Here is a 124,417-nt window from a genome sequence, read left to right as displayed (position 1 = left end):
CAGCAACTTGGCCATCAACCAGTGGGCTGTAACCACTCCTACTCTAATAAGGTTTGATTCCCAGCTTGGGGAGAGACCTCTTCCAAGTTCGTTTCTTCCTTGGGTACTTTTCTCAGCCCTAGGGTATTCTTTTTTTTATTTTTAATTTAATCTTTATTACATGTTTTCCCATTACCCTTGAGTCCCCTTATACCCTTTCACCCCGAGCAATCACCACCCTATTGTTCATTTCTATGAGTCCTTTTTCCTTTTTGTTCTATCCCTCCACCTCCTAGTCCCCCCACCCCCAGTAGTTGTCATCTGCTCTCCATCTATGAGTTTGTTTCTGTTTTGCTTGTTTGTTCAGTTTGTTCATTAGGGTCCACATATAAGTGAAATTATATAGTATTTGTCTTTCTCTGACTGGCTTATTTAACTCAGCATAATGCTCTCCAGGTCCATCCAGCCCTAAGGTATTTTTTTTTTAAGATTTTATTTATTTATCTTTAGAGGGGAAGGGAAGGAGAGAGGGAGAGAAACATCAATGTATGGTTGCCTTTTGTGCATCCCCTGCTGGGAAGTGGCCTGCAGGGAACCGGCCTGCAACCCAGGCATGTGCCCTGACTGGAAATCGAACCTCGATTATCTGGTTCGCAGGCCCGTGCTCAATCCACTGAGCTACACCAGCCAGGGCCTAAGGTATTCTTTTTAAAAAATATATTTTATTGATTATGCTATTACAATAGCCCCATTTCCCCCTTTATTCCCCTCTACCCTGCACACCCCCTTCCACCCACATTCTCCCCAGTTCATGTGATGTGTCATAAGTTCTTTAGCTTCTACATTTCCCATACTATTCTCGCCCTCCCCATCTATTTTCTACCTTCCATCTATGCTACTTATGCTTTGTACCTTTTCCCCCTCTCTCTTCCTCCCACTCTCCTGTTGCTAACCCTCCATGTGATCTCCATTTCTGTGGTTCTGTTCCTGTTCTAGTTGTTTGCTTAGTTTGCTTTTGTTTTAGGTGTGGCTGTTAATAACTTTGGGTTTACTGTCTTTTTACTGTTCATGTTTTTTATCTTCTTTTTCTTAGGTAAGTCCCTTTTACATGTCATATAATAAGGGCTTGGTGATGATGAACTCCTTTAACTTGATCTTATCTGAGAAGCACTTTATCTGCCCTTCCATTCTTAATGAAAGTTTTGCTGGATAGAGCAATCTTGGATGTAGATTGGACCTTGCCTTTCATGATTTGGAATACTTCTTTCCAGCCCCTTCTTGCCTGTAAGGTCTCTTCTGAGAAATAGCAGACAGTCTGAGGGAAACTCCTTTGTAGGTGACTGTCCCCTTATCTCTTGCTGCGTCTAGGATTCTCTCCTTCATTTTAATCTTGGCTAATGTAATTATGATATGCCTTGGTGTGTTTCTTCTTGGGTCCAACTTCTTTGGGACTCTCTGAGCTCCCTGGACTTCCTGGAAGTCTATTTCCTTTACCAGATTGGGGAAGTTCTCCTTTATTATTTGTTCAAATAAGTTTTCCACTTGTTGCTCTTCCTCTTCCCCTTCTGGTATCCCTATAATTTGGATATTGGAATGTTTAAAGATGTCCTGGAGGTTTCTAAGCCTCTCCTCACTTTTTTGAATTCTTGTTTCTTCATTCTTTTCTGTTTGGTTGTTTCTTTGTTCTTTCTGCTCCAAACCATTGATTGAGTCCCAGTTTCCTTCCCATCATTATTGATTCCCTGTGCATTTTCCTTCATTTCACTTAGTGTAGCCTTCATATTTTCATCTAATTTGTGACCAGAATCAACCAATTCTGTAAGCATCCTCATCACCAGTGCTTTGAACTGTGCATCTGATAGGTTGGCTATCTCTTTGTCACTTAAAAATATTGGCTCTAGGGCTTTGATCTGTTCTTCCATTTGACACCCCCCCTTCTCTTTTGGCCTTGTCATACCTGTTATGTAGTGAGGGGCAGAGCCTTAGCAGTTCACCAGGATGGGTCAACCCAGTCACTAGGTTGTGATGCTGTGTAGGGGGGAGGGGTCAGAGAGGGAACAATGGCGCTGGCTCTGCTCTCTCTCGGATTTTAGTCTCTTCTGCTGCTTCCCACAAGCAAATTGAACCCTTCTGGTGCTGGTTCCCAGGTGGGTGGGCTTGTGTACATTCTAGGACCCTGTGGGTCTCTCCAGTGAACTCTCCTGTGAGGCTGGGAGTCTCTTCTGGCACCTCAACCCCCACAAATGTTTTCAATTGGTGTTTTGAGGCTTTATTTCCTGGTGCTGGGGCCCTGGGTTGTGCAGTCTGTCTCGCTTCCTGTTTTCAGCTGGTTTATCTGTGTGTGAATGTGGGACCTTGGTCAGCCAGCCACCTTGTGTGCCTCACTGGGTCCCTCATTGCCACCACAGGTGCAGGGGCTGCTAGCCATGGCCTGTGCACCTGGGTTGCCAGCCATTGCTTTTTCCTGCTGTGACCCCTCTCTGCTGGCTGCTGACTCTGCCCCTCCTACTAGTCTGGATGAATGGCTGTCAGACTTCCACACAGTTCAATTTTCTGTCAGTTCTTGTTGGTTTTTTGTTTGTTTCTAAATATTTGTTGTCCTTAATTTTGGTTGTGTGAGGAGGTACAGTGTGTTTACCTACGCTTCCATCTTGGCCAGAAGTGTAAATAAAATCTTTTTTTTTAATTCTTCTAGGAATTATCTACCTATACATATGTATATAAATATGTTATGTATCTATGGTTGTATAGATACATGTATTTTATATTATATAAATGTTATAAATATAAATATATATAGTTAAGGTCTAAGGGCAGGGGTATTTGGAATCAATATTCATCCTGTAAGATCTGACCTCTCCTGTGCACTTTGCCCACCATAGCCTCAATATTGATTCCAAATACCTTTGCCCTTAAGACCTTAAATATCTCATATAACAAGTGAAGAGGTCATTACTAATGTGTAAGATTCTTTTTGTCTAAAATTTCCATGCTCTAGGGGCCAGCAATTTTTTTAAGTGGACATTTTCTCAGATGGTAGAGGAAGTAAGTTCCAATGCTGTCATAAGAAGGAACTGGTCAGACAAGTGGAAGTGACATGAACTCATGAGAAAAATATGATCAGGTTTCTAGGGTTCACGGTAGTTAGGGAGAGTTGGATACCCTAGACTTTGGTAAGACAGACCAAAAATGTTTAATTAATGATAGGATTCTCTGGACAGAGATCCCAAAGATGAGAAGTGTTTGGGAGAAGTACTTCAAAATAAATTCTGGATCTTGCAACCATAACTGATGTTGGATAAGAAGAAAAGGGAGTTATCTAAAGAGACACACTTGGTAGCTTAGTAAATTCTATAGTAACTTCAGCTATCAAAGGACATGCACAAAAGATGGAATAGGATCACATTTAAGTGTGGCCCTGAATTGAAAGACAATTGTTAGGAAGTTCAGTCTTTAGAAGGATGTGATTCTTGTGAAGAATTTTGTAGGCATTTAAAAAGACTCAAAATTTATTGAGATAGAATTTACATACCATTCAACTCATATATTTAAGTAAGCAGATGAACTTTGACAAATGTATACAGCTGTCAAGACACAGAACATTTCAACAACCTCAAAAGTTCCCTTGTGCCTTATTATAGTCAGTCCTCCCAAACCCATCCCAGGAGACCACTGACCTGATTTCTATTACTATTGATTAGTTTTGCAGATTCTAGAACTTCATGTACATAGAATCATTCAATTTGCATGCCTCCCTTTGTTTCCCAGCATAATGTGAAAAGAACTAAGAGCAAGGAAAGAGTAGAGTTTGCCTTTTAGAGCCAAGAATCCTGAGTTCATCATTAATGAGTAAATGTGGAATTCCTCTCTGCTGAGCCGTCATGCTCTGAGATAAAGGAGGAGGGCTTTTGAGACAGTGTGTGTAAAGTCCTTAGACCTTCATAAAACTTCATCCGCCAATAACCTCTGCCCCACAAACTTCCACCATTTCCCCACTAAACATAAAGTATTAACAACAACAACTATGTGGACATACCAAGGCCTATGGTTGAGGGTTGGTTTTAGACCTTTATCTATAGACATCATATAAGGAAGATGGCTGCCTCAAATCTACTAGATTTCAAGAATAGCTGATTTGTTCTGTTTGCACCATTTGGCCAAATCAATTGCAACTGACTGTTTTGCTATGAGAATTTCCTAAGAATTTAGAAAGAAACCTCTGATTCTGCCCCTGCCCTGAAAGCAAAGACACTTAGAGTTGAGAAATCCAAGGTATAACCTGCCCTGGTGGTTATGGTTTGAGTAGCAAAGGATCTGGGACCTCACTTAATGGATTTTAAAGATCACCAATGTGAGATTTGGCAAGAACAGCCACTAATGTCCAGTGTGGTAGAGCGGAGGCCCCCTGTGAGATCTAGCTCTGATTTTACAACCACATGGCTCACATAGAACTTGCCATTGAAAAAGCCAAAAAAATCTTCAAGGAAGAGATCCAGGAAATTTGAAGGACAAGATTCAGGAACTTTTCAATAATCTATACAAAGCATTAGAATTTCACAAGAGAGGACTTTCCTGGAAGAGAAAAATACACAGGAACCAAATAGGAATTGAAAGAAGTGTCACTCCTGTTTTTATAACCTTTTAAAAGATTAATAATTAAAATAAAAATTAATAATTAACTTGAGATGAGAGGACATGGAGTCCTTGTCTCCCCGTGTCTCCTCATGTGAAGAGTGTCGTCAGTTGAGGGTTCAGTCAGAGCATGCACTCTGAAGCACAGAGCCTAGTGCAGGTACTCTTCCTGTTCAAGTTAATTAAAGAGATGCAATTAACCTGTTCAGGTTAATTAAAGAGACAGCAGGTCAATGCACAATGGACCACTTTCTACGGATCCTCCAAATTCTAAGTAAATTCCACAACAATTATGAAATGCCTAGGTTACTAGATTTTGTTCTCCAAGAAACTGTAAAAGGAGTGAGCTCTGAGTCTTTGGTTGATGCAAAATGAAATTAGAGGCCATTCATGTGGACAAAATGAGCATAAGGATCCATCTGAGAGTTGCTTCCATTTTGAGTTGAAAAAACTAATTCCTCCACCTGTGCTTCCATTCCTGATCTCTCGATGACCTCAGTCCACCAACCATCTTCTCCCCTTAATTTTCTGTTGGATTCTTCCCATAAGTATTTACATATATTCAAATCTCTCTCATTCAAGCCCAGCAAAAAAAAAAAAAAGCTTCTTTAGATTGGACCTCCGCTGTCAAATTTTGTCCTATTTCTTTTCCTCATTCAAAGCCAAAATTCTTAAAAAGATGCCTCTATGTCTTTTCTTACCTCTGACCTTAAATCTACCAAACTCTGGCACTTGTTGCCACCATACTATGAAAACTCAGAGGACACCTTCCAGCCCTTAATTTGTATGACCACATTCTGGCATCTGGAACTATTAACTGCTCTCATTCTTGACATGTCCCCTCTTTGGCTTCCAGCAAATGTTGTTCTGCTTACTTTCTACTTACTACTTTACCACTTTTCATCTTCTTTGCAGGCTTCTCTTCTTCCTCCATTCATTAAGTGCTTGCTTTCTGTCTGTCTTTGTTTGCTTGCTCTTTTCTCATAAACATTTTAATATAAAAATCTAAGTTTACATAGTCAAGATAAAATCTTTACAAAAATTGGACTGGATCAATAACTTTTGTTTAAAAAATAAATAACTACATGTCTTTCCCTTGATTTTATTGGTATGAAAATTTTGGAATTTTTTTTCTCATGAACTTTCTAACCTTTTCATATTGGTTTACAGACCAAATAAACTAATATTGCTACACAGCATTTAAAATTATGGAAAATGTAAATTTTGCTTAACTCAATTGAATGATGATTCTAAAAAATGTTTTTGTAGCAGTATTTATGTTTTGCAGTATGTCAGCTTAGACTCAATTTGCAACACCCTCAGGTAACTTAAAATCTTGAGTTAACATTAAATTAATCGATAATTGTTTACCTAGATAATTTCTTTTTAAATAATTTTTATTTTAATTATTAATTTTTAAGAACATTTTATTTATTTATTTTTAGAGAAAGGGAGGGAGAAAGAGAGGGAGAGACATATCAGTGTGTGTTTGCCTCTCACACACTCCCTACTGGGGACCTGGCTCAAAGCCCAGGCATGTTCCCTGACTGGAAATTGAACCAGTGACCCTTCAGTTGGCAGGCCAGTGCTCAATCCACAAGCCACACCAGTTGGGGCTGACCTACTTACTTCTTACTCTTTGCTAGGGTTATCTCCATAAGTGGATGATTTACAAACCTTTATTTCTAAACCAGATTTCCTTCTTCTAAATTCTAGGACTGAATATCCCACTTTGGATCCACCTAGAAACCTTGCAATCACCTTAAAGTTAACAACGTAGCCAAAACTGAACTTCTTTCCCTTTTATCTAGAGAATGTTAACCTGTCCCCCAGCTGCCCAAGCCAGATAACAGAGTTAATTCCTACTATCTCCCTATCTCTCATGAGCTCAGGAAGAGCATGTTGCAAACTGACCTAAGTCTAACTGTGTGTCAACAACTGTTAGATTTTTGCTTGGAGATGTTAAAGGCCTTTGATAGTTAGAGGTAGGTGAGGGCTTCATGTTGCACTCAAAATTCACTAAGAGTTGACATGTTACTGTAACAGCAAGCCTCAAACTGAATTCTACTCTATCATTATTAGCCAGCAAGTACTCTGTTCCTCAAAGCTCAGCTCAGTCCCCTTGGTTCTATATTATTTGAGGAAAGGCAAAGCTGGTATAACAAAGAGACTCAATAGTAATACAGTTGTTTAAAGCAAAAGTCTAAGTGCTGCTCCACACATTCATTCAGGGACTCAGATTTCTTCTAATATGATGTTCCACCATCTCCAGGGCCCTTTTTTTCTTCGTGGCCAAGGCCCTAGGCACCCAAATGGCAACAAGGGAAAGAGAACATGGAGGAAGTGTACTCGTGGTCTTAAGATTTAGGCCAGAAATCTAAGCCCACATTTGTTTACTTGCATTGCCTCTGACAAAACACAGCCATGTGACCACACCTTTCTGTTAGAAAAGCTGTAAGTGTGATATAGCCAGTCACTTAGGAAGAAGGACAGGATGGATTTTTTTAGTAGACCAATAATTGTTTCCACCATTGGCACAATGCCAAATATCTAGCAAAAAGTATTGATCAGGCAAGTTCAGGTCATTAGTCAGATCAGGTAACAGAACCTTCAGGTCCAGCCCAGAGCCTGAGTCAAGAAGACCACTAAGAAAGTTAGTTCATTTCTTATATTTATTAACAATTAGCATGTTGATATAGATTAGTTAAACCACTTGTAGGAGGTCCTCTGAATATGATAAAGGATTTTCAACTATACCCTGGAGACTAAATTCCTGATTAGAGGACTTCAAATGCTAAATTACTATCTTTAGATTAAAACTAACAAATACATATACAGATGTGAGCAAAAGTAGGCTTACAGTTGTAACACAAATAAATAATACAATAATTAATAAATAATAGAATAATAAACTGTTTTGCATACTCACAACTCTAAGCCTACTTTTGCCCATTCCTGTATAGTACATTGTTTATGTTAACAGATATTGAAAACATTTACAGGCACACACAGAATACAGAAAACTAGGTGTCACAATAGGTATGGTAATTATCAGGTAAGGTTTATTCCACGTAGTTATCAACATCAAAAATTAGCAGAGAGATTCTATAATTCAGGATTTTATGAAGACAACAGGATTTAAGAATGACTGAATCCTTTATGCACTTTACACAGTTCTAAATTTCCTGATGTAGACTTCAGTTCCTGACCTCTAAGAAAACTCTGTGGTCAGGGGACTATTTTTAGGGTAGCCTGGATCCTCTTTTCAGTTTTGTACACTGCTCTTATCCATATCGTTTGGGGACACCAACTTCCTGTTTCTGAGTCCTTATAATAAATGAAAGTGGTTCTAACTTTTTTGCTTCAGCTCTGGCTCAAAATATAGTCTTCAACCACCGAGTCCTCAATTGCTATGCATGTGATTGCATTATTGCCTGGAAGAGGCAATGTAACTGATGGTTAAAACAAAGACTAGATTCTAATCCCTGAGAGCTGGATCTCAGCATCACCTTTATCAACTGTGTAACCTTCTACTCATTACCCAACCTCCCTCTTCCTCCATTTCCTATCTGTAAAATGAGTGAATGGGTTCAAAGTGCCTGGACTGTACCTGGCCTACAGTACCAATCTGTCAACATTAGCTATTTTATTATTTTCTCTTGACAGATCTATAGATGAGAGATTTTTAACCTTCTCCATTTTATTTTATTAAAAAACATTTTATTGATTATGCTATTACAGTTGTCCCATTCCCCCCCCCTTAATTCCCCTCCACCCTGCACACCCCTCCCACCTGCAGCCTCCCACCCCACCTTAGTTCACATCCATGGGTCATACATATAAGTTCTTTGGCTTCTACAGTTTTTACACCATTCTTAACATCCCCCTGTCTATTTTCTACTTACCGTCTATGCTACTTATTTCCCTGTACTTTTTCCCCCATTACCCCTTCCCCTTCCCTGCTGATGACCCTCCATGTAATCTCCATTTCTGTGATTCTGTTCCTGTTCTGGTTGTTTTCTTAGTTTGTTTTGTTTTTGTTTTTTAGGTTCAGCTGTTGATAGTTGTGAGTTTGTTGTAATTTTACTGTTTATAGTTTTGGTCATCTTTTTTTTAGATAAGTCCCTTTAACATTTCATATATTAAGGGCTTGGTGATGATGAACTCCTTTAACTTGACCTTATCTGGGAAGCACTTTATCTCTCCTTCCATTCTAAATGAAAGCTTTGCTGGATAGAGCAATCTTGGATGTAGGACCTTGCCTTTCATGACTTGGAATACTTCTTTTCAGCCCCTTCTTGTCTGCAAGGTCTCTTTTGAGAAATCAGCTGACAGTCTGATGGGAACTCCTTTGTAGGTAACTGTTTCCTTATCTCTTGCTGCTTCTAGAATTCTCTCCTTCATTTTAATCTTGAGTAATGTAATTATGATGTGCTTGGTGTATTCCTCCTTGGGTCCAGCTTCTTTGGGACTCTGGGATTCTTGGACTTCCTGGAATTCTATTTCCTTTGCCAGATCAGAAGTTCTCCTTCCTTGTTTGTTCAAATAAGTTTTTCACTTGTTGCTCATCCTCTTCTCCTTCTGGCACCCCTGTGACATGGATGATGGAATGTTTAAAGTTCTGGAGGTTCCTAAGCCTCTCCTCATTTTTTTGAATTCTTGTTTCTTCATTCTGTTTTGATTGAATGTTTATTTCTTCCTTGTGGTCCAAATCGTTGAGTTGAGTCCTGATTTCCTTCCTGTCACTGTTGGTTCTCTGTACATTTTCCTTTATTTCACTTTTCATAACCTTTACTTTTGCTTCTATTTTGCAATCATAATCAATTCTGATTGATTGCAATCATAATCAATTCTGTTTGATCAGTTCTGGGCATCCTGATTACCAATGTTTTGAGCTGTGTGCTTCTGATAGGTGGGCTATCTCTTTGTTGCTTAGTTGTATTTTTTCTGGAGCTTCAATCTGTTCTTTCATTTGGGCCATTTTGGGGGGAGTCTGGGAGCACCTGTTATATAGTAAGGGGTGGAGCCTTAAGTATTTGCCAGGGCAGGGCAACCCACTTTGCTGCATTGTGGTGCTGTATGTGGGGGAGGGGTCCAAGAGGAAACAGTGCTGCTTGCTCAGGTCTCTGCTGGCTTTCGGTCACTTCCACCACTACCTACAAGCAAATTGGGTCCTTCTGGTGCTGATTCCTGTGTGGGTAAGTTTGTGCATGTTCTAGGATCCTGTGGATCTCTCCAAGGAACTCTTTTGTGAGGCTGGGAGTTTCTCCCACTGCCTCAACCCCCACAGGTTTTTTTCAGTCAGAGGTTTTGAGGCCTTATTTCCCTACACTGAAACCCTGGGTTGTGTGGTTTGTCTTGCCTTCCCAGTTGTTCCTCCCAGTTTATCTGCAGGCAAATGTGGGACCACCCAATCCACCAGCCACTGCCTTGCCACGAGTACTCTCCACCCAGCTGTCCAACTCTGTCCCTCCTACCAGTCTGGATAAATATTTCTTCTTTAACACCTTGGTTGTCAAACTTCCTTACAATTTTATTTTTCTGGCAGTTCTTGTTTGTTTGTTTGTTTGTTTGTTTTTAAATTTGTTGTTTTCCTTCTTTTGGTTGTGCGAGGAGGCACAGTATATCTACCTATTCCTCCATCTTGGCTGGAAGTTTCCATTTCATTTTATTTAAGGAGTAAACAAGTAACAGATACCTGTATACTTTAATTATTATTCTTAACATGTCACATGTACCACCTTCCCATTATGTAACTGCAGGTAAGGGGATAAAAGCTGCTGGGTCGTTTTGAAATTTAAGATGCTTAACCCTGTGATTCTGGGATTTAAAGAAATTACTTTTCTCTTATTCTTTATCTGTTGCCTGCCTTTTAGACATTTGACTGATGACCAGCCTTTCTATGTGAAGGAATTAAGAGGTAAAAAAGAGAGCTGAAATAAAATTTTTAAAGAAAAATGCTTAGAGAGCAGCTGTTGAAAGAAAGTCTAAAAGAGTTTCCACATTGCTTGTACATTAAATTTCTCTACATACAATTTGTTCCTTTTAATAGCTGTATGTTTTTCCTGGTGTTAAGATATTCTGAAAGTTCCGAGGAAATTACTTTGAAGTCAAGTTTTTTTTATGACAGACTTTATGTAACTTTGGGCCGTGAGGCTGTTTATGTTAACTACTCATTCATTGAGATTATGATAAATATTTTACCATTCTCAGACTGGAATCTGTACTAATGGCTAAAAGATATATAAAATTGAGTATGTATTTTATTTAAAAATGACACACAGATTAACATACTTGATTCTATCTTGCAAGTGAATGAAAATCACATAAGATCTGAGCAATTCAGCTTTCTGTTTTCTTGCACCCTTAGGCAATCTGGCTGCTGGGCTGGAGACTGGGTTTCTAGGTGAAGGGGGTCTGGTTTGCCCAGGTTTTTCTAGCTGTAGCACAAGAAGTCCCGATACCCAGGAAACACCTCAGTCCTGGTCACACAGGATGTTTGGTCACCTAGAATGCAATATACATTCCTCAACACCCACATCCTGGTGAGCTTCAGCTGGACTCATGTCTTTCACACCAGGGTTGAGAGGTTTTCTCATTTGTGCCCTACAGGGAAAGAAAGGATAAATAATGATTCAGAGTAGAGGCTGGAATTCAAATCCCTGTTCTGCCCCTTAGTCAGTGTGGTGGCCTAGAATTTCTCTCTCTGTGAGGCTCTGGTTAGGGTGGGCCACAAAACACACTTCCATTCAAGGACCCCTGAGTCCGTAAATTTACTTAGGTAGAAAAACTTAGTTAAAGGCAGTGACTTGAACAATACAAACTAGATTTTTGTCTACCAGACCTGAATTTCTCCCTGTTATATAGATCAAGCCATATGGCAGACTGCCCACCTATTTTGGTAATTTCACTACTGCCAAAGAGCTTTGTGAGCCAAAGCATTCTGCTTATTGATGTCCCTGCTGCCCTTCATGGCAGGTGTGCCTGTGTGCCATGTCTTTGGCTGTTAAATGCCATCACTTGGCCTCTACTACTGTGGGATTCTGTAATCCTGTGGAAATCACTCTCAATGGTAACATCCCCTACTGTCTCACCTAGCCTATAAAAGAGAGCAAACACAGCTTTCCAAGAAGGTGGGTCTCTTCATGACAGGAGTTGATTTCTGATCTTTTCCTGGAATCTAGCTGGAAGGTGGGCACATAGGTTACATGTGTGAAATCCAAGCCAATGTTCCTATCTCCTAAGCCTTGGGTTTCCTCCTCCACATGATGCCAGCCAGGAAAGCTCTCCAGTAAGAGCACCCATGTTGATGATTTTGGCCTGACCTAGTGTTATATCCATTCTTCTTGTTCTAACATCTTTAGAATGAACTCCCACACATGTTCCTCAAGTTTCTGATGACACATGTTAGAAAACTGTGGCAGTTTTTTTTTGGTGTGTAAACTATGTCTTCCTGGGTCACAGTGTGTGCCTGTCCTGTTGGAATATGCTGAGATTTAACTTTGGTTATGTGTGTAGTCATATAGGGCTGGGTCATAAGGACAATGAAAGACCCCTTTCCAGACATCTGCCCCAGATATGGGGCATCTGCCCCCAGATATTTTCATGTGTATTTAAGTAAAAAAGGGATTAAGTAAACAATCACACAACAGTGTGATGATTGCTGGGGGAAGGAAGGTATAAGGGGACTAAAAGGTAATGTAAAAAAAAATACAGTAGGTAAAGGAAGGCTAGTTTTCTTGAACTTAGTTTGCAAACTGCTTCCACAGGAAAGAGAGGACCAGAAACTAAATCCAACTATTGTTTTCATTCAGTAACCCATACAGTTAAAATTTATGTTTAATTTTCAGCAATATCAGCTCTCTGGGTAAAAGGAAAAGATTCTTTTAGGGCTGTCATGAAGCTTTCCGTTTTTCCAACTCTAACTTGAGCTGAGAGTCAAAAGATTTGTAGTAGTCATTTTCTTTCTAGAAGTACTTGAAATACACTCAGAAAAAAACAATCTCATACCTCATTCCTTATATTCACCATTGATTCCATAATAGTCAATTACAACCACATGGGCAACTAAGACACTTGCTTCAGTTTGCACTATATTATATTCAAACACAGGTGATTGTGTGTAATGTCCCAGCATGCCAGTGATGACTAGCTTCCCATTTCCCATTGGGAAGTTGCTCAGCAATTGAGCTCAAATCAAGGGTGTCACCAAACCAACCACCAAATTTCATCTTTGCAGATCTACCTTCTAGGGTTGCTCCCACTACCTGTATCAGTCTGTATCAGTCCGACTGTACCAGAGAAAGCCCAAGCATAGTTGAACAGGTGAAGTTTAATATAAAGAATTATTAACTATGACTACATAATAGGGACAAAGAGAACTCTAAAGAATACCCTAGATTGCTCTCCAGACTTCCAGGCAAGACAGAGGAGTAGGTAAACACACTGTGCCTCCTCACACAACCAAAATTAAGGACAACAAATATTTAGAAACAAACAAAAAACCAACAAGAACTGACAGAAAATTGAACTGTATGGAAGTCTGACAGCCATTCATCCAGACTAGTAGGAGGGGCAGAGTCAGCAGCCAGCAGAGAGGGGTCACAGCAGGAAAAAGCAGTGGCTGGCAACCCAGGTGCACAGGCCATGGCTAGCAGCCCCTGCACCTGTGGTGGCAATGAGGGACCCAGTGAGGCACACAAGGTGGCTGGCTGACCAAGGTCCCACATTCACACACAGATAAACCAGCTGAAAACAGGAAGCGAGACAGACCGTGCAACCCAGGGCCCCAGCACCAGGAAATAAAGCCTCAAAACACCAATTGAAAACATTTGTGGGGGTTGAGGTGCCAGAAGAGACTCCCAGCCTCACAGGAGAGTTCACTGGAGAGACCCACAGGGTCCTAGAATGTACACAAACCCACCCACCTGGGAACCAGCACCAGAAGGGTTCAATTTGCTTGTGGGAAGCAGCAGAAGAGACTAAAATCCGAGAGAGAGCAGAGCCAGCGCCATTGTTCCCCCTCTGACACCTCCCCCCTACACAGCATCACAACCTAGTGACTGGGTTGACCCATCCTGGTGAACTGCTAAGGCTCTGCCCCTCACTACATAACAGGTATGACAAGGCCAAAAGAGAAGGGGGGGTCAAATGGAAGAACAGATCAAAGCCCTAGAGCCAATATTTTTAAGTGACAAAGAGATAGCCAACCTATCAGATGCACAGTTCAAAGCACTGGTGATGAGGATGCTTACAGAATTGGTTGATTCTGGTCACAAATTAGATGAAAATATGAAGGCTACACTAAGTGAAATGAAGTTGGACCCAAGAAGGAACACACCAAGGCATATCATAATTACATTACCCAAGATTAAAATGAAGAAGAGAATTCTAGAAATAGCAAGAGATAAGGAGACAGTCACCTACAAAGGAGTTCCCACCAGACTATCAGCAGATTTCTCAAAAGAGACCTTACAGGCAAGAAGGGGCTGGAAAGAAGTATTCCAAGTCATGAAATCCAAAGACCTACAACCAAAACTGATCTATCCAGCAAAGCTTTCATTTAGAATAGAAGGACAGATGAAGTGCTTCTCAGATAAGACCAAATTCAAGGAGTTCATCATCACCAAGCCCTTATTATATGAAATGTTAAAGGGACTTACTAAGAAAAAGAAGATAAAAAAAAGATGAACAGTGAAAGGACAGCAAACTCACAGTTATTAACAACCACACCTAAAACAAAAGCAAACTAAGCAAACAACTAGAACAGGAACAGAACCACAGAAATGGAGATCACATGGAGGATTAGCAAGAGGGGAGTGGGAGGAGGAGAAGGGGGGAGAAGATACAGAAAATAAGTAGCATAGACAGTAGGTAGAAAATAGACAGGGGGGAGGGCAAGAGTAGTACGAAAATGTAGAAGCTAAAGAATTTATGACACATGGACATGAACTAAGTGGGAAGGTGGGTGGGAGGGAGTGTGCAGGGTTGAGGGGAATGAAGGTGGGGAATGGGACATCTGTAATAGCAATAAAATATTGCTAATCAATAAAATATATTTTAAAAGATTTTATTTCTTTATTTTTGAGAGGGAGGAAGGGAGGGAGAAAGAGAGGGAGAGAAACATCAATGTGTAGTTGCCTCTTGCATGCCCCCTACTGGGGACTTGGCCTGTAAACCAGACATGTATTCTGACTGGGAATTTGAACTGGCGACCCTTTAGTTCACAGGTTGGTGCTCAATACACTGAGCCACACCAGCCAGGGCAAAGAATTTTTATTTTTTATAAATAACAATTTATTGAGAACTTCTAAATATATACATCTCCATTTTATTGTACATAATTTAAAGTCCTGCTTCTCAAATTAGGGTAACTACAGCCCCCAGGATATGTAGTGGAAGGCTATGGTGGGCAAAGTGCATAGCAGAGGTCAGGTCTTACAGGAATGATTTGAAGTTGTGGGATGCAATATAAAATCATTTTTTGTATTGAAGCAACTACAAACATCTTAGTGAAATAAAATAGAAAATAAATCCACACATTTTTAAAATCAAATATGTGGCTGCAAAGAAATTTTGGACTTACATATATCTTTATCTTCACCAACCTTAAAATAAAATTTAGCATTTCTACTGATGATTATTGTAGGCAATAAACCCCAGTAATTTTAACAGAACCCATAACATGTTCACAGGTAGGAATCATAGATATTTTCAAACCCAATTCAGTTTTTAGAAGTGTATGGAATTATTACTTCATTTACCACTACTTCAAAATTGCTAAGGTTTTTAACAGTCTTCTTTGTGTATAAATGCTCTAGAGCAACTATGAGCTTAAATGTCTCATATTCTACATGGTTGTTCATGGTCGTTTCTCTGCTGCTTCATATCTACAAAATTATCTCTCCACTTCTTAAAGAGAAGGCTGAGAACATCTGAAAACACTTAGGATTCTTTTAAAACTCATTTTTATCACAATGACATCCAATTTTAACATGAATTAGCAATCATTTTCTATTTTCATATAAGTTGTATTAGAGATGTTGATGTATTGATCTTTGGACAAAATACTTATTTCAAATAAAATTGTATTTTAAATTTTTGCATAATTGTAGTTCTCCTTTCAAGAAGCCTCCTGTATTTATTTTTTGGTAAAATGAAATATTCAACCTGTCATTTCATTTGCAATAAGATATTTTTGTGAAACAGTATTCTTAATCCTTGTAATAATCAAAACAAATAATCAGCCCTGGCCAGTGTGGCTCATTTGGTTGGAGCATCGTCCTGTAAACCAAAGGGCTGAGGGTTCTATTCCCAGTCAGGGGCACATGCCTGGGTTGTGGGTTTGGCCCCCAGTTGGGACGCATCCAAGAGGCAACTGATGAATGTTTCTCTCTCATATCCATGCTTCTCTCCCTCTCTATCTGCCTCCCTTCCCTTCTCTCTAGAATCAGTAATCATGTCCTCGGGTGAGGATAAAAAACAATTAGAATGGACTGCATGTCTATTATAAAATGCATATTGCCTTATTGTTTTAAAGTGTAGATTTTATTATTATTTAGGTATGGCCAAGACAATGGATGAGGAGACGATTGCCATCGACGAGATACTTGGTTACTGTATTCATCTGCTCAGGTTGCTGTAACAAAACACCACAGACTATGTTGTATAAGTGGTAGAAAATTTATTTCTCACAGTTCTGGAGGCTGAAAGTCCATGTTCGAGGTGCCAGCAGGGCTGGTGTCTGGTGAGAGCTCTCCCCTTGGGGTGTACACAGTCACCTCCTCACTGCGCACTCACACGGCCTTACTACCTTACTTCCTTAGAGGCCCGATCTCCTAATACAGGCACACTAGGGGTTAGGGATTCAACACATGAATTGGGGGGGCACAAACATTTAGTCCATAACAGTTACACTCACAGTCCAATGAGTCGTAGGTAGGGTTACAAGGGAAGCACTGGAGTCAGTCAGGAGGCAGGGAGGGTGAGGGGGACACTTGGACAAAGCCTTCTGTGGTGTCCTCAGGTACAGCAAGTTTAGGATCAGCCAGTTTGAATAAATACAGTGAGCTCTGGGGTAGGGGCTGACCCTCTTTGTCTGGGGGCTGGCCCTGTGCTTATTTGGGCTGGTGGACTGTGGCCTTGATCATCAGAGTCCAGTAGAGGAAGTGATTGGTTATGAGCAGTGGACAATTGGTTTGCTATGAAAGGTATATAATTTATTATCTCTAGGAATGGCCTAGCCTCTCCAGGGTCAGCAGGGCCCCAGATGTCAAAGCATTAAATATAGAAACCAGAAAATAAAAAAACCAATATAGAAACTAGTGGTTATTACACTTGTCAAAGTTTGTTTTACTTTTTAATATTCTTCTTCAAGCTAAGCAACAATGACCTTCACACTAATGTGCCTTAAAATGCACAAGCTAACTTTAACTTGCGTGTATTTTCAACAAGGCCAAACCTAAGAAGAAGGAATTACACAAGTGTGTGAATACCAGGATCATTGGGGATGGGGGATGGTCACATTCAACTCTGCCTATCACAACTGTTAACTCAATTTCTTTTTAAAAAATTTTTATTTATTATTTTTAGAGAGAGGGGGAGGGAGGGAGAAAGAGAGGAAGAGAAACATTAATGCATAAAAGAAACATCAATTAGTTGTCTCTCACATGCACCCCAACTGAGAAAAAGCCCACAACCCAGGCATGTGCCTAACTGGGAATGGAGCTTGCAACTTTTTATTTTGTAGGACAATGCTCAACCAACCAACTGAGCCACACCAGTCACAGCTGATAACTATATTTCAATACAATTGCTTTCCTTTGTATTCTATGTTTCTGTTTTTGTTTTTGCACTTAAACCATTATTCTAAGAAGGGGTCTGAAGGCTTCTCTAGCTAAAGAGAGCACAGATAGATTAAGAATCCCAGTTCCAGTGCTAGACAGATCTGGATTCAAACCCTGCCTCACCTAGCAGCCATGTAGACCTTGGGCAATGACTTCATGTTTAACTTGTCTCACAGATGTGTTGCAGAAATTAAAGGAGATCATGCATACAAAACATTAACACTCTACTTCTGGCCAAGATGGAGGCACAGTGGAAACACTGTGCCTCCTCACACAACCAAGTTTAAAGACAACAAAATTTTAGTTACAAAAACACAACCAAAACACAGAAAATTGAACTGTACGGAAGTCTGACAACAATGAACCATTCAGCCAAACTGGTAACAGGGATGGAGTCAGCAGCTGGTGGAGCAAGATTGTGCAGGAAAAAGTGGCCAGACCGACCCAGGTATGCAGGCGGCAGTTGGCAGATCCAAGGCATGGGGTGGCAACAGGCAGACCCAGTGAGGGTGCAAGGTGGCTGGCTGACCGCGGTCACACATTCCCGCAGATAAACCAGGCAAAAAAATGAGCAGTGAGACAGACTGTGCAAGCCAGGGCCCCAGTGCCAGGAATTAAAGCCTAAAAGTACCAATTGGATAAACTTTCAGAGGTCGAGGTGCCAAGAGAAGCTCCCAGGATCACAGAAAGTTTGTTGGAGAGACCCACAGGGTCCTGGAGAGTGGACAAGCCCACACATCTGGGAACCAGCACCAGAAGGGCACAATTTGCTTGTGGGAAGCAGCAGAGGGGACCGAAACCTGAGAGAGAGCATGGAACAAGCACCATTACCCCTGTCTGACCTTGACCTCACATACAGTGTCACAACCCAGCAACTGGGTTGCCCCACCCTGGTGAACACCTAAGGCTCCACCCCTCACTACATAACAGGTGTGATAAAACCAAAACATTATGGCTCAAGAAGAAGAACAGCTCAAAGCCCCAGAACCAATAATTTTAAGCAACCAAGAAATAGCCAACCTATCAGATGCACAGTTCAAAACACTGGTGATCAGGATGCTCACAGAACTGGTTGATTTAAATAACAAATTAGAGGAACAAATGAAGGCTAAACTAAGTGAAATGAAGGGAAATGCACAGGAAACCAATAGTGATTGAAAGGAAACTGGGACTCAAATCAATGGAGTGATTGATTGATTAAAAGCTAAAGAACTTAAGACACATGGAAATGAACTAAAGGGGGGGATTGTGGGTGGGAGGGGGTGTGCAGGATAGAGGGGAATGAAGGTGGAAATGGGACAACTGTAATAACATAATCAATAAAATATATTTTAAAAACTACTCTGAGCAATGTAGAGAAAAGTATTTATGTTCTCATATCCTTTTCCTTGGAGTAGCTGAAAGAGATTTGCACTATGGTAAGCCAATTGGCCTTGGATTTTGAAGATGAGACTAGTGAGTCTGGGAACTTGCACACTGTCTCTCACTCTTTTCCTGTCCCTCATTCTACTCACCTTCCTCGTGCTATTTGTCCTTTGTATTCTATCTGTCCCCATGTTGACTATAGAGTTGCCAGATTTAGCAAATAAAAATACAGGACACTCAGTTAAATTAGAATTTCAGAAGAAACAATAGATTTCTAGTTTAAATATGTCTCACATAAGATTTGGGACATGCTTGTACTAAAAATGTATTTGTTGTTTACCTGAAATTCAAATTTAACTATATCTTATCTGGCAGTGCTGCCAAGGAGCCCTTTTAGTCTGAGTTCCTCAGAATCCTAAGGAAACACAATACAAGAGAGATCCAGGTGGCCTGATGTCTAGTTTGGGTTGTGGTTGATGGGAGTGTGGGCAGCTGCTAGGAATGGGGGAGACAGTAGAGTGAGACCCAGTAAAGCTGAGTATCAAGATATATTCTCACAAAACCAGAGGTAGAGGGAATGGGGGTGTTGGTGAGAGATTGCTGAGAGGCTTGAGAAACATGGGCTGGGCTAGGAAGTGAAACAAGGGTAGGTGTGGTGGCTTTTATAATCCCTTGCATTCTAATAGAGCTTTACAACTTAACAAAAATCATTTTCTTTGACTCACAGGAATATTGCAGGGAGGGAACATGAGTATTAGTAGTCACTGATCTCATTTAAAAATGGGAAAACCAAAATCTCACTGTAGGGCAGGAAAGTTCCCTTAGATAACTGAAGTTAATGGTCCTTCTGGGACTAAAATAAGGCCTTTTGACCAAACTTAACTTTCCCTGTCTTCTGAAAATCTGTTCTATGGCTAAAGAAGCTAATGAGAGTAAGAGGAAGCAATGCCGGCATCAGCAGCCAGGTCCTGTTCTAAGTGCTTTGTATATTTAACTCCCTTATTTCTCACAGTATTCTGTTGAGGTAAACATTGTTATGATTCCTCTTTAGCTAGCACAGAGAAACTGAGCAACTAGTTCAAGATGAGAATGAGAATCCAGATCCAGACATTTAAGTTCAAGAGCTGAACTACTTGATAAAGACTTTCTCCTTCACCAAACTTTACTCAGGCTCCTGAGTCCTCTTCTCAACTAGTCCTTAACCTTGCTTCCTCCTCATCCTTGCTGAGTCCAGTTGTGAGAAGAATCTTGCTGAGTCGATTTAGAGAGAATCCCCTACTTTTGATGATGATCAAACTCCTCATCCCCAACCCTTGTTATCTCATCATCCTGGCCTCTCTTAAATAATAATCCTGTTAAGTCAATTTAGCAAAAATTCCCCTGCCCTTAACCTCTTTTCTTAGCACTTTTCCATTCAGTGACCTCTTCTGAGTGCTCACTGGTTGTAAATCCCCAACTGTCTTTGCTGTGTTGGGAGTTGAGTCCCATCTCTCATCCCTATTGTGATAGCACTGACACTTTTTGCAACAGTTCTGAATTAAGTCTTCTTTACCATTTTAACAAGCATCAGAAGAAATTTGTCATTAACATACCCAACCACTGGGATATGCTCTTTCTTCAGGACAGAGGGTAGAAAGTGTAAGAAATTAGAGATGTGAGGAAGGAAACCACGAGTTAGCACAAAATGAGATGAAATGAGATAAGCTGATAAGATGAAATGAGACCATGTCCTTCTTCCCAGACTCCTCTCCCCTTTCATGCCTTTGCACAAGTTGTAACTGAAATGGCCCTACTGCTATTATTTCCCACACCTCCTCACCACAAACTCCTATGCACCCTTCATCACCTATTCAGATGTCACTAGGTAGAGGTGACCTACACTTTCCTAGATAGTGTTTAGACTCCTTTCCCTGAGTGACAGGGAAAGGTGGCAGACTTCTCTCTTAATGCCTGTGTTAGAGGACAGCATTGCCATCATTTACAAGTCTGTCTTCATTAACAGATTGTGTACTCTTCCCGGCTGATGTGACTCAGTGGATTGAGTGATGGCATGTAAACCAAAGATTCTCAGGATCCATTCCCAGTCAGGGCACATGCCTGGGTTGTAGGCCAGGTCCCCAGTAGGAGGCACTCAAGAGGCAACCACACATTGCTGTTTCTCTCCCTCTCTTTTCCTCTCTCTAAAAATAAATAAATAAAATAAATTGTGTATTCTTCTGCATGAGGGTCACGCCACCTTCAGCCCTAAATTCAAGACTTTTAAATCAATGCCTAATTCTCAGTGGTTTATACAATAGAAGCTTATCGTGAACTTTGAAGGACAGTTCCTGACCTGCAGGAGGGTTTCCATGTGGTCATTTAAACATGTTAGCTCCTTTTACCTTATAGCTCCACCTTTGCCTAGGATCTTGAAGTTCTCTGCATTCAGGGGACAAAGGGGGATAAAGGGATTGCCTGTGGAAGCTTTTGATAAACCAGGTTGGAAGTAGCACTCTTCACTTCTGCTCATGTTCCACTGGCCACAACTCAGGGAAACTGGGAACTGTGGTCTCATCGTGTGGCCTAGAAAAAAGGAAATGGATCACAAACTGCCTGGTTTGAATTACAGTTCTATCACTTACTAGTTGTATGACCTTGGGCAAGTCTCTGAATTTTTTAAGGCCACAGTTTCTCATCTGTATAAATGAGAATAATAACTATCTCATGGGCTTGATATAGGAAATAAATGAGTTAATATATGTAAAATACTTATAACAGTATCTAACATCTAATAAATGCTACGTAGAGGTTAACTATCAAAACTCTCCTGCACCTTCCTCTTTGACCCAAAGTAAAAGCTTAAATCTTTACAGTGGCCTACAAAAGCCTTATACAATCTGTCCTCACTTATTTCCTGCTTCCCTCACTAGTTCAAGCCACCTGAACTCTGCTCTTTCTGGAAAGTACCCAACACGCTCAGGGCCTTTGACTTGCAGTGTCTCTACCCTGAAGGCTCTTCTCCAGGTTTCTGCAGTAATCCCTCCAAAGTTCTGCCCTGACTATGCAATCAAAAATTGCAAACAACCCACTCCAATAGGTCCTGTTCTTCTTCCTTACTTTATTTTTCCATATCTTCAATTACCATCTAATTTGCTATATTTTTAACTTAGTTTTCATCTGTCTTCCCCAAAGGGCCTTAAACTCCACAAGGACTGGAATTTTTGCCTGTTTCATTCACTTACGTATTTCCAGAGCCTACGGTAGTGTATGACACAAACTAGGTGCTCAATAACTTTAGGCAGCACATCAACATATTAACAAATGAATGAATGGTGATTCTGCAGAGGCGAGACTGTTCAATGATATGACCGCTGTCCACCCTGCAATCTGCACCTGGGCCCAAACAGAGACAGCTTACTATAGCCCCCTTACAGTCTGTCTGATCATGAATCAATTTTCATTCTAACAACAAAAAAGTCAGCACCGCTCCCTTGCCTCCTGGTAGTAGCTGGGTCTGGAAAATGTTTCATTTGTCCTGTTGTGGTCAAGCATGTTAAAGTAATTTTCCATACCTGGTAACATTTAGATACTACTACCTGTGACTCTTCCCCCTCACCACTTTACCCTGTATAATTCTTTGGTACCTGCTATATAGCATCAAAATCTGTTTCATCTTGCAGCTGCCCAAATCATGTCTCGTATATAAGTTTCCCCTAGTAAACTCCATTAGTCACCATGAGACTGGAGTGGTCAGCCTTTTTCTTTGGTCTTTCCCTGCCCTGTGCTTGTGGGTGGAGAATTTCAGTCTTAGGGCTTTTCCCCTGGGTCTGTGTGGACAAACAATTCTCCAATGACACTCCAATATCTCTGGCCTTACTAAATGTCTTTCAGAATTGGGGTGGCTATTATTTCTGGATTGTCAGACATACAATTCATCCATTAAGTATGTGCAATATGCAAACACTCTGTTGGAGACATACAGCACAAATATGAGACAAGATTGTCTCAGCTGTGGTTTGATCAGAATTATATGAAATTGGAAAAGTCTCAGAAAGTCCAGAAAGCATGAATTTGCAGAAGAGCAACAAATATAAAATCTCACTGCATCTTTATAACCAAGGGACCAGTACAGTGATCTATTCAGTGTGTTAAGTTTGGCATATTCAGAGCCTGGAAACATCCTGAGATGACAGTTAAAGTTTGCACTGTGTTAAAATGAACACCAGTTAATTTAATAACCAGGTACTCAAAAAAAAAAACAACTGAAAAAACTTGTTCCCTTTTTTTCTTTTTTAATAGCAGTGAATTCCTTCCAATGTTAGTGTTAATTTTTGCAACTGTGTCTTGTTAGCACTTTCCTGTCAACTTTTTCTATGATTGTGTCAGTCTGAGGGAGGAAAGCAATGTGGAAGTCAGTTTTTCAAGTGTTGCATCAACTTCAACAGCATTTTTTTTCTCAAAGAGATATGTCCTTCTCTTGCTTAAAGTAGCACTAACAGAATAGGTGATGCGTCACGTATTACTTCCCCACCGAGGGGCTAATTCTGATTTTTACTCCAAATTGAGTGTATTTTAATAGACACTTTACAAAGTGTGTTTTCACAGGCTGTGAAAATACTGAAACTGGTTTATCTGGTTTGGGTGGAGAACAAACTTTCTACCCACAATTTGGTTGAACCCATTTGTGCAATAACTGAATCCTCCCACAAAATAAAACAAGTATTCAAGTATCTCACTGCAGCTCACAGTGATTAAGGACAGGGTCAATATTTATTTTCAGAAGGAAAATTCTTTTCAGTAACCTTCCACCTGCCTCTCAACCCCATCCCCCACAGCCTAGGCAGGGTTCCTGTGTTTTATTCTCTGAAAACAACCTTTTACAATGCTCAGCATTTGTGATTGTATCTTTCAGCTCAAGAAGAAACTAGATCTCATTTACTACAGTATCCCAAATACCTGTCACAGTTCAGTCATCCATAAATATATGTATTGACAACCAACTAACTGACAACCTTCTACCTGTAATTAACACACGGAGAAGTCAAAAAGAGCATCAAATTTAATTGAGCACCTGAGTCCCATCTTAACTCTACCTTTCCTACTTTTGTGACTCTGGGAAAATCTGTCAGACTTTCTGAGTTTCTATTTCCTCATCTGCAAAATAAGGATGATAATAATATCCTCCTCCTTCAGAAGAGCAAATGTGATTATGGACTTGGAAGTGCTTAGTGAATATTCAAGGCACATTAGCCAGAGTCAGTTAAGTGGTGAAACATTGATGGATGCAGTAAAAGAATTTTATGGTATCAGAAACTAAAAAAGAAACTACCTTTTGACCCAGCAGTTCCACTACTTGAGTTATACCCTAACACCCCTGAAACACCAATTCAAAAAACCTATGTACCAATGTTCGCAGCAGCACAACTTACACTAGCCAAGTGCTGGAAGTAACCTAAGTGCCCATCAGTAAATGAATGGATAAAAAAAACTATGGTACATTTATACAATGGAATTCTATGCAGCAGCAAGAAAGAAAGAGCCCCTACCCTTAGTGACAGCATGGATAGAACTAGAGAGAGAGCATTATGCTAAGTGAAATAAGTCAGGCGGCAAAAGACGAACACCATATGATCTCACCTATAAGTAGAACTTAATCAACAAAACAAACAAGCAAGCAAAATACAACCAGAGACATTGAAATAGAGAACAATCTGACAGTCATCGGAAAGGAAGAGGGAGAGGGATAATAGGGAAGGGCCATCAAGGAACATGTATGAAGGACACACAGACAAAGCCAAAGGGCATAGGTTTGAGGGTGGGAGGTAGGGATGGGTGGGGAAAGGGGTTGTGGTGGGGTGAAAATGGAGACAATTGTACTTGAACAACAATATAAAAAAAGAACTTTATGGTGGAAAATAAGATGAGTAATGTGATAATGGAGGATGTGGTCACCAATATCTTTGTAATCTGTAGTCAGTTTATTTGAGGCAAAAAAAATTATCTATAGCTTGGGGGAATTCATGGAAGTGGCAGCAAATGAATACATTTATCATCAGCCTTACCTTGTCCAGACTATTTGACTGCAAGGTCCCTGAGATCAGGAATCCCGATTTATTCATCATTGAATGTCAAATCCTAGGTCAGGGTTGGGGCTGGGCATATTCAAAACATATTAACTGACCTAACTGTTATCTACATTTCCTCCAGGTGTTGAACCCACCCTTTCCTTTATGCATAAGTCCTGTGACTAATGCCTGCTTTACCTATATTCAAACTCTGACTACCTTTTAGTGTTTATGAATCCACCCCTAAGTTTTGTTTCCTACAGGCATAGGATTGGATCTAATCACTAATTCTGTGGATTAGCCAAATGATACCCTGTTCTGACTTCTTGGGGTTTTGTCAAAAACACCCACCAGGCAGAACTTCTAGAAACTAACCCAACTATAATACTTACCTGGCAGGGGATATACCATGATCACAAAACTGACCCAATAAAAAAAGTTACCATGGAATGGTGATTGCTGGGGGTGGAGAAGGGGAGAGGAGGATAGTGGGGAGAGAAATGGTGATTGAAGGAGACTTGACTTAGGGAGGTGAACACACAATACAGTGCACAGATGATGTGTTGTGGAATTGTATACCTTAAACCCATATAATTTAATTAACCAGTGTCACCTCAATAAATTCAATAGAAAGGGATAAAATAATAAATACTGAGGACTTCCAGCCAAGATGGAGGTGTAGGTAGACACACTGTGCCTCCTTGCACAACCAAAATAAGGACAACAACAATTAGAAACAACAACAACAAAAAAACCAGAACTGAGAGAAAATTGAACTGGACAGAAGTCCAACAACCAAGGAGTTAAAATAGATACATTCATCCAGACTGGTAGGAGAGGTAGAGCTTGGTGGCCAGGTGGAAAGGGGTACCAGCAAAAAAAAAGCGGTGGCTTTGGGACCCTGGGCACAAGCACACAGGGCAGCAGCTGATGGACTCCAGGCACGCAAGAAGGCAACGGCTGACCCTGGTCACACAGGCAGCAGCTGGCAGACCCTGGGCTCAGGGTGGCAGAGGGCAGACCCAGTGAGATGTGCAAGGTGGCTGACTCACTGGGTGATCACACATTCCCATGCAGATAAACCAGGCAAAACTGGGGAGCCAGATAGACCACACAACCCAGGGCTCCATCAAGGGGGAAATAAAGCTTCAAAACACCAATTGAAAATACCTGTGGAGGTTGAGTTGCCAGGAGAGACTCCAGCCTCACAGGAGAGTTTGTTGGAAAGACCCGAAGGGTCCTAGAATGCACACAAACCCACCCACACAGAAATCAGAACCAGAAGGGCCCAGTTTGCTTGGGGGAAGCAACAGAAGGGACTTAAATCTGACAGAGAGCTGAGCAAGTGCCATTGTTCCCTCTCAGACACCTGCCCCACATACGTTGTCACAACCAAGCGACTTGGGTTGACCCTCCCTGGTGAACACCTAAGGTTCCGCCCCTCATACATAATAGGGGAGAACAGACCAAAACATTATGGCTCGAGCAGAAAAACAGCTCAAAGCCCCAGAGTCAATACTTCTAAGCAACAAAGAGATAGCCAACCTATCAGATGCACAGTTCAAAACACTGGTGATCAGGATGCTCACAGAATGGGTTGATTTTAGTCACAAATTAGATAAATAAATGAAGACTACACTAAGAAAATGCACAGGGAACCAATAGTGATGGAAAGGAAAATGAGACTCAAATCAGTGGAGTGGACCAGAAGGAAGAAAGAAACATTCAACCAGAACAGAATGAAGAAACAAGAATTCAAAAAAATGAGGAGAGGCTTAGGAACCTCCAGGACATCTTTAAACATTCCAACATCCAAATTATAGGGGTACCAGAAGGGGAATAGGAAGAGCAACAAGTGGAAAACTTATTTGAACAAATAATAAAGGAGAACTTTCCCAATGTGGCAAAGGAAATAGACTTCCAGGAAATCCAGGAAGCTCAGAGAGTCCCAAAGAAGTTGGACCCAAGAAGGAACACACCAAGGCACATCATAATTACATTACTCAAGATTTAAATGAAGGACAGAATTCTAGAAATAGCAAGAGATAAGGAGACAGTCACCTACAGAGGAGTTCCCACCAGACTATCAGCTGATTTCTCAAAAGAGACCTTACAGGCAAAAAGAGGCTGGAAAGAAGTATTCCAAGTCATGAAAGGCAAGGACCTACATCCAAGATTGCTCTATCCAGCAAAGCTTTCATTTAGAATGGGAGGACAGATAAAGTGCTTCTCAGATAGGATCAAATTCAAGGAGTTCATCATCACCAAGCCCCTATTATATGAAATGTTAAAAGAACTTATCTAAGAAAAAGAAGATAAAAAATATGAACAGTGAAAGGACAGCAAACTCACAGTTATTAACAACCACACCTAAAACAAAAGCAAACTAAGGGGACAGCTAGATCAGGAGCAGAACCATAGAGATGGAGATCACAGGGATGGTTATCAACAGGGGAGTGGGAGGAGGAAAGGGGGGAAAGGTACAGAGAATAAGTAGCATAGATGGTAGGCAGAAAATAGACAGGAGGAGGGCAAGAATAATATGGGAAATGTATAAGCTAGAGAACTTATGACACATGGATATGAACTAAAGAGGGGGAATGTGGGTGGGAGAGGGTGTGCAGGGTGGAAGGGAATGAAGGGGGGAAATGGGACTACTGTAATAGCATAATCAATAAAATATATTTAAAAAAAGAAATACCAATAAAACCCACTACTGTTCACCAGGAGCTACTGGCTAGACACTCTTCCCCTATGTCTCTCCGACAGAGCGGTTGTGTCTTGGCCCCAGGCACTCACCACCTGCCATAGTGCCTGGCTCAAACCTCAATCCTGGTACTCAAATCCACACCACTTTCAGAAAGGCCAAGACGACAGAGAGAGCATGGGAACACTCTGTAAACCAGGGTCATGTAAGCAGTTCTTCCACTCTTTGTCACCCAGCTCAAGTGTGTTAATCTACCTCTCTCTGTCCCCTGGTTTCTTCCCCCTTGATTGAATAAAATATTTATGTCATGACTGAAAAAAAAAGTTACCATGTGGGTGGTGGCCAGGGTCTGGGAGGAGGAAAACACTGGGAGTTGTTGTTTAATGGGTATAAAGTTTTAGTTTTGCAAGAAGAAAAAGTTCTGGAGATTGTTTGCACAAAATGTGAATATGTTTAACACTACTCCACTGTACCTTTAAAAATGGGCAAGAAAGTCCTGGCCTGGTGACTCAGCTTCTTAGACCATCATCCCATGGGTGGCTCAGGTGGTTAGTGTCATTCCATTCACCAAAAACTTATGGGTTCAATTCCAGTCAGGGCGCATACCTAGGTTGCGGATCTAATCCCCAGTGGGGGCACCCATGGGAGGCAACCCATCAACGTCTGTCTGTCTGTCTCTCTCTCCCCTCCACTTCTCTCTCTCTCTCTCTAAAATCAATAAAAATATAATCCTTGGGTGAGGATTTAAAAAAATGGGTAAGGCAGCTTTTCTACCTGCTCCTCCCTCCCTTAAATGCCTTTTCAGCTGCACCTGCACCTGCACCAAGCTCACTCTGAGCTCCACGCTCCTGCTAAGCCAGTGCCTCTGTAATCTTTTTCCAGCTGCTGTCAGAATCATCTACCAAGATCTCGTCAGCCATAACAAGATGTTCTCCTCAAGGCTATGCCTTGAGGGGAGGGGAAGAGCATCAGTGGAACAGAGGGAAACATTGATGACTTGGTCATTGTGGGCAATGTCTCCACTGAAGGTCCTGAGGGCAAAGTTTCCAAAAGCACAGCCATCACTGGTGTTGATATTGTCACGAACCATCATTTGCAGGAAACAAGCTTCACAAGAAAAGCCTACGGGAGGTACATCAAAGACGACATGAAATCAATCAAAGGGAAACTTGAAGAAGAGAGACCCACAAGAGCAAAACCTTTTATGACAGGCACTACAGAACAAACTGAGCATATCCTTGCTAATTTCAAAACTTTTGATTGATGAAAACCTGAATCCAGATGGCATGGTTGCTCTGTGGGAGTACCGTGAGGATGGAGCAACCCGCATATGATTCTCTTTAAGGATGGTTTAAAGAGGGAAAAGAGTTAAGAATCTGGAATTTGGGTCTGTCACCTGTCATCATAGCTGGCTGCTGCTTTTCAGCCACAACCGGGACTAGGACAAATGGGACTGATGTTATCTTGAGTTCTTCATTTATTTTTACCTTGATTTATTTGGGGTGGAGGCACTGTCTACATGAAGAAAAAGATGTCATGTAGACTGTCTAAAAATAAAACGCATTTAAACTAAAAAAATGGGTAAGACAGTAAATTTTATGTTGTGTGTTCTTTACAATAATTTAAACACTGTAACCATCAGACATCTCCACCATACACTGAAGAAAGAAGATGAGAATTCCCACGGAATAAAAACATTGCATTTCATTTTATGACAGATTGTATGAAAGGCTGGAGGTATTCTTAGCAACTCCAGAATTCTTAAGCACCAATCTGTAAGAAATAGGAATAAAGTGTCATCCAAATATTTCACATTGCCTGATTGAAAAATGAACTTAGAGAATGGGTGTCTGCACTATGAAGTAGTATGTGAAAGTTATTAAATCCACAAAATACATGGACCCAAATAAATTCTGACACTTTCTACAGAGGCAAATTAAAGTAATTCAAGTGAGATTTGTTCCAGCACTTGAAGGGTTTTTTCCCCCAGCTTTATTGATGTGTAATAGACATATAACATTGCCTAGGTCTAAGGTATACAACCTATTGATGTGATACACTTAATATTGTATTGATAAAATGATTACCACCTCTATCACCATTTTGTTGTCGCTATTGTCTTTAGAATATTTAGGATCTACTACCTTAGCAACTTCCAAGGATATACTACAGTATTATCAACAGTGCTTTGGTTTGAACAAAAGTTTAGTAGAGATTTCTCTAGCAACAACTACAGACCTGTGGGGGGGATATACACCTTTGATTTTTGGCTCCTAGGTTGTGTAGCTCCAAGTTATTTTGCTGAATTCACATGCCCTTTGTCTTTTTGCTTAACAGGGCAAGGTTGCCTAGAGTTACATGCCTAACAGAAATAGAGAGGGTTTTCAATATTCATATTTATCTTCTTTAGAAACCCAGATACTATTTTTATTCAACGGCTTTGTCACTTGTCATATTTAAATCATTGCTTAAATGGCAGCAACATTCTAATCACAGCAAAGTGCAATTAATCTGTACTTTGGGGCTTTGTCATGTTCCTCACTCACTTCTGCTTCTTAAAGCATTCAGCATCACTGACCTCACCTTGTAGACACCACTGCACTTGGACCAGCCACTGACCTCACCTTCTTTAAGAAAAATCTTCTGTTGCTTTCTCTCCAGCTGTGGCTCTCTGTTTTTCTTCTTCTAGCTCTGACTCTATCCTTCCTGCTTTTCCCACTTGCTTTTCTTCTCTATTTGTTCAATGAATGTTTCTGGAGAGACAGCAATGTGCCTGTTACTGCACTCCCAGAAGGAAATAAAATGGATGTGGAGCCCACTCCCTTGAAGTGCTCTGAAAGTGGAGACATGGTATGGATCAAATCATCAGAGTAGCACATGTGGACTTGCAATGACAATCTGTGACAGGGGCACTGGGCCATGGGGAGATCGGGAGGCCACTTGGGCCTGAGATCTGAAGGATGAGTAGATGCCTGTGGGCTAGGTGAAGAGGTGAGGCCAAAACCCCAACAATCAGTCTCAGACAGCTTCATCTCTCCAGCACCCTTGATTTGCAGATTGCTTATTGGTTTACAACCACTTCCATATACCTCACATTGTGGTGATGCTCTATAGGGGGAAGAACAGGCATTACTAGCCCTTTGTGTAATTGAGGGTACAAGGTTCAGAGTCATTAAATGGCAAACCCACTGGACTGACTTCAGGCCTCCAATTTTAAGTCTTTAAAATATCATTCTCTCTTCCTTAGTGACTCATTTCCTTGCTCATGACCCTAGCAGAAAACTCTTAGACTTACCTCTTAGGACCCACCTTCAACTCACAGTCATTTTTCACATTAGCTGCTGGGTACACCCCAATAATGTCACCTTAATAAAATAGCTCTTCTGCAAACACTAGTTTTGCTTTTAAAGTTTCTTGCATTAATTCTAATAATACTGTTCTGCCAAAATCTCAGATTACTGTAGCTTTAGTTTCCAATTATCTGAGAAGGCAAGTCTCCTCTTGTTTGTATTTCTCATAGTTTTCTTAACCTAATATTGGACATTTATTTTCCCCAGTGAACTGTATGATTATTTTGTCCAATTGAAAAGGGGGTGAGAATCTTGTTTTCATTCTAATGAAAACTATATGAAATCAATTTTAGGAGAATTGACTTTTTTATGATATAAGATTTTTCATACAAAAATATGGCTGACTTTTCCAGCAATTGAAAATTTTTGTGTGTTTTAACAAGACAGTAAGAGACGTCCCCCTATATTTTCTATTATTTTTGTCCCCTATATTTTCTATTATTTTGTTAATTATTCCCAAGTAATTTATAGTTTTTTTCATGATTTGTAAAAAGATTTTATTTATTTATCTTTAGAGGGGAAGGGAGGGAGAGAGGGAGAGAAATATCAATGTATGGTTGCCTCTCATGCGTCCCCTGCTGGGAACTGGCTTGCAACCTAGGCATGTGCTCTGACTGGGAATCGAACCACAATCATTTGGTTCACAGGCTTGTTCTCAATCAATTGAGCTACACCAGCTAGGGCTATAGTTTTTGTCATGATTATGCATGGAAAAATATGACCCCACATTTATTTTTAGTTGGCTCTTAGTAGAACAGGAATAAAGCTATTTTAAAAAGATCTTTTTTGTTTATTTGTAAGAAGGGGAAGGGTCAAGTCAAGGAACATGTATAAAGGACCCATGGACAAGGACCACAGGGAGGAGGATTGAATGTAGGAGAGGGGGTGGGCAGGGCAGGGGAGAGTAATGAGGGGGTAAGGGAGGACAGCTATAACTGGACAACAATAAAAATAAATAAATAATAAAAACAAAGCTGCCTTTTGACTTAGTGATTCCACTGCTGGGAATATAGCCTAAGAATCCCAAAACACCAATTCAAAAGAACTTATGCACCCCTATGTTCACAGCAGTTCTACTTACAATAGTAGCCAAGTGCTGGAAACAGCCTAACCGCCCATCAGTAAATGAGTGGATCAAAAACTATGGAGTAAAAGACAGAAAACTGTACTTAAACAATAATTAAATAAAAATTTTTTTAAAACTATGGTACATTTACACAATGGAATACTACACAGCAGAAGAAAGAAAGGAATTTCTGCCCTTTGCAACAGAATGGGTGGAACTGAAGAATATTATGCTAAGTGAAATAAGCCAGTCAGTGAAAGGCAAATACCATATGATCTCACCTATAAGAAGAAACTAATGAAAAAAAAAAAAGAAGAAGAAACTAATGAACAAAATAAACTAGCAAACAAAATACAACCAGAGGCATGGAAACAAGTAACAGACTGACAGGAACTAGAGAGGAATTGGGAGGAGGGGAATAGGGTGAAAAGAAGGGGAAGGTTCTAGGCAAGGAACATGTATGAATGTCCCATGGACATGGACCACAGTGTGGGGAATGACTGGGAGTGGGAAGCGGGCTGGACAGAGGAGGGCAAAGGGAGAGAAATTGGGACAACTAAAAGAATAACAATAAAATATTTAATAAAAATGTGTTTAAAAAAGATTATTTATTTTGAGATAGAGGGGAAAGGAGGAGGAAGAAAAGGAGAGAAACATCAATATGCAAGAAATACATCAATCGGTTGCTTCTTGCACCCCCCCAACTGGAGACCTTGCTTGCAACCCAGATACGTACTCTGACCAAGAATCGAACAAGCAACCTTTCAGTTTGCATGCCAGCACTCAATCTATTGCGCCACATCAGCCAAGACAAATAAAAAAAATATTGATTTCTGTATATTTATTTAGAATCAGTCCACCTTATTGAACTCAAGCAAAGTAGGTTCAGCTGCCTGTGGCAGCAAAAGCCAAAATCATGAAGCAGATGCTGATGCAAAAGGAAAGAGGTTTTTATTCAAGTGCTGGGACCTGTGAGAATGGTGGACTTCAGTCCCAAAGACCATCTTGCCTTCCTACTCAAGCCGTGGTCCTTACAGGAATAAGTAGGGGAGGGCTTTCTTTCTCCACCCAATCATCCTACTAGCTTTTGGTATGCTTGGGCCCTATCCATTTATCTTTCTAGCCTTTGGCATGCTCAATGTAAGAACCTCCCCCTGTACCATCGTGTCCAATAGGGGACACTCCCTGACTATCTACAGTATCAATTCCACCTCCTGCCCTTGTAAATTCTGGACCCTTGTAATCTTACAAGGATAAAAGGATGGAGGACTCATCTTCTGTTCATTCTTCTTGCTGTCAAAGGAAGTAGTCTTACCTATCTATCCCAGGGTCCAGAGATTCCTGCTCTCTATTAAAAGAAGGGGGTCAAGAACAGAGGAAATCCTTTATGCTAGGAAGAAGGATTCTGTCTTTGAAAGACAGAATATATGGTGTCTCAAGTATGGCACTGCTGAACAAGTGAAGCTAGTAGACTCCTTCATGTTTCAACAGATGGTGTTGCAGGTGGACTTCCAAAGTCTTTGGGAGTCCTTTGGGCTCCCTTTGGGAAACTTTTGGGAGGCGTTGTTCCTTTCCGAAAGAAAGGAACAGTTTAAAGACTGACCAATGTGGCCCAGCTGATTGGGCAACATCTCACAAAGTGAAAGTTCACCACTTTGATTCCCAGTCAGGACACATGCCTGGGTGGCAGGTTCCGTCCTCAGTCTGGATGTGTACAAGAAGCAACTGATTTATGTTTCTCTCTCACATTGATGTTACTCTCCTTTTCTTTCTCCCTCCTTTCCTCTCCCTAAAAATAAATAAATTGAATCTTTTTTAAAGGGGAATTTAAATCTCTTTCAGGACTGCAGATGCAGCTTTCCTTTGAAGTATCAACAGCAGCAAGATCTGAGTCTTGCTCAGGTGGTGCTCACTATTCATGTGTGGTGGATCCAAGACTCAATTTCTGTGAGCTTCAGGGAAGAGTGTGCTGTCAGCAGGGCATCATAGGTACCAGTCCATTGTTCGGCTAACTGGTGTTCAGGACCTTGAGTCTTCCAAGTCCTTATTAAGACTGGAATGAGCATCAGGGCTGGAACAGATGGGTAGACAGACCTATAATGATCAAGTTTGTGCAAAGTTGTTAGTGTTTGCCCTAAATGTTGTATGTACTGTTTGATTTTTGATTCGTGTTCTAAGTCTATCTAAAACAGAAACATGGAAGGGTCACCCACAAACTATTTTTTTAATATTAAATTTTATTTAGTTACTTTTCATGTACATTTTTTTTTATCTATTTCTCCCATCCCACCCCACCCCCCTGCCCGGTCTCCCCCCTCCCTCCCATCCCCCCCCCCAGTCCTCATCTCTGCGTCCCTCATACTTGTTCCTCAAAATCCCTCCCCCTTTTTCCCCTTAAGTTCCCTTCCCTCTCCCCTCTGGTCGCTGCCCACTTGTTCTCTATTTCAGTGTCTTTGTTTTTGTTCTGTTTGCTTGTTTGTTTTATTCTTTAGCTTCCACAAACTATTTTAAAAGGGCTTAATGTAAGCCCACTTCAGGGGCGTTACCAGAGCGGAGGAAGAGAGAGTACCTAGTCCTACTTCAAATGTGTTCCCTGGCATATTTTTTGCCAGGGTCCTCTTTATTTTGTGGTTCACTTTCTCAGTCTTCCCCATAGGCTAAGGTCTCCAAGATGCATGTAGTTTCCATTGAATTGGTAGTGCTTGTTCTATATTCTAGGATATTTTGGAAGTGAAATTCTGGCAAGTCCAGGTGGGGAATTAAAGCCCAGAGAAGTGGCAGCCCCCAGGTGGCCCACCCCAACACCTCCTCAAAGTTCAGCCATCGTGGGAACTGCCTCTCCAATATACAGGTAAGCATACCATAGCAATCCAGTTCAGTAGATTTCCTGCACCCAGCAACCCCAAAATTCCCTTTGCATGCTCAACACCCTCACTCCCTAAGTTCAATAGCCCTTCCTCCCTGCCATACTCCATGGGTGTGGACTACTATGAAAGCACACCTGGATTCAGTGTAGATGCCATCACTCTCTCCCTGGGACAATCCTAAGTCTCCAGTGAGGGCCACCAGACCAGGCCCTTGTGCCAAGGATCCTACTGCAAGGGCCAAGGCCTCCATCACCCCATCCATGGTGACTGCTGTGTACACAGCCCTGCACTGACCACCCTCCTTGTAGCTGCCCACATGTGCATACAATTCCAAGCCAGGCTCCACCAAACACTGACCCAACAGATCTGGTCCACTGGAACAAACCCCGTCATTGATTTCCAAGTAAATGTGCCAAAGGTCCAAGCCTCAACCTGAGTCCAGGAGCAGGGTGGCCGGGTTCAAGGCAATGATGGTCTGCAAGGCAACACTTAGGCTATCCCAAAAAAGTGGCCTTACATTTTCCCATGTGCCTTGCCACCAGCCAATACTCTCTTCCCCATTTCAACAGGACCAGGAATGATACAAACACTACAGAATGAACATCTGCACCCCCAGCAAGACGTCCCAGGCAGCTGCCACTGCCCAGAGACGTGAAAGCCATTCTTCTGTCATGCAATCCAGTTTAATTTTTATGGGTTGAATGTCAACCACCCCACCTGGGGTTCTGTCAGCCCAAATGGCCTGATCAACCTGCTAACAGATCTTGGATAGGAAGAGTCTACCCCAGGTCCCTTCAGGCAAGCCAGGAGCAGCTGGAGAGCATGCTCCAGCAGAATCCCCAAACATAATTGGTGCTTCTCAGGTTATCCATACAAAGTAAATTAACAAAGTAAATCTCAGAGCAACAGTGGGGTGATCCCCACTGGGAGAAAAAAAAAACATATGTAAGTCCTTGATCCCTAAACTGGCATTTAAGAGATCTAAGGAAGGCCTGTTCCTTCAACTGTCAGGACACTCCAGTAACTGATGCTGCAGCTTATTCCCTGGTTAGTTATGTATTGCTGCCCAGTTTGGATGGTAAAACATCCCACTTTGGATAGGAATGCTCCCTGGCCAAACTGGGTGTCCTCTGGGGGTCTTTGGTGGGGAATAGCATTCTTTTATCACACAGGAGTGTGACTGTTGCCTTTGTGGGCCTTATTTCAGGGGTATCTAGAAGCAGGGATAGTGGGGGAGGGGGAGTCTTCCTGCTGCTAATCCTGGGATTCCCAGGATTAGAGAGGCAGGAATTAAAGGAATTAGAGTTCAGGGCATTAAAGAGACTCATCTCATTTTCCTTTGCTTCCTGTGTCTATCAGGGAGGGGTTTTAAAGCCAATTCCCTTCTCTGCACCATTAACTTATTCCCTTTCTTTGCCAAATCCTTATTATATAAAGACATAAGTGCCTGGACATAAGGGATTTTGTCCCATATCCCTGACCACTGGCAAAACACTTCCAATGATGGTGCAGTAACATATCGAACCATTTAGGGGTGATGTTCTCCCCATAGTCTGAAGTATATATAGGCCAAACAGTGTCACAATAGAAAAACAATTCCTTTTTAGTCATTGGATTATGGCTGTATATGGACCAATCTGCTAAAATTTGGCCCACTGGGCTCCCTTTAGGAGTCAAAACAGAACAACCCATGATGGCATGAAAGTACAAAATGATAGCCATAGCAAGACCCCAAAGTGGGAACATATAAACAAAACTTGGATCCATAATTTCATTATTTCAAACAAGTGCTCACAAACAAGTCTTAGCATCTTAACTCTTGCCAGCCAATATTGCAAGCAGTCCTGACTAGACCCTGATGGCATGATGGTCAAGTGACACAAAGCCCAAATGTCAGGGAGAGATGGCCAGCTCATCAAGATTTCACCAGCAGCTGTTCATGATCTTTTAGCTGCAGCAATTTTCATTATTTTATTTTATTTTTAATTTAATATTTATTCTATTTTTCAATTATCATTTAGACCCTTTACACCCCCTCCCCAGCAATCACCACACTGTTGTTCATGTCCATGACTCCTTTTGCCTTTTTGCTCAGTCCCTCTACTTGCTAACCTCCCCTCTTAGTTCAGTTTGTTCATTAGATGCCACATATGAGTGAAACCATATGGAATTTGTCTTCCTCTTATTGGCTTATTTCATTACCATAATGTTCTCCAGGTCTATTTATACTGTCACAAGGGGTAAAATTTTCTTCTTTTTTATAGCTGAGTAGTATTCCATGGTGTAAACGTCCCATATTTGTTTGATCCACTCATTCACTGATGAACATTTGGGCTGCAGCAGTTTTCAGAAGTAAGCAGTGTACTTCCTATTAATTTCACATTGCTGGCTAATCAAAGCTTTTCTGGCAGCTTTCAGTGCCAAGAGCCCAAGAAGCAGGGATGGAGAACCCCCAGTCTCCATACTGGTTCAAGTCATCCAGTTTTGGGGTTTATCCATTCCCCAGAAACCTGTTTCCTTTCACCAGCCTACTCCCGGGGGTGGCATCTGGGACATGAGCCCAGGTCCTCCGGGACTTACCAAGGCCCATGCCCTCCAGGCTGGCTGGCCAAAACCTAAATCCAAACAAAGTCAGTTCAGCTGCCTATGGCAGCAAAAGCCAAACTTATGAGACAGATGCTGGTACAAAAGGAAAAAGATTTTTATTCAGGCGTCAGGACCTGGGAGAATGATGGACTCCCATTACAAAGACCACGTTGCCTTCCTGCTTAAGCATTTGGTTCTTATAGAGATAGAGAGGAGTGGGTTTTCATTCTCTATCTGATCATCCTGCTAGCTTTTGGAGCTCTCAGGCCTTATCCATTTCTAACCTTTAGTGTACTCAGTGTATGAATCTCTTCCTGTGCCATCTTGGCCAATGACGGAGACTTCTTGGCCCTCTTTGACTGTTTACAGTATCATTATTACATTCCCTTAAAATTATATTTACTAAGAGCTCAGCAAGATGATAGAGGAGTAAATGGAAGCCACACTAACCTCTTTCCATGACCAATCTGGAATTACAACTAAATTGTGGAGAAGTTACCCAGAAGCAACTACTGAACAATTGTGAGAGAGAAGCCTTATAACATTAAACAGACAGAAGAATTGGCTTCAGCACAATCTGTCTGGTAAGGAGTGCAGTGGAGACTTGAGAATGCTAGCAGGGCATCCACAGGCAGTAGCACCAGAGGGATAATTCAGTGGCTGGTTGGATCACCCTGCATTTAGACCCCAATAGAATGGGGTCTAAACCCTGAACTAGGATCCCCAGCCAAGAGCACCAGAGCCCAAAAAGTACACAGATAACAACCAGCAATGAAAAGCAGCAAGGTTGCAGAGACAGACAGCAGAAGACACAAAGAGCCATTTAAAGGGCCAACACACAAATTTTCATTTGTTGTCACTTACCCAGGGTTCTAGCAAAAGCAGGAGCAGAGTGAGTTAGAAATGCCTGAGGAGAGACTGGGGATGAAAGATTTAGGGAAAGAGCTGAGAGAGTAGCCACTGGGATCACAGTATTGAGTCATCCCCCATACAGCAGCAGCCATCATGCTCAGGCAGACCACTCCCCTTCAAGGGGCAGCAGCCTGAGGGGAAACAACAGCCCCTCCACCAAGAGAGACTCTTCCCTGGCTTTGTGGTGCTTATGCCTGGCTGCTGAGTGCAGAGTGACCAGATTAACAACTGAAGGAAACTACCATAGACAGTAGATCCATGGAAGTCTCAGAGCAGGTTGCCTAAGGTCAGATGGGGTTAATATCTGACGTCACTGGAGGCAGATCCAGAAAGGAAAAATAGTAGTAAATACTAGAGGCTACTGAGATGAAATCCACTGTGGTCTTTCTCCATGATTAACAATATTTTCTTTCTTGTATAGCTTAACATTCATTTCTTATCCATCAAGTTTGTGCATATTAAGTCACTAGAACTTATACTATAGTTTATTTCTTTCCTTTCTTATAATAGTTTTAATCTCTTTACATCCTTATTAATAGTAATTCATTTGCTGTTGATGCTGAGATTGTAGGGCAGGTGGAGATATTTTTGTGAATGTGGGTTTGTTACCTGGGCTTTGTGGTTTTCTTCTGGCAGCACCTGTACAATAGCATACAAGATGTGGTAGATGGAGTGACCCTCAGTCAACCAGCTGGAGGAAAGGACCCACCAAAGAAAGACCCAACAACGATCAAACCCAAAAAACAAACACAGAGCCAACACAAATAGTATCCCAAGAGCAGTAAGTTCAGGAGATCAAGGAGACTGCACCACTGAATTTCACAGGTCTTCTACCATAGAAGTTCATACCATAAATTCAGGGAGTCAGAACAGATCAATTTAAGAAACAGAGACTAACAAGAAGAGTCTTGCAAACAATGTGAAGACAAAGAAACAAATCTCAAACAAAAGGAAAGTGGGAATCCTCAGAAAGAATGCTAAATGAAATAGAGGCAAAGCAACTATCAGATATTGCCTTCAGAACAATAGCTATGAGGAAGCTTAGTGAGCTCACAGAGAATTACCACAAACTACAGGGAATCTATGAGGAACTTGCTGCAAACTACATCAACATGAAAGGAAATAGAAACTATCAACAAGAATCAAGAGGAAATGAAGAATACAATCTTTGAATTAAATAACACAACAGAAGGAATCAAAATCAGGCTCAATGAAGAAGAGAATTGAATCAGTGAGGTGGAGGACAAGGTATACAAAACTCCCAGAAAGAGCAAGAAAAGGAAAAAATACTAAAAAAGAACAAAAAGGGGTTAAGGGAACTGCAGGACAACATGAAATGTAATAATATCCATATAACAGGGATACCAAAAGGAGGAGAGGAATGAGTAGAAAATCTGTTTGAAAAAGTAATGATGGAAAACTTTTCTAATTTGATGAGAGAAAAAGTCACACAAATATAGGAAGCACAGAGGGTCCCAATCAAGAGGAATCCAAAGATGCCCAACCCAAGACACATCATAATTAAAATGGCAAAATTCCAAGACAAAGAGATAATCTTAAAGGTAGCAAGGGAGAAACAGGAAGTAATATACAAGAGAGCCCCAATAAGACTAGCAGCTGACTTCTCAATGGAAATGCTATAAGCCAGAAAGGAATGACAAGGAATATACCAAGTAATGAAAACCAGAGGCCTGCAACCAAGACTACTCCATGCAGCAAGGTTCTCACTTATGAAGGAAGGTGAAATAATGGGTTACCCAGACAAATGATGTCTAAAAGAATACACCTCCACCAAACTAGCACAGCTAAAGGAACTGTCTTAAGAAAAGAAAGAAAAAGAGTGAAAGAGAGAGGAACACAGGTAAGAAGGAAGCAAAATGGCAATCAATAAGTACCTATCAATAATAACCTTAAATGTAAATGGATTAAATGCTCCAATCAAAAGACACAGAATAGCTGCATGGATAAGAAAGCAAGACCCACACATATGCTGCCTACAAGAGACCCACCTGAGAACAAAAGACCTCCACAGACTGAAAGTAAAGGGCTGGAAACAAATATTCCAATCAAATGGATAGGACAGAAGAGCCAGGATAGCAATACTCATATCAGACAAAATAGACTTTCAAAATAAAGGCCATAAAAAGAGACCCAGAAGGTCACTTCACAATACTCAAGGGAACAATCCATCAAGAAGACATAAACATTGTAAATATATATGTGCCCAACATCAAAGCACCCAAATATATAAAGAAAACCTTGGAGAACTTCAAGAAAGATATTGACAACAACAAAATTATAGTAGTGGATTTTAATATTCCACTATCAAAAATAGATAGATCTTCCAAACAAAATATCAACAAGGATATTGTGACATCTTCCAAACAAAATATTAATAAAGATATTGTGGTATTGAACAATGACCTAGATCAAATGGACTTAACTGATATATAGAGAGCCTTTCATTCCAAAGAAGCAAAACATACATTCTTTTCAAATGCACATGGAACATTTTCAAAGATAGACCACATGATAGGACACAAAACAAGCCTCAACAAATTCAAGAAAATTGAGATCATATCAAGAATTTTCTCCTACCACAAGGGCCTGAAACTAGAAACCAATCTCAAGGAAAACGAAAAACAAACACACTCAAATTCATGGAGATTGAATAACATGATATTAAACAATGAATGGGTTAATAATTAGATCAAGGAAGAAATCAAAAAGTTTCTGGAAACAAATTAAAATGAACTCACAACAGTCCAAAACCTATAGGCACAGTAAAAGAAGCAGTTCTGAGAGGAAAATCTTAGTGCTACAGGCCTATCTAAAAAAGATAGAAACATTTCAAATAAACAACCTAACCTTACATCTACAATAACTGGAGGAACAACAACAAGCAAAGCCCAAAGCAAGTACAAGGAAGGAAATAACCAAGATCACAGCAGAATTAAACAACATAGAGACTAAAAGAAGAATTCTGAGGATCAATAAACCCAGGAGCTTGTTCTTTGAAAAGATAAGCAAAATCGGCAAGGCTTTAAGCAGGCTCATCAAGAAAAGAGGAGAGGACCCAGATAAACACAATCAGAAGTGAAAGAAGAGAGATTACAACTGATACCACAAAAATACAAAGCATTGTAAAAAATTACTCATCATAAAAAAATTACTTTGCTCATCATAAAAAATGAGCAAATGACTGGAACAGATATTTCTCCAAAGAAGACATACAGAGGGCCCAGAGATATATGAAAAGATGCTCAACATCACTGGCCATCAGAGAGAGATGCATATTAAAACCACAATGCAAGCCCTGGCTGGTGTAGCTCAGTGGATTAAGCACAGGCCTGCGAACCAGAGTATTGCGGTTGGAGTCCCAGTCAGGGCACATGCCTGGGTTGCAGGCCAGTTCCCAGCAGGGGACACGTGAGAGGCAACCACACATTGATGTTTCTCTCCTACTCTTTCTCCTTCCCTTCCCCTCTCTCGAAAAATAAATAAAGAAAATATTTAAAAAAACACACAATGCAATACTACTTCACACAGGTCAGAATGGCCATCAAGATAAAATCAATGAACAACTGCTGGCGAGCTTGTGAAGAAAAGGGAGTCCTAGTACACTGTTGGTGGGAATGCAGACTGGTACAACCACTGTGGAAAACAGTATGGAATTTCCTCAGAAAACTAAAAATCGACCTGCCTTTTGATCCAGCAATCTCAGTACTGGGATTACACCCTAAGAATCCTAAAACACCAATCCAAAAGAACCTATGCACCCCAATGTTCATAGCAGCATAATTTACAATAGCCAAGAGTTGGAAGCAACCTAAGTGCCCTTCAGTAAATGAGTGGATCAAAAAAATATGTTACATTTACATGATGGAACACTACACAACAAAAAGAAAGAAGGAGTTCCTACCCTTTGTAATAGAATGGATGGAACTGTAGAGCATTATGCTAAGTGAAATAAGTCAGGCAGTGAAAGACAAATACCATATAATTTCACCTATAAGTGGAACCTAATCAACAAAACAAACAAGCAAGCAAAATATAACTGGAGACATTGAAATTAAGAACAATCTGACAGTAACCAAAGGGGAGGTGGGAAAAGATAATAAAGGGAAAAGGGGGAAGGGTTTTTAGAAACAGGTATAAAGGACACATGAACCAAGCCAAAGTAGGGTAAGATCAAAGGTGGGAAATGGGGATGGCTGGAATGGGGTGGCAGGAAATGGAGACAACTGTACTTGAACAACAATAAAAAAATGTGGGAAAAAAGGTTAAATGAAATTTTTGTACTACTTTATATTTTTACTAAAAGTGAATTTTTCTAAAGTAAATAAGCAGAACTAATAACAATATAGCTTTTATGACTCTAATTATTAACATAAATAAAACAGAAAAAATTTAAATAGCTGTGCAAAGAGAATAGATAACCCTCATTATTGAACATTTCATATTGATAGAAAAACCCAAAACCTTAGGTTTGAATTTTGTGTTTTCTATTCAGTGACTTCCAATTTAAGATAATTCCATTGAATATCATGTTTAAATGTGTTGAAATGTAAACGTATTATTTTATTCCATTAGACTAAAGTTCAACATAGTGGAAAAAAGCTTTGAATATGGTATATCTTAATCAATGTCTTATATCACTCACTTATATCACAAACAAACTGCTATGTTTTTTCAATCACCAAGCCATCATTGTAATAGTGTCTACTTTTGGAGGTTTTCTTGAGTATTAATTAAAACACTTTAAATATTTCATTTAGAATGGAAGGACAGATAAAGTGCTTCTCAGATAAGACCAAATTCAAGGAGTTCATCATCACCAAGCCTTTATTATATGAAATGTTAAAGGGACTTACCTAAGAAAAAGAAGATAAAAAAGATGAATAGTGAAAGGACAGCAAACTCACAATTATCAACAACCACACCTAAAACAAAAGCAAACTAAATGGACAGCTAGATCAGGAGTGAACCATAGAAATGAAGATCACATGGAGGGTTAGCAACAGGGGAGCGGGAGGAAGAGAAGGTGGGGAGAAGGTACAGAAAATAAGTAGCATGGATGGTAGGTAGAAAATAGATAGGGGGAGGGTAAGAATAGTAGGGGAAATACAGAATCTAAAGAATTTGAGACACGTGTTCATGAACTAAAGGGGAGGGGATGGTGGGGGAGGGGTGTGCAGGGTGGAGGGGGATAAAGAGGGGGAAATAGAACAAATGTAATGGCATAATCAATAAGAAATAAATAAAATATTTCATGCCAGTCCCTTCTGGCCTGAAATGTTTTTGTTGAGAAATCAAAAAAAACCCCACTTTAAATAGTACCTAATGGCCCTGGCTGGTGTAGCTCAGTGGATTGAACACGGACCTACAAACCAGATGATCGCGGTTCAATTCCCAGTCAGGGCACATGCCTGGGTTGCAGGCCATTCCCAGTGGGGGACACATGAAAGGCAACCATACATTGATTTCTCTCCCTCTCTCCTTCCCATCCCCTCTAAAAATAAATGAATAAAATCTTTAAAAAAAAATAAATAGTACCTAACATATTAGTAGCACTCAGTCTTTGTTCATTGCTATTTTTATTTCATTGTTATTATATAGTATCCAAGTATCAGAGGACAATGTATCATTAAGATATTGTATCATTAATAAATGGATCAAAAAATTGTGGTACATATACACAATGGAATTCTATGCAGCAGAGAGAAAGAAGGAGCTCCTACCCTTTGCAACAACATGGATGGAACTGGAAAGCATTATGCTGAGTGAAATAGGCCAGGCATTGAAGGACAAATACCATATGATCTCACCTTTAACAGGAAGCTAAATAACAAAATAAACAAGCAAATAGAATAAAAACAAAGACACTAAAATAGAGAACAAGTGGGCAGCCACCAGAGAGGAGAGGGAAGGGAATTTAAGGGGAAAATGAGGAGGGATTTTGAAGAACAAGTATGAAAGACACAGGGATGAGGTCTGTGGGGAGGGAGGGGATGGGAGGGAGGTGGGGAGACGGGATGGGGGGGGTTGAGATGGTAGAAATTGACAAAAGAAAACTGTACTTGAAAAATAACTCAATAAATTTAAATAAATAAATAAATAACAATACAAGAATAAAAAAAAGATATTGTATCATTAATAAATTGTTACTATACTGTATCATAAAAAATTATATTTTCTATTGGTTTTTGGTCTTTTAAGTAGTCTTTTGCCATTTAAATAGTTTGCTGTTATATCTATGCTTAGAATTATTTTAGAATAGTAGCTGCTGGATTTTAGTGTTGTTTGAACACCTACTGATATTTTCCTTATTTTATCAATGTAAAGGATTATGTTAATGAATATTGAACCATTCTTACAGTTTTGGAATAAATCTTGCTTATTGTTTTTCATTGTTTTGATAAAATGAAGGTTCTATAAGCTAATATTTTATTTATAATTTTTCTCTCTAAATCAGAAGTGAGGTTAATCTATAATTATAATTGTAATTAAAAATTACAAGTCATCTGAAAATTTTTTCTTAAATTTTTGCATTAAAATTATATTGGCTTGAAAACATAAATTTAGAAGATTTTTCTATGGCTTGAAGTAGCTAAACCTGTGTTTCTAACCAGCTCCCAGGTGAGGCTGATGCTATCAGTCTGTAGACACACTTTAGATAGCAAGGGTTTAAATAACTTAACATTGGAAATATCAGATCTTTAGAGGTAAACTAAAATTCAGCTTCGGGTCATTTGGCTTTAGAGTCTTCTGATTTTTAACATACAATCACCTTATCATTGATCTATTAATATTTTCCCTCTCTTCTTGGGTCTTTTTATTTTTTTAAAAAAGATCTTATTTATTTATTTTTAGTGAGAGGAAGGGAGGAAGAGAGGGAAAGAAACATCAGCGTGTGGTTGCCTCTTGTGTGCCCCAGCCTGAGGACCAGGTCCACAACCCAGGCACATGCCTGGACTGGAAATTGAACCTGTGACCCTTTGGTTTGCAGGGTAGCATTCAATCCACTGAGTCACACTAGTCAGGGCTTCTTGGGTCTTTTTTAATAGTTTGTATTTTGCCAGAAAATATATACATTTCCTGTAGGTTTTCATAGTCATTGCTGTAGAGTTTTTATAGTAAGTCTCATAAAACTTTTCTCACATGCATGAGATTAGGATTCTTTTCTCATTCCTAACCTTTATTTTTTATTTTTTCCCTCTTCAACATTTTAAATCATGTATTTTATATAAATATATATAGTTTATTAGTCTATTCAATAAACTTTTGAAGTTATTTTCACTAGATTTTGACTTATCTTTTTTACTATTTTCTTTTTTTATTATTTTATTGTTGTTCAAGTACAATTGTCTGCATTTACCCCCACCACTCCCCCTGACCCCAGCCAGACCCACCTTCCTCCCTTGCTTCCACCCCCACCTCTTGGTTTTGTCCATGTGTCCTTTATAAATGTTCCTCAAACCCTTCCCCGAATTATTTCCTCCCCCCTCCCCTTTGGGTACTGTCAGATTGTTCTTAATTTCAATGTCTCTGATGATATTTTGCTCGATTTTTCTTTTGTTGATTAGGCTCCACTTATAGGTGAGATCATGTGGTATTTGTCCCTCACCACCTGACTTATTTATTATTTTCATCCTTTCTGTTATTTTTCTATATCATTAGTTTAAACTTTTACCTCTATTGGTTTCAATTTCCTGATTTTTAAAAAATGTTTTAAGATTAATGTTTAGTTTCTTTAATTTTTGGTTTCTCTTAGAGCTCTAAATATTACTTTTAGTTCCACTTTCAGGGGCCTGTCTGTCTCAATAACATGTGGTTTCCTTTTCATTGGTTTCATGAGAACTATGAGTTCCCTTTTATTGCCTCTTTGATCCAAGATTTACATAGGAGTTCATTTCTTAATTTCTAACTATTTATGGGTTTTAGATCACCTTTTATCATGTATTTATAATTTTTCATTTTTATGAAAAAATATTTTCTTTATTTGTGGGTCATACAGGTCCTTATATGTACTGTATAAAGTTATTTCATTATGTTATTCAGTTCAACTGAATAATGTTTTGACTTGTATAACTTTCGTATTATTTTTTGGTCTGCAAGATTTTCCCCCTGGTTTTATTGAGATATAATTGTCCTACAATCAGTGTATCAGTTTAAAGTGCACAGCACAATTAATGGTTTTTGGCTTTTAATTCTGGCTAATTGTGAAGTGGTATTTTGAAATCTTTCATTATAATTGTATATTTATAAATTTTTCCCTGCCTATGTGTATTTGGCTGCTAAAGTAGACATTTTAAAATATATTTTATTTATTTATTTTTAAGCAGAGGGAAAGGAAGGAGAAAGAGAGGGAGAGAAACATCAATGTGTGGTTGCCTCTCACATGCCCCCTACTGAGCACCTGGCCCAAAACCCAGGCATGTGTCCTGATGGGGAATCAAACCAGCATCCCTGTGGTTCTCAGGCCGGCACTCAATCCACTGAGCCACAACAGCTAAAGTAGACATTTTTTGATGTCCACTTTATAACTGTTATGTCTTCTTAATGATTATCTGTGCCTTTTATATAAGGATGTTCCTTAAACTTGAAGTGCCTGCCTTTAGCCCACATTTCCATCTTGTCTGATAGTAATGTTACCACACCTGCTTTCACTTGTTTTTCATTTGCTCGATATTTCTTTACCAATCACTTTATTCTTGCCCTTTGGTTGTCATCTTGTTTTAAGTACTAATCGATATGTCTAATGAGCCACACCTTCACATTAATGTTTTTCTAACATTTTAAACCTTAGCTTTCTAACACTGAGTTTATCATTTTGTCTCTGAAACTTTTTCTTTTATTTTCCATCTTAATTGTGATGGGAAACTTGTTTTGCTATTTGTTCTGAAGAGGGCATCTAGATATACTTCTGCTAGGTCATCCCCTCTTCTCCACCACACCCCCAAGCCCAGCCCAGGAGCTATGGGTGGCATTTTCCCGGGTCTTCTTCAGGTAAACATGGGACTGAAGCCTGGTCAATTAGAAATCACATTCTAGCCTTATGGACTCAAACAGAACAAATACAATGCAACTGGACTCAAAAAGATGGTAGCTCTTTCAGAAGAGGCACATCAGAGCACAGACATGAAACCAGACTGCCTGAGCAAAAATGCTGGCTCTGTCTCTTATTGGTTACTTTGGGCTAGTTACTTAATATGCCTCAGTTTTCCTACCTACCTCATCCTTGTGAGAATTACAAGTGTAAAAATTTAGAGCAGTAGTAAGCAAATATGGGTGTTAATTATTCTTAGTTTTTTCTCTTGCCCCAGAATCGAGGAGGAGAACCTGGGAGCTGTTGGCAACCACTACAGGGCACATGAAGTCAGAAAAGGAACAACTCAGCATGAAGGAGAGTGGAGCCAAGAGAAGGAGAAACCTGGACCCTGATCACTGGGCTGAGTCCTGGAGCAAACTGGTCTTCAAGCTGTTTGTACCCAGGATTTTTTAGACATGAGGCAATAAAACCCATTTTTGCTTAACATTGACTTGAGTCAGAAAGAACTGTAAGTGATATGCAACTGTCAAGCAACGTCCTGGGCTGGAAATCTGGAAAACGTTTCATTCTTTCCTGTCCCTCACTGTCCACATCCTATGTGACAAGCTGCACATTCTACTTCTTCAATTTCTTTCCACTTCCGTAACTCGGGGGACAAAAATGAACATTGACATTTGCTGAGTACTTGTTATATATTTATAGATTGAACTAGGACAGTTCACTTTTCAACCTGGACAACACTCTTATGAAGAACTTGAAACACACAGGTAGCAACTAATTAGTCCGAGGTCACTCACTAATTCCAACTGAAGAGGCCACAACGACACCACTATGCCATACTGTGTTGATAAACATTTGCTTAGTGTGATAACAGAGGGTTACTAGACTCATTGTACTTAGTAAGGTACATAAATGTCTAATAACTGTGTTGTACACAGTTTGAAACTAATGTCATATTGTATGTCAACTGCAATGGAAAAATAAATAAATAAATAAAATATATTTTAAAATGTCTACTTTAGCAGCCAAATACACAAAGGCAGGGAAAAATTTATAAATATACAATTATAATGAAAGATTATAGCTATTTTCTCCCTATACTTGATGAGGGAGAAAAAACAAAAACAAAATTTTTAAAAATCATTTGCCGAATGGGTAACCTCAGGAACAATACTTAACAGAACTTGCTCCAGGAAGTGCTCCACTTGGCACAGGCTGATGGCTCCTTAGTCCTTTTTGAAAAGGGCAATGTGTCTACAGCCATACCACCCTGAAGGTGCCTGATCATGTCTGAAAAGGGCAATGACCCTAAAGTATTCTGGTCAATGTCAGGAGTCACACATACTTGTCCTGACCACTTTTCTCTGGGAATTGGTCCTCAGCCACAATCTCCCACCTTCATAAACAAGTCCTTCTGTACACACGTCTAATCAGGGAGAACATAAAACAGTTTTAGTGATATGAGTCATTCAATTTTTTTTTTTACAAAGCCCTTGGGAGCATTAAATGAACTCCCCTCCATGTGGCTTCAAGCTACCGGAGCACAGGCCCCGCCAACACCCTTCATCTTGTCCTCAGCTCTTCTGCTGAAGAATTGGGCCTACATTAGGACACACTGCTTTGGGAGTTTCCCCTTCCCCAGAACTTTGTAGTAGCCTGATCGCACCACATTAGTGGTAGGAGCAGCTCCAGTCTTGGTTTTGGCAGCATTTACCCATCTGTTCACTGACCAAGGGCCACAGTTGATCAAGGTTGAGAGTAGGGCAGAAGCAGTGGTTCCTCTTTAAGTGGTAATATCTCATACCAACTTTCTCAGAGTAACCTGGATAATATTTGTTGAAGTTGATCCTGCAATGATCCAAGCCACCAGCATTACCTAGGCCTCCCTGTGTTTGCCAATGTGGCTGTGTCCGTGGCTCATGTGGCCCTGAATTTTCCAGATCTTCCTCAGTCTGGATGGCATGTTGGTGGCTGAGATACAAAAGGGCCAGTCATTTAAATTTTGTGTTCCAACACATGAAAGAAAATACAAATTGTTAGAGTCACACTGAGAGAAAGAATGACATTTTAACATTACCTAAACTAACAAAATTTTTTGTCAGCAACCAGAAACAATTAAGGTTGTTATATACACTATCGTGTGTCTGTGTGCCTAATGATTCATTAAGTGATTCATTCCCTCCCTTCCCTCTGCCCAGTTTCTAAGACCTGCCATTTCCTATTATGATTTTCTGTTAAACTCACCCTCTTGCTTTCCACCCCTGCTCAGGCCCTCTCCATCCTTCACTCTCTATGAAATTACTCCTGGAGTGAGCTACTGATTTCAGTCTTGCCTTCTAGAATCCAGGTTCCACACTGGCACCAGGCAGGTGGCTCCAAAATGCCCTTGACCATGTCCCTGCTCTGCCACTAACCTTTCAATATCTTTTCTTGTTCATGCCACACAGCTCTTTTGAACAGAAATCCCAAAAACCTGGCAAGAGGAAGTTTGCATATCTCTGTAGCACTTTTGAGAAATAAGACTAGTTTCTTGGTTCTTACTTTAAACCTGTCTCAAGAATCTTAAATGCCTTAGGAAGTATATGAACTATAGAAGAAATCCTAACTAAATGTACAAGCCTTGAACCTTCATAAAATGTATTGTTTCCCAATCCTAAAGAAATCTTGCTGTCTTTGGGGGCAATATTTATCAGCCAAATGTCACATAAAATAAATGCAATGAGATAAAATGCAGCATCCACATTCTTAAATACAAAAACATTGCCCCCCTAGTCAGAAAAGATAGCTCTGGCAAGATTTCTTTCCTCTGGTCCCACCTCCTAAATTTCCCCACTCCTAACCCCACCCTTGGTGGTTAAAACCCTGGCTGAAGCAACAAAGCAGCTAGTTCAGTGTTCCTGAGCCTTCCAGAGGTTGACCTGGCTATTGCGCTCTGCAGTTAACCTCTGAGTGGTAAGTATTTTTGCAATACAGAATGCCTTTTCCATTTTGCAAATCTTTTGTCTTTCTCTCCTATCCTCTTTCAAAAGAACTTTATTTAAAAAATAATCAATTATAGAGCCAATAAAATTTTACCATGTAACTAACATAAGCCAAGGCAGAATTCAATAGTAGGTGTTGATCTAGGATAATCTTTTAAAAACCCATATGTCTGCAACATGTGATTGTGTTTTAAATTTAATTTGGCAGTAGTGATTATTAAATATGTGAATATCTGACTTTTTCTTTAAAATGCACCACTAGAATATACATTTTTAAGAAGAAAAAATGTTCTTAATCATTAAAGAAGAAATCATTGTGTCAGCATTATGACTGGCATGTTTTAACAAAATATTCTAAAATTTCTTCTAGGAAGTTTCTTATTTTGTAATGAGTTTCAAGATTTGCTGTTGGAATTGGTTTTGCTAGTGGGGAGAAAGCACCATTTCTGTTTCATCACGTTGAGGTTTATTAGTGTTTTATTATCAAAAGTCAATTCTAAATGTCTCAGTTTTTCTATAACAAAAACAATTTATATTCATTATGCCATTACAGTTGTCCTATTTCCCCCCTTCATTCCCCTCCACCCTGCATACCCCCTCCCCCACCATTCCCCCCCCTTTAGTTTATGACCATGTGTCTCAAGTTCTTTAGATTCTATATTTCCCATACTATTCTTGCCCTCCTCCCTATCTATTTTCTACCTACCATCTATGCTACTTATTCTCTGTACCTTCTCCCCCCTTCTCCTCCTCTCACTCCTGTTGCTAACCCTCCATTTCTGTGGTTCAGCTCCTGATCTAGCTGTCCTCTTAGTTTGCTTTTGTTTTTAGGTGTGGTTGTTAATAACTATGAGTTTGCTGTCCTTTCACTTTTCATCTTGTTTATCTTCTTTTTCTTAGGTAAGTCCCTTTAACATTTCATATAATAAGGGCTTGGTGATGATGAACTCCTTGAATTTGATCTTATCTGAAAAGCACTTTATCTGTCCTTCTATTCTAAATGAAAACTTTGCTGGATAGATCAGTCTTGGTTTTAGGTCTTTGGATTTCATGACTTGGAATACCTCTTTCCAGCCCCTTCTTGCCTATAAGGTCTCTTCTGAGAAATCAGCTGACATTCTGATGGGAACTTGTTTGTAGGTGACTGTCCCCTTAGCTCTTGCTGCTTCTAGGATTCTCTCCTTCATTTTAATCTTGGCTAATGTAATGATGATGTGCCTTGGTGTGTTCCTCTTTGGGTCCACCTTCTTTGGGACTTTCTGAGCTTCCTAGACTTCCTGGAAGTCTATTTCTTTTGCCAGATTGGGGAAGTTCTCCTTTATTATTTGTTCAAATAAGTTTTTCACTGGTTGCTGTTCCTCTTCCCCTTCTGGTACCCCTATAATTTGGATGTTGGAATGTTTAAAGATGTCCTGGCGGTTCCTAGGCCTCTCCTCACTTTTTTGAATTCTTGTTTCTTCATCCTTTTCTGTTTGGTCATTTTTTTCTTCCTTCTGGTCCACTCCCTTGATTTGAGTCCCAGTTTTCTTTCCATCACTATTGGTTTCCTGTGCATTTCCCTTCATTTCAATTAGTTTAGCCTTCATTTGTTCCTCTAATTTGTGACTAAAACCAACCAGTTCTGTGAGCATCCTGATCACCAGTGTTTTGAACTGTGCATCTGATAGGTTGGCAATTTCTTGCTCACTTAGAGTTATTGGCTCTGGGGCTTTGAATTGTTCTTGAGCCATAATGTTTTGGTCTGTTTGCGCCTATTACATATGAGGGGCAGAGCCCTAGGTGTTCACCAGGGTGGGGCCACTCAGGTTGCTGGGTTATAATGCTGTATGTGGGGTCAGGGTCAAAGAGGGGCAATAGTGGCCCCCTCTGCTGCTTCCTGCCACTGGGGCCTACACGGTCTGTCTCTCTGTTCGCTCCTTCACCTGGTTTATCTGCTCGCGAATGTGTGACCGCAGTCAGCCTGCCACCTTGCGCCCTCACTGGGTTTGCCCATTGCTACCCCACACCTGGGATCTGGCCACGGCTGCCTGTGTGCCTGGGTGGGTCCAGCAGATCTTTCCTGCCTGACCCCGCTTGGCCACTGGCTCCGTCCCCCTTACCAGTCAGGCTGAATGGTTTGTTGTTTTCAGACTTCTGTATAGTTCAGTTTTCTGTGTTTTGGTGATTAAAACTTTGTTGTCACAATTTTTTTAAATCATCATGATCTGGCTACTTGTTATATTTCCTATTTATAGTTAGGTTGCTATTGGCAGTATTACCAAGGCAGCTGTCAGTATTTTCACTGTTGAGGGAATGATTAACTTCGCAGTTTTATGGTTTAAAGAAAGCGGGATGGTTTAAAGCGGCGGGATGGGGGAGGAAGAAGCTTCTTTTCCTCCCTTTAACTTCCAGGTCGCTAAGGCAAGCACATTTGTTTAAAATAGTACCTTAAAAGGAGGTGGGGTTGAGAGGTGGCATTTCTAATGTCTGCATATCTGGATTTACAATTTCTATAATGTACATTTGTTCATTTATTGTTTTTTTAACACCTATTGAGCATCTACTCTGTTCCAGGCACTGTACTATGTGAAAAAGATGAATGGCCAGCACCTATAGAGCTCAGGCTCAGGTAGAAATAAGGGACCTGAAAACAGCTCACCTTAAAAACCCAGTCCCTGGTTGGGGCACATGCATAAAGCAACCTATGGATGTTCCTGTCATACATCAGTGTTGCTCTCCCTCTCTCTCTCCTTCCTTTCCCCTCCCTCTAAAATTTGTAAATATAAGTAAATACGTATATAACCAGTACCAACTAGACATCTTCAGAGGACTTAATTACATGTGGTTGCTGCACAGGGATGCTACTGGTCCACAACTTTCAATAAATAAATAAGTATAAAGAAGTTCAATATCACCATGATTATTTCGATCAAGAATTACATTTATTTGGGGAAGGAGATTAATATTTTTCCAAAATCTTTACTACCAGTTTTATCAGTGCCCTAAGTCAGTGCTTAGTTTACCTCCTGAGAGTTAACCAACTCTAAAAGCACTTGAGTGTGTTAACAAAATGCAGAGGAAACCTGGAGGCCTGAGCAGGCACCATGGTTGTCCATAAGTTTTACTGAAAAGTTAGCACTTAAGTCTACATTGAAACTCACTTAAGTTTTACTTTGGGGAGAGAAAATGAAGACAAATGTGTATGAATTTACTGGCTGCCCCTCTTACTTTATAGACCCTGTTCTAGAAGAGTTCCTCTGGATACTTTTGGAAAAAAGAAATATTTTATAAGCAAGTGTTTGTATAGGATGCTGCCTTTTTCCTAAATTAAATTTGTCATCACATTAAGTGTTTTATGGTGACCAGATAATCATATTTCCATTGATGTTTTGAGACCCATTTATATCAACTAGAGCACTCACAAATGGTTTTGCTATCTCTTATAAAATACTGAACAGGAGTTACTCAAGTTACAGACTCCACCCAAATTCAATATTCTGGATGTTATGATAATTGATCTTATGGTTAAGGGCTGGCACTGCCTTAACCCTCTTTACTTCCATCATCAGTACAGTTTGGGGACAGAGCTAGAGGGGACTCTTTCCCTACACACAATAAAACAAACTTTAAAATCATTTAACACACTTGACTGCTTACAAAAAAAATTAAAATAAAATAAAGCCCTTTTGAGATGTTTTGTACCAAAGTGGGTGCAGCCATTAGCTATATTAAATCACCAGGTAAGTGTTCTTCAGCCCATATGTCTCTAAGGACCGGTAATTCCTATTCAAATTTAATGTTAGGACTTTAAATTTGAATACAAGCAAAATTTAAAATACAATGCTATACTTCATTGGTTTTCTGGTTCTTTTAGCCAAGATAGTACATCTGAGACATCTACAGGCCTGCTATACTGTTATTGTGACCAGATACCAGATATGCTAAGCATGGGTAGAGTTGGTGATACCCCTGGGTGTTCCTCTCTGCTGAGCTCCTACTGGAGACAGAGAGTTCCAAGAAAGATATGGAGACACAGAATAAAGGCAAGACTTAAGTCTGAGGAATAAATATTTGCCTAAGTGAGAAATCTGATTTTCACTGAGGGTTTTCAGAATAGCTGCATATAAATTGAAACCTGTAAGATAACCCAAAAGACTCATTCACTTAACCAATAATATTTCAACCTTTAATTCTGCAGACAAATATAAATTGTAGGATGAGCAAGAAGAACTCAAATTAAACTTTCTTAGAAAGGCTCTTTCTTCCCCTTCACACCAGTTCAGAGTCGTGATAGGGGTCTCAACAAATCAGACAGTAATTGTGAGCTGAAGCACAATGATTGGATACCACTTCTCTTTAAAAGAGATATTGAATAAATACTTGCTCCCCAATTATAACACAGCAAGAGAAGCATCCTTACCTGCACTGTAGGAGAAATGGTTTTATTGCCACATTTGAGAGTATCCTCATGAAAACATGGCCTTGCACACAAAGTTTTTATTTTATTAGGCTAAATGGAAGGACATGTACCACTAGTGTTGGTGGTGGTTTGGTTTGTATGGTTGATTTACTAGAGATTTCTTCTTTTGATATTTTTATGACTTTTTTAGACTGTCTTCATTGATCATGTTATTTCAGCTAGAATTTTTAAATTATCATGTTTGGGGTGAAAATTTAAGTGGTGGGGGAAATTAGATTTATGTAAAAGACTTAAGCTCCACTACTTTAATACTCAAATCATCATTTTAGATAGACTTCCTTTAATACAATGATTCTCAATCCTCACTGCACCTTGGAATCCAGGGAAGCATTAAAAATACTAACTCCAAGTCCATGAATCCCTTCCGACCAGACCAATGAATCCCAAGCCGAATGGAGAAAGGTAAACTCATTACATGACCTAAGGCTCTGTATTGCAATTCTTTTATCTCTGTTGACCAGGAAATTACACTATTTAAAATTAGACTCCACAGTGTTTCACTGAATGCTTGTTGTCACAATGGGTGGGTTTTTTTTTTAACAGCTGATATAAAAGCTGTCCAGACTCTATGATATGGAAGTAAGGGACTTTTATCAGCCACACCTAATTCCTAAGTGCCTGCACAAAATGTACTGCTTAACAAAACACCATCAGCTTGTTTTAAATGGGTCATTTCAATATCTATGGTTGCCTGTGTTGGTTAATTTTTTTTTCTAAATTTCCCCACTGGCCACCTGCTAAGAGTTTTAGAACTGGTTTCTGAGGAAAAAAACAAAGGCTTCTTGCAGGTATGCCTTTAGCTCACCTCCACGTTGAATTAAGCGAGCCTCTCATTAGTTCCCCTCCATGCTACTAGAGTGGCCTTCTGTTTGGCTATGCTGTCCTGGTTGCAACTTTAAATTTTTTAAACAATGCATTTGCCTTATGTGTCTTTTCTTCTGCATACTTGTTCCTGTGTATAAGAAGCAGCCCTAGTTGGGAATCTGAACTCAGGTTCTTGCCCAAAACTTTTAATATAGCCTCTCTGCGGCCCAATTCTTATCAAACCTCAGCCAGTGAAAATATTATTCATAGAGGATTGTCAAAGAATATTCATCCATGTGTTTCTTTGAATAATCTGATTTTTAATCTTGAATCATCCCAGATTATCAGAGAGGGAAGTACTTAGTTGGGATCATTTTAGCTTCCCAATAGATCGCCTTGGGTGATTGCACTCCAGCCTCGGGCTTCAACTCTACAATTAGGAAACGAGTTCAGGAAAATCACGGTTCTCTTTATTGTAGAGAAATTGTTAAAGGCCTTCACCATTCCATGTCACAATTGTTTTGAGGGCCTTAATGAGAAATTTCTCTGGGTCTCAATCTGTTTTTACTTTATGGACATTGTCAATCTCCTAAATATTTGTGTTCCATCTTCACTTTGCCTGGTAGGAAGTTCAGAGTCTAATTTGCAGCTCAGGTGTCTAACACTGTGGGAACTTTAAGGCATGCACTAAATTTGCCCCAGGCTTTATTGTCCCTGTGTTTAATTTCTTCATTTTTCATTTTATATCCTGTTACTATATACATAAATTTGTAAACTGTTCAAATCCCTTAACAAGATGACAGCATGAGTCAGAGTTACTCAGTCTTTACACTATTGGGCCAAATAATTCCTTATTGACAGGAATAAGCGGGTAGGAATTAGGGGGAGGAGGCATTCCTGGTGTCTACCTACTAGAGGCCAGTGCCAGTTCCTCTCACCTGCTACTTCAAGTTGTGACAATCAAAATGTCACCAGATGTCACCAGAAATTACCAAATGTCCTCTGGGAGAAAATCACCCTGATTAAAAATCACTAGTATAAATGATTAAATAAACTGGTATTATCATCTAGAAAAGAAGAGTTTTCTTCAACCTTCTTAGGGTCCCTGGCAGGGTCTAAAACTTAGACTGAGAAAGACAGATTAACAGGAGAAAAGGCTACAAATTTTACAGAATTTTTACATATGCATGGGAGCCTTCATAAGAGAATGAAAGACCTGAAGTGACTGGGGCAGGAAGCTTTTCTACCTTTTAGACAAAGAAACAAGAAATGTGAAGAATTGACAAAACAAGGCACTTTTCCTAAGGGTACTAAATGGCAAAGAAATAACATGATTTGCTTATTCACAGCCCTGAATTTCCTGTCTCTGGTGATAAGGATGCCTTCCTCCTTTCTGGTTCAAGGATAATTCCTTTCACAGAAGAGGTTTATCTCTTGCTTTCAGGGAAGAAGGGTAAGGGTAGGGAGGTCAGAGTGACTTTCCTGCCTCTGCTTTTTTCCCACACTCCTTCAGTTTAAGGTATTCAACGTGCCAAGTTGCCACATTTTAAGGTAGCATGTCCTAAAACCCTTCAAGGGCTTAGTATTTTTTAGACTATGTGCAGGTCACTTCTTTGGGGACACAAAGATAATGAAGCCCAGTCATTCCCAGCAGAAAAAAACAACCAACAAGCTAAAAAGAAAGAAAGAAAGCATAAGTTTTAGAACACACATATCTAAATCTTACATCTGAAGTTAGTATAGTCATGTGCCACATAACATTTCAGTCAACAGTGGACTGCATATATGACAGCGATCCCAAAAGATTATAACAGAGCTGAAAATTTTCTGTCACTTAGTGTGTTGCTTAGAATTGTAGCAAAACACATTACTCACATGTTTGTGGTGATACTAATATAAACAAACTTGTGCTGCCTGTCGTATAGAACTACAGTACATACAATGGTGAACAGGACATAGTACTTGACTGATAATAAAGATAAATGACTGTGTTATTGGTTTATACAGGGTCCAGCACTAATAACACCCCGTTTTTATTACAAAAAAGTTTTAAAGCATATAGTTCTATAACATAACAATATCACACTCAAGCATACCATATGACATTTTAAGTGAAATGTTCAAATTAAAACTATAAATTATTGCACCCATATTATTATCTTAGCAACCACACTCAAGCAGGCATTACTTCTGCCAGACCCTGTGTATTATTTACTATGCTACACTTTTTATCACTATTTTAGAGTGTACCCTATTTATAACAGAAATGTTTGCTGTAACACAGTATGCTGTGTTATGCCAGCAGCCTCATTACATCTCCTATTCACCACATCTCTTAATTTCATCATTTTCTCTTGTATTTGATTTAGTGTCACATTGTTTTGTACAGTTACATGCTGTACAGGCTTATAGCCTAAGAACAATAAGCTATACACACTATAGAGCCTAGGTGTGTAGTAGACTATCCCCCCAAGGATTGTGTAAATCGCTTGATGATGTTCAATGACATCGCCTAATGATTCATTTCTCAGAACATACTCTCATTGTTAAGCAGCACATGACTGTATAGCTTCTTGTAGCTTTCTCAATAACCCTGGGAAGAAGGAAGGTATGATACCATCATTGTCATGTAGAGCAAAGGCACTGAAGTAGCCAAGTATCAATGCTATGTTTAGAGCCCAGTGCCCTAACCTCAAGCTCAGTAGTTTTCCCACCACATCATAAAAGTGATGAGCAAGACAAAGGCAAGAGGCAAATCCAATTTGGAGGATTAGAAATGGCTTCCTGGAGAAGGTAGCATTTGAGATGAGATGTTAACAGGTAAAGAGAGAAACAGGAGGCAGGAACTCATAGAAGGAACAGTGTAGAGGGAATGCCTTAAGAGTAGTGATGAATCTTATCTGACCAATGAGGGGGAAAAATGGTAATCAAAGGACTAGAAAAATAGAGTGGATCATGTAAGCAGCTTCCTAGTTCAAGCCTAGAGGGCTTGGGTGTGAGAAGGTAGTCTTCCCCTCAAACTCTATATGCCTAACACCAGTTTAACACATTATAATATAAAAGTAGAGAAGCTTAGTGACTTCCGTCATTACCAGAGAGATTAGTGATAGCAGAACAACAATGGAGAGATGGAAGGACCCAATTTATCTTGTGTTGTTTATCCCTACCTTGACCCCAAATTAAACATTTTAGTGAACCAAGATCCCTTTACTTTCTTGGTGAAAGGAGCATTATTGGACTTCCCTGGTGTCAGATTCTCAGTTTTGCACTATCAAAAACATAAATACTATCAAGAGATCTTCTCATTTAAGTATTATCAGGCATGAGTATAGTTTTTAAGATGATGTAAAATGTGTTTTGAGTGACACTTTTTAATAGAAATAATTTCACTTAAATTAGGAAATGCCATACTTTCAACTATGCATAAATCATATTTTAATTTTCTCATAAGATTAACCAGAGAAAAAACAAACAGAAGTTTCATGACACGCACATCTCATATAGGCACCCAGGGAAATGACTGACTCTTAGAGGTGGCTTAGAATACAGGCTTCAGTACCATCTTCAGGCTAAAGAGAGAAGTGGGGGCAATTCAGGGGAGATGACCAAGGACACAAGAGTAAGGTTTGTTATGCAGTTTTTAGTCTGGCACCTTCTCCATTGCTAAGAGTTTTTTGAGATTTAGAGTCATCCTTCTCTTCTTGGAGCTACAGAGAGAGACAGCCTGAGGAAGGAAGATTTCTTTCATCTGTGAATTTCTCTGTGGTCAGAGTTTCTCCTATGTCTGTCTGCTGTTTCTCAAAATAACCAGATCACAGTTCCCCTTATGCCAAAGAGATATATTTTGAGACAGCATTTTCTGGTCTACATCATAACTGGTATGCTAGGCAGGAGAAACTGAGTATGATGCAGAGACTGCAGATTTCTTTAATGACACCCACAGGTGCTGGGGAGAAGGGGCAGGGGACAGCTGCCTCCAGATGCATACTCAGACCCAGAACAGGTCCATGGTGGGATTTTGGGTGCTGGAGAAAAAACTGCAAATGTTTTTTAAAGCAGGGTCTACTCTCTGACAGAGGGACAAAGGTGTAATGCCGCTGTAATGAGAAAGTATCGTAAGAGCAGGCAACTCCATAGAATATAAAAGAACTTATCAAAGGATAATTCACTCACAGGAATTTGGGGTCAGAGCAGAAACTACACAATGCAGAAGTCTTCCCAGATTTTTACCCTCTAGAGGCTTATGTTGCATTACTTTTTAAATAGCATAACTCAGGTACTAATGATTGACAAGACAAAGGGACAGGGGGCAAACCTCCTGGTATTGTAATAGATGATTATTTATAATCAATACTATTCCCAATATGATATTTATCTCAGTTGTCATGCCATCCCAGCCATTATTACTAACAAAAAATTTACAGCTACAGTGTAAGGAACCCAGATAATGAACTAGGAAGCTCTGCTATGCCTGCTATGGACAGTGAAGTGGGTCAAAAGACACAATGTGAAACTTAAAAACTGAAATGAAATCTGGGACACAGAGATGAAGTTAATTTTGCTCACATCAACATGTTATACAGCTTACTCAGTGACTTTATTTATTTTCTTGTTCCAGAAACAGACTGCATATAACCCATGGGATTATTTGGTAGGAAGCTGAAAGCCAGGGAAGGTGGAGAAAAGAGGAGAAAAGAAGCGATACAAATAGAGGGAATTAAGAGCATTGGGAAGGCCAAGGCGAGTGATAGGGATCTTGCCTGCTTCCATCAGGACAGCTCCAACTGACTGAGAGCAGGACAGCCATAGAGGACCTGGACTAGTCCGTAAAACTCCTTCCAAAATGACAGCAGATTTGGTTAGAATGAAAGAGTGTGGACCTTGGTTTTCACTTGCTTGTCTTTGACGCTGGATAAGGGCTGCTTAACTTCCTCAAGCATGGGATTTCACCCCAGCAGAAAAGATTGAGAACAGAATTTGTTAGAATGGAAACTGGCAGTAGAAACTGCTCAAGAAATTTCAGGGTTTTTTTCCTTCTTCCAGTAATAAACAAATCTGTGTTCCCAGAGGAAATACAATAATTTAGATAGAAATCAATTATTGCTGACATTTGGGTTCTTTGGCCTCTGGAGGAGTGAGATAGAGTTTCCTGTGCAAGCTAAGGAAGAGGCATTGTTTTGGCTTCTCCCCACCACTTCCCATTCATGTAAATGTGGGAGCAGTGGGTAAATGCTCTCACATCAGTATCTCATACAAAAGTCATTCCCCCTGCCCTTCAGGTAAAATACAGAACCTCCAGTGAAATTTGAATTTTAAATAGAGAATGAATAATTTTCAAGTATAGGTATGTCTAAAATTTTGCATGAGGCAGTTATTCAAATTTAACTAAATATCCTGTATTTCTTTTTCCTAAACATGGCAATTCTATTTAATCATTTAAACATAATTTCTGTTCTTCTCAGTCTTAAATCTTGGTTTCTGTTTCCTAGGTTCTTTAGCAACCTATGGTTAGAAAAAAGACATTAGCATTACCAAGTACTGGTGAGGATGTGGAGCAACTGGAACTCTCATACATTACTGATGGCAGTGTAAATTGGTACCACCACTTCAGTACACTGTTTATCACTATCTATTAACCCTAGGACCCAGCAATTTCACCACAATTATAGACATAACAAATACATGCATAGTCCACCAGAAGACATGTACAAGAATATTCACAGCACCACTATGCTATTCATAATAGTCCAAACTGGAAGTAACACAATGGTAGAATGGATGAACAATTGTGGTATATATTATATGGCAATAAGAATGAATGAATTATTGCCACATCCAACATGGCTAAATCTCACAATCATAATTTTGAACAAAAGAAGCCAGGCACAGGAAAATAAATCATGCACATCATTGTATATATATATATATATATATATACACACACACAGGCAAAATGAATCTCTGGTGTTACAAGACAGGGTAGAGGTTGCCTTTGGGCAAAGAGCTGGGCTCCCTAGGAGACTAAGAAGGGCTCCTGGGATGCTGGCAACATCCTGGTTCTCGAATTAGGTTGTGTTTACACAAAATGTTCACTTTGTGAAAGTTCATCAATCGCACTTACAGTTTCTGCTTTATATTGTACAATATATACAGGGTGGGCAAAAGTACATCCATAGTTGTAATACAAGTAAATGATATAATAATTAATGAATAGTAATACAAGAATAAACTTCATGTTTTGTATACTCACCATGGGAAACCTACTTTTGCCACACCCAACACATTGCACTTCAATTAAAAGTTTACTTGAAAAGGAGAATAACAGTAAAACTGGATAGATTAAACTGTTGACCTGGGAACAGTGAGCTGAAGGAAAAGAGAGAGGTTAAAAGCTGGGTGGACCTAGCAGGACCTGCCACACAGAAGAGGCATTTCAGGATAGGATGTGAATGAATCCATGGGGATTCTGGAATCATGTAATGATTCCTGAGTCCCAGCACTTGATTTTGAACATTTCTGAACTCAGAAGCAATATGTTAGTTTTCATTCCTCAGAGGAACTGCTTTTCAGGCCTACTGTAGGCATGACTTAATGCATCTGCTGGGAAACTGAATTAGACAACCTTTAGGATCCCTCCTGATGCTCACATTTCACGGTGCTCACGTTTGATGTTCTCTAAATCATGCTTCCTCAACTCAGCACTGTTGACATTTGGGGATAGAAAATTCTTTGTTGTAGGGGCTGTTTTGTGCTTTGTAAGATAGTTAGCAACATCCTTAGCTAGATCCCACTAGATCACAATAGCATGTCATCCCCAGTTATGACCAAAAATGTCTCCAGACATTGCCAAATGTCTCCTGGAAATTAAAATGATCTATTTCAGAACCAATCCTCTAAACCTGTATTGTGGAATTCTAGGGTAAGTTTTTGAGTGACTGGCTTCAGGATATTAAAAATAATACATATATAAACACATAAACAAATACATAAAAAGAAAGCAAAGTCACAAACCCTGCACCTTCCAATAGTCCTAAAATTTACCTGAGAAGGGACACTCTAGGTAGGTGCTTACTTCTTATTCCTGAACAGGGATTGCTCATTTCAGCTGGCCAGGAACTGTGATTCATGCTTGGTGGAGTTCAGCGGGAAGAACAGTAAAGGCTTTGGAGTCCCTTACAACTGAATTCAAGTTCCAGCCCTGACACTCTGTCACTTTGGACATGTGACTTGTTTTTTGCTTCTTTCCCTTTCTTCTGTAGCCTTGTAAAAGAACTACCCACATCTCACAATATCTAAGAGTATAAAGGAAGTAAGTGTGGGCAGAGGGATAGTATTGTGTTTCCCTCTGGAGCCAAGTACTCTCTTTTATTTAACGAATATTCATAAAGCACTTACCTTATACCAGACACCACCCTAAGGGCTTTTCAAATATTGACTCATTTAATCCTTCTGACAACTTTTTGAGCTATGTACTGTTAATACCCCATTTCACAGATAAGGAAACTGAGGCACAGGAAAGAGAATAGGAAGAGGAGGAGGGACCATACTCAATGTTTGAGACAAGCCTCATTTTCTCATCTGTAAATTAAAGAGGTTGAACTAGCAATAGTCATTTTTCCTTGCCCTTGGCACTTAACCTCTCGTCTGCAGTAAAAAGAGTATTACCAGCTTTAATTTCCTGAAAGCTCTGGTCTGCTGTGAATATTCAATAGAGATCAGTGTTATCTGGAGATCAAACATAAAAATGCTAGGAAAAGTATATGGTCTATACAAGGGCAATCCACTGTCCTGCTGGCAACATATCACACTCAGGTTTTTTCCATCAGCTTTCACTGGCACTTAGACTTTCTCTGGTGTATATAAGGCAATTTACAGTTTTCAAAGTGTCTTACATGATCTTATTTGAACCTTCCAAAGACTAGCAATGACTAAATCCAAGTCTCCTGACTCCTACCCCATTGATCATCTTATCACCACACTGTCATTCGCCTTCTGGGTGCTGTGTTCCCATGGGGTTTTCCATACCATTAAATTAGGCATAGGTCCTGCTACTTAGCAACATTTAGTTTAAAATACACACAATGGTGCATATGTCAGATCATTGGCATGTTACAGGAAACATAATGCCTAATAGACATAGTTTATTGACATAATCTCATCACATTAACACAACTCAAGAGAAAAGGCATACTATATTTATTTTAAAGATGTCAAAACTGAATCTCAGAGAAGTTAGTTTACTTGTCCAAGGACACACAGAGGGTAGAAAATCGATTTGAAGCCAGTTTTTTAAAAAATTATTGTTAAAGTACAGTTGTCTCCATTTTTCCCCCACCAATCCCCACACCCCAGCCATCCCCATCTCCCACCCTCAATCCTACCCCACTTTCTCCATGTGTCCTTTCCTGAAAACCCTTCCCTCTTTTCCCCCCATTATCTTCTCCCACCTCCCCTCTGATCACTGTCAGTTTATTCTTAATTTCAATGCCTCTGGTTATATTTTGCTTGAGTGTTTGTTTTGTTGATTAGGTTCCTGTTAATGGTGAGATCATATGGCATTTGTCTTTCACTGCCTGGCTTATTTCACTTAGAGCAATGCTCTCTGGTATCATCCATGCTGTAAAAAAGGGTAGGAGCTCCCTCTTTCTTTCTGATGCATAGAATTCCATTGTGTAAATGTGCCATAGTTTTTTGATTCATTCATTTACTGATGGGCAGTTAGGTTGCTTCCAACACTCAGCTATTGTAAATTGTGCTGCTATGAACACTGGAGTGCATAGGTTCTTTTGGATTGGTGTTTCAAGGTTCTTAGCCAGGTTTGTTTATATCCATGGCTCCTAATTACAATCTAGGCTCCGGTTAGTCATTGTGAATCAGACACCTGCAACCTCAGCACTACCTGGGAGTTTGTTGGTTTTTTTCTTAAATATATTTTATTGATTATGCTATTACAGTTGTCCCATTTTCCCCCCTTCACTCCCCTCCACCCTGTACACCCCTCCCACTCATATCCCCCCCCCTTTAGTTCATGTCCATGTGTCATACACATAAGTCCTTTGGCTTCTACATTTCCCATACTATTCTTACCCTCCCCTGTTTATTTTCTACCCACCATTTATGCTACTTATTCTCTGTACCTTTTCCTCCCTCTCTTCCCCTCCCACTCCCCTGTTGATAACCCTCCATGTGATCTCCATTTCTGTGATTCTGTTCCTGTTCTGGCTGTTTGCTTAGTTTGTTTTTGTTTTAGGTGTGGTTGTTAAAAACTGTGAGTTTGCTGTCATTTTACTATACATGTTTTATATTTCTTTTTTCTTAGATAAATCCCCTTAACATTTCATATAATCAGGGCTAGGTGATGATGAACTCCTTGAACTTGACCTTATCTGAGAAACACTTTATCTGCCCTTCCATTCTAAATGAAAGCTTTCTGGGATAGAGTAATCTTCGTTGTAGGTCCTTGCTTTTCATGACTTTGAATACTTCTTTCCAGCCCCTTCTTGCCTGTAAGGTCTCTTCTGAGACATCTGCTGACAGTCTGATGGGAACTCCTTTGTAGGTAACTGTCCCCTTATCTCTTGCTGCTTCTAGGATTCTCTCCTTCATTTTAATCTTGGCTAATGTAATGATGATGTGCCTTGGTGTGTTCCTCCTTGGGTCCAACTTCTTTGGGACTCTCTGAGCTTCCTGGATTTCCTGGAAGTCTATTGCCTTTGCCAGATTGGGGAAGTTCTCTTTTATTATTTGTTCAAATAAGGTTTCCACTCATGGCTGTTCCTCTTCCCCTTCTGGTACCCCTATAATTTGGATGTTGGAATGTTTAAAGATGTCCTGGCTGTTCCTAAGCCTCTCCTCATTTTTTTTGAATTCTTGTTTCTTCATCCTTTTCTGTTTGGTCATTTTTTTTTCTTCCTTCTGGTCCACTCCCTTGATTTGAGTCCCAGTTTCCTTTCCATCACTATTGGTTTCCTGTACATTTCCCTTCATTTCAATTAGTTTAGCCTCCATATGTTCCTCTAATTTGTGACTAAAATCAACCAGTTCTGTGAGCATCCTGATCACCAGTGTTTTGAATTGTGCGTCTGAAAGTTTGGCTATTTTTGGTCACGTAGAGTTATTGGTTCTGGGGCTTTGAGTTCTTCCTGAGCCATAATGTTTTGCTCTGTTCGCACCTGTTACATATGAGGAGAGGAGCTTTAGGTGTTCACCAGGGCCACCCAGGGTCACTGTTTGTGATGCTGTATGTGGGGGCAGGGTCAGAGAGGGACAATAGTGGTCCCCTCTGCTACTTCCCACTGCTGGGGCCTGTGCGGTCCATCTCACTGCTCGCTCCTCACTGGTTTTTCTGCACGAGAATGTGTGACCATGGTCAGCCCTCAGTGGGTCCACCTGCTGCTACTCCACACCTGGGATTCACCCATGGCTGCCTGCACACCTGGGTTGGTTTGGTGGATCTTTCCTGCCCAAACCCACTCTGCTGCTGGCTCTGCCCCTCTTACCAGTTTGGCTGAAGTGTTCGTTGTTGTCAGACTTCTGTACAGTTCAATTTTCTGTGGTTTGGCTGCATTTTTGTTGCTAAAACTTTGTTGTTTTTAAACTTGGTTGTGAGAGAAGGTACAGTGTTTCCACCTATGCCTCCATTTTGGTGGAAGTCTCGAAAATTCTTGATAACAGTATCAGAGGCACCTTTCCAGGTCAGTTCAAAGTGCCTTGGCTCTTATTATTCAGGAACTTCCAATCCTTTTTGTGCTAACTCAGCTGTTGGTGGAAATCTATTGATAACAGCCACAAATCTCAGAGAAGACATCAATCCACAAGAGGACCAAGACAAGGAAAAATTTAAAAGATGAATTAGCCCTGGCTGGTGTAGCTCAGTGGATTGAGCACGGGCCTGTGAACCAGACAACCACAGTTCGATTCCCAGTCAGGGCATATGCCTGGGTTGCAGGCCAGTTCCCTGCAGGTCAGTTCCCAGCAGGTGAGGCACAAAAGGCAACCATACATTGATGTTTCTCTCCCTCTCTCCTTCCCTTCCCCTCTAAAGATAAATAAATAAAATCTTTAAAAAAAAAGATGAATTAGGAAGAACTGAGAAACTGAAATGACATATAAACATAGCCACAAGAGCTGGCTGTATCAGAATTGCCTCTTAAAAATTTTACACAGCCAGGGTCCACCCCAGGCTACTCAGTCAGAAGCAAGAATCTGTATTTTTTACCAAGCACTAAAGATGAACCTAGTGCATAGCCAGGATAGGGAAGAAGCGTGTTGATAGAACCTCTGACTGGGGCCATCCCTGTCAAGATGGTGGAGGAAGACTGAAGACAGCAAAGCTCAGTGATTATGTGGGGTGAGGGAATTGACTTGCATCTGAACTAGTCAAGGGAAGTGTTGAAAGTGAGCAGGGACCAAGGACCAAGACTACAGAGCACAGCCATTATAGTCAGATTGAAAATACTAAAGAAGAAAGTTTTAACATTGGCAATTGGGAAACCAAGCACATTTTCTCTCTTGAGAGTACTGACTGAGTAGGAGCTCATGAGACTTCACCTGATTACTGGATGAAATATAAAAAGTCTAGGTGCTACTTTGAGAGACACTATCTCCTGGTGGTTTCACAACCAGTGGGTTTTTCCGCAGAAACCTGAAGGCTCTTTTTTCAGATTCTGACCTGACACCTTCACAAAAGGAAATTGAATGTTGTATTTTTTAAGTAATCTACATCTTCCGTAAAACTCTAGCTATCAAGACCTCACTAACAGGGACTTCCGCCAAGATGGAGGCATAGGTGAAAACACTTTGTGTCCTCGCACAGCCAAATCTAAAAACAACAAAGTTTTATCAACAATAAACATAACCAAACCTCACAGAAAATTGAACAATACGGAGTCCGAAAATAATGAACTGCTCAGCTAAACCGGTGAGAGAGGCAAAGCTAGCAGTGGAGCAGGTGGGGCAAAAAAGATCCCCTGACCTGGGCAGTGCACAGGCAGCTGAGGGTGCGGATCCCAGGTGCGAGCTAGCTACAGGTGGACCCAGGGAAGAGGCACGGCTGGCTGTCTGTGGTCGGTGGCGCATTTGCGCACAGATAAACCACTGAAGAGGCGAGCATTGAGACAGATTGTGCAGGCCCCTGTGGCGCAGGGCAGCGGGCTGGCACATTTGCACTCAGATAAACAGGCAGGGGCGAGCGGTGAGGCAGACTGGGCGAGTGGAGAGGACCACCATTTCTCCCTCTATGACCCTCCCCCCACGTACAGCATTACCACCCAGCAACCTGGGTGGCCCCACCCTGGTGAACACCTAAGGCGCCTCTCCTCATATGTAACAGGCACAAACAGATCACAACATGGCTCAAGAACAACTCAGAGCCCCAGAGCCAATAAATCTAAGCAATGAAGAAATAGCCACACTTTCAGATGCACAGTTTAAAACACTGGTGATCAGGATGATCACAGAACTGGTTGGTTTTAGTCACAAATTAAAGGAACAAATGAAGGCTAAACTAATTGAAATGAAGGGAAATGCACAGGAAACCAATAGTGATGGAAAGGAAACTGGGACTCAAATCAAGGGAGTGGACCAGAAGGAAGAAAAATATGACCAAACAGAAAAATATGAAGAAACAAGAATTCAAAAAAATGAGGAGAGGCTTAGGAACAGCCAGGACATCTTTAAACATTCCAACATCCAAATTATAGGGGTACCAGAAGGGGAAGAGGAACAGCCATGAGTGGAAACCTTATTTGAACAAATAATAAAAGAGAACTTCCCCAATCTGGCAAAGGCAATAGACTTCCAGGAAATCCAGGAAGCTCAGAGAGTCCCAAAGAAGTTGGACCCAAGGAGGAACACACCAAGGCACATCATCATTACATTAGCCAAGATTAAAATGAAGGAGAGAATCCTAGAAGCAGCAAGAGATAAGGGGACAGTCACCTACAAAGGAGTTCCCATCAGACTGTCAGCAGATGTCTCAGAAGAGACCTTACAGGCAAGAAGGGGCTGGAAAGAAGTATTCCAAGTCATGAAATCCAAAGACCTACAACCAAGACTGATCTATCCAGCAAAGCTTAAGCTTTCATTTAGAATGGAAAGGCAGATAAAGTGCTTCTCAGATAAGATCAAATTCAAGGAGTTCATCATCACCAAGGAGTTCATCATCACTTATTATATGAAATGTTAAAGGGACTTACCTAAGAAAAAGAAGATAAAAAAAATGAACAGTGAAAGGACAGCAAACTCACAGTTATTAACAACCACACCTAAAACAAAAGCAAACTAAGAGGACAGCTAGATCAGGAGCAGAATCATAGAAATGAAGATCACATGGAGGGTTAGCAACAGGGGAGTGGGAGAAGGAGAAGGGGGAGAAGGTACAGAAAATAAGTAGCATAGACAGTAGATAGAAAATAGATAGGGGAGGGCAAGAATAGTATGGGAAATATAGAATCTAAAGAACTTGAGACACGTGGTCATAAACTAAAAGGGGAATGGTGGGGGAGAGGTGTGCAGGGTGGAGGGGAATGGAGGGGGGGAAATAGAACAAATGTAATGGCATAATCAATAAAATAAAATATATATATATATATAAAAAAGACATCACTAACAATTACACAATGAATGCTGACTTTAGTTAGAAGCATCTGTTTAACAACAATTTTATGGAAAAGTAAAGAACTCTTTCTCAGAGTTCTCTTAAGAAACAACTGAGAGAATGCCTGTGGAATAACTTTGTAAAAATTTATTATAATTGATATTAAATAGAAACACTTTTAATAACTGAAGTTCAGTAGAGCAGCCTCTGCCTTCAAGGGAAGCATCAGACACATGAAACACCAAGTTGAGTTAGAGATCTCGAGGTTGTGATCAGAAATGGTCTGTGCTCCCCAACTCGCTATTTTGACTTGCTCTGTACAGGAAGTTCGTCCTTGCCCCTTAGAAGAAAACTAGGACAATTTCTTGATTTTTTTTTGTTACATCCTAAATAATAAAGTCCTGTGGTTAATTCTAGAGTAAAAACAAACAAAAAAACCAACCAAACAAAAAGAAACACTTCAAATGCAAAATAGACATTTTTAGAATGCTTGCCTTGAAAATAGAAAAATATATATCATATTGTTGAGTGACAAGGGGAAAAAAACAGAAAGCCTAAGAAAAGAACTTTCATTCTCTTTGCTTTATGGTTTTAATTTCCAGATTTCAACAACAGCCTGAAAAGGTAATGCTAAGTTAGTTGAGTGTGAGCACCCTTAATAAGAAGAGGTGTGATGAAATGTCTTCTCAAACTGGTATCTACATTATATCCCACCAATACAGTTAAGTGTTTAATGCTTTTTTGGTTTTATTTTTACAGGCATTGCCCTTTTGAAGTTACCCTTAAAAATGAATCCAGTTGTTTCACAGCCAAGATATGGTGCAGGGGGTACGATGGCTAGTGACTGGCAAACTGGCGCATTTGACTGCTGTAATGACATAGGGATTTGTAAGTGCATGTAGTAATTCCTTTCTCCTTGACTACCAGTAATAATGCAGATTACTAACTTAATAAAAATTGTTTATCCTGTAACTGAGTTCCATGTTTTCTCTAACTCAGAAGTCACAAGCTGGAAACCCGTGGTGGACTTACTCACTGGATGATGTGTTTTGTTTGGCCTATACGTAATGAGCTCTCTTGATGTACTAATTTTAATATAGTAGAAAACATTAAAAAATCAGATTTACACAAAAATCTAGCTTTCCAATCTACATTTCCAGCTTCTCTTGAAGACATTTGAAAAATCAGGAAAGATGAGTCCTCACTCTCATGTGGCAGAGGTGAGCTGCTACTGAGTGTTAGTCAACCCCATTAAAAAGGATATTCACGATGTAGTTTGCCATGCTTATATCCACCATCCACCATTCGGGGGGTTTTCCAACCTATTTAATTCATTTATTTTCCCTGCCTGACCTTCAGTTTGTGATCCTTGTTTATACTAATCAATCACCTCTTTTTAATTTTTTCACCTCTTTAATATCATGCACGTTCTTGACATGTTTCTCCAGTTGGTTGTTTATGTTTTTCTTTTCCTACAGTGCTGACTCTGTATTTTCTGGCTTCAGTTATACTCTTGTGGTTGTTCCATTTCAGGAAGCCCTGTGGTTTTTTTTTTTATTTGACTGACTTCTGATTCTTTTACACTACCAAACACACTTTTGTGTGAGAAAAATTTCCTTATTTCAGAGTCTATTGCCATATGAGTTGCAGATACTCTCTGTGTGGCACATCTTTCCAGTATCTTTGAGAAACAGCCCCTCCTCTTTTTGTTTTTCTTACTTTTATAAATATGATGGAAGTCCCAAGATCACTGGAGATAGCCCTTTGCTTAAAACAATAAATAAAAACAATAAAACAGACTTTCTTATCTTATCAAGGGTACAGCAGTACCAATACTCCACCCCAGAGCTTTCCAGAATAGACTTTTACTAAGAGAATGTTAGTTTCCTGTTTGTTGCTATTTTATTAGGCCCTTTTTGTGTCTCAGAGATTCTTTAAAGTGAAATACCAGTTAGATTTATGTGCTTTTGATGCCAATATCCCTTTACTTCTGTTTGCCTCTACCCTCACAGTGATAATAAGGCTCTACATTTTGCCTATACGACCATATAGAATCTATTCCCTATTGTTTTTCTCATGTGGGCACTAATGATTTCTCCACTCACCCATTTCTCACCTTTAAGACCCTCCCATGATTTTCAGAGGGCTTTTCACATGTCTGATGCCACAAGCTTCCCATGCAAGCATGACCCAAATGTAAACAAGGGCAGGGAAGAATGGTAACTCTCACATGCTCAGATTGGCAGGGCAGAAATTTTTACAGTTAACTCTGACCTGATATGATGACATGAACATTTTTTCCAACTACCAGACACTGGGGTCCAGAAGCAAAGACCCCAGATGACCACATTGTTATCTCAGAGGGTTCATTAAGGCCATTTCCCAAGCTACCATCTACTTGAGGTTTAGTGGAAACTGATAACTTTCACTAATTCTCCTGTGTGGTCTCACCCTCACTCAGGCCTCTGCGGGACTTTCTTCCCTCTGTGCCTGTCATGTCAGATTGCCTCTGACATGGATGAATGCTGCCTGTGTGGGGCAAGTGTCGCCATGAGGACCATGTATCGAACCCGATACGGCATCCCGGTGAGTCACCCAAGAGTCCACTGCAAGGTGGTAGCCCAGATACCCAAGGGCTTCCCTTCAGTCTGACAGATTGCCATGATTGCTCCTTCTCACCTTCATACCTTAACCCAGTCTTTTCTCCACTACCATCCTAAATTTTGAAGTGATTTACAGGAGTATTGCGGTTATGTATACTTTGGAATATATTAGTAATAAAATCTTTTATTGACCCAATAGACGTGTCTCTGAAAAAGTTGCTGGGAGTGACCAGCACAAGACCCTTAGCCTCTCCTAGCTTTACTCAGACAGGACCCTGCACTTCTGTAGGGTGGGTGATAGTTTTTTATAAAGCCTTGAGTAAAAATGAGTGTGTGATCCTCTCAGAGCTGGCACATTTACCTCATTGGTAAGTCATTAGCTAGGGCTCATTTATTAAAAAGCCATATTAAGCACATAGAACCTCGTAAAATCATAAGCTGGTGTTCATTTATTCAACAGGGATTTATCGAGTGCGTGCCAATTACTATTGCAGATGCTAGAGACACATCAGTGAATAAAGGAAATCAAAACCCCTGTCTTCATGGACTGCACATTTTTTTTGTTGTTTTTTAGGCTTTTGTAACATAATTTCAGATTTAATGAAAAGTTGCAAAAATGGTACAAAGACTTCCTGAATACCCTTTGCCCATGTTTCCAACATATTAAAAATTGGCCACGCTTGTTTTATTTTTCTCTTTATCTGTTTTTTCTGAATTATTTGAGGGTGGGTTAGAAACTTGATGCACTGTTACCTCTATTTCACTGTATTTTTTTTTAATTTTATTTATTGATTTTTAGAAAGAACTGAAGGAAGAGAGAGAGTGAGATGGAGAAACATCGATTTGTTGTTCCCCTTATTTATTGCATTCTTTGGTTGATTCTTGTATGTTCCCTGACCAGGTTTTCAACCTGCAACCTTGGTGTATCAGGACAATACTCTAATCAACTGAGCAACCCAATCAGGGCTATTTTAGTGTATTTCTTAAAAACAAGGACATCGTGCCCTGGCTGGTGTGGCTCGGTGGATTGAGTGCGGGCCTGCGAACCAGACAATCGCGGTTCGATTCCCAGTCAGGGCACATGCTTGGGTTGCAGGCCAGTTCCCCAGCAGGGGATGCATGAGAGGCAACCACACACTAATGTTTCTCTCCTTCTCTCCTTCCGTTCCTCTCTAAAGATAAATAAATAAAATATTTAAAAAAAAAAAAAAAAAAAAAACAAGGACATTGTCACCCCGGTTGGTGTGGCTTAGTGGATTGAGCACCAGCCTGTGGACCAAAAGCTTGCTGGTTCAATTCCCAGTCAGGGCATATGCCCGGGCTTTGGGCCATGTTCCCTGGTGCAGGACATGTGAAAGGGAAACACACATTGATATTTCTCTCCTTCTCCTCCTTCCCTTCCCCTCTCTCTAAAAATAAATAAAAAATTTAAATGCAAGGATATTTTCTTACATAACCAAGAAACAATTATCAAAAAGCAGGAATTTAACATAGATATAATATTATAAGCTAATCTACAGATCTTATTTAAACTTTACCAATTATCCCAAGATCATTTTTTAGATGAAAAGAAAACCAATCTGGGATTGATTACACATTGTGTTCAGTTGTCACACCTAGGTCATCTCCTACAATGAGAACCATTTCTCAGTCTTTCTTTTCTTTTAAAGGAACACAGATCAGTTATTTTTTAGACTATCCCCCAGCTTGGTTCGTTAAATGTTTCCTCATGACTAGACTTAGGTTGTACATTGTTAGAATAAACTCCTCAGAAGCTATGCTGTGTTTGCCATACATCATATCAGGAAACACATGGCTTCAACTCATCATATTAGGGGCAATGTTAACTTTGATTACTTGGTTGAGATAGTGTCTGCCAGGATTGTCCACTATAAAGTTGCTATTTTCCCCTTTATAATGGGTAAGGACCTTGTAGGGAGATGTCAGTATCCTGTTCATCCTCTAGTTCTAATATCCATTGAAGATTCTTGCCTGAATCAGTTATTTCTATCGTGGCTGCCAATGGTAGAGCTTATGCTCCAATGGGAGAAGATAGTTACAATGTACCTGAAAAAAAGTACAATATGTAGAATGGTGATAAGTGCTAGAGAAAAAATAAAACAAGAGGAAGAGAGTGTTGAAGTTTCTAATTTTAAATAGGTTATCAGGAAAGACCTCAGTCAGAAAGTAAAGACTTAAAAGGATGACAGAATAACTCATCTGGGAAAGGTCCAAGCAGAAGAAAGACCTAGACCCAAGGCCTTGAAGTAGAATTTACCTGGAATGTTCTAGAGACAATGGGGATGAGGAAGAGTGTGTGAGGGTGTAGAATAGAAGAAGATGACGTCAGAGCATTAGTAAGGAATTTGCAGACTATAAGAACTTCAGCTTTTACTCTGAACTGGGAAGTCATCAAAATGTTTTAAACAAACACATGACATGATGGGTTCTTGTCCCTGAAAACTTACCTTATTTTGCCACAGATAATGCTCACTTTTTTGCCCACATTTTTTAGGGAAAAATAAGTATGCAGATTACACATGGGTGCGAAGATTACTCACCATGGGTGTAATAATCTGCACAAAATAATGTGCACAAAAATGTGGGCATACATTATACAGGGGAGCACCATTTACCCTAGCCTACACTCTCATTCATTTTGTTGCAACATACCAAACTTCTGCTCCTTCTTGCTGTAGGTTCTCTGCACTTTCTGGTCCATACTCATCTTCCCTAAGAACAGCACCTTCATATCTTCAGTTCTTGGTTCTGAACTATACTTTCTGAAAGGGGAATCTCATCGTTACTATATAAAGAACCACTCTCCCTCTACTCACATGACTATGTTATCATCTGATTCTCTTCACAGTATACTTATCACTACCAGAAACCATTTTATTTATCTGTTTATTGTCTATTCCCCTTCATTAAAATGTAAGCACCTCAACAGCATCAATCCTACATCTAGAATAGTGCTCAACATATAGTAAGCACTCAATAAATAAATATTTTTGAATAAACAAGAAAAAAAGAAATAATTCAGTCAGTGAAAAACAAACTCTGATTCGTACTTATATGTAGAATCTAATGAAAAAATAAGCTAATCAGCAAAATAGAACCAGAGGCATGGAAACATGGAACAAACTGACAGCTGTAAAAGGAGGGGGAAAAGATAGGGACTAGTTGAAAGAAGGTGAAGGGATTAGTCAAAGAACATATGTGCATGACCCATGGACATGGACAACAGTGTGGGGACTGACTGTGAGAATGGGGAGCAGACTGGGTGGAGAAGGTCAAAGGGGGAAAATTGGAACAACTATAATAGCATAAATAATAAAATATTTAAATTTAAAAAATTAAGAAGATAATATATTGAAAAGGCTTAGCACAGAGCCTGTCAAGTAATAAGTGCTGAATAAATAACTGCTACTATTTTTGTTCTTATCTCAGAGAATGAGTCAGCTGTTTTCTCAGAACAGGGATGTGTTCAGGACCCTGGCTTCATGTGTCCCATGTGCTTACTCAGTTCCTGGCTTTCTCAGCATTCCCTGTGGCTCTTGAGTGTGCTCCTCATAAGACAGCATAACATACAAGTTCTTCACTTTGTGACTGAACCATAAACTTCCTGAAACTACAGGCAAACTGTCATGTGTATGTAGTTAGGGTAGGGATGTAAGGTGAGGTCCCAAAGTGGTCCCTGATGACAAAATGGTATAGGAGAAGGGGTGCTTAGCTGTGTGCTGCAGATAAACGTTCTGAGAACAGCTCAGTAAATAGCTATTTTTTTTTACTTGCTAGTAAATTATTTGGCAGCATTGGTTTTCTCATGTGTCATGAGGAAGTAATAGAAGATGGTCACTTTCTAAGGTCACTTTCTAGGTCTAGAATTCTATGATATAGTACATTTTCTTGGCAAACATTAAATAAACATATTTATAGACAGTGTGTCTCTGTTATTCCTCTTTTAACATAGCTTGAAAATTGTAATTCCCAGGACTAATTTGTTTAATGCAAGCTTTCCACTTTGTTTCCCTTTTACATCTATGCAAACTTTTGAGGGTCTGCTACACTGCAGGCTCTAACTGATCTGCCCCTCCCTTCATGGGCACAGCCAAGACAGCATGGCATCTTCTAGGCAGGCAGCAGCACAGCCTCTGCAGGAAAGGAGGAGAAAGAAAAAAAAACAACTGCTGATTACCGTGTGCTAGGATAGGATTTTGACATATATTTGCTCATTTGCTCATTTACTACTTACAAACTCTTTGTGGAGCAAGAATTGTCATCTCTACTTTATGGATATGGAAACCAGAAATAAGACAGACTTATAGTCACATGGCACAGAAATATTGGAAGCTGGGCTCAATTTATTCTAACTCCAAACATCTGTTTTTTTCCACTTTATCATCCTGCTTTCCTGAGTAGATGTGCAGTCAGTCATGTGCCACATGTTTTTCATTTTCAGCTGAGTCAATGATTCTGAAAATAGTACTCATAACAAGACTTCTTTTTTAACCAGTGAAGTACTAGCCCAGTGTAACCAAATAGAGTAGTGAATGTGGAATCTTTATTTCTTGCACCCATTTTTCTGGAATGGCATTTGTATTCCAGTCATGGCACTTGTACCCCTTATTAACTTCAGCATAACACAAACTTACAGTTCATTTGCTTTCTCTTTGAAAAAAAGAATGTTTTTTTCTTCTCCCTAGTTTTATATTATTAAAGAGACTTATAATCATGGTGTGTTTTCCACTGATTTCTCTAGGTTTCTCAGCCAATAATAGCAAGATTTTTCTCCCTAAAAACTACCTGAGGTAAAAGAGAGGCATGCACATAATAGAACAGAAAAGTAATTAGACCCTATTAAAAGAGAATATTTTCTTCTTTGTGACATATAATATGTATTCAATAAGGGTGGTTTAATGGAAGTTTAAAAGATAAAAGTAATAAAAACTAAATGATGAATTAAAGATTAAAAACGCAAGTCCTATGAGGAAGGGTTAAAGGAATTTGGATTACCTATTAGGGAAAAAGAGAAAGCCACAAGATTGAATTGTCTACAGGCTAAATATCCATTCTTCCATCCAATGAGGGCCACAACATTAGAATAATTTTAACTTGCTATTTATTTGTCCTCTTTTTGTCCCACATACTTACTCTGTTAGATGAGAATCAAAAATCACTGTAGAAATAATTTTTTTCATAAAAAATAGAATACTTATGATCCTGACTTCTGCCAAGGTGGAGGCATAGGTGAAATCACTGTACCATCTTGCACAACCAAGTTTAAAAACAACAAAGTTTTAGCAACAAAAATGCAGCCAAACCACAGAAAATTGAACTATACAGAAGTCTGACAACAACAAACCCTTCAGCCAAACTGGTAAGAGGGGCAGAGCCAGCAGCAGAGGGGGGTCAGGTAGGAAAGATCCACTGAACCGACCTAGGTGCGCAGGCAGCCATGGGCAGATCCCAGGTGTTGAGTAGCAGCAGGTGGACCCACTGAGGGCTGACGGCACTCACACATTTGCATGCAGATAAACCAGCGAAGGAGTGAGCAGTGAGACAGACCACACAGGCCCCAGCGGCAGGAAGCAGCAAGGGGACCACCATTGTTCTTTTCTGACCCAGCCCCCACATACAGCATTACAACCCAGCAACCTGGGTGCCCCCCCCCCCTGGTGAACACCTAAGGCTCCTCTCCTCATATGTAATAGGTGAGAACAGAACAAAACATTATGGCTCAGGAAAAACTCAAAGCCCCAGAGCCAATAACTCTACGTGACCAAAAATAGCCAAACTTTCAGATGCACAGTTCAAAACACTGGTCATCAGGATGCTCACAGAACTGGTTGATTTTAGTCACAAATTAGAGGAACATATGGAGGCTAAACTAATTGAAATGAAGGGAAATGTACAGGAAACCAATAGTGATGGAAAGGAAACTGGGACTCAAATCAAGGGAGTGAACCAGAAGGAAGAAAAAAATGACCAAACAGAAAAGGATGAAGAAACAAGAATTCAAAAAAATGAGGAGAGGCTTAGGAACAGCCAGGACATCTTTAAACATTCCAACATCCAAATTATAGGGGTACCAGAAGGGGAAGAGGAACAGCCATGAGTGGAAACCTTATTTGAACAAATAATAAAAGAGAACTTCCCCAATCTGGCAAAGGCAATAGACTTCCAGGAAATCCAGGAAGCTCAGAGAGTCCCAAAGAAGTTGGACCCAAGAAGGAACACACCAAGACACATCATCATTACATTAGCCAAGATTAAAATGAAGGAGAGAATCCTAGAAGCAGCAAGAGATAAGGGGACAGTCACCTACAAAGGAGTTCCCATCAGACTGTCAGCAGATGTCTCAGAAGAGACCTTACAGGCAAGAAGGGACTGGAAAGAAGTATTCCAAGTCACGAAATCCAAAGACTTGCAACCAAGACTGATCTATCCAGCAAAGCTTTCATTTAGAATGGAAAGGCAGATAAAGTGCTTCTCAGATAAGATCAAATTCAAGGAGTTCATCATCACCAAGCCCTTATTATGTGAAATGTTAAAGGGACTTGCCTAAGAAAAAGAAGATAAAAAAGATGAACAGTGAAAGGACAGCAAACTCACAGTTATTAAGAACCACACCTAAAACAAAAGCAAACTAAGAGGACAGCTAGATCAGGAGCAGAACCATAGAAATGGAGATCACATGGAGGGTTAGCAACAGGGGAGTGGGAGAAGGAGAAGGGAGGAGAAGGTACAGAGAATAAGTAGCATAGATGGTAGGTAGAAAATAGATTGGGGGGAGGGCAAGAATAGTATGGGAAATATAGAATCTAAGGAACTTGAGACACGTGGTCATAAACTAAAGGGGGAAATAGTAGGGGAGGGTGTGTGCAGGGTGGAGGGGAATGAAGGGGGGAATAGAACAACTGTAATGGCATAATCAATAAAATATATCAAAAAAATAAGAAAAATAGAATACTTATAATCTCAACATTTAGGAGCTCTTAACCATTATTAATTGAATCTACTATATATATATATAGAGAGAGAGAGAGAGAGCAGATTCAGTGTGTGTGTATACTCTCTGCTCACACTATAAATTAGAAATTGTATTTATTCAACATTTAAAAAATAGTGCTATCAAAAAATGCAGCTCAAAATTATTTCAGTCCATCAAGACACACCATCGTAGAACCTGTTTGTCAGACTACAGCCCCTTGGGTCACCCAATGCCACAAAGTAGGACTCCTTCAGGGGCATCTCTTCCAGAGGGTCATTGAGAGCCAGATTAGACCTTTCTAGAGAGAGAGCCCTCAAACTTTTCAAGGTAGCCCATTCTATGGCTTTTCCAAACATTGTTCATTCTCTTTATTCTTCTTTTCCCCATAATTATATATCCCTCCTTCACTTTTGACTTTCTTCATTTCATGACATAAGAGATGCCAATGCAAATGGCCAGAAGGGTACATGATGTGGCTCAGTCTGGCACTGCTCACAAACTGTAGAAAACTTAGTGCATTACACAACTGGCTTTAAAGGAAACCATTCCAGCCCTAACCTGTATGGCTCAGTTGTTTGGGCATCATCCCACAAAGGGAAGCATCATCAGTTCGATCCCTGGTGTACAAGATGCAACCAGTCAATGTTTTTCTTGCTCTTTTTCTCTCCTTTCCCTTCTCTCTAAAAATAAACAAAATATTTGAGGAAAAAATAAAATAGGGAGAACCATTCTGGAACAGATGAGAAAGGACCAGGGTGATAGTTGTAACCTGCAAGTGATTTAAAATGGTGTAAGACAAAAAGGGCCCCCTGGCTTGAGAAAAGAAAGACTGAGCTCTGCCAATGTGCTGCGTGATCTTAGTGAGCTTTTTAACTTCTCTGAGTCATCAGAGAAGTGGAGATAATGTCACAAAATTCTCATGATAAATAAGTGATGAAATATATGTTTTAAGGAGGTTAGAAAAGCTATACAAATGCAGGGAATTGTGTAATTATATTTACAAGCTACATGTTGACTCATCTGTCTGTTTTTAACAGGGATCCATTTGCAGTGATTTCCTGTGGCTGATGTGTTTCCCTCAGTGTGCCCTGTGTCAACTCAAGCGAGATATTGAAAAAAGAAAAGCAATGAATGCTTTCTAAAAATGCTTGGTACGTTGTGGAAATTCTTTGATTTTTGAATATCAAAACAAATTTTTAAAGACATCTTTTATTTCCTTGGTACTCTCTCACAGATACATGAGCTATCCCTTAACAAATGGAGGGAAAATTTCTTAATTGCCAGCCTACCCCAATTATTTGGTAGTCAGCTTTCTGAAGCCTGAAATGAGAGGAATAAGCCTGGTTGAATAGGAAAGAATTCTGCAACTTTGTAAAGATGTCTGCCACAACAGGAGTGGCCACGTGCTATTCCACATGGACACACCACATATCAACCACACCCATCTTAGGTCCACCATAATTTAAGGTAGTAGAGACATGTGTGTAACCAGATGTTCACTGTAGGCCTAGATCTCAGGTCCACTACCAACAGTAACCAACTGGGATGTCATGCTACGTGTGCCTGTGTAATGCACCTTGTCATACGTTCTTATCAACACCACGATGTTAAAATAATAATTTTCTCCAAAGTGATGGGAAGCTATTTTAGTCTATAAATTAAGTGTGGACAATTCACCCAATTATTCAAAATTGCCAAAGCCCCCACTATAGAGATTAATTACTGACTTTTTAGTGACTGTCTTCTCAGAGTTGGGCAGCTACCTAAGCTCTCCAGATCACATTTCCTCCTGTTTCTCTCAGGCAAGAAGACAAGGGCTTAGTCCTATCTTTCAATCTTTTCTGTAAATCCCCATCAAATTTATAATTAAAGTTTAGTTTTCATGCAGAAATGGCTATTCTCTGAAAAAGTCCGATCTCCCAAGAGGTTTTTGAGAGTGTTTGATCAGGATGGGGCATTTATGTGTATGATTGGTTGACTTTGGTACAATCTGTCTCTCTGTAAGCTATTTTTGCCATGTGCAGCAGAAAATAATGTCTTCTTCATGAACTGTTCTTTAGTATGTTGCATTTTTAGCACCATTTTAGTGTCCTAGTATTTGCCTTCTTATTGCTTCAAATGGCTTTCATCAATGACTCAAATGCTTAACTCACTTTCAAGCAAAGTCAAAATGGGGAGTTTTCTTATCAGTCTCTTTTCCTCTTTATACTCTGCCTCCTAAGAATTGACTATTATCTCTTTTGCCAAGGAATGTTGCTTTTCTAAAGGCATATGTTAGCAACTTAACTCAGAATTTGATGTCAAAGTAACCCTTAGGGAATTATAATGTGGCAGTTGACTGGTTTAGTCATCCAGTCAATGAAAAAGATTGTTTTAGGTTATGTTCCTTTTAGATAACTGTTACCTTCACATGTTTGATGATTCATTGCTATTTGGTAACAGAAGTTAGCACTGACAAACTTACAGAGCATTCCATTGGTTCACTCAACCACCTAGCAATACTGCCAACACATAGAAGGCACTTAATAAGCACTGGGGATGAATAAATGAATGCAATGTGCAAGCAAGGAAGCAAATTGAGTCCCTAACCTAGGAAATTTATCTAAATCTCAGCTGGTAGTTGTGACTCTTCCTAATAGATTGTACTGAACCAGGGGCCATTGTTTGATGTAGATTTTTAAATATGTAGCAATTTGGCAGTAGGTTAGGGATGGAATAGTAGTTTTAAAATTTGGAACAAGATAGTGTAAAGAAAGATGGAAACAACAAATCCTAGTCCTTTCACTCATTTATTTTTTTTTCTGATTCTTACAGGTAAAATTTACATTGTGGTGAAAGAAAATGCTGAAATAAAATACTGCATCTATTAAGTGCTATCTCACCTCAGATATTAGAAACTAATTCAACTAACCATATGGTTTCAAATAGCTTCAAAACATTTTAACTTCCAGTTTATTTTGAAAGAAATATGTTTCTAGTGCTGTTCTCTAAGATAATTGGCATTAAACAATAATTCCCTCAACAACCCTTGTGTCTTTAAGTATTGTTTTATGGGAAATTACAATATGCTGCTGTTAAAAATGAACTAATGTTTGTCAAATGTTGAAGTTGAATGATAAGCAGATGGAGATTCTTCATTCTACTTTTCTACCTTTACAATGTATGAAAATGTTCACCATAAAAAATTTTTTTAAATGTCAAGTGAAACACTTTTATTGGTTTGGGTTTTCCCTCCACTGGGAAGCCAGATGTTACCCTGTGATGTCCCTCACTCCAGCAGGTGTGGCTTCCTCACTTTGAGAGCCTGACTGGCATTTGTCAGTTCTTTACGGCCTTACAAAGTGAATCCACTCCAGGAAGTGTTTGTTGAGCAACATGAAGTTTACTGTAGATTATATAAACAGCAGAGAGGATTTCTCTCATAATTCACACAGCAAACCGCCTAATTAAAATTCCTATTAGGCATTTCTACCCTCCCCAAAGTCATCTCCTGCAGTAAGTCAGCCACAGGGGCTCCATCCACCTTTCTCCTCCCTTCCATAGGTTAATGTGGTATTTTATTATTTTTTATTGAGATAAAATTAACATAACATTATATTAGTTTTAGGTAATTATTTGATATATATATTGGAAAATGATTACCATAATAAGCTTAGTTAATATCCATCACCACATATAGTTACAATTTTCTTCTTGTGATGAAAACTTACAAGATTTACTCTCTTTGCAACTTCTAAATATGCAATACAATATGAACTATAGTCTCCATACTGTACATTATATCCCCAGGAACTTTTTATTTTATAACTGGAAGTTTGTGTTTTCTTACCACCTTTACCTGGTTCACCCACCCCTCCTTCCTCTGGCCACCAACAATTAGTTCTCTATGAGCTTGTGTGTCTCTGTGTGTGTGGTTTTGTTTTTGCTTTAGTTTGTTTTTTAGATTCCACATATAAATGAGAGCATATGGTATTTGTCTTTCTATATCAGACTCATTTTACTTATCAGAATGCTCTCCAGGTCCATCCATGTTTGTCACAAATGGCAGGATTTCCTTCTTTTTTATGCCTGAATAATATTCCACTGTATATATAACACATTTTCTTTATTCATTCATCTGCTGACAGACACTTAGTTTTTTCCATGTCTTGACTGTTGTAAATGATGCAGCAATGAACATGAGGGTGCAGTCTACATACTTTTTTAATGCAGAGCAATTTGGTTTCGTCTCAACTTTCCAGACCTGGGAGCAGCAGCCCGAAGAGCACAGGATGGCAGTGGAATTGTTATTAAGCAACATATGTTCTCTACGTAGCTTGTTATAAAATTACAACATACTTTATACATGTTTGTACATATAAGTTATGATAAGTAATGAGGTTTTTAAAAACATCTTTGTTTAGGCTGAGAATAGTTATTATTAGTTTCATTCTCCCACTCTTGATATTATACTTTATCTTGTGTATTCCAAATGCCTAAGTCTCCCTCATACCAGTCAACTTTCCTCAATTAAACAAAAACCCGCCTTAAATGCTCCCGCACACTAGAAGCAAGTTGCTAGAACCAAGAAGCAGCAACTCCTCTGAGGAAGCTGGCTGCAGGGGAGGGGAAACATATGGAAGATTTATTAATTGACAAAGTAAAGAACAACAGAAAAGAATTCATCTTGCCTCTCAGGGCATGGAATGATTATCTGTACCTCCAACCTACCAGGGATGCTGTATCAAACCTAGCTGTTGCTGCCTAGGGGCTTAAACAACAGTAATTTCTTCTGCTCAGGAGTTTGTAGTCTGGGCAGGACAACCCGTCTCTACCCATGCAATGTAAACTGGGGTGGCTCAACTCCAGCTGAAAGATATCCTTTCAAGATGAGTCACTCACATGGCTAGTTGGCGCTGTTTGCTGGCTGGGGGTGCAGCCAGGGCTTGAGCCTAGGGACCTGGGTTCCTCTCCACATTAGCCACGCCCCAGGCTACCTGGACTGCCTTACAGTGTGATTGCTGATTGTCCAAAGCAAGCATCTCAAGAGAACCATATGGAAGTTCATGACATATTCGTGATCTAGCTTCAGAAGTCATATAGCATCGCCTCTGCTGAACTCACTCGGTTGAGGCAGTTGCAAAGGTCTTACCAGGTTCAAGGGAGAGAGGACACAGATTAACTCTTAATGGGGCATGACAAGGTGCTTGAAGAGTATAATAGACAGGAGATATTGTTGCAGCCATCTTTGGAAAATACAATCAGCCACAGATCTCTGATTGTTGAGGTGCTCTGTGTTGCGTCTCTTGAGATCAGAGCTATAATCCATCTGCTCTCAGCAAAGCATCTCTTGGAGGACTGCAGCAGAGTGATCGTCCGCTGCCTCGCTGGGTTGGCAGTTATGGTGGCATAAATTATATAATACCGGCTAAATCTTCCTGGTGACTTTGAAAAGGTTTTCAGAGCATAAGTGTGGTTAAAGCTTGTAACAATAGCCTATTCATCCAGAGATTCTGATTTATGAAGGAATCCAGTAACCTGAATTTTAACAAGGGCCATACTCTTTCCAATGCAGATTGTCCTCCTGCTATGAGACCATCACTTTGCCCTGGGGGTGGTAAGGGAAGGAGCTCTAATGCAATAACTCAGCTCATAACTCAGCGGCAAGGATTGATGTTCTGAGTTGAGGTACCCTGTGTTACCTGCCCTTTTCCTTCGCCTTCTTCTCCATTTCCTTTTTCTTTTCCATTTCTGCTTTGACTCCTGCATTGTGGCATCCTGTTTCTCTCTAGACACAGCCTCTATTCTTTCTTAGGAACAGGGCATATCACAATATAACAAGTAATTCTTTGCATTTCTCCTAATCTCTGTCTCCTGTTAATCAGTCAACAGAATGTTGAGGTTTTCATAGACACTTATTCTACAGCAGTGGTTTTCTGGTTCTTCTCCTGGGAAAAGTGTTATTGCAGGATGCTCCTCATAGAGTACAGGCCTCAAAACCTATAAACTGGAGTAACAGCTGAGGCCATCTTACTGCCTGGTGCTGTTCTTCCCAAGCCTTGCCTTTACACTGTTTCTTCTGTCTCTGGCTTTTGTGTAACAGCTACTTCAGAGGTAGTGGGTAAATTCCATCCTGCCACACATTAACATGCAGCAACAGGTTCTAAATATGCTTCTAGTAGTTTTTCCAATCTTTTTATTGTGGTAAAATACACATAGCAAAATTTGCATTTTTAAGTGTGTAGTTCAGGGTATTAAGTACATTCACATTGTTGTGCAGCCATCATTGGCATCCATCTCCAGAACTCTTTTCATCTTGTAAAATTGAAACTCTGTACCTATTAAACAATATCTCCCCATTCCTTTGTCCCACCCGAGCCCCTGGCAACCACCATTCTACTTTCTGTCTTTATGACTTTGACTACTCTAAGTACCCCATACATGTGGACTCATACAGGATTTTGTGTGTTTGTGATTGACTTATTTCCCTTAGCATAATGTCCTGAAGATTCATTTATGTTGTACATATGTCAGAATTTTCCCTCCTTTTTGAGGAGGAATAACATTCCCTTTCATGTATATAGCACATTTCTTATACATTTGATGGACTCAGGGCTGCTTCTACATTTTAGCTGTTGTGAACAATGCTGCTATGAGCGTGGTTGTCCAAACATCTACTTCAGATTCTGTTTTCAATCCTTTTGGCTATCTACCCAAAATAGGAATTGCTGGATCACAGGATAACTCTTTTTAATTCTTTGAGCAAGTGCCATATTATTTTCCACAGTACAAAACCTGCACCGTTTCATATACCCACCAATGGTGCACAAGGGTTCCAATTTCTTTGCATACTCACCAACACTTACTTTCTGTTTTTTTTAATAATAGCCATTCTAGTGGTTGTGAGGTGGTGTCTCATTGTAATATATATATACATATTATAATTATAATAATACAATATATTATTCATATATATAAACATATATTACTTGTACATACACAAATAATATATACATTATAATATATTATAGTGTAGTTTCCATTTATATTTCTCTGATAATCAGAAATGATGAGGATCTTCTCATGGTATTATTGGCCATCTGTATATCTTCTTTGGAGAACTATTTACTCAAGTCCTTTGCCCATTTTTGAATTAGAATGTTTATTTTTTATTATTGAGTTTCAGGAATTTTCTAAATATTCTAGGTATTAATCTCTTATCTGATGTATGATTTGGAAATCTTTTTTTAGCTGTGAGCTGACTTCTTTTTTGCTGGTGTAATTCTTTTTTTCAATATATTTTATTGATTATGCTATTACAGTTGTCCCATTTTTTTCTCCCCTTTATTCCCCTCTGCCCTGCACTCACCTTCCCACCAGCATTCCTACCCTCACCTTAGTTCATGTCCATGGGCCATATACATGGTGCTTTGGCTTCTCCATTTCCCATACTATTCTTAACCTCCCCCTGTCTATTTTGTACCTAACATTTATGCTTCTTATTCCCTGTATCTTTTCCCCCATTCTCCCTTTCCACCTTCCCACTGATAACCCTCCGTGTGATCTCCATTTCCGTGATACTGTTCCTGTTCTAGCTGTTTGCTTAGTTTGTTTTTCTTTTTGTTTTAGGTGTGGTTATTAATAATTGTGAGTTTGCTGTCCTTTCACTGTTCATGTTTTTTTAACTTCTTTTTCTTAGATAAAATCCCTTTAACATTTTACATAATCAGGACTTGGTGATGATGAACTCCTTGAACTTGACCTTATCTGAGACACACTTTATCTGCCCTTCCATTCTAAATGAAAGTTTTGCTGGATACAGCAATCTTGGATGTAGGTCTTTGGATTTCATAACTTGGAATACCTCTTTCCAGCCTCTTCTTGCCTATAACGTCTTTGAGAAATCAGCTGACAGTCTCATGGGAACTCCTTTGTAGGTGACTGCCTCCTTTCCTCTTGCTGATTCTAGGATTCTCTCCTTCATTTCAATCTTGGCTAATGTAATGATGGGAAAGAACACAGAAAGAGAAGGAGGCTTGAATGAAATAGGTTACACAGGGTTTGATTGGGGAGATGGTGAGTTTGAGATGCCATGACCCTCAAGTGGAGATATTTAGTTGGCATTTGAGTGGATAAGCTAAAAAAAAGAGTGGTCTAGGATGAAGATATAGATTTAGAAATTATCAGCCTGCAGCTGATAGTTAAAACAGAGGATGAAGTTGTCTAGGGAAGTGTGGAGAGTGTGGAGAGCAAGGTCAGAACCCAGGATGGCCTCAGTATCTAGGGGCTGGCAAAGGAAGAGAGCAACCCAGAAAGAAATCCAAGCCCAACAATATGCTTGCCAAATTGTGTGAGTTTAAGCAGACCACTTGGCCCTCCTGAGCCTCAGATTCCTCGCCTCTGTAATGGCAGTAAGGCTTTCCTACTACTTATTAGCTGGCAAGGTTTAAAAGAAACAATATGCTGGCATAGGAACAGGGTTTGTCAACTACAAAGTGTGATACACATAAGCATCAATAATTTTGCAGGTCCAAAAGCTCACTTGGAGTTGATCACATACTCTGTGAATGGGAAAAAGAACTATATTCCATAATGTCAGTTCATATAACACAGCATTACAAAAGCTTCAGTGAACATTGATTTTATACATTTGCCAAGAAGAGGAAGAATTATAGCCACATACATAGCCAGAAATCTGTTTTACATGTGGAATAAAAGTGATTAACAAGTTATGTCTTCAGGAAGCAGTGAAGCCTGGCAGCATGGTGAATTTTGCCTACAAAGTAATGTTAGGTTGTGTCCTTTGTTGATTTCAAGAATTTCTGGCCAGTAGAAGAAAAGGAAAATTAAATTCTGAAAGATGTCAGGCTGAGGGCTGAATGGCTGTATCTGGGTATGAATCTAGATCACTTCTCCCCTCAGGAGGCCTTAGAGGAGCTTGGCAGCAGAATCACACACCCAGGAACTGGGGGCACATGGGCAGGTAGGTGACCATGGATTTCAGTAGACACCAGGTAGTGTTCTCAATGCCAGGCAGCACATGGTATAAGCTTAAAGATGAGCAAGAACACTTGTAAGTCACTCAGTGGCATGTCCTTGGTTTCAGATAGAAGCCTCCATAAAGGCTGTTTGATGCAGAAAAATAAAAGCAGGCACTCATCAATGCTATGCTTTCTTTAGAGTCTTTTCTCCCATCTCTCCTCCCCCAGGCATAGAGATCTTTCAAATCTATTCTCCTCTCTCCCTCCTCTTCATGGCATCTGGTAAAAAACAGGTCCCTGGTGCCCTCCCTTCCCTGCCTTCCAAATCTCCCAAACCACCACCAGCAAACAAACTCTAGATTATTAAGCAGTATATTTAATATCTTAGTCTGTTGTATTTGCCTTTGGACAACTTTATCTAAGCCCAGATATTCCCAAAGACAGTAGGGTGAATGATAAAAAAAAAGGGGAACATTGTCAAAGAGACTGGTCTTATATTTGTATGCCCTATAATGTTCATCTCATTGTTCATCTTTTTATTTTTCTTAATTAAAATAAAATAGAGATGTGAACACTGAGGCTTAGATCTCTGGTTTTAAATTTGAAGAATGGAGACCAATTTACTTTCCCCTAAATAATTATCCCTTTGTGTTTTTTCATCCCTGTTCCAGCAGTTCCCAATCTGCCCACTTAACAGTGCACATCAAGTCTTTTCCGTCTGGCCTAAGCAACCCAAGAATGGCTGGTGGAGGGGGACACTTCCTGTTTTGTGTGTTCAGACTGAGATATGACTATTTAGTTACTTACATTTAAAACCAAACTAGTTATTTGTTTCTGAGCACTCTAGACCTTCATGTTGAAGATATGCTTTAAAAACATTGGATGAGCTCCTGGCCAGTGTGGCCCAGTTGGTTGGTATGTCATCTCAGAGCTGAAGGGTTGCAGGTTCAATCCTCAATCTAGGCACATACCTTCTTCTCTTCCTTCTTCTCTCTTTAAAAGCAATAAAAAAATGTCCTCAGGTGAGGATGTAAAAATAAAACTATCTGATGATTAGTTCAAACCAAGAAACTACTTTTTTTTCTAAAAGTGAAAATAAAATTATTTCTCCCACAACAAAAGAAGAATCTTCCCCACAAATCTGCAGTTTTCACTGGCAGCAAGGGATACAGATTTCTGGCAGTTAAAAGATAGCCTTTTTAAAAAAATAAAATGTTTCCAGTCTTCAGGAATATGTAGATCCAAAATCTGAGACACACTATGAAGTAAAGCTATACACTAACTAATTAGATTGGGATATATAAAGAAAATAAAGAAATTCAGGATGAATTTTCATTTTCCAGCATGAGCAGCCAGGTGGAAGGTGGCATGACTAAGTAGAATTGAGAAAACTGGAACAGGGTTCCAGTGAGAATGGGTTTTGAGAAAATCTAAAGCTCTTTATAGAGCTTGTCAAGTTTGAGGTGCAGTAAGACATCCAAGGAAACCAGTCAAGAAAGCAGATGTAAAAACTTTGTCAGTCAAAGGACTCAGGGTAGAAATACAAATTTTAGGATTTGTTGGCATTAAAATGGTGCTTGAGTCCATGACAATGAATGAGACCAGAATGGAGTTTAGAGAAAGACAAGAAGAGGGTCTAGGACAGCCCTGAGGAGTCCCAAGATTTGGATATTACTTAGAAAAGGAAACATTAGCAAAGTCTTGTATAAGAGGAGAGAAAGGAAGGAAGGTAAAAGGAAGAGAGTGCTTCAAAAGTGAGAGACCAGAATTCCAGCCAAGATGGAGGTGTTAGGTAGAAACCCTTCACTTCTTCACACAACTAAAAGGAGGATAACAACTAATCTAAAAACAATAAACAACCAGAAGTGTGAGAAAATCAAACTGCATGGAACTCTGACAACAAAGGAATTGAGGAAACGTTCAACCAGACTGGTAGAAAGGAGATGGGCAGCCCAGTGGGTGGAGGACACCTGCAGCAAGAAGGTGGACCATGTGAGTGAGGCAGGGCTGGTTGACCAGAAAACTAAGACTCAAAGCTAGTTGTAAACTATCATGGGGTGGTTGCCATAGCAGGAGAAACTCCCAGTCTCACAGGAGAGTTCCTTGGAAAGTGGGGCTAGAACCAAGCAAGTGAGCTGTATTGTTCCCTATCTGACTTCTTCCCCACATACAGCACCACAACACAGCAAGGAGGGTTGCCCTGTGGGGGATTGGGGAGGAATACCTAAGGCCCCACCCCCTTACAACTTAACGGCTGTGCCAAGACGAAAAAATATGGCCCAAATGAAAGAACAGAGCATAACCTCAGAAAGAGAACTAAACCATGAGGACATAGCCAACCTATCTGATGGAGAATTTAAAGCCCTGGTAATCAAAATGCTCACAAATCTGATCAAGCTTGGTCAAAAAAAAATGAAAGATACCAAAAATGAAATAAAGCAAAATATTCAGGGAACCAACAGTGACAGGAAGGAAACCAGGACTTAAAGCAACAATTTCAAACAAAAGGAAAAAATAAACATCCAACAGGAACAGAATGAAGAAACAAAAATTCAAAAAAGTGAAGAGAGTCCTACAAACCTCCGGGACAACATGAAATGCTCCAATATCTAAATTATAGGGGTGCCAAAAGGAGAAGAAATAAAACAAGAAATTGAAAACTTATTTGAACAAATAATGAAGGAAAACTTCCCCAATCTGGCTAAGGAAATAGACTTCCAGGAAGTCCAGGAAGCCCAGAGTGTCCCAAAGAAGTTGGACCCAAAGAGGAACTCACCAAGGTACATCATCACTAAGTTACTAAAGATTAAAGATAAAGAGAGAATCCCAAAAGAAGCAAGAAGAAAGTAGACAGTTACCTACAAAGGAGTGCCCATTAGACTATCATGTGATTTCTCAAAAGAAACCTTGCAGGCAAGAAGGGGCTGGAAAGAAGTATTTGAAATCATGAAAGGCAAGGACCTACATCCAAGATTACTCTATCCAGCAAAGCTTTCATTTAGAATGGAATGGCAGATAAAGTGCTTCTCAGATAAGGTCAAGTTCAAGGAGTTCATCATCACCAAGCCATTATTATATGAAATGTTAAAGGGACTTATCTAAGAAAAAGATCAAAAATATGAACAGTAAAACGACTATAAACATAACTATCAACAAATGAACCTAAAAGAAAAGGAAAACGATGAAAACAAAAACTAAGCAAACAACTAGAACAGGAACAGAATCAGAAAAATGGACATCACATGGAGGGATTTCACTGAGGAGTGGGAAGGAATGAATAGGGGGAAAAGGTACAGAAAAAAAGGAGCACAATTGGTAGGCATAAAGTAGATGGAGAAAGATAAAAATGGTATAGGAAACAGATGACTCAAAGAACTTATATATACAACCCATGGACATTAACTAAGGGGGAGAAGGGGTGCTGGAGCATTGGGGGCAGGATGGAGGGGGGATAAAAAGAGAAAAATTGGGAAAACTGTAACAGCATAATCAATAAAAATATTTTTTAAAAAACTAAGCCAACAACTAGAACGGGAACAAAATCAAAGAAATGGATATCACATGGAGGGTTATCAGTGGGGAAGGGGAGGGGAAGGATGCAGGGGAAGGTAAAGGGAATAAAAAGTGTAATTGGTAGATGTAAAAAAGATGGGGAGAGGTAAAAAATGGCATAGGAAAGAAGGAAATCAAAGAACTTACGTGTACAACCCACAGATATGAACAAGGCAGGTGGGGAATACAGAGGGTTGGGGATGCAGGGCAGAGGGGGAACAAAGTGGGAAAATCGGGCATAATCAATAAAACACTTTTCTAAAAAATGAGAGACCAATCTTACCCTTTGTGACAGCATGGATAGACCTAAAAAATATTATGCTATGTGAAATAAATTAGTCAGAGAAAGATAAATACCAAGTGATTTAACTTCCAAAGAACAGAATAAACAAACAGAAACAGACTCATAGATACAGAGAACAGACTGGATAATTGCCAAGGGGAGCAGGCCTAGGGAGCTGGGTAAAAAAGGTAAAGAGATTACGAAGTACAAATGGATCATTACAAAATAGTCACAGAGGTGTAAAGTACAGTGTAGGGAATATAGTTAAGGATATTATTATAGTAACTGTGTATGGTATTGGGTGGGTACTTGAAATAACAGGGGGAATACTTTGTAAAGTATATGATTGTCTAACCACTACACTGTACACCTGAAACTAATACAAAATAATATTGACTATAAACTATCATTGACAATTTTTTAAATTTATTTTTTAAGTGAGACACCAATTAATATACAAACAAAGAGGTGCCCTTGAATTTATCCTCTCAACTGGGATTGGAGACATTTTGGAGAGCTCTCTCATTTGAGAGAGTGGGAGTAATGATTTCTGCTGGGGATGGCTACAAAAGGGTAACTGTTTGGGGGGAATGAGACTATTGGATTCAACCACTGTCCTTTCTACCTTTGGACAGTGATAATGTCCAGATAAATAAGTGGATGGGGTATAGCGCTAGACACAAGAAAAATTTCTTCATTTGTGTCCTTCTGAGCACAAAAGTGAACTCAGTTTTAATGGTCTGGATCACTAACAGTCAAGTTACAAGGATTGACTCTGTACTAAAAAACATTTCTAGGAAATTGACCTCTTACGAATTATCTGAATTCCTTAGAAAATAAACTATCTTCTGGCATTCTTAAGGAAATGGCTGTCATCTCATCCTAGAGTCATTTTGTTAAGGACATGCTGACTTGCACTGCCTTCTCAGAGGTTCAGCCAAGAATATCAATCAGTTCATGGCAGGATGAGAGGTGGGGGTGGAGGGAAACAGGCTCTGTCTACTATTCATGGCATTGTGATCTGGAAATTCACAGAGCAGGCTAGCACAGAAGACTGTTAACTCCCTGAGACAAGATAATGTTTTCTCCATTTCTTTACCTTCTTCGAAGCTTGGCAGATAGTTTTACACATAGGAAGCATTCCACAAATAGTTCATTTAATAACTATTTATTGAATGCCTACTACAGGCTTCTCTGTGCCTTGGTCTATGAACTTGTAAAATGGGGGTGATAACTGTACCTACCTCATAGGGTTTGTATAAAGATAAAATTAAGATACTACACAAAGTGTTTAGAAGAGTACCTGCCACAAAGTAAGTGCCCAAGAAAAGTAAGTTTGCTCTGTGACCATCGTTGTCATTGCCAGGCATTATTTGAAGCTCTGGGGGCTGTGGTAGTTAAAAAATAAAAACAAAGACTTAAATTCAAAAGCTGTTGTTGAAAGACTGATTAGTATTTACTAACCAACATTTTCTGTGAAATATTTCCCTTTACACTTCTCATTAAATCACTCTTCTCTACTCACTTCCTAAACAATCCCACCTCTCAAGTCATTAAAGAAAATTAAAGAAGCACCTAAACTCTTATGAGATTCATAGATGACTTATTTCCCTAAAATGTAAGCATTTGCTTGGGTAGCTTGGGCTAGGGGCCAGCCACTTTTTGAAGAGATGGAGTGCCCCAGCTCTAACAGAGCTTGGCAGCAATGGCCTCTGCTCAAGCCAGCATCTCCTGAATGTGTTCTCTGTGCTGTGTAGCCTGTAGGACACCAGGATGGATATCATGTGGCTTCTGCCTTCAAGAGCTCAAAGGGAAGCCCAGACTGATGACCCCAGCCTTAGCCTAAGCTGTCTCCACTGCCAGAATTCAAGCAAACTTTCAAATATATGATGACCTGGAGCTGCCTTCAGATGACTTGCATAAGGATTGAAGAAATATTGCTTCCCAAACCTCACCCTGCTTGAAAATACTCAGGAGGAGGGCGAGGGTGAGAATCTGCATTTCTAACACAATTACCTGGTGACAGAGACACACCAAAGTTTGAATATCAATGCTTATTAGGATAGCAGAACCTTAAATCTGACTTGTGTTTACTCTTATATTATCTATAGGCTTTAACACTGTTTTTACTCCAATTTCTGAGTTATTAAGCCTTTTATGAATTACACTGGTGTCAGTTGTGATTATAAAACTACTCTGCTTTTCACTTCCGGCCAAGATGGAGGCATAGTTAGATACACTTTGCCTCCTCATGCAGCCAAAAGGACAACAAATTTTTTAAAATAACCAAAACTTCCAGAAAATTGAACTTATGGAAGTCGAACAACCAAGGGGTTAAAAAAGAAACCTCACCCAGACCAGTAAGAGGAGCAGAGATGGGCAGCCAAGGTGATGAGGATTCACAGCAAGGCAACAGCTGTAGGACTCAGCAGTCCCACATTCGTGTGCAGATAAACCAGGAGGAACAACTGAGGAATGAGAGACTGCACAACCCAGGGTTCCAGCACAGGGGAATACAGCCTCACAACCTGAGTGTAAAAACCTGTGGAGGTCGCGGCAGCAGAGGAAACTCCCAGCATCATAGGAGAGTTTGTTAGAGAGACCCACAGGGTCCTAGTATGTATACAAAACCACCCACCTTGAAATCAGCACCAGAAGGGCTCAATCTGCTTGTGGGTAGCAAATGAAGTGACTGAAAGCCTGCCAAGAGCTGAACAAGTGGCATTGTTCCCTCTTGGACCCCTCCCCCACATACAGCACCACAGTGCAGTCATGCGGGTTGTCCTGACCTGCCAAATACCTAACACTTCACCCTTTACAACGTAACAGGTATGCCAAGACAAAAAAATATGGCCCAAATAAAAGAACAGATCAAAACAGATCAAAGCCCCTAAAATAGAACTAAGCGATGAAGAGATAGCCAACCTATCAGATGCAGAGTTCAAAACACTGGTAATCAAGATGCTCACAGAAATGGTTGAGCATGGTCACAAAATAGAGGAAGAAGTGAAGGCTATGCTAAGTGAAATAAAGAAAAATGTACAGGGAACCAACAGTTACAAGAAGGAAGCCTGGACTCAAATCAATGATTTGGACCAGAAGAAAGAAATAAACATTCTACCAGAACAGAATGAAGAAACAAGAATTCAAAAAAAATGTGGAGAGATTGAGGAACCTCCAGGAAACTTTAAACATTCCAATATCTGAATTATAGGGGTACCAAAAGGAGAAGAAGAAGAGAAAGACATTGAAAACTTATTGGAAAAAATAATGAAGGAGAACTTCCCCAGTCTGGCAAAGGAAATAGACTTCCAGGAAGTCTAGGAAGTTCAAAAAGTCCCAAAGAAGTTGGTTCTAAGGAAGCCCACGCCAAGGCACATCCTAATTACATTATCCGAGATTGAAGATAAGAAGAGAATCTTAAAAGCAGCAAGAGAAAAGGAAACAGTTACCTACAAAAAAGTTCCCATAAGACCATCAGCTGATTTCTCCAAAGAAACCTTGCAGGCAAGAAGGGGCTGGATCAAGAAGTATTCAAAGTCATGAAAGACAAGGACCTACATCCAGGATTATTCTATCTAGCAAAATTATCATTCAGAATGGAAGGGCAGATAAAGTGCTTCCCAGATAAGGTCAAGTTAAAGGAGTTCATCATCACCAAGCCCTTATTATATGAAATGTTAAAGGGACTTATCTAAGAAAAAGAAGAAAATCAAAACTATGAACAGTAAAATGACAACAAACTCACAACTATCAACAACTGAACCAAAAAAAAAAAAAAGAAACTAAGCAAACAACTAGAACAGGAACAAAATCACAGAAATGGAGATCACATGGAGGGTTATCAGTGGGGAGGGGCCAGGGGGTAGAATGGGGGAAAATGTACAGGGAATAAGAAGTATAAATGGTAGGTACAAAACAGACAGGGGGAGGTTAAGAATAGTATAGGAAATGGAGAAGCCAAATAACATATGTATAATCCATGGACATTAACTAAGGTGGAGGAATGCTGGGGGATGGGGGAGTACAGGGCAGAGAGGAATAAAGGGGAGAAAAAATGGAACAACTATAACAGCATAGTCAATAAAATACATTTAAAAAAATAAAACCTACTCTGCTTTCGGCTTTTCAAGCATTTACTAGAGGGTAATTTTAAAGTTTCATGTCATCCACTAACATCCAAGTCAAAAGTATTATGCTTTAATTTTTGCAAGTTATGAATATTAATATGCTTTCCATCATTGCAGTTTCTTATATATTTCTACAAAAATAAAAAACCCTCAAAGTAGCTTTATACACTATATTACATATTCATGCATAACAAATTTTCTCATATTTAGTAACTTACAACAACAATGATCATATTTTGTATCTCCTGGATTTTGTGAATCCTGAAATGTAGCAGAACCAATTGCTTGTCTCTGCTCTTCAGTCCAAATATTCAAATGCTGCAGACTGGACCATCCAAAGCTCATTCATTCACATACCTAGTGAATGAATGAGAATTCACATACTCAGCTTGTTGGCTGAGTTTTGCTGGTACTGTTGGCCAGAGTAGCCACATGTAGCTTCTCCATGTTGCTTGAGCTTCATCAGAACATGGTGGTGGGTTCAAAGGACAAGCATGACAGTGTGACAGGGGTGGAGGGATCCTTTGACGACTGATCGTGGAAGTCATATAGCATCACTTCACTTGCTGCTCCATTGGTGACAGTCACAATCCTCCAGCCAAATTAAAAAAGAGAGAACATAGACTGCTACATGTCTCAGTGATAATAGTATCAGTTATACTGCAAGAAGAGTATATGGGATAGGACGAATAATGGGTGGCCATCTTTGGAAAAAAAGACGCTACATGCATGTAATGGGTAATAGGAAGTTGTAATAAGATATTTTCAGCACATGTTGATAAAATTATCCTTGAGCACTGACATATAGTTAATAAGGTTAGCAATCTAGAAATATATGACAGAGACAATTAGAAGCTAGCTTAGACTCCATCTAGGGTAAGACCCTTCCTGCGTGATATCAGAACATCCTGTCTGCACTTATCACATGGAATTGAAATTGCTCTGCTGTTTGTTCATCTTCCCTGAAAGAGCAACCAAAGTTGGAACTGTGTCTTGTTCACCTTCAGATTCTCAGTGCTCTGTGACACCCAGCTACATGCCTCATACTCACCACCCAGCACAGTGCTGGGTGACCCAAGAAGCTGATTCACACAGGCTCAGGGCCTCTCCAGCAAAGACAGGGGCACAATGAGAGACTTAAGAGAGAGCAGATGCTCCTAATTTTTTATCTTCAGTTCGGCAAACTAATAAATTAAAAACCTATTTGAATTTCCACACATATGTGAATGATATGTCATTTCAAAAATGAGCATTTATTTTGAACTGCATATAATAGGACAGGAAAACCATGATCTTCTCAAGTCTTAAGAACGTCTAAGATTCTATATGGTTTTTACTGCAACTCTTTTTCTGTTATTAAACTCTTTAACCTGTGCAGCTACTTCCACACCTGTCCTTCTCCACAGGTGGAATGAATGTGGAGCATGGAACCTTCCTTGACACTGCTTTGTGCCTTTATTCCCTTCTACCACTGTAGCTATAGCATTATAGGTGTGTTATGCTTGCCCAAAACATTGGCCCACTACTACAAGGAGTTATAATAGGTAAAGAAAAAAAAGAAATTACTAAAGCAAAGTATATAAAATACTTTGAAAGGAACAATAATGGGTGTGCATATTTGGGTTTACTGTACATGTCAAATTTTGTTGGAAACAAATAGAATATTGTGTCTTTAAAAAGAATTTAGAGGACTTCCGCCAAGATGGAGGCTTAGGTGGAAGCACTGCACCTTCTCACACAACCAAGTTTAAAAACAACAAAGTTTTAGCAACAAAAACACAGCCAAACCACAGAAAATTGAACTACATGGAAGTATGACAACAACGAACCCTTCAGCCAAACCAGTAAGAGGGGCAGAGCCAGCAGCAGAGTGGGGTCGGGCAGGAAATATCCACCAGACTAACCGGGGTAAGCAACCCACGTGCACCAGCAGCCATGGGCGGATCCCAGGTGTGGAGAAGCAAGCAGACCCACTGAGGGCAAAAGGCGGTGGACTCACTGAGGGCTAACCAAAGTCACACAGTCCAGCACAGATAAACTGGTGAAGGAGCAAAGCAGTGAGACAGACCGTGCTGACCCCAGTGGCAGAAAGTGGCAGAGGGGATCGCCATTGTCCCTCTCTGACCCAACCCCCACATACAGCATCACAAACCAGAGACCTGGGTGGCCCCACCCTGGTAACACCTCCTCGTAGGCAACAGGCAAGAACAGATCAAAACATGGCTCAAGAAGAACTCAGAGCCCCAGAGCCAATAAATCTAAGTGATGAAGAAACAGCCAAACTTTCAGATGCACAGTTCAAAACACTGGATGCTCACAGAACTGGTTGATTTTAGTCACAAATTAGAGGAACATATGGAGGCTAAACTAATTGAAATGAAGGGAAATGTACAGGAAACCAATAGTGATGGAAAGGAAACTGGGACTCAAATCAAGGGAGTGGACCAAAAGGAAGAAAAAAAAATGACCAAACAGAAAAGGATGAAGAAACAAGAATTCAAAAAAATGAGGAGAGGCTTAGGAACAGCCAGAACATCTTTAAACATTCCAACATCCGGATTATAGGGGTACCAGAAGGGGAAGAGGAACAGCCATGAGTGGAAACCTTATTTGAACAAATAATAAAAGAGAACTTCCCCAATCTGGCAAAGGCAATAGACTTCCAGGAAATCCAGGAAGCTCAGAGAGTCCCAAAGAAGTTGGACCCTAGGACTTCCGCCAAGATGGAGGTTTAGCTGGATGTGCCTGCCTCCTCTCACAACCAAGTTTAGGGACAACTAAATATTAGCATCACAAAACACAACTAGAACACGGAAAACTGAACTTTTCGGAAGTCCGCTAACAACAAATTCTTCAGCCTGACCGGTAAGGGGCGAAACCGGCGTCGGGTGAGGACTTACAAAGGAGGGCTCGGTGGGACCGGGCGCGCGAATCCAGTCGCGCAGGTTCCAAACCCAGGATTGGACCTGGTGAGCCGCCGAGCAGCCCACCGGGGGAGCGACACAGTGGGGAGGCGGTGGCAACGAGTTGACTGTGGTTGCCTGGTTACGCGCGAGTGAGGGAGTGAGGGAGTGAGCAGTTGGACCGGCCAGGCGGTTGGACCAGCCCGGCGGCGGCAGTGGCGGTTGGACCGGCCCGGCTGCGGCAGCGGCGGCGGTGGCGGCGGCGCGCCATTTCCCGCTCTGACCACGCCCCCACATACAGCGTCACAACCCAGCGACCTGGGACTCCAAGGCGCCGCTTGTCCCACTTAAAGGGCCAGAACAGACCAAAAATGTCACAGGCAGAACTCAAAGCCCCAGAGATAAATCTAAATGACGAAGAAATAGCAAAACTCTCAGACGCACAGTTTAAAACACTGGTCATCACCTTCCTCACAGATTTGGTGGATTACAGCCACAAATTAGAGAAACATATGGAGGCTAAATTAAGGGAAATGAATGGAATTCCACACGAATTCCATAGAGATGAAAAGGAAACTGGGACTCAAATCAATGCAGTGGACCAGAAGAAAGCAAATAATGGACAAACAGAAAAGAGTCAAGGAGCAAGAATTCAAAGAAATGAGGAGAGTCTTAGGAACCTCCAGGACATCTTTAAACGCTCCAATATCCGAATTATAGGGGTACCAGAAGGGGGAAAGACACAACCACCAGTGGAAAAACTATTTGAACAAATAATAAAAGAAAATTTCCCCAATCTGGCAAAGGAAATAGACTTCCAAGAAATCCAAGAAGCCCAGAGAGTACCAAAAAAGTTGGACTCAAGAAGAAACACACCAAGGCATATTATAATTACATTAGCCAAAATTAAAATGAAGGAAAGAATCCTGGAAGCAGCAAGAGCTAAGGGGACAATCACCTACAAAGGAGTCCCCATCAGGCTGTCAGCAGATTTCTCAAAAGAGACCTTACAGGCAAGAAGGGGCTGGAAAGAAATATTCCAAGTCATGAAATCTAAAGACCTACAACCAAGATTGCTCTACCCAGCAAAACTCTCATTTAGAACGGAAGGACAGATAAGGTGCTTCTCAGATAAGACCAAATTCAAGGAGTTCATCATCACCAAGCCCTTATTATATGAAATGTTAAAGGGACTTATCTAAGAAAAAGAAGATAAAGAAACATGAACAGTGAAAGGACAACAAACTCACAGTTATTAACAACCACACCTAAAACGAAAGCAAACTAAAAGGACAGCTAGAGCAGGAGTGGAAACATAGAAATGAAGATCTCAAGGAGGGTTAGCAACAGGGGAATGGGAGGAGGAGATGGGGGGACAAGGTACAGAAAACAGGTAGCATAGACAGTAGATAGAAAATAGATGGGGGGGGCGAGAATAGGTTGGGAAATATAGAACCTAAAGGACTTGAGACACATGGACATAAACTAAAGGGGGGTAATGGTGGGGTTGGGGGGCAGGGTGGAGGGGAATGGAGGGGGGAATAGAACAACTGTAACAGCATAATCAATTCAAAAAAATAAATAAATTTAAATTAAAAAAAAAAAAAAGAAGTTAGACCCAAGGAGGAACACACCAAGACACATCATCATTACATTAGCCAAGATTAAAATGAAGGAGAGAATCCTAGAAGCAGCAAGAGATAAGGGGACAGTCACCTACAAAGGAGTTCCCATCAGACTGTCAGCAGATGTCTCAGAAGAGACCTTACAGGCAAGAAGGGGCTGGAAAGAAGTATTCCAAGTCATGAAATCCAAAGACCTACAACCAAAACTGATCTATCCAGCAAAGCTTTCATTTAGAATGGAAGGACAGATAAAGTGCTTCTCAGATAAGATCAAATTCAAAGAGTTCATCATCACCAAGCCCTTATTATATGAAATGTTAAAGGGACTTACCTAAGAAAAAGAAGATAAAAAAGATGAACAGTGAAAGGACAGCAAACTCACAGTTACTAAGAACCACACCTAAAACAAAAACAAACTAAGAGGACAGCTAGATCAGGAGAGAACCACAGAAATGAAGATCACATGGAGGGTTAGCAACAGGGGAGTTGGAGAAGGAGAAGGGGGGAGAAGGTACAGGAAATAAGTAGCACAGATGGTAGGTAGAAAATAGATAGGAGGGAAGGCAAGAATAGTATGGGAAATATAGAATCTAAAGAACTTGAGACACGTGGTCATAAACTAAAGAGGGGGAATGGTGGGGGAGGGTGTGTGCAGGGTGGAGGGTAATGAAGGGGGGAAATAGAACTGTAATGACATAATCAATAAAATATATTTTAAAAAAGAATTTAGTAGTTTTAAGTATTCAGAAAGAGAAAGTCTTCCAGATGCATTGATAAATTTTGGGGGGGGGTGTTTTTTTAATGTATTTTATTGACTATGCCATTATAGTTGTTCTATTTCCCCCCTTCATTCCCCTCCACCCTGCATACCCCCTCCCCCACCATTCCCCCCTTTAGTTTATGACCATGTGTCTCAAATTCTTTAGATTCTATATTTCCCATACTATTCTTGCCCTCCCTCCTATCTACTTTCTACCTACCGTCTATGCTACTTATTTTCTGTAACTTCTCCCCCTTTCTCCTTCTCCCACTTCCCTGTTGCTAACCCTCCATGTGATCTTCATTTCTATGGTTTTGCTCCTGATCTAGCTGTCCTCTTAGTTGGCTTTTGTTTTAGGTGTGGTTGTTAATAACTGTGATTTTGTTCTCCTTTCACTGTTCATGCATTGATAAATTTCTTAAAGCCACAAATTAGCATGCAGTAAACATGTGTAAGAAAGAATAACAATACCAAGCCAAACAGGCTCACAGTATGCATCTACTACCTCTGAAGGATGCAAAAGAAGCTGCCATCAGTGAACATCTTCTCAAAGGGGACAGAGTAGCTGTGGGACCACAGAAGAATGGAGATTTACTTTTCACTGTATGCTCTTTTATAGATTTTGAATTTTGTACCACTTAATGTATTATTTTTTCCAATTCGATAAAATAATATTTAGAAAGAAAAAATGAAAGTGGTCCGTAAATAACCAAAGATAAATAGAATTCACATGATCAGCAGAATCAACTAAACAAGGCTTTGTCAGCAAGAAAACAGTACCAGGGTCAGCAAGGTACCCAGCTCCAGCTCGAGTCACAGAGGATATTTGAAATTCTTCAGGTGAGAGGAGGGACAGCCTAGTGGGTATTTTGGGAAGAATCTATGCAGAAGTCATATAATAAAACCATGTGAGGGAGGTGTTCTAGTAGGCAGTGTTAACAGAAAGGAATACACAGTATGGAGAGCTGATGGTAGCAGGTTTGATGTGGTCAAGACCAGGGAAATCTTCCTGAGGAAGATGAAGATTGAGCTGAAATCTAGAGGACGGTTAGGAAATCCTCAAGAGGGCCCGGCTGCCCTGCAGGCAGCAAGAGAAAGCACCCTCAAAGGTGCTGTGGAGGGGGAATGCAACTCAGCCCACCCCAGTGCACACAGGCAGGGCTCACCACCACCACCAGTTTATCCGGATTCAGCAGCTATCGGAATGTTCAATTCTCACTTTACCCAAGCTAAACCCTCCTTCACAGGGCTAAACCATGGGGCAGGGGTACCAATTTGTTTATCAGTGGTAAGACATTTGATGCAAATTGCATGAAGCCAGGACTTCTCTATTATTATTACTACAAAGAAGAGAATCGGCTTCATCCAGAGTTACACAGCCAGTGAGTGAGGAGCATTTGTGGTGCTCATTTAATTGCAGGTACATTTTCATTCAGGTTCTAGCTCCAGTTCCCTTGGTTCCATTCAGTCCTCCCCTGTTAGTCTTCTGTCTGCATCTCAGCAAAACTGATGGAGAAGCTGTGAGTTCAGGCCAGCAGTTGGACAGCTTGGATTTTAGCATTTAAAAAATATTTCTGAAGCTTCTAGGTAAAACCAAGAGACTGGGAGGACAGTCATCAGAAGACAGGAGAGAGTTCAACTTTCTAGAAGATGGAAAGAGGATGGAGGAATGGTAATTGAAGAAAAAATAGCAGAAACTCTACTTGTAGAGGAAGCCCCCTCAAAAAAGTGGGGAGATCCTCTTTCCTGTAAAATCCTGGAGACTGTTGTTTCAGCAATGCTGAAAACAATGGAAGTTGGAATTAAGACATGCACTGGCAACAGAAGCAATAACTGAAAGAAAGAATATGAGATTTCTTTGTGCTAAAGGACATGTATCATTTGAGTGAAAGGGCCTGCAAAGGACCCAGCATGATGAAAGAGGGAAATTCTACAACTAGATGCCTCACCATGAAATTTCAAAAACACAAGCATAAAGAAGAAAATACTAAAAGCTTAAAAACATATCTCCTCCAAAGGAATGAGAATTAGATTGACTTCTCATCAGTCATACCAGCTGATGGAAGACCACAGAGCAATATTTTCAAATTTCTCAAGGCAATTTATGGACAAGAGTACATATAAGAGGCCCTGACCAGTGTGACTCAGTTGTTTGGAAATCACCCCACAAAACAACAGGTCACTGGTTCAATTCCCAGCCATGGCACATGCCTGGGTTGTGGGTTGTAGGTACAAGAGGCAACAAATTAATTTTTCTTTTGCATCGATGTTCTTCTCCCTTTCTCTTTCCATCCTTCCCACTCTCTCTAAAAGTAAATAAATAAAATATTTTTAAAAGAGTACACATAACATATAAACAAGCCTTAAAAATAATTATAAAATGAACATCCATGAACCCACCGCTCTGCTACAGATATTTTATATCACCAATATGTGTGATACACCTGAAGACCCTGCTCTGATTTTGCCCCCTCTTTCTCTACCAAAAGTAATCTAAATTGGGCACTAATAATTTCCTTGACAATTTCACCACATATGCATGTATTGTTGACCAATATAATGTTGGCTTTGAAATATATATTTTCATGATCTGTATTCTGTAAATAAAGTTTCTATAAATATCTTTACACCACATGTACTCTTCTGACTTACTTTTTCTACTCATTGTATTTTGGGGCTCATCCATGTTGATATAAACAGATGAGGTTCATCCACTTTCACTTCATTGTAACATTATATATCTGATTCGAATATAACAATATTAGCTTACTGTTGGCTGGTTGACTGGGAGAATTTTATCTATCTCTTGACTTTTAAAATTTCTGTGTATTATGGTCTGGCAAATTTTGATAAGAAATTATAGCTAAATTTATGTGTTTATTTTTAAAATCTGATCTGATAATTTTTGCTTTAACTGACATATTTAATGTGATTATTAATACATTTGGGGGAAATCTACCATCTTATTTTCTGCTTTCTATTTTTTTCTATATCTTCCCCCTTCTTTTTTTAACCTTCTTTTGCATTTGAGACCCTCTCTTATCTCATCCTTTCCCTACCCCACAGAGGAAAATGTATTTTAAACATAGAAGTCTAAATCTAATTAAAATATAAAAGTGTGAAGAATCAAAATATTTTCAGGCATGGAAAAACTCCAAAAATGCACTTCCCAACACCCACTGTCTTAGGAAGTCCCATTCAGTATGATGTAGCCAAATGAGAGAGTAAACTAAGAAAGATGGCTTGGAATCCAAAAACCTTGGAGAAAAATAAAGGAAACTTTCAGAAGGCTAGAAGCACAGCAGGTCTAGAGAACATATGGTTGCACTTATATGTGGAATCTAATGAACAAAATAAAGAAACAAAATAGAAACAGACTCACCGATGCAGAGAACAGACTGGCAGCTGTCAGAGGGAAAGAAGGCAAGGGACTGGGTGAAAGATGAAAAGGGAGGAAGCAAAAAAAACCCCTCATGTACACAGACAACAGTATGGTGGTTACCAGGGTTAAGGGGGGACAGGTGGAAGAGGGTAAGGGACAATAAATGGTGACAAAAGGAGACTAGACTTTGGATGGTGAGCACTCAATGCAATGTGCAGATAATGTATTGCAGAACTGTACACTTGAAACTATATAATTTTATTGACCAATGTAACCCCAATAAATTCAATTAAAAAAAAGAACAACCCGTCCAAATTGGAGCAAAAATGTTGCAATTTCAGATAAGAGCTATCAGGAAAAACAGAATTTCAAAGATCTGTAACTTTTGGCAAGCCATTTAACTTCTCTGCCTGGCAGTTATATAACTCATAAAATAAGGTTAATAATAGAGCTTTCTCGTAGGACTCAGCTGGTTAATAATTGTAGAGCAATGAGAAAAGTATCTAGCAATTAGTGAGGGCATATTAAATTGATAAAGAAAATGCAGCTTTGCTATGCTTTTAATAATAGTTATAATCATGTTAATATTGCTTTTTGAAATATTTAGATTCAACCATTAGGGAAAGTACAAATTATTTAATTATGGTTACAGAACAGAGTGTAAGCTTTATCAACTTTTGAAATACAAAAGTAAAAATAGAGATTGCAGAAGTTGGGAGGTAGAACTGGGGAGGAGAAAAGAAGGAAATCGTAAGGATACTGCGCTTCTCATCTTTCAAAACAGGAAATGAAGGGATGCTGTCTAAATTAAAGAGAACAAAAATAAAGGTCTACCAATAGCATTTAAAAGTTATAAAGGAATTAAAGTGGGAACTGAAAATCATGCTGGGGTGGTACTGAGAGGACAGAGGAAGGGGAAAGCTGTAAATGCATAATACTCCTGCATCATGCAAAAAGTCATAGACAATGACTAAAACTACTAATCAAGAAATAAAAGTACAGCCCTGGATGGTGTGGCTCAGTGGATTGAGTGCTGGCCTGTGAACCACAGGGTCACCCGTTCAATTCCCAGTCAGGGCACATGCCTGGGTTGCTGTCCAGGTCAGGGCCCTGGTCGGGGACACATGAGAGTCAACCACACATTGATGTTTCTCTCCCTCTTTCTCCCTCCCTTCCTCTTTGTCTAAAATAAATAATGAAATCTTTTTAAAAAAGAAATAAAAGTATAGCCCTGGCTGGTGTAGCTCCATGGATTGAGTGCAGGGTGAACCAAAGGGTTGCTGGTTCGATTCCTAGTTGGGGCACATGCCTGGGTTGCAGGCCAGGTCTTGGGTAGTGAGTGTGCAAGAGGCAACCACACATTGATACTGCTCTCCCTCTCTTTCTCTCTCCCTTCCCCTCTACTAAAAATAAATAAATAAAATATTTTTTTAAACTTTAAAAAATAAATAAAACTATAATATATTAGTCAGATTCATAGAGATAAGTTCCAGAAAAACTAAAAACAGAAACAGAAATAATTGAGTGAAAATTATTTCCCTCTGTGGAACAGGACTGAGACAGTAGAAAGGTAGGAGAGGGAGCATCTGCTTTTCTTTATAAACCCTTCCGTATTATTTGAAAAAATGTAATCATTTACATGTGCTACTTTGTAGCAAAATGAAAACTTTTAAAAATATACAGTTATAATATTTCTTTAGAAAATTTTGCAATTGTCAAGTTTTTAAGTGTTTACTATAATTTGCTATCATTGACATCCTAAATTGTTTTCAACTTCCTAAACAAAGATTAAATTTCTCCACGATGTGGGGGAAAGGTTGGAATGTAGAACAAATATTCTTCAGTTTGAAGGGGTACAAATTACTGACTTTTCTAGGGAAATCCTCAAGTTTTGGTTGCTCACTCTTTTAATTATATATTCTTTTTATTTTTCCTTAGTCAAGAATTAGCAGGTTTATTATTAGCATAATAATTAAAGTTTTCTAAGCCTCCAAAAGTTTCTGCCACAGCTACAATTTCTTATACACACCTTGTTCTCTTTCTTACTTAAGATGAGGAGAAAGCAAAGAGGAATCAATGGGCTTTCTTGATTTAGGGGAGGGGTCTAAAGATCTCTTCAAGGTCCACTAGCCCAGTGACTGAGCTGAGTTCAATAGTCTTAGAACATCTGAGAATGCTGTTATGCCAGTGAAGCCAGGAACACACAGCCAAGATCCAAGTTTCCTACTGAGCCATTCCATAGGGACCATGGGACACGCTAGGGCAACTGTGCCTTCTTCAGCACACTTCTCCCAAGTGCTAGGGAAGCCTGTGCTATCATAGGTTGAATCTCTGTGTTTTCTACCACAGGCTGTAGAGAGGAATACTGCCACCTGACACAGTTTGGTCTACCCAGAACCATATTCCCTACTTCAGAGTAGGCCAGTCTGCAATCAAAAAGAACAAAGAGGAGAAATGGAAAGAGATCTCAACCCTGGTTATTTTGAAGAGCTATTTATATCCAGGCCTTCAGGCTCTTGTTCATTAATTCTTGTTTTGTCTGAGAAAGAAGGGCAAGTCAGTTACCTGCAACGTACACATGGTCTCCCCCTAATGAGGGTTATCAAATTTCATGAAGAAACCTGGGTCTACCTGCAAGCCCCCAGCCATTGGTTATGGAGACAGTGTTTCCCCAAGAAATGGAGAATCTTCCATCTTGCTTCACGCAGACAGAAATTTAATCTAAAATTAGGAGCCCCACAATAAAGATAATATTTGCCCAGGGAATTTCACTGTCTCTTCCATAGCACCTACTCATTACCATAAAAACATATTCTCCAACCTTCTAGAAATGTACCTTAAGTTGCAGGCATGAACTGAAAGCAGATGAGGATCTAACCACAGACGTAGATTTCTGAAGAAACTAGTTTTATAATATTTATCTTCTCCTTTACCAAGTGAGTTGTAAATCATTTGGTCTTTATTTATTTCATTTTCCCTCTCCCTGAGAGAATGTTAGGGGAATACCTATGAAAGCTTTTCTGTTCTGTGCTCTGGTCAGTGCTGGTTCTGCAACACTTGGATGACACAGGCTCTTCGGTCTTCTATTTCCATTAAGTTTAATGATGTGTATTTAGTTTGTTTGCTTTAACTAAAAATGAAAGATAATAAGTAAAAATGATATTTGGCATCACATTCCTTTTAGGATATTACTTTATCTGGAGAAATGTCATGATTTCTAACATTGTTTACAGCAAGGGGCCCAGAGTAAAAGCAAAGGAAATTAAGATTGATTTACACAGGATGTGATAAAAGCTAGTTGAAAAATATAAATATTTTGTCCTCATTCACATCTGGAATGTTTAATTTTTCTATGAAAATGTTTACATAATGGTTAATTTTTGGTTAGAAGAATGTGAGTTGATTATAATTTCACAAGAAGCTGGCCCTTTGTTTGATAGGAACAACTATTCTAGAACTTTCCTTACACCAGAGCTGGTTAGCAAATGCATGGAATATAGAGTTTAGCTCCAGGTTTTGATTTTCTTTTTAACAATGGAAAGAAAAGAATTTCTAACTCAAGCTTTTTAAAAATTGAGGATAATTTGCATACCATAAAATTCACTTCTCTAAAGTACAATTTCATGATTTGGGGTATCACTTGGGCTGACAAAGCTATGCAATCATCACCACTATCTGAAATCAGAATATTTTCTTTTTTAGAAACTCCTCCCCTGAACCTCTGCCAACCACTTTCTGTCTCACATCACAGTTCTGTTTGAATTTTTCATGATCCATATAAACCACAAAGTTAGGCATTAAATGTTTACATATGTTTAGAGGGGTCAGTAAATAAGAAAACAAAGAATTAAATAAGTTGCTGATAAATACACATGCATGTTTAATACATATAATAAATGTCATAATGTTTATTTGTTCATTCATCATTTAACAATCTATTATTAAAAACCTTTTATCATTTTAAGCGGATGTGAGATATAGGGACATACACAAAGACACGCATTGGAGGAAGTAAGACAACAAATTAAACTACAACAGAAAACAGTACAATAGAAAAGGCCATGTGATAAATAGCAGCCACATGCCATACTTTGATGTCAAGCCCAGAATAGAAAAAGGTGAACTTTATTTCTGATAGTGTAAAAGTGCTTTTTGTAAAATATAGGTCACATTACAAATAATAGAGAATATATTATTGTTTCTTTTGAAATAAATGGGTAATGGAACAATGAAGGGAAGGACACTGGGACTCAAATCAATGATTTGGAATAAATGAAAGAAATAAATATTCAACTGGAACAGAATGAAAAAACAGGAATTCAAAAAAAAATGAGGAGAGGCTTAGGACCCTCCGGGACAACTTTGAATGTTCAAACATCTGAATCATAAGGGTGCCAGAAAGAGAAGAGGAAGAGCAAGAAATTGAAAACTTATTTGAAAAAATAATGAAGGAGAACTTCCCCAGTCTGGCAAAGGAAATAGAATTCCAGTAAGTTCAGGAAGCTCAGAGAGTCCCAAAGAAGTCAGACCCAAGGAAGTACACACCAAGGCACATCATAATTACATTACCCAAGATTGAAGATACGGAAAGAATCTTAAAAGCAGCAAGAGAGAAGGAAACAGTTACCTACAAAAAAGTTCCCATAAGACCATCAGCTGATTTCTCCAAAGAAACCTTGCAGGCAAGAAGGGGCTGGAAAGAAGTATTCAAAGTCATGAAAGGCAAGGACCTACATCCTAGATTACTCTACCAGCAAAGCTATCATTTAGAATGGAAGGGCAGATAAAATGCTTCCCAGATAAGGTCAAGTTAAAGGAGTTCATCATCACCAAGCCCTTATTATATGAAATGTTAAAGGGACTTATCTAAGAAAAAGAAGACCAAAAATACAAACAGTAAAATGACAACAAACTCACCACTATCAATAACTGAACAAAAAAGAAAAAAAAACAAAAATGAACTATGCAAACAACTAGAACAGGAACAGATTCACAGAAATAGAGATTATATGGGGAGTTATCAGCAGGGAGTTAAAGGGGGTAGAATGGGGGAAATGGGTACAGGGAATAAAAAGCATAATTTACAGGTACAAAATAGACAGAGGGAGGTTAAGAATAGTATGGGAAATGGAGAAGTCAAAGAACTTATATCTATGACCCATGGACATGAACTAAGGTGGAGGAATGATGGTGGGTGGGGAAGTACAGAGTAGAGGGGAATAAAGGGAAGAACTGTAATAGTATAATCAATAAAATATATATTTTTAAAAACCTGTGCACAAATACTTTTAGGAACAAAATTCATAATAACCCAAAAAGTACAAACAACCTTACTGTCCATCAGCCAATGAATGGATAAATGCAAAATGGTATATCCACACATTATTCAGCAGTAGCTATGTACTGTTTCAAGCTACAACATGAATGAATCTTAAACTCATTATTTTAACTGGAAGAAGTCAGCACAAAAGACTATATATTCTATGAACCCATTTACATGAAAAGTCTAGAATAAACAAACCAACAGAAACAAAAACCAGGTTAGGGCTGGTTTGGAACTGGGGAAGGTTAGAAATGAGAAGTGACTGACTACTAATAAATATGGGGGTATTTTAGAGAGTATGTGTTAAAATATTCTAAAATTAGATTATGGTCATATGCAACTACGAATATCCTAAAATCACTGGACTGTACATTTTAAATGAGTGAGCTTTATGATTTGCAAAATATATCTCAATAGAGCTATAAAATAAATAGCACACAGAATCCCCATATTCCCTTCCCCCAGCCTCCCAATTCTTAATGTTTTACATAACATAGTATAAATACGAAAACCAGAAAATTAATGTTGATAAACTACTATTAGCTAATTAATCTGCAGATATTTTTCAGATTTGGCCAATTGTTCCACTAATAGACTGAGGAAGGAAAAAAGCAGCCCTCAGCATCCGGGAGTCGGCCATTCACTGTCAGCAAGGCTTTGGTGCTGTTGCAAGCTGGCCTGGCAAATGGACCAGGTCTGTCTTTTTTATTAATTGAGGTATAATGAATACAAAATATTATGTTAGTTTCGGATTGACAACATAATGATTTGATATTTGTATATGTTGCAAGATGATTGCCACAATAAGTCTAGTTAACATCCATCACTGCCCAGTTACAAATTTTTTTCTTGCGTAAGAACTTTTAAGAGTTATTCTCTTAGCAACTCTCAAATATTACAATACAGTAGTATTAACTGTAGTCACCATGCTGTACATTACAACCTCAGGACTTATTAATTTTACAATTGGAAGTTTGTACCTTTTGATTCTCTTCATTCATTCCACCCATCCCCAAACCCCACCTCTGACAACCACCAATCTGTTCTCTGTATCTATATATTTGGCTTGTTTGTTTTAGATTCCACATATAAGTGAGATCATATTATACTTGTCTTTTCCATCTGACTTACTTCATTTAGCACAACGCCCTCAAGTTCCACCCAGGTTTTTAGTCATACCAGGCCTTTTTTTTTTTTTTGCCTTGTACATAAAGTCTCACAGAGGGTCAACATCAGATAAGGCTACTCTGTAACCATAATGGATCGATATAAAAACACTAGCATTCCATAATTATATTTGCATGCAGATGAACTTCAAACATTGTCCAAATCACAAAAGGCCAATGTTTTTCTTTTCTGGCTAATGTGAGTGACTGCTGGTGCTTTGGCTATTGCACAGTTAGCCTTGCTGTATAGAGTCTAGAGGTAAGATTTATTAATATACCAAATCATAGAGTTGTCTCCACTTTCTGGAACACTTGCATCCTCTTAATCCTCCTCTGAATCACCCAACCAAAACACAAAAACTTTCCTGAAACTTTCTTACTGAAACACCCCACAGTTCCCATAGTCTGCCTTCTCCCAGACTAACAGGCCCAGCCTGTCTATACAGATGTGCTCATGCTGGGCTCTGGCTAGAGAGCATTGGCAGTCCCTTTTGTGTTCCAGGATTCAATTCAGGATCACAAATGGCATTTAGTCACCACATCTCCTCGGTCTCCGTCCACCTGGAATTTTTCTTTAGGCTTTATTTGTCACTCATGATCCTGACACCTTTAAAAGAGTACTGGCCAGTTATATTGTAGCATATCCCTTCTTTTGCATATTTGTCTGATACTTTCTCATTATTAGATTCCAATTATGAAGTTTTGGCAGGAGTAACACAGAAGCGACCTTGTGTCCTTTGCCGCATGATAATAAAGAGACACATAATGTCAGTAGGTCCCATTATTGATAATATTAAGTTTGATCACTTGACTAAGATAGAGTCTGCCATATTTACCCACTATAAAGTTGTTACTTTTCCCTTTGTAATGAGTGAGTAGCCTGAGGGAAGATACTTCAAGATCACATATATCCTGTTTCTCATACTTTCAAAGTCTACTCAGTTTAGCCTCCATCCATGAATCTTGACTGCCACAAATAACACCGTGGTGTTTGCCAAATGGTGATCTTGTATTTCATCACTCCTACATTCACTAATGGGAATTCTACCATAAGAGAGCACTATCCCTTCCCCATCATTTTTGAATTTTTAAAAATTATATCAGTATGTATTAATGAGTAGTTATTTCGGTCTACAAGTTATAACCTAATATTAACATTATTTTGTTTCTCAACTTGTCTCAGACTTGGCCACTGGGAGAGCTACCAGGTGGGCCCTAGGATCCTGTCTCTAATTTATCTTTGAATCCTTCTTACTTTTTTGGCCCCACCCGGTGTTCCAGGCTTAGCATGTACTTTCTCTGCCCCAGCTCTGGAGCCATCCATTTCTCCAATGAACTCTGGTTCTTTTGTACTGGAAAATAGTATCTACACATCAAGATTTGGGCATGAGGTATGTTAATTGATACTGGGGTTGTTGCTTCTATGTCCTGTCGATGGAAAAGGCTAGGAAATATATTTATGTATATATACATATACACACATTTCCATTGGGTTGGCCAAAAAGTTCATTTAGTTTTTCCTGTACAATGGCTCTAATAGTGCTTAGTTGTCTTTAACTTTATTCAAAACACTTTTGTTAGATTGTATAGTGACAGCTGACATTTCAGCATGCATTTAAAAAACTTTTCAAAACTTACCAAAATTGGTGAATCTTTGTGCAGACATTTTAATATTGAAGATGAAAGAATCATATGCCAACATTTTTGGCATATGATGCTTTATTATTTCAAGAAAGGTAAAAACATAAATGAAACACAAAAAAAGCTTTGCGCATATGCAGAAGGTGCTATGACTGATGGAACGTGTCAAAGTAATTTGCAAAGTTTCTTGGCACTATTGATATTGTACTATTGATATTGTAGCCAAATAATTCTTTGCTGTGAGACTGTCTTATGCATTGGAAGATGTTTAGCAGCACCTCTGGCCTCTACCCACCAGAAGTCAATAGCAGAGAGACAGGCAACATACTCACAATATCCAAATCAATAAAGTTAGTGATGAAAATGAAAAATGTGTCATTAATTACACAGAAAAGCTAAACGGACTTTTTGGCCAACTCAATGTGTGTGAGTGTGTATGTGTGTGTAAATAGCCATCAGTTCATATCTCTCATTCCAATCCAACAGCACAGGACTCATACTAGCCCTCCTCCTTTTCTTATTCGTAATTTCTTTCTCTAACCGTGAAAATTCTCAATCTCATTATTCACAATACATTTACTTATTCAAGCCATATATGGAATTTTCAGAATTGCTAATCCATATGCCTGTGAAAAACAATTTATTAACTAGAGTACAATATTTGATGATTCTTATTGTCCTTTGCTTTACATTATATAGTCAAAATACTGTTTTCCAAAGTTACTCAGGTTAACTTTTCTTTCCTACTCCTTTCAGTGTGATTATAAAGTTAATTTTAACATAGTTAGGCCCATTTGTTACTGTTTATGTCTTCCATCCCTTCACATTCTGGTTGACTTCAATTACTTACATGTTGGCCTTATATGTGACATAGTAGCATGGTGCAAAGAGTCAGAGCCATACGAAAAGGTGCCCTTGGAGAAGTGTCAACCCCATCCCCACCACTTTGTCCCCACTCTCCCATTCTTTCCACCCATTTGCTCTGAACTTAACAAATTCATTTCTTTCTGATTTATCCTTCCTATAATTCTCATTGCCCAGTTAAACACACACTACATGTGTGTTTTCTTATCTCCCTGCATTTCTTACATAAAATATATCATATGATATTCTTTCATACATTTCTTTTTTCACTTCACTTACATCATAGAAGTCATTCCATACCAGTTTATAGAGATTTTTCTCAATCTTTTTCTTTTTTTAAAAAAGATTTTATTTATTTATCTTTAGAGGTGAAGGGAAGGAGAGAAGAAGAGGAGAGAAATATCAATGTATGGTTGCCTCTCATGTGTCCCTTGCTGGGAACTGGCCTGCAGCCCAGGCATATGCCCTGACTGGGAATCGAACCGTGATCTTTTGGTTCGCAGGCCCACGCTCAATCCACTGAGCTACACCAGCCAGGACCTCAATCTTCTTCTGATAGCTTCATAACACTTCGTTGTGTGGATGTACCATAGTTTTACCAAACCACGCTCCCATATATAAGCATTTGGATTGTTTGTGCTATTTTGCAAAAACAAACAATGCTGCTATGAATAACTTAATGTATATATAACTTAGCATTATTTGAGGTATATTTTCAGGATAAATTTGTAGAAGTCACATTACTGGGTCAAATGATTACTGCATATATACTTTTGTTTAGTATTCCAAAACTTCCTTCTAAATGGTTGCACCAGTTTGCATTCTCACAGGCAATATGTTAGAGTGCCTGCTTCTCCACAGCCTTGCCAAAAGATTGTGTTGCATTTTTTTTATTTTTGCCACTCTGACTAGTGTTTAATTTGCACTTCTTTAATACTTAGTGAGTTTGAACATTTTAAATATATTTATGGGTCATTTTCTTTTTTAAGTATATTTTGTTGATTATGCTATTACAGTTGTCTCATTTTTTCTCCCCTTTACCTGCCTCTTCCCTGCACCCCTCTCCCACCTCCATTCCCCCCACTTAATCCATGGGTCACACATACAAGCTCTTTGGCTTCTCTATTTCCTATATTATTCTTATCCTCCCTCTGTCTATTTTGTACCTACAAATTATGCTTCTTATTCCCTGTAACTTTTCCCCTATTTTCCCCCTGCTCCCTCCCAACTGATAACCCTCCATGTGATCTCCATTTCTGTTATTCTGTTAGTGTTCCAGTTGCTTACTTAGTTTGTTTCTATTTTTGTTTTTAGGTTCAGTTGTTGATAGTTGTGAATTTGCTGTCAATCTACTGTTCATAGTTTTGATGATCTTCTTTTTCTTAGATAAGTCCCTTTAACATTTCATATAATATGGGCTTGGTGATGATTAACTCCTTGAATTTGATCTTATCTGAGAAGCACTTTATCTGCCCTTCCATTCTAAATGATAGCTTTGCTGGTAGAGTAATCTAGGATGTAGGTGCTTGCCTTTCATGACTTTGAATACTTCTTTCCAGCCCCTTCTTGCCTGCAAGGTTTCTTTTGAGAAATCGCCTGATAGTCTTATGGGAACTCCTTTGTAGATACCTCTCTCCTTTACTCTTGCTGCTTTTAAGATTCTCTCCTCGTTAATCTTGGGCAATGTAATTATGGTGTGCCTTAGTGTGTTCCTCCTTTGGGTCCAACTTCTTTGGAATGCTCTGAGTTTCCTGGACTTCCTAGAAGTCTATTTCCTTTGCCAGATTAGGGAAGTTTTACTTCATTATTTGTTTCGAATGAGTTTTCAATTTCTTTTTCTTCCTCTTCTTCTGGTACCCCTAAGATTCAGATGTTGGAATGTTTAAAGGTGTCCTGGGGTTCCTAAGCCTCTCCTCATTTTTTTGAATTCTTGTTTCTTCATTCTCTTCTGGTCGAATGTTTATTTCTTCCGTCTATTTCAAATCATTGATATGAGTCCTGGTTTTCTTCCCTTCACCTTTGTTTCCCTGTATATTTTTCTTTATTTCATTTTGCATAGCCTTCACTTCTTCCCCTACTTTGTGTCCCTACTCAACCATTTCTGTGGCCATCCTGATTACCAGTGTTTTGAACTCTGCATCTGATAGGTTGGCTATCTCCTTGTCACTTAGTTCTTTTTTCTGGAGTTTTTATCTGTTTTCATTTGGGGCATATTTCTTAGTCTTGGTGCACCTGCTGCATTGTAAGGCATAGAACCTTAGGTGTTTGCCAGGATGGGGCAACCCACTTCACTGCCATTGTTGCACTAGATGAGGGGGAGAGGTCAGACAGGGAACAATGCCACTTGCTTGGTTCTCACCCAGCTTTCAGTCACTTCCTCTGCTGCCCACAAGCAAATTGGGCCCTTCTGTTGCTGATTCCTGGGTGAGTGGGTTTGTGTACATTCTAGGATCCTGTGGGTCTCTCCAGTGAACTCTCCTGTGAAGCTGGGAGTTTCTCCCTCCACTGCAACCCCCACAGATTTTTATAGTAAGAGGTTTTAAGGCTCTCTTTTCCCATGCTGGGATCCTGGATTGAGCATTCTGTCTATTCCCCAATTGTTCCTCCCACTTTATCCACACGTGAATGTGGGACCACCCACTCCACCGGCTGCCACCTTGCTGGCACGGTCTGTTTCCTTGCAGTGCATCCTCTCCACCCAGCTGCCCATCTCCGCCCCTCCTACCAGTCTAGATGAATGTTTCTTCTTTAACTGCTTGGTTGTCAGAATTCTACATGATTCAGTTTTCTGAAAGTTCTGGTTGTTTTTTGTTTTTAAATTTGTTGTTGTTCTTCTTTTGGTTGTGGGAGGAAGCAAAGCATATGTACCTATCTATGCTTCCATCTTGGCCTGAAGCTTATTTACGTGTAATTTCCATGTTTTCTTTTGTAAATTTTCTGTTTCTGCCTTCTTACCATTTTCTCAACCTTGGTGGTTTAAATGCATCTCATTTTAGAGGGTTTAAAAAAAACTTAATATCAAATTTTGTACTCATTTTGTGTTCTTATAATCATTTTACCAAAACTGAAAAAATGTGTGGTATTTACATGCTACACGCACTAATGGGAGGGAAAATACCTAGAACTATTTTCTGATGAAAATGACTTCAACAGCTACAAACATTTAAAATAATATTTTAAGCCCTTTCCTTCTTTCAAAAAAGATACTATACTGATTTTATCCACATCCAAAATAACTGACCATCCTTTTCACGAGGCTGTTTGCTAGGACTCAGGGGCAGGTTTAGACATGTTTGAACCATTCCTGCATGATGCACTTTCAGTTGTGTGAAGAAATATTCAAGATGATACCCTGCTTTTAAAACTGTCCCTGGTTTCACAAACTGCTCTCTTCTTGTTCAAGGAAATGGCCAGTTTATCCAGGTTTCACTAAACAATGAGATCTAGAAAGAAATAAGCCTATTCAAGAAATAAAAAAGTGTAAAGTAATAGGGAACAATATGGGTAATTTGCTTGCTTTGACCCTGCTCTCTCTATAAAGGAAATAATATTTAAAAAGTAAATAATGTAATCACATAGCCTGCGTAACTGGAGACATTGTGTTTTTTTTTTATTTTAGTGGGGAGGGGGGTTTTTTTGTGCTTTTTAAAACACATCCTGAATTCTGAAGTGGAAGTGTTTTACATCTCAACGACTAGCACACTGTAAAGGAATCAAGCATGTTATGAGTACTTAATTCAGCATGACAATGAAAATTATGTTCTGCCGGCCTACCTTTGTGCTTGGCACTCAAGGAATAAATATGAAACGAGGGTTCTACTTATCAAAAGCACAACAAACCAATGCCAATGTGACACTGTAATAAGTGCCAGGATAGAATAGAGCTCTAAAGCTGAGGGGCACAGGAAGGAGCAAGGACTATATAGTGAGCCAGAGAAAGATTTGCAATTCACAATCTACTTAAACTCACAAGCCTCCATTTCCCTATTAAGTCAATAAAGATAATCTCTATTTTGTAGGGGTGTGGCAAGATAAAGTGGGCAATGTGAGTTTAGTACAGTGCCTGATATCGAGTAGAATCTCAATGAATATTAGTTGATATTATTGCCAAGAAATGTGTATGCACACCATCAAAAGAAATATCCTTCCTACATGATGCCCATGCTCCCTTATATTTATCTGATTATTTTTTTTAAATAAAGATTTTATTTATTTATTTGTAGAGAGAGGAAGAAAAAGAGAGAGAAACATCAATGTGTGGTTGCCTCTCTCATGTCCCCTACTGGGGACTTGGCCCACAACCCGAGCATGTGCCCTGACTGGGAATTGAACTGGCAACACTTTGGTTCACAGGCTGGCACTCAATCCACTGAGACACACCAGCCAGGGCCACTTAGCTGATTCTTTATCATTCATTAAACTCATTCCCAGACCTTATCTTATTTAATTCTCTCAATAAACAGTAGGTGACTGTTGAGATCTGGGAAACTGAGAACATAGCCTGACCACAGCAAAACAGGCAGATTATAATCTGTTTAGTTTAGAATTTTGAAACCCTACACTGTTCCCACTCACGGTCTCTGTCAGCAAACAGCTAACTGCCACGTCTGCTTCTGTTCAACGCTTGCTTGCTTGTCCCTATATAAGGACTTAGCTGTAAGCGCTCGGTGCGACTCTCATCTGCAGCCCTTTTGGGCACCGTGTCCCTGGACACCCCGAGAGTTCGCCCCTGCGCAGGTTAAGCTTGGCCAATAAAATAAGATCAAAACCCTGAAAGGTCTTCAAAAATTATTCTCTCGTCTGGTGGATATAACAGTGACCAGGTCAGAAACAATTTATATTTTACAGATTAGTAAGTGGAAATTTAAACGACTGGTTAGACCTGGACAGTGTGGCTCAGTTGGTTGAAGCATCACCCCCTAAAAGAAAGATTGCGTGTTCAGTGCCCAGACAGGGCACATACCTGTATTGCCAGTTTCATCCCTGGTTGGGTGCTTTGGGAAGGCAACTGATGCTTGTCTCTCACATCAATGTTTCTCTCTCTCTGTTCCTCTCTCCTTTCAATGAAAAGAAAATGTCCTCAGGTGGAGACTAAAAAAAAATTAAAGAAATGACTGGTTAAATGACCAGACTGTTAAATGACTACACTAAAGATCACGCAATTCAAGAAACCAGGATTTGAACAAAGATATTCTCACTCCAAATCTAATCCATATTCCATGCCCCCACACTGCTTCTCATGATGGAGAGAAATTAAGACAACCTAACAAACTGTACTTCATAATAAACTTTGCAGGGACATACTGTTAGGGCTTTCCCCTAATACCTGTCAAAGGTCTGTCGAGCTAGCACTAACACTGGGATACGAGCTCCAGGTAAGTTGAAGTGAAGGACCAGTGTGGATGTATGAAGATTGCAGAGGACTGCTATGACACTGTGATCTACAATAAGAAACTGCAATCTGTATATTTGGTCTTCACCCCTATTCATGGCACAAAGCTGCTAAATTCTGTTATTTCTTAAGTGATAAGAGTAATAAAGGTCTTAACAAGCCTGTCTCAATCACAGAGGAACTTATCCTAATGAAGAGATGTTTGGAAAGTGCTTGAGGATGGAAGCTAGTTGCCAGGGAACCAGCCTTGTGATGAGAGGACTGGAACTTTCAGCCCCACCTCCCAGACCTCCAGGAAAGAGAGATGGGGCTACAAATTGAGTTCACTCTCCAATGGCCAGTGATTTCATCAATTATACTTATATAATGAAGCCTCCATGAAAACCCAAAGGACAAGGTTCAGAGAGCTTTGGGGTTGACATGCCAGGAGGGTGGCACATTTCAAACTCTACAGGTTCTTAACTTTGCCCTAGATATCCCTTGATCTGGTTGTTCATTTGCATCCTTTAATATCCTTTGCAATATCCAACTTCCTTTCTTAAATGAATGAGAACTCTGTGTAAGTTAAAAATAACCTTTGGAAGATGCATACGAATTTTTCATCCATATAGCAAATAATGTATCAAATAGCTAGTACTGTGCAAAACACTGCTAGGTGCTGCGAGGGACAAAGACAAGCTGGCCCTCTTGTCCTAAGAGGCTTCATACAAAAAAAGAAGGGATTAGACAAGCAAGCACTTAAAATGCAAAATTTGACTAACGTCTTTACCCAAAGGACTATTCTATGTTCAGAGGGAGAAAAGGTAATATTCCGTGACATGGACAAGTGAAAGTTTCTTTAAAAAAGTGATTTTTGGTTCCAATGAGGAAGTGACTAGCAGGGTCACAATAGGAAATAGATAGCATGAAAATTATGATGACACAAGAATTCTTTTTTAAAATATTTATTTATTTTTAGAGAGAGGGGAAGAGAAGGAGAAAGAGTGGGAGAGAAACATCAGTGTGTGGTTGCCTCTCATGTGTCCTCTACTGGGGACGTTGCCTGCAACCCAGGCAGGTGCCCTGACTGGTGACTCTTTGCTTTATAGGCCCGCGCTCGATCCACTGAGCTACACCAGCCAGGGCTGATGACACAAGAATTTAATGAAGACCACTTATAAAGGTGTGGGTGAGAGGTGTAGGAAAATGACAAGGAATGGTAAGTAATCTGAGCCAGCAATAACTACTGAACTGTTACTACCCCTAGGCCTCTGTGAGGAGAGAAGGGAGAAGTTCCCTGAATCCTGAAGGAGAGTGCTGTGAAGGCTACTCTGAGAGGAACAGTAACCTCTCAAAAGAGGGTCATGAGCAGCCTGAAGCAACCTCCTCAGGACCAAGTCAAGGGAATAAATTACCCAGACCTCACTCTCTGATGTTCTTCTGGGCTTTTCCCATTGGGTGAACCCACCAGGAGGGCAGAGGTACAAAAGTATTGCTATAGTCAACAGGCCAGCAGCCCAGGGCACAGAGCAGGGCCCATGATGGTGGAAATGGATCCAATGGAGCAAATGGAAGGTCTCTGACACAAAATGTGATTTTAATCACTAGAAACAAATGTTGCTTCTAATAGCAACACATTAGTGAAACTATACAGGCAAAAAAAGATATCTTTATGAGCTTAGGTCCAACTTGGTGGGAACATAATGTATCAATAGGAAAATAATGAGAAATGAAAGATTTTTAGAAATGAGTTGGGGCTTTGGCAGGCAATGTCATGAATATTAGGCCAATAATTTGCTGTTTATTTGCTAAGAAGTGGGGAGTTATTTCAGGCTTTAATTAAGGGAGTTACATAACACAGACTGGACAGGATGAGATCAGAAGTAAAGATGTGAAATTAGACCATTTTCAACATTGTTCAAATAAGTACAGGAGGTAATTTAAATAAAATATCTACCCACACAGACAGGGTAGGGCAAAAGTAGGTTTACACTTGTTCATATGAAAAATAATATAATAATAAGTAATAATACAAGATTATACCAGGTTTCATGTACTCACAACTGTAAATCTACTTTTGCCCTACCCTGTACACAGTAAGGAATCCTAACTTCTGAACTTTTATTTTTTTAGCCTTAGAGAAATAATCTCACCAAATCTTTGAATTGGTGTGAAGTCAAATATCTTGGTGGTCCTAATTTCTGCTCATCAACTTGGGCCCTACAGTGTTCACAGACAATAAAACTTTAGATATGCAAATATCTGATATGGGAGACTCAAGAGACAAAAATCAAAGAATAATATGATTTACATTAAAAACAGATTGAGACAAAGAGATATGGGAACCAATCAAAAAAGCTACCAATTAGACAAATTAACATTGAGGTACACTGTACAAAATGCTAGTCCTCCTCAAAACTGTGAAGTCATCAAAACAAAGAAAGTCCCAGAAACAAAGTTTAGAGGAGCAAGAAAAAATGATGCCTAAACATAATGTGCTATCCTGGATGGGATCCTGGAACAGAAAAAGGACATTAGGTCAAATCAGAGAAATCTAAATAAAGTATAGGCTTCAGTGAATAATAACATATCAATATGGATTCATTATTTGTCACAAACTGACCATAGTACAATGTCAACCTATAGAGAAACTGGTACAGGGTATGTGGGAAATTTCTGCTATCTGTGCAATTCTTCTGTGAATCTAAAATGATTCTAAAATTAAAAGTTTATTAAAAATAAAAAGTATGTTGAGAAAATTTAAACCTATTTTTGTGTGTGTGTTCCTTATAAGGGAGGAGCTCTTATCAAAGCAACTAAAATCCACAGACACTTCTTCAGCTTGGGTCCATCTCCACTTTATGCAACTGAAATATGATTGATATGTTTAATTACAACCAATGGAGTGAAAAATGGAATTTTTATTTATTTTAAATGAATTTTGTCCCTTAGTTTTGCTAAATGGTCCAGCTTAGTTTCTTCTTGCTTTCAGATTATTAAATTTTCTAGTTTATAAATTTTATATTACATTTCAAATATAAACCAAATATAAGATTTCACTAACACAATTCTTTATGCCTCTTTGCTCTCAATAAAATGTGTCTGTTGTTAGTTAATTTCAACAATTTCATCATTTTGTTCTCATAGTTTGGTTTATTAGTCGGAGATTTTGGTCCACAACAACCCAGCTATCTTTCATCTAAGAACTTTAAAACAGAGGGAAAAAGACTACAGATAACTATTTTCAGATAGTTATGGTACATTTAGCCAACTTTTTTCTTTTTCATGTTATCTGTAAGATTATTAATGCTGACAGAGCAACAATGTTCTATGCTCTGCTTCTCAATGGATATCTGATGGGTTCATTGTTATGTTGTGTGTTTTCTTTCTCTTTTTAATATGAAGTATCAAAGCAAGTAATACAAATTCAGTTATCAAATTCAGTATGACTAAATTTTGGTTAAATATTGGTAAATGTGTGAAGCAACTATTTTTTTCACATTTCTTATCCTAGTTGATCCATCTGCAACAGTTTGCCCTGATAGAAATGTCACTTCCTAATTTCCTTTAGTTCTCTTACACTTCTGAGTCCATATCATTTGTTGGGGGGAGGAGGAGGCAAAACTATGTACTGTATAATTATATTGTAAAATTTTATTGAGATAAAATGTAAAAGCACCTGGAATTTAATAAGTATTCAACAAATTTCAGTGCTTTGCCCCTTCCATTACTTACCTTATAGATGTATGTGCTTTGTAAGATGTAGGTTCTGTCCTAGGTCCACTCCTTTCACACCTGTTCTTGGTGTGAACCATCTAGTGCCATGGCTTCCATGGCCTCCTATAGACAAGGATTGTATTTCCAGTTTCTCCCTTACCATTACTCTTTGGAACATCTCTTTAGCTGCCCACTGAACAAGTCAATCTGGATATCCCCTGGGCCTCTAATCAGACACTAATTTCTGTCAAACTCCATTTAATAAATCCCAATGGATGATCTATTTTGTTTGTGACTAAAATAATGCCTGACACCTAGTAGACACCTACTTAAATCATGTGTTGAATGAATTAACTTGTCCTTGCCTCTTTGTCTTCACCGCTGTGGATGTAATCCAAACCCTCATTATCTTTGAACTGGTTTCTCTGCTTCTAGGCATCTCGCTCCCATTACTGTCTTTCCAGTCCATCCTGTACACTGCCTGCCACAGATTAAATTGTGAACATCTAAAAAGAGACCCCAAATTACCCTGGTCCTTCATAGTATAGCCTCAGTTTACCTCTTTAGCCTATTCTACCCCTTCTTCACTCAAAATTTCCTAGATTGGGGGGGAACACTTTGTGAAGTACACAACTGTATAACCACTATACTGTACCAAAACAAAATAATATTGAAAGTAACTAATTAAAAAAATTAAAATGCTCAAAAATGTGTCATATTTTCTCTACTTTCAGCACATACTTTTTTAAAATTTCAAATTCTAAGTGTTCATTGATAAATGAGAAATAATTGACTTTTGTATATTAACCTGTATCCTGTAACTTTGTTATAATTTTTTCCTAGTTTCCTAAAGTGGAAACTTCAATTATTTATTTTAGATTTTTCTTCTTTTCTAGTACATGCATTGCTTCTGCTGCATCTTATAAATTTTTTATGTTTTATTTTCATTTTCATTTAATTCAAAATATTTTTAAATTTCTCTTGAGATTTTTTCTTCAACCCATGTATTATTTAGAAGCAAACTGTTTAATCTCCAACTATTTGGGGATTTACCAGCTATCTTTCTGTTATTGATTTGTTTAATTTCATTGTGGTCTGAGAGCACACATTGTATGATTTCTATTCTTTTTAATCTGTTAAGGTGTGTTTTATGACCCAGGATGTGATCTATCTTGTTGAATGTTTTATGTGAACTTGAGAAGAATGTGTTCTCTGCTGTTGTTGGATGAAGTACATTGTAGTCTATAGACGTCAATTATATCCAGTTGATAGATGGTGCTCTTAAGTTCAACCAATGTCCTTACCAATTTTCTGCCTGCTGGATGTGTCCATTGCTGATAGAAGGATTGCAAAGTCTCCAAGTATAATAGTGAATGTACCTACTTCTCCTTGCAGTTCTATCAGTTTTTGCCTCATGGATTTTGATGCTGTGTTTTTAATTGAGCATTTTATGATTTATTTTCTCTCTCTTCTCTTAGCATATCAATTGCATTTTTTAAAAATGTACAGCAGTTTCCTTAGAGATTGCAATATTTTAGAGATTTACAACCAATCTACAGGCACATTTAAATACTATATTGTTTAATGGGTAGTGTAGCTACCATACAGCAGAATATTCCCAATTCCTTCTTCCTGTCATTGCTGTCATTCATTTCACTTATCCATGTGCTATAATTATCCAAAATTGTCATGTTATTATTTTGAACAGTTATGTATTAGGCAATCTAAAAATAAGAAAAAGTTATTTTATCTTTACTGTTTCTACTCTGAAGCTCTTCTTTTCTACATGTAGACCCAAGTTTCTAACTCATACCAGTTTCGTTCTCTCTGAAGAACCGCTTTTAATATTTCTTACAAGGCAGATCTAGCAACAAATATCTTCAGTTTTGTTGAGTCT

General features: G+C 39.4%; 1 protein-coding gene, 1 long non-coding RNA gene and 2 pseudogenes across 2 annotated transcripts; 3 read left to right on the top strand and 1 right to left on the bottom strand.

Moving 5' to 3' along the window:
* Positions 1–28,324: 28,324 nt before the first annotated feature.
* Positions 28,325–29,120, top strand: LOC119054617 (translationally-controlled tumor protein-like; annotated as a pseudogene).
* Positions 29,121–33,851: 4,731 nt separating this feature from the next.
* LOC128627582 (uncharacterized) lies at positions 33,852–48,272 on the top strand. Its single transcript, XR_008391832.1, has 3 exons — positions 33,852–33,977; positions 34,707–34,839; positions 47,680–48,272. It is a non-coding gene; the product is annotated as an uncharacterized LOC128627582 (long non-coding RNA).
* A 661-nt stretch (positions 48,273–48,933) lies between these two features.
* Positions 48,934–49,368, bottom strand: LOC119056405 (60S ribosomal protein L27a-like; annotated as a pseudogene).
* A 903-nt stretch (positions 49,369–50,271) lies between these two features.
* Positions 50,272–81,972, top strand: PLAC8 (placenta associated 8). The gene is made up of 5 exons (XM_037154822.2): positions 50,272–50,357; positions 70,006–70,134; positions 71,708–71,832; positions 79,881–79,994; positions 81,658–81,972. Exons 2-4 carry the CDS (start codon positions 70,035–70,037, stop codon positions 79,983–79,985), a joined length of 330 nt encoding a protein of 109 aa, XP_037010717.2. The 5' UTR covers positions 50,272–50,357; positions 70,006–70,034; the 3' UTR covers positions 79,986–79,994; positions 81,658–81,972.
* The last annotated feature ends 42,445 nt before the right edge of the window (positions 81,973–124,417 follow it).

This window comes from Artibeus jamaicensis, unplaced genomic scaffold (assembly GCF_021234435.1).
Source record: "Artibeus jamaicensis isolate MK-2021 breed Jamaican fruit bat unplaced genomic scaffold, CSHL_Jam_final contig_452, whole genome shotgun sequence".
Lineage (NCBI taxonomy): Eukaryota > Metazoa > Chordata > Mammalia > Chiroptera > Phyllostomidae > Artibeus > Artibeus jamaicensis.
Note: the sequence above shows the minus strand (reverse complement) of the source record. Positions and strands in the feature narration are given on the sequence as shown.

Coding starts and splice junctions, on each gene's coding strand:
- PLAC8 (XM_037154822.2), top strand. CDS start 70,035: ATGAATCCAGTTGTTTCACAGCCAAGATATGGTGCAGGGGGTACGATG. Junction 70,135..71,707: donor CTGTAATGACATAGGGATTT/GTAAGTGCATGT, acceptor ACCCTCACTCAG/GCCTCTGCGGGACTTTCTTC. Junction 71,833..79,880: donor GAACCCGATACGGCATCCCG/GTGAGTCACCCA, acceptor TGTTTTTAACAG/GGATCCATTTGCAGTGATTT.